Source organism: Sciurus vulgaris (assembly GCF_902686455.1).
Source record: "Sciurus vulgaris genome assembly, chromosome: 2".
In the NCBI taxonomy this organism is placed as follows: domain Eukaryota; kingdom Metazoa; phylum Chordata; class Mammalia; order Rodentia; family Sciuridae; genus Sciurus; species Sciurus vulgaris.
The window spans coordinates 149,259,544-149,381,439 of record NC_136462.1 but is presented as its reverse complement, the minus strand read 5'-3'; the positions used below and the strand labels follow the sequence as shown (position 1 = coordinate 149,381,439).

Below are 121,896 nucleotides of genomic sequence, written 5' to 3'. Positions count from 1 at the left end.
ATACTTTTGGGCTTTGTTTCTTTATTTAGTGGTACTGGGGGCTGAACCCAGTGTCACTCTACCACTGCGCTGGAATGCACAAGCTACCACTGAGCTACATTTCCTACCCCCTCACATTTTAATTTTTTATCTAGAGATAGGATTTTGCTACGTTGTACTCTTGCCTCCGTGGTGCCCCAAATCCCACCGAGTTGAGAAGCTGAGGCAAGAGGATCACAAGTTCAAGGTTAGCCTCACTAACTTAGTGAGAACCTCAGCACCTTGAGAGAGAGAGAGAGAGAGAGAGAGAGAGAGAGAGAGAGAAAGATTAGCATGAGATTCGTTCAGCAATAAGATTACAAAGGTCAAAGCAAAGGATGTGTGACAAGGAGGTCACATCAAGGTGCCAGAAGGTAGAATCCAAGGAAATAAAGCCAAAGCTTGTTAGAACGGGTCAAGATTGGGGAGGAATGGACTTCCCCACCAGCGTCACCACTGGTGGTCTCATCATGCTGTTGCAGTGTTTGGTTGTTTCCTAATTGTACCAGGCCAGGTTGTTCTCTCTCCAATCTGACTGTAAAATCTTTTTTGCGGGGGTCGTGGGGAGCGCTGGGGATCGAACCCAGGGTCTTGAACGTGATAGGGAAGTGTTCTATCTCTGTTCTATCCACCTCCAGTCCTCGGACTGTAAACTCAGACAGTGCTTTGAAAGTTTCATGCCTGCTACCCCTACTCGAAAAGCACTTATTGAGACCAGGTTAGTCGTCAGCTTCCCAAAAGTTCGGAACCGCAAAGTGCTGGACCAGACAACTAACCGCCAGGCGCCACGTCCAGGGCCACGCCCAGGCCAGAGCAGGCCCGCCCAGCACTGAGATTCGGCTTCCGACTGGCCTGGAGTGCACGAGGCCCGCCCTCCGAAGATCACAGGCGGGTCAAGCCATCACCTCCACGAGGAGCCACCAAACTGAACCGGGCGCCGCAGGATCCCTTCGGTTCCCAGTAGGTGGGGGCCAAAACGGGAAGCGCCTCCCTCTGCAAGGCCAGCCCCGGACTGAAATAGGAAGGTTGCGAGTCTCACCCCTCTGCAGCGAGGGGGCGGGCCGCTCTGATTCTCGCCCCGGAAGCGGAAGTGAAGGCGCCGCGGGGTCCCGTCCACTGTGAGTGAGCCGGGCCAGCGCTCCAGCGGTTCCGCCAGGTGGTCGTATAGCGCTTCGCTGCTGCCGGTGTCCCGCTCGCCGGTCCCGCCATGCTGTCTCTAGACTTTTTGGACGATGTGCGGCGGATGAACAAGAGGCAGGTGAGTTCTCTCCCCTGTTTCCTCGGGTTCCTCGGGTTCCTCTTGTCGCTTCGAAGCTGCTACTGCAGAGCCGGGAGGGGCTCTGAGCCGGGTGGTGAGGGCCTGCGCGAGTTTGACGCTGGATCATCCCCTTTCTTTGGAGTTGATGACCCGACGCCCTTTGTCAGCCCGCTGTGTAATCCCCAACTGATTTTGGGTCTGTCTGGGACTGAGCAGGACGCCGTGTCTTCACGTTCCATTCCTCCCAATGAGAAAGAAATCACTGGTTTTATGGGAGTTGGGATTTCTTATTGTTTTAGACATTGAAGGCAGTAAACTCATGGTTTCTCCAATAGAAGCAACTGCCGCCGGGGTCCGGAGAGGGTCCGGAGAGACGAGGTTTAGCAGTTCACTACTCGGCTCCTGGGGCTTTCGGAAAGGTGATTGTAGGCCCTACAAAAGCCGTTTTAGTTTCATTCGCTACGCTTCCAGTCCAGCTGGGTCCCCATGAGCTGCACCGACTCTAACTTGTACGACTAAGTTCGGAGTTAAAACAGTTACTCTACTTGTCCTTGAGTCCACTTAGCTAAAAGGGCGCATTCTTATCTATCTTTGGTTTTACGGTGAGAAGTCATTGGCACAAGGATCTTGAAATTTAGGTCTTCAGATTTTGTCCCTAAATCTTACTTTGTCTTGATCTTCTTAGTACCAAACGGTATTGAGAATACTTTTGTAATTATTTAGTCATTACAAAAGGGTTGGCCCTTTTTGTCTTCTGCACCATGTATTGTCTGCGGATCTAGTTTTGCTTGAAGTCAATCTTTTTACAAGGTTTTGCTGTTAAAAATTATTCCCATGTCATTATTAAAGTCACCCTTACACACTCGTATTTCGCATAGTTTATAATTGCCAATTAGTTAAGTAGGTATACACCCTCTCCTTACTCTTCTTCAGACCTTAGCTAGCTTGGTATCATCACCTCTTAGATGTGTCTACAAAATTGAGAGGCATTAGGAACATCTTTCAAAAGGAACTAATATTTAAACTGTAATTTGAAAGATCTTTATTTTTGGTGCTGGGGATTGAACACAGGGTCTCACACATGCACATAAGTACTTTTCTGCCACTGAGTTAAACCCCTTGCCTGAAAGACCTTAGTAACATTTTTGTGGGTTGTTTAGCATATTGATAATTCAAGAGAAAGAGAATGGAAGAACATTCACAGAACACTTGTAGACATGCTATGTGATAGGTTGTGAGTCCTCAGAGATGTACAAGGGACACTTCCTGCCCATGATTTACCAGTCTGAAAGAGAAACAAAGAAAAATGTCAACTATTGAAAACTTCTATAACAAATTATAGACAGAGGAACATGGTGATAGAATTAGTAGGGTATACTGCCCTTTTATATCTCTACTATGAAATGACCCTGGTTCAGAATACATTGCATCCAGGACATTCAGGATTAGTGGATGTGTATATGGTAAAGTTGTCCTCCCTAACTTCTCAGGTTGTTGGAAATGGATGGGAAGGATTAGATAGCACAAGGATGATGTGAGAGTTACTAAAGGAGATTTTACCTGTACATATTATCTGGGAAAAAGAATTGACAGTGACTATTGGGGTTGAGAATTAATCAAATAAAGGAAAACAGGATTTTGATCTTTTTTCTCCAAGAATTGCTGTCACTTGCATAACTTTGATACACATAACAAATGTCCGATTATTTTGTCCCAAGTTTTAATTTTTCTTATTAGGTTATTTGTAACATTTGATAAACTACATTGATACATCATAATCACATAAAGTCCATAGTTTAAAGTTCACTCTTGATATTGTATAGTCTGCAGGTTTGGACAAATGTGTAATGACATGTATCCACTATTATAGTGGATAAGAATAGTTTCACTGCCCTAAAAGTCCTCTATGCATCAGCTGTTCACCCTCCCAAACCCTGGCAACATTGATCTGTTTGTGTCTCCATAGTTTTGCCTTTTCTAGATTGGCATGTAGTTGGAATCATAAGAGTGTATAGCCTTTTCAGATAGGCTTCTTTCACTTAATAAAATGTACTTAATGTTCCTCCATGTCTTTAGCTTAATTACTAATTTTTTTAGGACAGAATTTTCTGGATGTACCAAAGTGTACCCATTGACCTACATAAGGACATTTTGATCACTTCCAAGTTTGGGGAGTTAGGAATAATGCTGCTATAAACATCTATATTTCATTTTTTTTTTCTTTCTTTGTTGTGTATGTTTTTTCTTTTCTTTTTTTTTTTTTTTTTGGCATGGAAATTGAACCTAGGGGCGCTTTATCACTGAGCTAAGTCCTCAGCCATTTTTTATTTTATTTATTTTTTAAAATTTTGAGACAGGGTTTTGCTGAGTTGTTTGAGGGCTGGCTAAGGTGCTGAGGCTGGCCTTGAACTTGTGATCTTCCTCAGCCTTCAAAGTCATTGGGATTACAGGCATACACCACTGTGCCCATCTTTTACTCATTTTTGATGGCAGTATATTCTGCAGCTGGCATGCAGAATTCTTGAAAATATTAGCATCCATCACATCATTGGTTAATAGCATTTCTGATGCACATTGAGGTGGCTTTTATTTCCTGAATCAACAGAAAAGTCTATTCAGTGTTCTCTTTAGTTTTAAAAAATAATACTTATAAAAGTTAAATTTTATATATTTATGTATTACAGGGCAGGATTGAACTCAGGGCTTCCCCAGTGCTAGGCCAATGCTTTACCACTGAGCTGTATCACCAGCCTATAAAAACTAAAATTTTGAAACTAAGTTCTTGGAGTATGGGGTTTAAAAGCAACAATACTACTTGAGAGGCTGAGACAGGAGGATCGCAAGTTTGAGGCCAGCCTTGACAACCTAGCAAGACCCTGTCTCAAAATAAAATCAAAAGGACTGGGGTTGTAACTTTAACCCAGAACCAGATAAGCAGGAGGATTTGGGGAAACCTAGTGTGTGTGTGTGGTGCTGGGGATTGAACCCAGGGCTTTATGTGTGCCAGGCAAGCACTACCACTGAACCACATCCCCAGCCCAAAGCCTAGTTCCTGCTGAACCAAGTTAATAAAGTATAAAGTTGGAGTCTACCTTTTGTCAGTGTCACACCTGTTTTTTTTTTTTTTTTTAATCAGTTAGCTTTCAAAATAAAGATAAACGCTAAGATGTTTCTGTCTAAGGTGCTGTGCCTATCCTTTGTTTCTATAATTGGTCACATGGTCATGGCTGTTTTCTTCCTCTGCCCTCCACAGGAACCTAAATTGGTCATGGTTTCTTACCTGATGCAGTGACTCAAACTTTCCTTACTGAAGGGTTAATGTCATTAGCAGTTCTACCCGAATTGCTTTTGTGTGTGTGGTACTGGGGATTGAACCCAGGAGCATTCTACTTCTGAACTACATCCCTAACTCTTTTCATTTTTTATTTTTGGGACAGGGTCTCATTAAGTTGCCCAGGCTGGCATTGAACTTGTGATCCTCTTGCCTAAGCCTCTTGAATAGTTTGTACCAGCACTCCTCGTCTACTTTTTTCTTTTTGAAATCCATTTTTATCTCTATCAAAATATTATATACACTTATATACAAGAGATATATGATAAAAAACAAATATTCTAGTTATAGCAGACCACCTACAGCAAACATTTTCATTTTTGGAATTATTTTTTCTGGTTTTTACCCCCATGTATCTAAAAACTAATTGTTTCTCTTGTTTCATATCAGGGAGTTAATAGATGATGTTAAAATTTTTATGATGGTGAATTTAGCTTTCTTATACCATGGCACCTGACTTGTTTTCATTATGTGAGAACATAAGATGGGCCTCAGAGGATCCTCTGTATTCCAATTCTACCCATTTCACTCATTTTTGTGATAGCAGCATCTCTCTGATAGTCAGGATCAGCCATCCTAGCCAATCAGTAGTCCCCTACTCCCTGGATTTTGATTCACTGGCAAGAGGTATCTAAAGTCCTAACTTCCAGTGTAATGAGACTCTTGTGTTCCCAGAGGATGGTTATCTCCTTTGAGAATTAAAACCTCTAAGTCAGTAGAAGCCAGAGTTGTAAGGTAGGAAGCAGAAATTCACTAACACACCTTTAGGGGTAATAGAGGAATGACTCCCATTCCCACCCTTTAATTCCTGGACTAGTGAATTCTAGCTGTAGAAAAAAATCACGCAGTGTATCGGTTGCAGATTTTAGAGCATATAACTCAGACTGGAGGACATTAGATATTACTCCAGCCTCACAAAGCTAGGTACCATGTAGTCAGGGCCATAACTGTCCATCAGTCAGAATACAGAAACCACACAAGGAATTGAGCAAGGAATATTTAATATAAAACGTTAACCAAGGGCTGGGGATGCATCTCAATGGTAGAGTGCTTGCCTAGTATGTGCGAGACCCTGGGTTCAGTTCCCAGTGCTGAAAAAAAAGTTAAATAAGGAAAGATACTTAACTACAAGAGAGGTAAAAGAGAACTCTTTAGGAATTTAAAGGTAGCATATGCAGAAAGTAGCACTACCCAGTAGGATGAGGAAAATGAACAAGGAAAGAGCTAATGAAGTACCTTCCTACAACAACCCTTCCTAGCCTGAGATTTAGACCTCTTTGAAGAAGATGTAGCTGCCACAGGAATTTGCAACCTATGTTTGCATGGCAGTGACATTTACCAGATTAGTGAGCTGAATCTGGTCCAGAGATCTGGCCTACTGGGAGGCTGAGAAGTTTCCCAGGGATTGTGTAGTGTCTAGAGCCCGTTTGTGATGTTCCCTGAGGTGAGCACTACCAGGCCTCCTAGACAAAGATCCACCACTACTGTATGGAATAGAAATATCTAATAATATTTCTATTATTATTCTATTACTATTTCTATTATATTATTAATATTTCTATTAGGTAATATCTAATGTCCTCCACTGGTACCAGGAGAATCCCCTTACTCTCTCAGTTGCCTGGCAATGTCCCTTCAGTCCTTTTTTTTTTTTTTTTCCAGTAAATAGGGATTGAACACAGTGGCACTCTACCACTAAGCTACATTCCCAACTCCCGCCCCCCACTGCTTTCTTTTTGAGACAAGGTCTCACTAAGTTGCCCAGGCTGACCTTAAGTTTGGGAACCTCCTGCTTTAGCCTCCCAAGTCAGTGGGATTGCAGGCGTGTTGCACCTTTTATTAATAAAACCTGACATTGTTAAACCAGCTGGCAAAGGAGAATGTTTATAAATTCACCTCAAGTAGCACAAAGAAGGGTGGATTTGGAATTGAGCAAGAATAAATTGATAACTGCCACCTCCACTGTTCTTTTACACCACATTTTAAAAAAAAATTTTAGTTGTAGATGGACACAATACCTTTATTTTAATTTGTTTATTTTTATGTGGTGCTGAGGATTGAACTCAGTGTCTCATACATACTAGGCAAGTGCTCTACCACTGAGCTACACAACCCCAGCCCTACACCAGATTTGTGAAGACTGTCGGGGACATTGTAAGACCAGTACATTTCATAACCTTGTGCCTACCACTGTGATTTAGTTGCCATAAAATATGTTCTGTGGTCAAAAGCTTGGGATATTGTGATACAGAATAGGACCTTCCATAAGGTTATGAATGGTGATTTTATAAAAGTACTGAGGACAAGGAAGCCTGCCATTAGGCTTCATGGTCAACTCTGAGTTTGTAATATTATAGCTGTCTACTTTTCGTCAGTGCTAGATGGTTTATGGAGAACCACAAAAACCAGGCCCAGAGTCATCCGTAGTCAGCTGATACTGGAAACTCCTCCTGAGGTAGTAAGTGCTGGGTGAGAGAGGAAACTCTGTAGTATGGTTAGGAACCAAGTGTGGAATGCAGAGTATAAACAAAAACACGAAATAAAATATAAACCCTTTCAACTCAGGGCCTTGTATAAGCCAGGGAAATGCTATACCTCTGAGTTATAGCCTCTACAGGTATTTAAATTCCCTCTGTCTACTGCATTAGGTACATCTCAAAATTTTTGCTATATTGTATTTTTATTCAGTTCAAATACTTTCTAATTTCTGATTTCTTCTTTTACCATTAGTTGTCTAGAAATGTGTTATTTGATTTCTAAATATTTGGGGATTGTTCAGACGTCTTTCCGTAACTAATTTTCATTCCATTGTAAACAGAGAATATACTTTGTATGATTTACATTCTATAATTGAGATTTGTTTTGTAGTCCTGATGATCCGTCTTGGTAAATGTTCTGTGTGTGCTTAAAAGGAATTTAATATGTGTTTGCTGGTGTTGGGCTGAATGTTCTGTAAATACCAATTAAGTCGATTGGAAATGTTCAAATCTTTTATATCCTTATTGATTTTCCCTCTTCTTGCTGTATCAATTACTGACAGAGTGGTTTTGAAATTTTTGACTGTAACTATGGTTTTGTCTCTCCTTGGAGTTCTTATAGGAAATTCCTGTACTTCCTATATTTTGAAACTATTTGTTACGTAAGCATTTAAGATTGTTATATCCTCACGGACAAACTTTCCTCTTTATGATTGTGAAATGACCATCATTGTTCCTGGTAATATTTTTTGCAGATAAATCTTTGTATGATATTAATGCAGCCACTCCAGCTTTTTCCTTATTTATTTATTTATTTTTGCAGTACTGAGAATTAAACCCAGGGACAAGCTTCCACTGAGCTCTTTTTTCCCTGGCTCTTTTTTATTTTTTTGTTTTGAGTCAGGGAATTGCTGTCGAGCCAGGCCTCAAACTTGTGATCCTCCTGCCTTAGCCTTCTGAGTAGTTGGGATTACAGGCATGTATCACCACAATTGACTTCTTTCAGTACTTTAAAGGTCTCACCATGTCTTCTGACTTTTGGTGTTTTCAAAGAGAAGCTGACATTTTTATCATTTTCTTTTTTACATGTCTTTTTTGTTTTTACTTTATTTATTTATTTATTTTCAATACTTAGCACTGTCACTGAGCTACATCCCCAGCTTTTTAAATTTTTTATTTTGAGACAGGGCCTGGCAAAATTAATTTCTGAGGCTTGCCTTGAACTTGAAATCCTCCTGTCTGAGCCTCCTGAGTTGCTGGGATTATAGGCTTGCACCACCCCACCTGGCCAGTGTTCTCTTTGTCACTGATTTTCAGCTGTTTGATGATCATGTTGTGTTTTGTTGTAATTTTATTCACGTTTCTTCTCTTTGGTATTTGCTGTGCTTCTTGAATTTATGGGTTTACAGTTTTAGTCAAATTTGGATAAATTTTGCTTATGATGTTTTCAGTTTTTTTTTGTTTTACCCCTCCTAGGGAATCCAGTTACATAATGTTAGACTGCTTGATGTTATTCTTCAATTGCTTTGTTCCCTTTTTTTCAGTTTTTTTTTTCTTTCCTAATCACATTTTCATTCGAAATAATTTCTATTACTGTGACTTCAAGTTGCTAAATTTTTCTGTGGTATCTAATCTGTTATTTTACTTCTGTAGGTTTTATTTCAGACATTGTGTTTTTTAATCTTCAGAAGTTTGATTTATGTCTTGAATTTTATATATATATAAATATGACATATAAATATATATAATAAATACATATATATGGAATTGAACTCAGGGGCACTTAACCACTGAGTCACATCCCAGCCCTTTTTCATTTTTATTTTTTTATTTTAAGACAGGGTCTCACTAAATTGCTTAGGACCTCACTAAGTTTCTGAGACTGACCTCAATCCTCCTGCCCCAGCTTCCCAGCCTCTAGAATTAAAGGCAAGTGCCACTGCACCCTGCTGTCTTGGATAGTCATTCTTGTCTCTGCTTGACATGCTTGATCTTTTTCCTGAACATGCTATTTTAATGTCCTTCTTTTAGTCCTATCACCTCAGTCATTTCTGGGTCTGTTTCCATTGATTTTTCTCATCTGGGTCATATTTGCTAGTCTTTTTTTCATGTCTGGTTTGTTTTTGTTTTGCACTGCTGGGGTTGAAACTCAGGGCCTCACATATGCTAGATACGTGCTCTACCACTGAGCAACAGCCCCACCCCTCGTCTGATAATTTTTTATTGATTTGCTAGACTCTGTGAATTTTACCTCGTTGGGTGCTAGATATTTTCATATTTGCATAAGTATTCTTTAGCTTTATTCAGAGATGCAGGCAGACTACTTGGAAACAGTTTAGACTTTCAAAGTTCTTTTGAACCTTAAGTAGATCCAGAGCAGCCTTTAGTCTTGGGGTAATTTTGTACCGTAATGATTAAAATCTTTCTGCATATTGTATTGAAAGTCCCACGTGTTAGGATTTCCACTTCATCTGGTAGAAACAAACTACTCCTACCCTATGTGAGCTTAGAGAATTGTTCCATCTGTTCCTTTTAAAAGGTTTAAATCCTCAGTTTCCTCACATGTATGCATCGATCATCACGTAGTCCAAGACTTGAGAAGAAACCCTCTGGAGAATTCTGTGTACCTCTCATTTCTGCATTGTCCTGTAGTCTCTAGCTGCCTTTACCTCCTTGGACTACTCTTTTTTCTTTTCTGTTTTTGATACGTGGGATTGAACCCAGTGTCACTCAACGACTGAGCCACATCCCCAGTCCTTTTTTTGTATATTATTTAGATATACGGTCTCACTGAGTTGCTAAGGGCAACTTAGTGAAGTTGTGGAGGCTGGCTTTGAATTCATGATCCTCATGCCTCAATCTCCCAAGGTGCTGAAATTACAGGTGTGTGCCACCATGTCTGGCTATGAACTACAATTTATTTATTCTTCAAGTAAACTACTGAGCTCTGTCTTGTGGTCTGGAAGTTATCTCTGGTCTATAGGTTGGAACAACTAGTCTCACCTTGTTACCCTTTCTAAATAATCATAGTTGTGAGCTACCTAGAAACAGCCCCATGTCCAATGTCTAAAAACTCTTGTTTCATATATTTTGTTCAGCGTTCTAGTTATTTGAGTCAGGGAGGTGAATTTGGCTGAAATAGCAATTTTTTTTTTTTTTAGATTCACCTGTATTGAATGTGTCAATTCATTCCTTTCTATTCCTGAGTAGTGTTTGATTATATGGAAGTTCTGCAGTTCATTTACTTAGTGTTGATGGACCTGAGTTATTTCAAACTGCTATGAAGAAAATGTTATAAACAGGTGTGTGTATAGATGTATTTTCATTTGTCCAATTTTTTTTCCCTATGTTGTCTAGACTGACTTTAAATTCTGGGGTTAAGTGCTTCTCCTGCCTCAGCTTCACAATTATCTGAAATTATAGGCATAAGTCACCTTACCTGGACTGATTTGTCAGATTTTTGAAAGATGCAGCATATATTTATGTGTGTATTTGGTGCTTGTGATTGAGCCTAGGGCCTTGCACGCGCTAAGCACACTCTACTACTGAGCCACACCCTCAACCCAGATTTGTTAAAATTAAGTGTTCTTTACTAGTATTGATGTTATATGCTTGCTTAGAAAGGATTTTTTTAAATTATCACTTAAGGTACATGTTGGGGCCTTTGGTGATTTTACTGGGTCACAGTAAAAGTGGGTATCCTAAAGTTACTTCAATTTTTCCAGAGCCACAAGTTTTACTTGTAGTCACTGTCAATGTTTAATACCCCAGCTTCCAATCACTCCTCTTCTTGTGAGTTAGAAAACAGAATTGTGTTTATAGAATTAATGGTTCTCTTAGTTTGAGGTCTTAAAGTAAATGGAATTTAAGACATATCAACTGCTGATTTTAGCCTCACATTTTTGCTTCTATAGTCAATACTGTCTTTGCTTGAAATTACTAGAATTCTGAGTTTTGTGAAAATATTCTGTTTTTGTTTGTTTGTTTGTTTGTTTACACCACTAGGAATTGAACCCAGGATTTCATACCTGCTAGACAAGTACTCTACCACTGAGCTTCACCTCCTGCCCCAAAATACCCTGTGTGTTGAACTATATATAATCTCTTATAAGAATAAGAAACATAATGGTGTGTTTGATAACTGTAATAGATATAACTGGACATAACTTCCAGATTATGGACTATTAAATTATCGTATTTTTAATTACCATCAGCTATTATTTTAATGAATTTTTTGTCTTAGTTTCTAAAATTTCTTCTTATGTATTACAGAGTGGATTATAATTGTCCTATGGATTATTCTAGTCACAGGACTTTTGGGGGAGGATCCTGCACAGTATTTCCTAAAAAGAAATTCCCAGAACTTGCCTCCTGAGACCCATCATAATAGAGCTTTTTTTTTTTTTTTTTCTTTTTTCTTTTTTTGGCACTAGGGATTGAACCCAGGACACTTAACCACTGAACCACATCCCCTGCTCTTTTTAATTTTTTTTTTTTTCATTATTATATTGAGAAAGGGTCATGGTGAGTTGCTGAGGCTGCCTTTGAACTTGTAATCTTCCTGCCTTGGCCTCCCAAGCTACTGGATAACAGGCATATGCCACCACACCTGCCTCATTGGTTTTAATAATGTTCTTTTTTAGTTTCACCTTGAATATTGAGGAACATACTGTTCCAGTCACTTTTTAGAAAACAATAATAGAGCTATTCAGTTCTGTGATTGTTAGTCTACACATGCCACAATGTCTTATTAATAGTTAGCTTGATGTGGTCAAATAGTATGAGGTTAGGTAGCTGCCACTTTATTTCTGCCAATACCAGACAGAGCCTTTTTCTGCTAATATACACTCACAGGCATTCAGAGGTAGTGGTAAAGAAAGCAGGTGCTAGAGGGGTAATAAGTTTCACTTTTTTTTTTTTTTTTTTTAAGTTTGACTTCTGAGTGAAGATCATTGGCTGGAAAAGAGGAGAAAAAAGAAAGGGAGAAGAGTATGATACTTTTCAAACTATTTTTTAGATGGAGTATTTGTTTTAGCAAATAGTATGCTGCTTTCTAGATTTTGGCCCATAGACTGACTTAGCAGTGCTATGAACAGGCACCTTTTAATGAACATACTAGTTATACACAGTGAGGGACATTTAACTTCTTTATGTAATAAAGATGAAGAGGATGTGGTCTAGGGGTGTAGCTAAATGGTACAGCCACTTGCCTAGCGTGTACAAAGGATTTTATCTCCAGTACCATTAAAAAAAGGAAGCTGAGCATGATGACACTGTCTGTAACCCCAGTGGCTCAGGAGGCTGAGACAGGAGGATCACTAGTTCAAAGCCAGCAATTTAGCAAGGTCCTAAGCAACTTTGAGACCCTGTCACAAAATTTTAAAAATGGCTGGGGATGTGACTCAGTGGTTAAGCACCCCTGGGTTCAATCCCCGGCACCAAAAAAAAGAAAAAGAAGAGGAACAGGATGATCTTGATAAATCTCACAATAATAATTCTATAGTAAACGTAGTATGACATGTCTGGGGAAAGGAAAACGTTAAATATGAGTGGGATAGTGAATTCCTTGCCAGAGACATAGGAAATCATAAAATTTATGTTATTTGTTTTTCATTTAGGAGAGAAATCATTGGGATGGGGGTATAGCCCAGTGGTAGAATACTTGCCTAGCTCGTGCATGGCCCTGAATTCTATCCTCAGGACCACAAAAAAAAATTAAGTAATTACAGAGGGCACAATGGTGTGTTCCTGTTGTCCCAGCTACTCTGGAGACTGAGGCAGGATAACCTAGCAGCCTGGGCAGCAAAGCCAGGCTCAAAACAAAGAAAAGTAATCTTTTTTTTTTTTTTTTTTTTTTTTTAATATTTTTTGTTGTAGATGGACACAATACCTTTATTTTATTTATTTATATATGGTGCTGAGGATCAAACCCAGTGCCTCACACATTCTAGGCAAGTGCTCTACCACTGAGCTACAACCCCAGCCCAAGAAAAGTAATCTTACTGAGTATCTTATAGGTAACTCTTCTGAGGGTTCTGTGTCTGAATCCTTCTGAAAATAAAGTTTTCCTCAACACAATAGACTTGAATTGATTGGGGTGTAACAATTTTTACTTTTTAGTAGTTTCACTGTAGATTTTTATGTTCATTGTAGAAATATTAATATGTTTCATTATGGGATGTTGCCATCAACCCTGCTAAGAATGTTGTACATGTATGATCCATGCAGATGTTGTGTTTTCAAAATCTGACTTGATTCTGAATTCTAAAACACATCTGATCCCCCAAGAATTTTGAATGAATAAGGGATTGTGGAACCAAACTCCTCCAACCCCTCCTTAGAGGTTCTGGATTGGGGCCTATAACCTGTTGTTTACAAACTGGTACTGTAAATATTTTTAGCATGGAAAATGAGAAAATGAAGTCTTGGCTGAATTCATGATTTTTACCCCTGGTTGACCATGACTACTACTCAGAAGCTAGTTTTTCTCCTTTTGTCATCTCCTGCTCCTCTTCCTGAAATGAGTCATCTGAATAAAAAGACTGATTTTGTCTTTTTTTAAAAACCTCCATCTTGAAGAGATGGGATTTAGGAGACCTGAGTTCTAATAGTTGTTACTCTGTCTACCACTTGTTCGGCAGCCATCAGACCTCATTTAGCCTCTCCATGTCTCAGTTTTCTCAACTAGAAGGAGGAGTGTCAAACTGGTTCACATGACTTACATGTTCATACAATTGAATGATTCAGAGAACAGCAAATATTTCCAAATGTGTCTTAGAAAATGTCCATGTTTTCTTTTTTTCTTTGTGGAAGATGTTTGTTAATTATACTGATATAGTATGTCATATTCATTGGAATTCCAGAAAAATAGTGTCCTGGCTATTAACATGGATTTAAGAAAATAAACAGTTTATTTTTAATTTTTATTTATCTTTTTATTTTTGTTGCGATTGAACCTAGGGCCTTGTGCATGCTAAATATGTGCTCTGCCACAGAGTTACACTTCCAGATCCTTAAGCAGTTATTTTTGAATAGGCAGTACTTGCATATAGTAAAAACTTTAAAACCATGAAGCTATATATTAGAAAGTATTTCCCTCCACCCTGACTCCTGGTTTCCATAGAGGCAGCCACTCTTTCCGGTTACTTATGTATCCTTCCAGAGATAATTGATAAGTAAAAATAACCTGTGTGTGTGTGTGTGTGTGTGTGTGTGTGTGTGTGTGTGTGTGAGACTGATAATTGAACCCAGGAGTGTTCTTTATCCAAACCATATCCCCAGACCTATTTTATTTTATTTTATTTATTTTATTTTATTTTATTTATTTTGAGACAGGGTGTCATTGAGTTGCCCAGACTGACCTTGAACTTGTTATCCTTCTGCCTCAGCAGAAAGTAGCTAGGATTAAAGTAGCTAGGATTACAGGCATGTGCCACATATACAGCACGTATTATTTTTTAATTAAAAAATGAGCCTATATTGTATATATTTTTGAAACTTTTGTTTCTAAATTTTACATTGTGAATGTTTTTTCCAGGCCTATATTTTCAGTCGTATATTTAGGATTCTCTGTAATCTGACTTTAATATACTTTATCAGATTTCTCTAGTATTTTTCAGCACCATCCTTTCTTTCATTTCTTGAACTATTTGCCTTGGGGTGCATTTATCCTCTACTTTTACCAATTCTCTAGTCTTGATCCAACATACTTAGCTCACATGTTATTTTCCTCACTTGAAATGCCTTTCTGTTGTTCTGTCTGCTTATTCAAGTCATGAAAATTTTAGGGTTCGTGGAGTAATGGAAATTTAGTAAGACAGAGGCTGGTCTTCAAGGCTTGAGTCTGTGACTGACAAGCTGTAGATCTCTGCAGAAGTCTTCTCTCTGAGAGTTTTCTCAAGTATAAAATGAAGAAGTAGAGTTAAATGTTGTTGACTATTCCCTGTTTGTCAAGGATTAAGTATTGTAGAATATTAAGTTCTAAAGAAGTTCAGAAGCAAAGATACATTACGGTCACTGTTAACATCATGTGGGTGCTATTGAATTTAAGCTAAATAGTTGTGAAACCCAAATGAAATAGTTTACATGAAAAGTTCTGAAAATAACACATTATTATAGAGGTGTAACTGGTGTTTTAGCAAACAAAATGGAGCAGGGTACTTCAGGTAAGAGGAGTACTGTTCTGGGATGCTGATGGTTTACTTATTATAGTATTTTAAAGAATGTCTCAGAACTTCAGCTGCCCTAAGAATACTACTTTTAAATTGATACTACTCTCACTTGCTTTCCTGAATGGGGATAATGGTGGATCTGATTTTTTCTCTTTTGTTCCTACAGCTATATTATCAAGTCCTAAATTTTGGAATGATTGTCTCCTCGGCACTAATGATCTGGAAGGGGTTAATGGTAATAACTGGAAGTGAAAGTCCAATTGTAGTGGTGCTCAGGTAACAATTTTTCTTTTCATGGCATGAAATTGTATTGGGAAAAAAATTGAGATATTGAATAACTTATCTCAGTCCCTTAGAAAAAACTCTTTCCCAGAAAAGGGCCTGGAAAAAAAATTAGTTACTATTTCTCAATTGTGAGAAATTCTCACCTTATCAGGCACTCCTGTCAGAACCTCAAAGGGCCCATGACCTTTCTATTAAAAGGTTATTATGTGAGCTTTATTTTTGGCACATTCCTTAAGAAAGTTTCACAGTACTTTATTTTCCCAAAATTCTGTCTTTCATTCCTCACTTTGACAATTTAGTTGGTTCATTAGATTTTATAGTACCTCTACAAATTAAAGAGTTTTTATGCAGAATGTTCTTAGTGTCAGTACAGAAGCATTACTAATTATTTCCTTATTTTCTGTTGACCTTTAAATATCAGTTCTAAACTAGACTTCAAGAAATTTGAGGTATTAATGCTATCTTCTAAGCTGACAGATAAATTTCTTTTTCCACACTCCTATTTTCCCTGCTTTCGTCCTTATACTCTTAGTGATTTTAAAATCTAACTTAGCAACTCATTTTTGAAGAATCATCAGTTCTGTAATTGAATTGTTATATTCTATCTTATTTTAGGCTTAATTTTTTAATCATCTCAGATTCTTTCTGGAAATAATAGAGTATAACTAGAGAATAAATAGAATCATTAACATTATCTGGAATCTAGATAATAGTACATTACTCTCTTTTCTTAACCACTTTGTTGAGGTACAGTTGACATTAAAAAAGCAGTACTTTTTTTTTCTCCTTTTTCTTTTTTGCAGTACTAGGAATTTGGACCCAGGGACACTCTACTACTGAACTACATCCCTAGCCCCCCCGCCCTTTTTTTTTTTTTTTTTTTTTTTTTGAGATAGGGTCTTGCTGAGTTGCTTAGGCTGCCCTTGAACTCAACGATCTTTCTGCCTCAGCCTCCCAAGTTGCTGGGATTACATGTGTGCACCACCACAGTCAGTATAACATTATTCTTATCAAGATGAATTTGACTCTTTCATTTTCATACTGTCATACTTCCAGATTGGAGACATTAGGTCTCTGCTTTATTTTTATTTTTTGGTACTGCGAATTGAACTGAACCCAGAGGCACTTTACTGAGGCATATCCCCAGCCCTCTTATTTTTTTTGAGACTCAGTATTGCTAAGTTGCTGAGGCTGTTCTCGAATTTGTGATTCTGAGTCTTTGGGATTACAAATGTATGCCACTGTGCTTGAGTAGGGTCTTTGACTTTTTTTTTTTTTTTTAACCCTTATTTTGTGGTGCTATTTTTATGTGGTGCTAAGGATTGAACCCGGTGCCTCACACATGCTAGACAAGTGCTCTACCACTGAGCTATAACCCCTGCCCCCAGGTCTCTGATTTTTTTTATCATACCTTACTTATACTTGTACCTTAATTCTATCCTTATTAATAATCAAATGCAACTATGATTTTAGAGATCCAAAGAAATGTTTGGATCTTATTAGCCAGGAAAGCATTTAACGTATTATTCTGTGAGTATAAAGACTTGATCTCTGGCTCTTCGATTGTCCAGCTACAACCTTGGCCAGTCACTTATTCACTGAACCATAGTTTCCTCATCTGTGAAATGAAGGTTAAAATTTCTTTTAAAAAAGAAGTGAAGTTTAGACCTAGGGATGATGTCATAGGACCTCTCCATTTCTGAAGTTATGTGCCCTTTAATACCCAGCCTTGAATTCAGTAAAAGAGCTTCAATTTGCAAAGTATTCAAACACCAACAGAAAGAATCTATACTAACTGGCACTCTGGGGAAAAGGTGTAGAGAAAGGGCCAATGGAGGCTTCTTTTGGAGATTCTTCTGGGACTATTTCAGATTTAGTTCCCTTCAGTGGAGGTGTTTAAGGACAGTCAGCCTCTAAACTGAGATTATTGGAGTAAAAATATTGGTGATCCTTAAAGTAGCCTATTCCTGCTGTAACTGAAAATTTTGTATTATGAGTTGGTATTTAAAAGCCACATTTGGACACTTATTTGGTAGCTAGGGTGTTTATATACTGAGCTTTTTTGTTTGCCAATCTGGGATCAAGAAAAGAAATTAAGAGAGACCAGGTTATATTAGAGAAGACTCTGGTCAAGACTAGAAGGAAAAGTAGTCATTAGAGAAAGGTAAAAAAAATTAAAAAGAATTTTTTTTTTTTTCTGTGCTGGGAATTGAGCCCAGGAACTTACACCTGTGGGGCAAATGCTTTACCCGTGAGTTACACTCTAGGGAAAGGTAATCTGTGTGATAACAGGGAGACCAGGTAGGTTTTATTTTGTCAGGGTTTTTTGTAGCTTCAAGGAATGTAATTTTTACCTACAATTAAATATGTCTCAGAGGACTCAGGCTGAGAATCGGCTTTTAGGATTTTTGTGAAGCTTTGGAAATAAAAGATACTTCCATATTATTTACTTTATTAACTAAAATTTCAGGTAATGTTCAGAACTGAGTGTTTTCCTTTATGAAGCTGAACTCTGTTTTTAAAAATTAACCTTTTCTAATATACCTTCTAAAAAGTGGTTCTAAAAAGTGTAAAAATAGAACTTTTACATGATCCAACAATCCCACTATTGGCTGTATATCCAAAGGAAATGAAATCATATGTTAAAGAGACATCTTCAACTCCAGTGTTTATTGCAACACTGTTCACAGTAGTCAAGAAATGGAAACAACTTAGGGGTGTCCATCAAGTGATGAATGGTAAGGAAAATGTGGTACATATATATGACGGAATTCTAAGTCAGGATGAAATCCTGCCATTTGCACAGATGGAGCTGATGGTCATTATGTTACCAGAAATGACCAGGCACAGAAAGACAAATGCTATATAATTTTGCTTTTATGTGGAATCTAATAAAATTGATCTCATAGAAATTGAAAGTAGAATACTGGGTAGCAGAGGCTAGGAGAGTAGGGGGAGGGAAAGGTGGGGCAAGATTGATCTGTGGGTACTAAGTTATAGTTAGAAGAAATAAATTCTAGGGGTTGGGTTTGTGGCTCAGTGGTAGAGCACTCGCCTACCACTTCGATCCTCAGCACCACATAAAAATAAAAATTAAAAAAAGAAATGACCAAACTGTTTTAAAAATAAATAAATAAATAAATAAATTCTAATGTCTCATTACATAGGGTGACCATAGATAATGATAATGTATTCTTTTCCAAAAAGGCAAAAAGAAAGCATTTTGAATGTTTTCACCATATGAAATAATAAATGTTTGAAGAGATATGTTAACCCTAATTTGAAGATTGTACAACATATACCCATATCAAAACATAGCATGACACTGTATAAATACGTACAATTGTATATGTTAATTAAAAAATAAAATTTATCATGATTGATGGAGTAAATTTAAAAGTATGATTAAATCAGATAATGAAGTTTGCTGATGATTCATTTAATGTTTAAGAAGCTTTCCCCAGTGCTGGGGTTGTGATTCAGTGGTAGAGGGCTCGTCTTGCACTGCAAGGCACTGTTTGATCCTCAGCACCACGTAAAAATAAGTAAAGTTATTGTGTCCATCTACAACTAAAAAGACTTAAAAAAAATTTTTTTCCCCAACTTGGCATTGTGGCACATGCCTATAATCCCAGTGCCTCAGGAGGCTAAGGCAGGAGGATCTCAAATTCGAGGCTAGCCTGGGCAAGTTAGTGAGACCCTGTCTCAAAAAATAAAAAACACTGGAGATGTGGGCTCATTAGTAGACAACCCCTGGGTTCAATCCACAGTACTGCAAGAAAAAAAAATAGAGCTTTCCCCAGCTTAATTCTTTTTAAAAATGTTTTAAAATTTGTTCTTTTTAGCTATGTATGACAGTAGAATGTATTTTGACATATTATACATACATGGAGTATAACTTCCCATTCTTGTGGTTGTACGTGATATGAAGTTACCCTGTTCATATATTCATATATGAACATAGGAAAAAGTTATGTCCAATCTATTCTCTTTCCTATTCCCACCCTTCCCTTTATTCCCCTTTGTCTAATCCAGTGAATTTTTATTCTTCTGTACCCCTCCCCCCAGTTTAATTCTTTTTGGTCCTCTTGGACTGGGAATGTAGCTCAGTGGTAGAGCAGTTGCCTATTATGCACAAAGCACTGTGTTCAATCCCCAGCACCACAAAAAATAATAATAACAATGTTTAAATGGTCCTCTCACTACCTACTTTCATGCTTTAATTGCCATATATATCTGAATTTCTAAATCTTTGCTTCTTACCTGCTTACTTTACTGATGTCTAGACTCTTATTTTCACCCCATATTGGACATCTCCATCTGGATGTTGACCACACTATACAAAATAAAAATGAAATACATCTCCTTTTCTCAAAATCTCTCTCTTATTTCTGCAACTAACACTGCTCTCTGTTCAGTTGCCGATGTTAAAAACCTAGGAGTCATTGTTGATTCTTCTGTCTCTCATATCTGATTGACCACCAAATTTGTTATTTTCCCTCTATCATTTTATAGTTCTCCCTGCTGTTTTTCTATTTTAGGTTGTCATCATTTCCTGCCTGGGCTGTTGTAGTGACATTTCAAGAAATGCTTTTATAATCAGGAAAAACATTGATATATTTTTATTATAGGAAATGTTGAAAACACAAAAAATTAGATGGAACTGTCACTCATAATTCTGAAATATAATTATTAATGTTTTAATGTATAGTTTTTACATAATTGAGGGAATTATCTATGTGCATCCTTTTCTCTATTTTTTCTCATTATTTGCCTACATCCATTTTTACAAAGAAGTGGATTGTTCTGTTTTGTTCTGTTTTGTTTTGTTTTGTTTTGTTATTAGAAATTGAACCCAGGGTCTCGCACATGCTAATAAGCAAGTCCTCTACCACTGAGCTTCATCCCCAGATCTTTTTAATTTTGTGACAGAGTCTCACTGAGTTGCCCAGGCTGACCTCAAAATTGAGTTCCTTCTGCCTCAGCCTTTCCAAGTATCTGGGGCTACTGGCCTGTGCCTTTATGTTCAGCTGTGAAGAGTTTTTAAAATAGTTACCAAGTGTTCAGTTATAGTAACAACTAACCGTTCAATTATAATAATAATTTGTAAAGCTGTTCTAATCTATTTTCTCATCTTTTCCAGTTTGCTTATTAATTCAAAAATATTTGTCTTCTATAATGTAAATACAATTATGGTATTTCCTGCTTAAAATTCAGAGGCAATTTAGCTCAGCAAGAGTGGATTATATGAAACTTATTTAGATCAAATCTTACCTTTCTCATTTTATTGATGTATAACTTCTTGGGCTTTTGTAAGCATCAGCCTCCCTCTCTGTAAGTTAGGATATTAATAGTACCTATATCATAGACTTGTTTTGAAGAATTGCCTAAAAAAGACTTAAAATAGCACTTCGTATACAAGTGCCCAATAAAGATGAGTGATTCAACCAGAGCAGCTCAGCTTTTAACTGTTTTATTTACATACTTTATCAAGTAAGGTTTTATTTGAAGTAAAGGTATCACTAATTTTAAAAATTAAAGTAAAACTTGAAAATTTTTGTGACTAGAATATCTTCTCTAATCTTGTCACCAGATACAAATTCCTTCTGACTGAATATTTTCCAAAGAAGATAACTCAAGGAACCTGAACAGGAGCTGTGATAACAAACATGTATAGAAACCCATGTTCTTAGTGATTTCCAAATTTTGTTGTACATGGAATCACTGGGAATCTGAAAAATGATACCTGCCTCCTATTCCCAGGCATTCAGGTATAAATGGTTTGGTGTATTAACTGGGCATAGGAATTTCTTTAAAGTTCCCCAGATTATTCCAGTGTGTAATAAAATTTGGGAATCACTTCCATTATCCCCTTATTTTGAGGGAACTGGAGTCTTCAAGTAAAAATTTTTGTACTTTGATATTATTCCTGCCCTCTACCCCTGGTACTAGTAGTTGAATCTAGGGGTGCTGTACCACTGAGCTACATCTCCAGCCCTTTTTATTTTTTATTTCGAAACAGGGTCATGTTCAGTTACCCCAGCTGGTCTCAAACTTGTGGTCCTCCAGCCTGAGCCTTCCAAGTCGCTGGAATTACAAGCGATTACGTGTGTCACTGTATCCAACAATATTCCTATTTTGAATTTTATTTTCTGCCTACCTATTTTAGTCTTACTACAAAACTATTGAAATTAAAAACTGAAGCTTGAGTTCCTGAAATAAACTGATGTGCTACTTCTTCATAGAGATGGGTTAATTAGTGCAAATATATTAGGACCTTATCAGAACTTGGTGTAAGGTAAGACAGGTGAGAGTCAAGACTATGCTCTGTAGAAGTTTCTCTTACTTTTTACCATAGAATTAAGTAAAAATCTCTACTCTTTTTCTTTTTTCATGTTTCTTTTTTAAAAATAAATAAGTAAATTGATAATACAGTGTTATCTCTGTAGCTGACAGTTCTTTGACTTGATGAGCTCTTTTTCTCCATGACAGGTTGAGCCCATAGGTCATCTTGAGCTCTGTCTTTATAAATGGCAAAAGAAGATTCATTTCTCATTTGAATATTTGAATATTTCAGTGTTTTCAGATGAAGTGAGAATAAGGGCAGTGTTTTAAAGTTCATTCTTTTATATTCTGTTTGTCCTTTGAAATTTAAAAGGTTAAGGAATTAGTAACACTGCCCTTTTCAAGACTTAAGCTCCTTTGAATAGAAATGCTTGAAATGGAACTAGTTAGTGAAGGCTAATAATTTTTAAAATACTTTAGTAATAATAACTGTAATCCCAGTCATGCCAAAGTCATATGTATGCCCAGGTCATTTGCCAAAATCAGAATGTCTGGGAATGGGAAGCAGGCATCTTTTTTTTTTTTTTTTTTTTTCCGAGGTCCCCAGTGATTTCAATGTAAATTTTGGGAATATATTTTGAGAAAAATGTGAATTTTGGTGAGATAGTTGTTAAAGTGTTGTGTATAATAAAAGGTAGATACTTTTTATTTACTATGTTGAATATCTAATTTAAAAAGTAAATTTAACCTCACACTTTTTCTTTCCCTCCCAGTGGCAGCATGGAACCTGCATTTCATAGAGGAGATCTTCTCTTTCTAACAAATCGAGTTGAAGATCCCATACGAGTGGGAGAAATTGTTGTTTTTAGAATAGAAGGAAGAGAAATTCCTATAGTTCATCGAGTCTTGAAGATTCATGAAAAGTAGGTACAAACTACGTCTTTCTTGGTTTTTGGTTGTTTGTTTGGAGGACTAGGGGTTGAAACTAAGGGTCACTTGGTTACTGAGCTAGACCTTTTTATATTTTATTTTGAGACAAGGTCTCACTAAATTGCTTAGGGTCATGCTGAATTATTAAGACTGGCCTTGAACTTATGATCCTTATGTCTCAGCCTTCTGAATTGCGGGGACTATAGGCATGCACCACCATGCCTGACTCTTTCCTATTTTTAAACATTTCTTAGTGTTTATTTATTTATTTTTTTTTAGGTTGTAGATGGACACAATATCTTTATTTATTTATTTATGTGGTACTAAGACTCGAACCCACTGCCCCACACATGCGAGGCAAGTAAGTGCTCCACCACCAAGCCATAACCCTAGCCTAGTGTTTAGTTTTGATATCGTAATGATTGTGATAGAACAATGAACGACTGAGCCCTCCTTCCAGTTCATTTTTATGAATATCTGAGGATCGAACATTTAGAAACTTGAAGTAGTTATTTTTTAAAATATTTTTTAGTTGTAAATGGACCTGTTTTATTATTTATTTATTTATATGCGGTGCTGAGAATTGAACTCAGTGCCTCACACATGGTAGGCAAGCGCTCTACCACTGAGGCATAACCCCAGCCCTGAAGTAGCTGTTTAGTAATTAATTAATTTCCCTGATTTTTCCAGAGGTTTTTCTTAGTTCTTTTCTACTTCCCTGTCAATTAGTAAGTATAGATATGACTCTCAAAACCATGATAAAAAATTGATCCTAGATAGAATCTTGTGATATAATGGAACTAAGCAGTCCTAGTCTTAAAAAAACAAAAAACAAAAAACTGTAAGACAGTCTTAACTGTAACAGACATTTCAAATAAGTAAGAATCAATTTATCAACTTTGAAACATTCAAAATAAAATTTCTGAAGTATAAACTGTTCCACTAAATATAGAGTCGTAACATTTTAGAACCAGAAAAGATGTATGTAAAACATTTAGATTATTTTTGTTTGTTTGGTACTGGGGATTAAACCCAATGGCACTCTACCCTGAGCTACATCCCAGCACTTTTTATGTTGAGACGGATCTTGTGGAGTTGCTGAGGCTGGCCTCAGACTTGAGGTCCTCCTGCCTTAGCTTTCCAAAATGCTGGAATTTCAGGCCTTTGTCACACTGCCCAATGTTAGCTCTTTAATTACAGATAAGGCAGTTGAGACACAGGGCAAAAAAATTTTTTCTAGCTATTATGCCCCACCTCTGTCCTGACATGATTCTGAAAATTTTATGTCTGGGTGGGGTGATGCACTCCCATCATCTCAGCGACTTGGGAGGCTGAGGCAGGAGGATGGCAAGTTTGAGGACAGCCTGGGCTGCTTAGCAAGACCCTATTTCAAAATAGAAAGGACTCAAAATAAAAGGATTTTGCTCAGTGGTAGAAGGCCTCTGGGTTCAGCCCCAGTACTGCAAAGTACAAACAGATAAATAATAAAAAGTAAATAAATGATATGCAAAAATAAAAAAATTAAAACAGTTCATCTTGTTTCAAGGCAGATTCATTGACAGATAATATATTAATTACAAATTCTTTAAATTTTAGAATAATTTTTAAAAGAATTCGAAGATTTTAAGGTGTATGGTACTTGTAATCTGGGGTTTTGGTGATTTATTTTATATTCATGAGATGCCCTCAATGTACCATCTTGTTTAGGTAACAGTCCCTCCTAATATCCAGAAGTTTTCAGTTTCCTCTTTCCTTTTGGGGTGATCAACCCTGTTGAAATTTTTCTTTTTTTTTTTTTTTTTTTTTTTTTGGTTCTGGCAGCTATCATTTGGTTTAATAGTGTTAACATTGTCCTTAACTATGAGATCAATATTGGCATGTGACCAGTTAATTATTTAAAAGGGGAAACTTGGCTGTGGGGGTGACTGACTGACAGTCCTTAATTTTGCTTTTCTCTTGTAGACAGATACATTATTCTGGCCCCATTTGGCTTTTTGGGTCTTATTTTTTCTTATCTTTGAAGTGGTTATTTTCTCCTTCCTAATGTCACAATATTATGATGGGTGAATTTAATTTTAATGCTTTTGAGCTCCTTGGTGATAGATAATATTAAATATTTGGTCCCTGTGTTAGTAGGAGAGAAATCCTATATAAATGTGCCTCTTAGTCAGTATTTTGAGCTGGTGCTAGTGTATGTCTTAATAGGTCTAGTAAGAGCTGGTCGCCACCAGGGCATTTGTTCCACCATTACGGAGATGGAAATCTGTTTTTTCAACAAAACTTATGGTGATCTCTCCTAATTACAGCCCAGTAGAGGGAAATTGGTTGTATTTGATTGTTTTGCTGACACATCAGAACTTTGGAAATAGCCTAGATCAATAGCATTCCCCCCCTTCCCTAGGGAGTTTCCCATCTCCTGTTTTTTCTCTCTTCATATCTGATTTTACTTTTCTGCAACTGTGTGGTTGATGTGTTTTGCTAGTTGAATTGATTGTTTCTTCCTGCTGCTCCCAACTTTGACTCTTGCAGCCAGCCCCTCTGGTGCCTGTCCTCTTTTACCCTTCAAACTTTCTCAGACATTCTTTCACTTACTGAATTGTTAGCTACAGGTTACTTTTCTCTGTATATATTTGCATTTTATTACTGAAATACCATTTTTGATGTGAGGTTTGCACTTAACTGTCTTCAGTGTTTACAACACCTCCCAATTTAGTTTCATCTGCAGATTTAGCGTCTAGTGAGGCAGTTTCTGACTTAGAATTAAAGTGAATATTAGTCAGTAGAAATTTGAAGCTAATTTTCTTTTCTAGTATAGTGGTTAACTCAAACACTTGAATTAATTTTAGGCCGGACTATAAAATATACTTTGCATTTAATTAAAAATTTTAATTACTAGAAGCTTCATAGTTCTTTAGTAGAATTAAAGAGTTTTCTGATCAAGCAAGATTCTGTTCCTGTAAATCCTAGCATGTCTGAAGAATTGGAGTGTTTTTTCTCTTAAAGTTAGCTTCTTTTACTAATAAAGTAATATATGTTGGTTAGAGAAAAAAAGATAATGGTAAGCTACAGAAAGCCACTGTTTATGCCTTTAAAATGTTATTTTATATATTGTTTAATACGCTTTTTTATTGTTTCTGTTTTTGAATTTGGAAATTTTCTGACATGCACAGAACAGTATAATAAACCCCATGTTTCTGTCACCCATTTCCAGTAATGATTAATGTGGGGCCAATTCTGCCCTATCTACATTCCTTCCTCTTCCTTCTCTTTTATATTTTGAATCAGATCCTCGATATTATATCATGTTATATATAAGCATATCAGTAAATATCTACCAAGCATTACTGCTAGACTTTTATAAAACTTAACAATTGGGCTGAGATTGTGGCTCAGTGGCAGAGCACTTGCCTAGCATGTGTGAGGCACTGGGTTTAATTCTTAGCACTGTACACAAATAAATAAATAAAAGTTCAAAAACAACTAATGAAAATTTTTTAAAAAATTAGCATGGTTATGTCACCATAGGGATTTTGAAGAGTTTTCTCCAGAGGCAAAAGAGACCTCCACAGGAATCATCCAGGCTCTTGACATGTCAACATGTCACAGATTTGAATTTTAGCAAAGTACAACTGGGAGGCTAAGGCAGGAAGATCACAAGTTTGAGACCAGTCTCAGCAACTTAGCAAAACCCTGTTTCAAAATAAAAAAGGGTTGGGAATGTAACTCAATGGTAAGTTTCAATCCCTGGTCCCCCCCCCAAAAAAAGAAAAGCTTCATTAGAAAGTGAAAACTGAGGAGCTGGGGTTGTGGCTCAATGATAGAGCACTTGCCTAGCACATGTGAAGCACTGGGTTTGATTCTCAGCACCGCCTATAAATAAATGAATAAAATAAAGGTCCATCAACATCTAAAAAATATATAAAAAAGAAAAAGAAAGAAAGTGAGAGCTCAAGATATGCATTCTGAATGAAGACCACCATCTCAAGAACTAGAAGTGCTTTGGGGGTCTTGTGTACTTTTTTTTCTTTTTTGTTGTTCTTGTGTGTATTACTGGGATTGAACCCAGCGTCTCATGCATGCTAGGCAAGCACTCTATCACTGAGCTACATCTCCAGCTCTTCTTTTACAGAAATCTTTTCAAGCAGTGGAAGTGGGAAGATGTGTGGGAACAAGGTCAGCCTAGAGAACTCAGTTCTTTGATCATGAATCACATGACATTTATGGTGATCTGGCTTCCCAGCATGTTCACTTGACATGGTCTCTTATCTTCCTAACATTTGGGATATGCCTGTTTTATAGGTTTCTTAAAATACATCTTCCTTTGCTTTATCTAATCTTAAAACACATTATGTAGGATAATCATGTACTTAATAAAGCTTTAGTCAAAAGTAGCTAATTTTCATAGATGAGTAAATTTACAGTAACTCTAAGATTTGTAGATTTCCCAGAAATTTGGGAGTGATAGTCCTAGAGGAAAAATCAGGTCTGGGGAGTAAGTCTGATCGTGGGGCTTTTAGATTTACAGCTAGTCTCTGTTTTCTTTTGTCTCCTTTCTACCTGTCTTATTCATTCTATCCTGCCTCAGTTAAACAAAAAAAACTAATTGCTTTTATCATTTTTACCAGTCTTTGTTCAGATTACCCAGTAGATCATAACTTCTTCTTCTTCTTTTTTTTTTTTTTTAAAAGGGAGAGTGGATGTGGGTTATTTTTTTTTTTAAGTTGTTAATGGACCTTTATTTTATTCTTTTATTTATATGTGGTGCTGAGGATCGAACCCAGTGCCTCACACATGCTAGGCAAGCACTCTACCACTAAGCCACAACCCCAGCCCTCATAACTTCTTTTTAACAGTTTATTTGAACTTGGATTCAAATAAGGTTGATGTGTCTTTATAGACTTTTATTTCATCTAGAGGTTCCTTCTCCAACTTTCTTTGTTCCTTGCAAATTATTTGAAGTAACTAGGTCATTCTATTGTTTCCCATAATCTGCATTTTACCAGTTACATCCTAAGGCTAATTTAATGTGTTCCTTTACTCAGTTAACATTTCTAGAAAATTGGTTGTATGTATTTTATTGTAAAAACAAGATGATTCTGTGTGTACTGTTATTTTTAATTGGTCTATTATTATTACACATACTAGTGGGATTTATTGTTACATATTCACATATGCACATAACATAATTTGGTCAATTTCATTCCCTAGTATGTACATAGTGTTTTGTATTCTTTCCTTCACTTAGCAAATTATGTACGATCTTCCAGTGCCATTAAAAATTCTTCTACAAATTTGTTTTTAATGCTTGCATAGTATTTCAACTCCTTAATTTGAACTTTTTGTTTTTAATCTTTGTTATAAACACAGCTATTCATATCCTTTTAGCTAAACCAAGAGTTATTTTAATACTAGCAACGGTGATAAAGTACCCCAGTGCCACAGGAATTTTTGGTTAACAAGACCATATTTTGTGCTTCCATATGCCATGAAGAATTATGTAATGACTTGGGTTTACCTTACTTTTTCAAGGCAAAATGGGCATATCAAGTTTTTGACCAAAGGAGATAATAATGCTGTTGATGACCGAGGCCTCTATAAACAAGGACAACACTGGCTAGAGAAAAAAGATGTTGTGGGGAGAGCCAGAGGGTAAGTATAGAGGGGAACATCTTGAGATTTTTCATATCACTTGAAACAAGGCCCTCTCAATCATATCTGATCATTCACAACTAAATACACAGCATTTTGGCCCTGGTTTCACCAAATCACATTTGTGTCTTTTGAAGTGTGCGTCTTAAAATTCACCTAAATCTTCAGGTCTCCTACTCTAGAGGAGATGAACTCGGGTACAATAAAAGAGATGGTGAATTGGATGTGACACTTTAAAAATTCATGTTTATTCAGTTTGCTTAAGAAATATTATTGGGTGTTTTTCTTGTACTCTGTTGTCTGTATTGGGTGAGGCTATGAGGATTTGGAGCAGTATTAATCCTGCTTCCTGAAACAATTTCTTAGGAATTTACCGAGTCAGCAATTTAAAAGTGTTCATCTAAATTAATTTTGTCATTCATTTATTCCATACTGTTTTATTTCTAGTCATGAAATTTAAAAATTATATTAAGCCTGTTTATTTCAGATTTTATCAGGAGAACAGATCAGTGGAGAACAGGAATTGTAAGTTACTGGTATAAGGAAGTATGGAATTGTTAACTGCCTTAATGTTATTAATAGTATTAACAAAACTTACCTTCATTAGGGCTTACTATTTACCAGAGACTGATTGTAAATGCTTTATAAGTATTACCTCATTTTAACCTCGGAATAGCCCTAATATTCCCATTCTACAGATGAGGAAACTCAGAGGAATTAGGTTACTTACCAGAAATCACAGTGATAGTAGTAAGTGGCTGGCAGCTCCAGGGCCCACTGTCTTAACCATCACACCAAAATTACTGGCATAACATTTTTGAAAAAGGTAGTTACTGATTCTTGTTATTAGGATGCCTCATGGCACTCTTTTTTAAAAATTTATTTTATTTTTTTTTAGTTGTAGATGGACATGATACTTTTTTTAAAAATTTATTTTTATGTGGTGCTGAGGATTGAACCCAGTGCCTCACACATGCTAGGCAAGTGCTCTATCACTGAGCTACAGCTGCAGCCCCCTCATGACACTCTTAACTGCTATCAGAATCTGTGGTCCTTCTGACCTAGAATAGACTGTGAATCCAGAGTTATTACACTGGTAAGCAGACCACCACACTGAGAAATTGTACTGTACAGACAAAAGTGCAGATTACTAACTGAATGTTGCCTCAATTATAGCGTGAGAGATACTCACTTTGGAGCCAAAGAGATTGGATTAGAACCTTCAGACCATGCACATGTGCCTCTGCTTTAGAGGAATTTCATTTATTATGACAGACAAACCCAAATTAGGTCATCAGTGCTTCTGAGAAATAATAGTACCCATCTTCTTCAGTGTCAAAGATGCCCTTATGGTTATTCAGGGTTATTCAGACTTGTCAGTCTCTTTGAGTCTTTTTGTTTTGCCTTTAATTGTAAATAAACAGATATATGTAGATATATAAGGGGATACCAGTCATCATAAACAAAGTCGCTTTACTGTGCTTCTCCTCTACCTCTGTAAGTATTTGCTGTTAGCCTTTGGTTTAAGTTCTTTTAAGTCCTTATATAGAGAGATAAAGGTGCAGGTATTAATAGATATGTTTCTAGATACAAAAACATTTTATGTATGAAGAAACAATATTTTATAACCCTCTTTTCACCCAGAAAATTGCTAGTATATTCACAAATCAATAAACTTATCTATATATCATCATTTACAGAGCTATTATTCTACTGTATGGATAGATCAATAGATCATACTAAATTTTAGTCAATCTCTTATTGTTAGATATTCTGATTATTTCTGGTTTTTGAAATGGGGTCTCACTATGTTGCCCAGGCTGGTCTCAAACTCCTGGGCTTAAGTGATCTTCCTCATCCTCCTGAGTAGCTGAGATTATAGTTATGTACCACTGTGTCCAGGTTGTTTCTAATTTTTTTTTTAATTGTGAACAGTGTTATGGTGAGCATCATTGTTGCATGTATTTCAGTGCCTCTGCCCAAGCAATCTTTTTTGGGTGGTGGGGTACTAGGTATTGAATTCAAGGCACTTAACCACTGAGCCACACCCCCAGCCCTTTTTGTATTTTATTTAGGCAGGGTCTCGCTGAATTGTTTAGAGCCTTGCTAAGTTGCCAAGACTAGCTTTGAATTCACAATCCTCCTGCCTCAGCCTCCCGAGCTGCTGGGATTACAGGAATGTGCCACCGCACCCAGCTGCCCAAGCAATTTTCATAGTAAATTCCAAGAAGTATAATTATCGGTTAAATATATGTATATTTTAAGTCTTTTAACAAATTTTGCCATGCTTTTTATGTATGCTCCTATGAATATAACAGTGTCTCCCTTTACGTGGGTCTTGATTCTGAAGTGTTTATTATAGGTGTCTTTTCACTCTGGTCCTTTGTTGAGTCAAAGATATATCGTGCTCTAAAAAGTTGGAGGAGCCAATAATTTGTCTTTCTGAAGATTTTTTTGAAAAGTCCCAAACTATACACACCACTCTTTCTCTAATCCTAACTTTTAAAATATAGGTGTTTGGTGGCTTTTAATTTTAAAATGCAGTCAGGTATGCTTGCTGTGCATGCCTGTAATCCCAGTGACTCAGGAGGCTGAGGCAGGAGGATAACAAGTTTAAGGCCAACCTTGACAACTTGGCAAGATCTCAGCAATTTAGTAAGACCCTGCTAGCAAAATAAAAAAAAAAAAGAACTGGGACTGTAGGTCAGTGATAAAGTGTCCTTGGGTTCAATCACTAGTACCACAAAAAAGATGGGGAGGGGGGAGACAGAAACAAAGTTTTAGTCTGGTACTCTCTGAATTATGTTATTTTCTATGAAGTATAAAACATACAGTACATGAACAGCAGGAGGGCAGACTCAACTATACAAATTCACTTTCCATTGATTATACCACCACTTACTTTGACATGTAATGTAATTTATCACCTTCTCTTGTGGAAATTGTATTTATAAAACACTAAACTTATGAGTTAGGCTGTACCAAATCTTGACAATAGTGTTTTTTTGCAGACAAGTTTGTGACTATGGTACACATGTCCTTTTAGGCATTTTAAAAAATGCTTTGGTTTTTTGAACAGTTGTACACTGAGATATAAAGCCCCAAGTCAAAGTTATCTAAAATAATTTTTTATTGAAATAGAATTTACATACATTCATCATTATAAAGGATATAAAATTCACCATTTTAAAGTGTCCAATTCAGTGGGTTTTAGTTTATTCACAGGATTGTGCAACTATCACCACTAATTCCAGAGCATTTCCATCAATCTCAAAATAAAACTCCATGCTCATTAGCAGTCACTTCCCATCCCGCCCTTCCTGCAGCCCCTGACAACCACTAATCTACTTTGTGTCTGTATGGATTTGCCTGTTCTGGGTGTTTCATATAACAGAACCATACCATTTTTGGTCTTTGTGTCTGGCTTCTTTCACATGTCCTAATTTTCAGGGTTCATTCATCTTGTAGCATATAGTAAAAGCAATTTTAGAAAATAAAACTGACACTGGACCCATTAAGCATTTAGTTGGGGTGATTCTTTCTAAATTCAGGAAGTTGAAAAACACAAGAGAACCTGTTTGTCAAAGAGCAACAAGAGAAAAGACTGAAAGATTGGCAGAAGATCAAGGAATAGAAATATTAATAATGAAATGAATAAAAATATAAGTAAGAACTATAATAGAGAAGTTTGAAGTTTCCAAACAAAGCATTGATATAGAAATGGAAATGCTGACAACCTTGATTTGTTGAAAAATGTACAAGCATTACATGTTAATCCAAAATAAAATATTTTAAAATATAAGGAGCAGAGTATCTGAGCTCTCTGTTGACTGAAATTAGTTTTATAAATAAGTCTTTTAAAATGTACTTTTTACTTGAAACAGGTCATTCTAGAAACAAAATGATCCTCTTTGGGTCATTGCATAGTCTCTTAGTTGGTCGCTGGGGTCCAAACTTTAGTAAGATCTCTTTCAACATCTGACAAAACTGTTCTGGGTTCTCTCATCTTATTTTTTTTTTTTTTTTTTTTTTTTTTTTTTTTGGCTTATCTCCTTTACTGTTTGAATTTTTCTCTTTTTTCATTTTTTTCCCCAAAACATCAGCCAAAGAAGCTATTTCTAAATAGCACCTTTGATCCCAAGAGCTCCCATAGCCATACTCTACCTTTTAGGTGTTAACTTGGCATAGGCTGCTTTGGAGTTGGCCCTGTGGATGGTATTTATTTTATTTACTTTAAACCTTGTTTTGCTTATCATCAACTCTCCTTTGATATATGAGTTTACCGAGCAGAATGGGGAAAAAGTACAACTGATCTGAATTAAAGATGACTGATGATAGGAGCATTGTACACTTCATTATTAACTCTGCTATATCTGTCTATGGCAGGAAGGAATGGTACAAGTAATTAAATCTTTGGTTTGGCTTTGGGCTGCCTTGCCATATTCTTGCAGCCTTATGTTTTGCTTGTATAACTCCTAAAGTTGAGGTTGCTTTCATTTTAACCTATTTTGGTCAAGGAAAAGCCAACAACAACAACAAAAAGTTTCCATGAGTTTCTCCTAAGAAAACTATGTTCTGTGATGGTTTTTCTTTGGGCATATATACCATTGTGTGGAGATAACAGAAGAAAGCCTCTACCTATGAGAATGGCTGCTGGTCATCAGATCAGAATTAGCAGCTTGATGTTTTAATAGCAAACAGATGCTTTTATAAGTCTTAATCTGCATTTTACTGTGAGATATTTGCCATTATGTTCTTAAATTAGATGATTTACCTTCACTGAAAGTGATTGTTTTTGTGACAGAACACTTATTGCAAAAAAAGTGTGTATAAAACAATATAGATAGCCAGCTTCTATTTTCCCTCCTAGAACTTAGCAATGCCATTCTATAGAGACTGTCACTTTTCAGCTCTTAAAGGACCCAGGAGTTGAGGCTAAGACATAGGCCCCAAGAGGTGATATTCTTTTCACCACATACCTGTGCTGTGCACCTCACACTAGAGCTAGGCTTTTTGAAATTGAGTGTGAAAGAGATTTCCTAACCTGTAAACCTGCGGAAGATTTAAGAGTATGCATTTTTAACAAGCCATCCAAATGATTCTGACAAAGGAGGTTTAGGTTTTAAGAAACACCAGTGTATATGGAAGGGGAGTTTGTGGGAAGAGAGAACAGAAAAAGGGTGAGGACAGGAGACAATGAGAAGTAAGGGAGTTTTTGTTTGTTTGTTTTTTGTTTTTGTAATGTGGATTGAACCCAGGGGCACTCAACCACTGAGCCACATCCCCACCCATTTTTTTATATTTTTTTAATTTAGAGACAGGGTCTCTCAGTTTCTGTGACTGGCTTTGAACTCATGATCCTCCTACCTCAGCCTCCTGACCCACTGGAATTAGAAAGTGAAATACACCAAAGATAAAATGTCCATTCTTGAAATTTATCTTCAGCTTTGATGGTAAAGATGTTACATAGGAAGTAATTTCTGTTTTGACTGCCTTTGGCATGGAATGAAGGTGCAAAGGTTGTGGGTGCCCTGAATAAAAAAAATCTGTGGGCTGTTACAAAGTGTACAAAGATCAGCTTCCATTTTGGCTCTCTTCTGTATGATAGCAGCATAGAGGTAGATGGAGAAACAAATTTGGTACAAATAGATGAAAAAAATATCCAAGGAGCAGGGATTTCAAGAGCAAGTTGGGGTCATCAAGGTCAAAGACTGCAAAGATGTAAAGAAAGATGAAGGCTGAGATTAGTTTGCTGTACATAGTGATTTAAACTGTTTCAGAAAAGTTTCAGGATTAGGAGGGCCAAACCCAGATTACAGGTGGTTCAAATAATAGGGCAGTGAAATTCTAAGTACTTCCGTATAAGAGCTCTTGCATTTACTTTGTGGCCACTTACCATCAAGTACCTTGTAATATTCTGGCTTTGTTTGCCTTGTCTCCCCTGCTAGGTTGACAGCTCTCTAAAGCTTGTGAGGACACTCCCTGTATCAGTATCACCAACTGTAGATCCAAGACCTCAGTTCTAGTAGTGGTTGTACCACACAGAGACTATGTGCCTTGGGCATGATCAGCTGTTTCCTCATCTATAAAATGGTTATATTCCTAACTTCCCTACCATGAGCTATTGAAAGGAGTAAAAGGATATTATATACAAAGGGGCTTTGTGAACTGAAAATTAGTTTTCTCTGGAACATATTGATAGTTTAATAAAAATAGTTGTTTTGCTTAGGAAATTCTGTGATGATCATTTTTGTTTGTTTGTTTTAGTTTTGTTCCTTATATTGGAATTGTGACGATCCTCATGAATGACTATCCTAAATTTAAGGTGAGAGATTATACTGTATGTTTCATTAAAAATGTGCTCTCAGACCTGGTATTGTGGTGCATGCCTGTAATCCCAACTACTCTGGAGGCTGAGGCAGGAGGATTGCAAGTTCCAGGCCAACCTGGGCAATTTAGCAAGGCCCCGTCCTAAAATAAAAAAATAAAAAGGACTGGGGATGTAGCTCAGTAGTAAAGTGCCCCTAGGTTCAAGCCTCAGTACCACCACACACACACACAAAAAAAGTGAATTTGAGCTGAGGGTGTAGCTCAGTGGTAAGTTGTGTGCACCTAGAATGCATGAGGTCTTGGGGTCAAGCCCCTAAATGGTGATCTTTTGCTTCATTTTGGAAACTATTAAGTGATTTATGGTTAAAAATATAATTTAATAGTTTAGATTTTTTTAAGAAATTTTTTTCACAATATCTTCATTCTATTTACTTATTTTTATGTGGTGCTGAGGATTGAACCCATGGCCTCACATATGCTAGGCAAGCACTCTACCACTGAGCCATAACCCCAGCCCAATAGTTTAAATTTATCATGGCCAAAAAGTTTGGTTTATTAGTTGATTCTAAGAAATTAAGAACTTTTAAAAACATCTCTGACTTGTGTTTCTGTCTTTATTTTGTAGTATGCAGTACTTTTTTTGCTGGGTTTATTCGTGCTGGTTCATCGTGAGTAAGAAGCCTGCATTGCTGTTCCTGGGAAGATGCCGTACTTTTTGTTACTGACCGTTCAGAGTAGCTGTTGGTCTGTGATTGGTGGAATGGAGAACACACATGTTGGCGCTTCTCGGTAGCCCTGGTTTACGTTAGTTTATGTTTCCACGCCAGAATCTGTTTGGGCGGGTGCATGTGCACTAGAGTGCACTCGAGGGGACTTTCAATCACAGAATTTCATATGTTGTCATTGTCACACTTTCACATTTTTGTACATCAGTGAATTTTTTATATTAAAAGGTTGAGCCAAAGCCCCCAGTGTTTGTATTTTGAAGCCAAGCTTCACTTCTAAAGTGCCTACAAGAGTTCTGTAAATGAAAATGCAACTCTGCACGAGTTTTGAAATTGTCATTCCTCCTTATGATCGGAATGGCACATACTGAGGTGGTCATAAGTCTTTAACTTTTCAGAATTTTAAATAAAAGACTTTGCACATTGAATCCCTTTATCCCTGGATTGTGTTTGTCCAGAAAACTCCTGAGATTTGCCTTCCTTGGATGGTTTTAGTAATCCTAGTGGGGGTATAAAGGTTTTGGATTGAGGAGCCCTTCAGCTAAGAAGATTGCCCTAATGCTGTTATTTTTTTGTTGTTGTTATGTTTTTGTTTTTGTGAAGCAAAAGTAGCCATTGACGTTCATAGGAAATCTCTTAGTCATAAAATTGATTCTTCACTAGGGTGTGACTCAGATGTGTATAAACCCAGCTTGTGTTCCTGAGAGGTTCAGAAAATCTCACTGGCCTGTAAAAACTCATAGCCTTTTGTGTACTTCAGATGTTCTCAGTCCTTTGTATACCACAGCATACGGTGGAGGCAAGACAAGGTGCTGGAGGGCAAGCATTGTACTTGTCTTTAAATTCTGATTTGCCTGAACCTGTTCTACTAAGTGCCTGACTTTGCTTTTCTCTAATGCAGACTTAAGGAAGGCAGAGTTTAAAGCAATGAATGCAAAGCCCAATTGTGCATTTTTTTTAAATATTGAAGCCATCAGGGAAGCAGGGAGTGTAGGGTAAGCCAATATGTTTTAAGCACAAAATAGTCTTCTTTCTTTTCTCTTCTTGTGTTCAATGCTTAAGTCTCAAAGTTTTCTCTACATGATCCAATTTTGTTATTTGTTCAACTGAGGTGTAAGTCCATTCATGCTGTAATGCTAATGGAATGAGAACAAGAGACACACTTCTGCAGCCCTCCCTTGCAGATAACAGTGCCCTCCTAAGTCTATTAACTAGGCTTTAGCCTTCTAACTTTGGATATGGGTGCTTAATGGTCTCAGCAGAGTATGAAACTTGGCAAGTCACGGTTAACAAATGCTCTTTTCGGCCTGTCCTTATATAATATTTACATTTTCTCATAAGCAGGAGAGTGCTAAAACAGCTTTTTGAGTGGAATGGCAGAATATTACTACCTTCTTTCTTCCCACCTAATCACCTATGGAGAATGATAGCTATTCAGCCACAACAGACCACTGGAGATACAGTGTGCTTTCCTTGCCAAAGTTGGAATCCCCATGGTCTTAGACTTATATCTCCTATCCCAATTTTTCCTCCTTAGACACTAATTGGGAGGAAAACAATACTTTCCCTCATTTAAATATTTCAGTAGAATGTATCATTCTTTCTCCTTTGCTAAATGCTCCTATTGTAAGCAAGAGCTAAAACTCTCTGAAAAAATATTCAAAGTATTTTAAAACATTTGAACCACTTCATTAGCCAAAAATAAAAAGATTATTTTGGGGAAGAGGCATTTTTTTTAATATTTTTTATTTTTACAGACACATGTTGATTCATTGTACACAAATGGGATACAACTTTTCATTTCTATGGTTGTACACAATGTATATTCACACCATTCATGTAATCATACATATATATATATATAGGGTAATACTGTTTCATTCTACTGTTTTTCCGCTCCCACCCCCCTCCCACCCCCTTTTCCTCCACACCCTCCAAAGTTCCTTCATTCTTCGGGAAGAGGCATTTTATGCTCCTAGTTTTTATATTGTATAGTTTAGCACTAAAAATAAGACAAATATATGAGATTTTATTAGTAAATATATTTTAAGTGGCTCTTTCAAAATGCAAGAAATGCCAGAGAGGTTTAATTTGGTAATTGAATGGACATATCAGCTCTTTGAGATTTAGCAGTGTTTGGGAAATTGAGGGCTCAACATGGTGAATGAAAGGAATTGGGAAGGAGTATGAGAACTGTAAAACTTTCAGAATTTGATAATGAAATTCTCTCTTGGCTACCCAGTCTACTCTTATAATTCCAACTAATAAATTTCATGTTATTTCCAGATGCCTGCCCTCAGTCCCAGTCTCTTATCTCTGTACCCCCTGGACCCTTTCACTTGATTGTCCCATCTTTAAACTCGGGTTTAGTGATTCCCTCAAACTTCCCCTCCAGTTTTCATGTGTTCAGTGAAGGAATACTTGCCTAGATTTTTCATCTTTGTACTATATCTACTCACCTTCTAAGTCCTACATTTACATTGGGATTCCATTCTCAATGACATCTCCTGAGTCTAGAAATACACATTCAGTGGCTTTCTGTTGGTTGGGTACCAGTTTCCACCAGTGTTTCATTCTGTGCCTATTTTAGATAATTACCACCCGCTAATTAGTATCAATGTACCTTTTACTTTGAGAAATATCTCTTGATTGGACCATAAATTTTGTGTCTCCCCTACCTTTCAGGCTTTGAAATCAGCTAATATTAAGCATCCCTGTGCTGTACTCCCTACAGTTTTCACATTATCATCTTCTTTTTTTTTTTTTTTCCCCTGCCATGTTGGGAATTGAACCCAGGGCTTCATGCATGCTAGGCAAGCACTATTCCATTGAGCTACATCCCCAGTGAGTTTTCACATTAGCATTGCATACCCTTGTCGGTCTTTGTATTTGGGTCTTAACCATCTTCATGAGTAATTTTTCCACTGCTACTCATCATCGGCGGTCTCATGCTGTTTAAGGTGTGGATATGGCCTCAGGATCCCCCAGCAGAGTGTGAGCTTCTCCAGTGTAGGGGCCTCATTTTATAGACACTATGCTCTATTTCCCTGGTAGCATGAAGCAGCATATAGTAAATGTTCAGTATAATCATGCATTGGAATCATAGGCAGTAATTTCAGTTAGCATTGCTACTGAACTGTTATTCTGGAGTAGAGCATATGAATCATTAAAGTGACTTGTGCTTTCCTGTTATTTAGTAAGTATATTCTCTTGATCTCGCCAAAACTTTACTCTCCATGATTCCATTTAAGCTGCATATACCTTTTTCATGTTTTTTTTTTTTTTTAAGGTTAATCCTGTTTTCTCTTTTGTTCTTGGACTCTTCTTGGGTCTTTTTTTTTTAATTAATATTTTTAGTTGAAGATGGACATGATATCTTTGTTTTATTTTTAATATGGTGCTAAGAATCAAATCCAGTGCCTCACACATGCTATGCAAGCATTCTACCACTGAACCACAACCCCAGCCTTCGTCCTCTTTCTTGGCATCTGTCACTTTTGTTAGGGAGTCATAGACTTCTCAGAGAACCTGAACTTTCTTGGGTGCTTGTGTACTCTTTTTGGTATTTGGAAAATGCTTGTTTGCATATGTTTTACCAAGACCAAATAACCCTTCATAAAATGGTAGGGAACTATTTCAGCACCTGAGGTCACCCTCCTTATGTATTTATTAACACTGTTAAGAGTCAGAGGTGATCCAACTGATTCTGTCTGGTTAAATGGATTGTCTATTTTCCTCAGGATCATCTTTCAGTTGGACAGCCTTTTCAGGCTATTTTCTAGCTAGTCATGTCTTCATCTCCCTTCTCCTTTGCTAGAATTTTAAGGGATACCTTCATGGTATATAGCACCCTTCATATACACAAGATGAGTATGTGTGGAGAGAATGCTGTGTAACCAAGTAGTGTTACAGAAACTAGAATGTGCAGGACTTATCAAAAAATGGTGAAAACATTGTCTCCTAAGTGTCATTCTGGACTTTTCCAGTCTTGGCTCTCCCCAGATCTCACATTGTTGCATCCATATAGGTTTCACTATTCAGACATAATCCCTACCTGGAGTGCCTGCTCACTTCATTTGCTGAAAACTTTATCATTCATTCAGCAGACTTTTTATTTATTTATTTTTTAAGTTGTAGATGGACATAGTGCCTTTATTTATTTACTTGTATGTGGCGCTGAGGATCAAACCCAGTGCCTCACACGTGCTAGGCAAGTGCTCTACCGCTGAGCTACACTGCAGCCCTCATTCAGCAAGCATTTACTGAGCATTTACTATGTAGATTTTCACCTAGTCCCTGGGGATACAAAGGTGAGTAAAGCAAGGTCCGTCTCTGCCAGGCACTCTGCCCTAATAGGGCAATATGCATAATTTTTCAATATAAGATCGTAAGTATAATATAGATGCACAGAGAGCCCCAAAAGGGGTGTTTCTTTCTTTTTCTTTTCTTTTTTGTGATACTTGGTGTTAAACTCAGAGGTGTTCTACCACTGAGCTACATCCTCAGACCATTTTACTTTTTATTTTGAGACAGGTTGGTCTTGAACTTGTGATGCTCTTGCCTCAGCCTCCTTAGTAGCTGGGAATATAGGCACACACCCCTGCCTCCTGCTTGTTTCTTATTCTTGCATAAGCTTTTAAATGTGTACAGCGCTTCCTCCTTGGGACTGCCCTGTACTTTGTTCTTGTTCCTCTTTAACCTTGTCCTCAGAGTGGTTTGCTTTCTGTTCCTTTCTCTCATCCCAGGAAAGGCCAGTTCCTTGAAGGCATCAAGACAAGACCAGCTTCAGATTCATTCTTGTATATTTTCTGTTCTCTAATCACAGTACTTTACTTATTTTAGATTTACTTATACACTGCCTTGGTTTCATAAACTATATACCTAGCACTATGTGATAAATGTAAAATAACTGAAGAGGGCCAGATGGGGTGGCACACACCTGTAATCCCAGCAACTTGGGAGACTGAGGCAGGAAGATGGCAAGTCTGAGGCCAGCGTTGGCAATTTAGTGAGACCCTATCTCAAAAAAATTCTTAAAAGGCCTGGGGTTATAGCTCATGGGTAAAGCATTCCTGAATTCAAATACCCAGTGCTGAAGAAAAAAAAAAACTAAAATTATCATAATACAATTTAATAATTAAAGAATTCAAGGTTGGAATAAGTGTGGGAAAAGAAAAGGATGGAATTGGAGGTGAAGGTAGTACCTACAAGATAACAGAAGATTCTTTTGTCTGCTGGGAGAAATCCATAGATTTCGCTCTCATCCTTAGTATCTAATGCAAAGAGAGAAATAGTTATTTTTGTGCTCTATGAAATTTAAAAAAAAATTTGTAATAGTACCTGAGAACCAAGCAACATACTGTGATGTCATGTAATAATCCCTGTTCTAATTAGCATAATGATTTCCATTGATTGATTTCATAGAAAGTTGTCTATACATGGTATAGTTTGTCAGTCTCTGCAAAAGACCTCATAATCAGCCAGGAACCTTCAACCACTCTGTAGAACAGTGTTTTTGTAATCTTTAAAAACCTTGTAGTCACTATTCATGGTGACTCACACCTATAATCTCAACTCAGGAGGCTGAGGCAGAAGGGTTGCAAGTTTGCAAGGGTAGCAACTTCTTTAGACCCTGTTTCAAAATGAAAAGGGTTAGGCATGTAGCTCAGTGATAGTATCATTGGGTTCAATCCCCAGCACCACAAAACAAAACAAAACAAAACCAACAAACAAAAACTCATGGCCTCTTAGAAAACATGAAAATCTCATATCTCCTTTTTATTCTGATAAGTATCTCCCTTCTAGTCTCTTATCCTCACCAATGAAGAATATTCTAACTTACTTTTACTTAAGTTTGTATTATAAAAATAATCCTCTTTTTTCATATACAATTATGTTATTTTGAGTATGACTTTCAAACTATATTCATCTATTTTTGGTGCTGGAAATTGAACCCAGGGTCACTTTACCACTGAGTTACATCCCCATCCCTTTATTTTTTATTTTGAAACAGGATCTCACTAAGTTGCTTAGGGTATTACTAAGTTGCTGAGGTTAACCTCGAATTTGTAATCATCCTGCCTCAGCCTCTAGGATTACAGGCATATGCCACCATGCCCAGCTGACTTTCAGACCATATATCCTATCCTTGGTCTACCAATCTTTGAAGTTTCTGGAATACTTCTACTCTGAATTAAGAATCATTTCTCTTGGGGCTGGAGTTGTGGTTCAGAGCACTTGCCTAGCACATGTGAGGCACTGAGTTCTATCCCCAGCACCACATAAAAATAAATAAATAAAAAATAAATGTACTGTATCCATCTACAACTAAAAAAAAATTTTTTTTTAATATTTCAGGACTGGGTTTGTAGTGGTGAAACACTGGACACAATACCTTTATTTTATTTATATGATTTTTATGTGGTGCTGAGGATTGAACCCAGGACCTCACACATGCTAGGCAAGCATATACCACTGAGCCACACCTCAGCTCCTACAACTAAAAATATATTTAAAGAGAGAGAGAGAGTGAAAAGAAAAGAAAGAAGTGAACAACAAAAAGAATCATTTCTCTGGGCCTCACCTGTAATTCTAGGGACTGGGAAGACTGAGGCAAGAGGATTCCAAGTTTGAGGCCAGCCTCAGCAACTTAGCAAGACCTGTCTCAAAAAAAGACAGGCTGTAGCTCAGTGATAAAGCACCCCTGGGTTCCATCTCTGGGTACGAAAAAAATAAAAGAAATCGTTTTTCTGGAACCATTGCCCATCTATTTAGATTGGTAAGCTGGATTCCATCTTTAATTCACAAAGTCTAGTTAGAATTTGTACTTAATGTCAGGCAAGTAAGTAAATCAAACAGCAGCAGGCTTTGATCAGAGGTCTCAGCCTGATGACTTCTTTAAGCCAAAAAAGAGAGAGTGTGGAATAGAATTCTTTTCTTGGAATCAGTCAAGAGTTTAGGTAGATGTGCTGGCATTTTGGTTTATCAAATAACTTAAAATATAATAGGCATGCTGCCAGAGCTAGGCTCTGTTGTGCGAGCACTGTGGTCTTTGCTGCTAGCAAGCAAACTTTTTCCCCCTGTCATGGGCTTCAGATTTAAAGCAGTCTTTGCTTTCCTAGGATTCAGCTAATAATATTGAGTACTTAGAATGTACCAGATGCTCTGCTAAGTGCTTTATAATTTATAACAAACATTTACTTTCTCTCATTTTATAAATCTCAAAATAACATAACCTCCATTCTACAAAGGAGAGAAGTCAGGAGAAGTTCAGGGATTTGACCAGGATCTTCTAATGCATGTATGGCAGAGCCAGACTTGAGGTATATTACTTTTATCACATCACCATGCTGAGGGTCATAAGCCAGTTATTTTATCTTTATTAAGTCAAATGAGAATTCTTGATTGGCTGCAGGTTTTTCCACCTCAGATTTTCTCAGATTATTAATAGTGAGATTCTCCACCAGATTTCCAAGCATTTTTTAACCCTCTTTGAGGTTGAGTTTTTATTTCAATTATGGAAGTGTCTCCTTAAATACATGAATATTCCATGCAAATAATTATGAATTATTAATGCTGCCTGGGGCTTCTCACTTTCTTATGTTTTCATGGTGTCCCTGAGCACTTGAACCATTTAGCTGAATAGCAGCTTCTTAGTCACTATTGGAGTGTTCATCCTTTTTCATTAGATGTAGGTCTTTCCTTTCTCTTTGAGTCCTTGGGGTTTTTTTTTGTTGTTGTTGTTTGTTTAGTACTAGGGATTGAACCCAGGGGCATTTAAGTACTGAGCTACATCGCCAACCCTTTTTATTTTTTATTTGTTTTTATTTTTTAGGGTACTGGGGACTGAACTCAGGCATTCAACCACTGAACCACCTCCCCAGCCCTGTTTTGTATTTTATTTAGAGACAGGGTCTGAGCTGCTTAGCACCTCGCTTTTGCTGAGACTGGCTTTGAACTCTCTGTCCTCCCGCCTCAGCCTCCCTAGGCACTGTGATTACAGGTGTGTACCACCACACCCAGCTATTTTGAGACAGGGTCTTAAGTTGCCAAGACTGTACTTAAATTTGTGATCTCCTACCTCAGTCTCCCAGGGAGCTGAGATTACATGTGTGTAGCCTGTGAATGTCCAACTTGAAAGATTCCTTCTTAATGGTTAATGTTCTGATAATTACAGCTAAAATGTATTCCTTGTGACTTCAGGAAGTTTTTTCACAAATCCAATTCTCCCTTCCTTCCTTCTCCCTTGAAGGTTCCGTTCTCTTCCTGATTTTATAAACTCCTCTTGATTGTAAAACTAAAGAGCAGGACTTGAGAGTTCCCAGGATATTTTTCTTCATCTCTGCAGCCCACACAGATGGAGAACAGTGCAGAGGTCTACCAGGACAGACTTCACATCATCCTGCTCTACACAGCTCTGGTTTGTCAGTCCTCACTAGACTCATTTATGTCTAATTTAAATTTCTGCTTTTCCCTTTCTCTGTCATCTTCTATACTTCACATGTGTTTCAAGTCTGTGGTCTGGTTTTCTTCATTTGTTTACTTTCTGTGTACTAACTTGCTCTCTTTGTGAGTTAACTCTTCTGTAAAATGGGCATGGTACTAGTCTTTTCTACTTCAAAGCCATGTTGAGAGTCAAGGAAGCATACATGTAAGTATTTTTAGAAAACAGGCAAAAAAGACTGAGTTATGAAAAGGTGTTAATTGTAATTAATTTCAGTTTAATGAATACATACAAAAACATTAATATTTATGTTCTTTATTTCAAACTATTTTTGATTTTAAAACTTGGTGCAGTTTAATTTTTGTTTTGTTTTGGGAGGGGTTTTTTTGGTACCAGTGATTGAACCCAGGGATGCTTAACCACTGAGCCACATTCCCGGCCCTCTTTTATAATTTAGAGACAGAGTCTCCCCAGGTTGCTTAAGGCCTTGCTAAGTTGCTGAGGCTGGCTTTGAACTCAGGATTCTTCTGCCTCAGCTTCCTGAGAGGCTGGGATTACAGGCATGCACTAGCACGCCTGGCTAGTTTAAATGTTTTGTTAGTGCTAGTTATAATGGGATTTGCCATGTAGCTTTCATCCCCTTGGTCACCCTTTGATCATTCTGTGAATCTTCTCCCCATTTTCCACAGATGTCCTTGAATGTTGTAGAATCCTGGGAGGTTCATGAGTGAGCCCTGAATTTATGAACCTCATATACCTTGATATGAGGATACACTGTGAGCCTCTCCCTGTGGGATGGAAACCTTTGGTCTTCCCTTGTCATCAGCACATACATAGGGACTAGGCAGTGAGCAGATAAGGTCCTCTTGCTAAACTCAGAGCCTAGTGCTCCGTTGGACTAGCCACCCTTTCTGCTGTAGCTCCTCTCCTACTCTCCCAGGGAAGCCCAGTCTCCTAGACAATTTTTTATAGCTGGCTGTGGAGCTGCTTTTTTTCTCTAGGATCTTCAGGGACCCCCTTTTCCTGTGCTGGGCTGACATTTCAAATGGTCCTGAGGGCTTCTGGAGCCAGTCTCAGAGCCGTGAACCTGGACTTGTGTTAGAAGAAGCTTGGCTCAGTATAAATAAATATGTAAGAACAGGTCACAGGGTCACCTGCAGGAGAGAAGTAAGACTCACAGTGCCTGCTCCCTCTCCTCCCTGAGAAATTGAAACCCAACTGCATGCTGAAATGGGATGGTAAAACTGGAGTGGGTATGAGAGTTTGGGGAGAACTGTACCTGCCCTCACAGCTTTTGGGGACCTGATGCCAGACTCCAGTGAGATATCTGGTTAAGTGACTCTCTCAGCCCGTTTCCACCAGTAAGGGGAAACAAAATAATTTCCTTCAAACATTTAAGCAAGGAATCACTCACTAAATATGAGTTTCCACTAATTTCTGCATCCATGGACCAGACAAAGGTAGGATGGGAGTGTGATGGATGCAAAGGGAATGATTATTATAGGAAGGTGGTAAGAGCTATATCTGTACACCATGGGGATCTGTGACAAGAAAGCAGAGAGGTGTAAATGCCAGGGCAAGAGTAATAATAGCAGGTGTCATTATTGAGTCAGAAAAAATAATTCTTCAAAGTAATTGTAGTAAGATCTGTTATAGTCATACTGTTCAGTGTCCAGCAAGGGGCCCAGGGCTTGGCCTGCATTCCACTCTTCCATCAGTCTCTCCTTGTACTGTTTCTAATGAGAAGGTTAGCTCTCTTGGAAGCAGGGAATTTGTCTCCCCTCCTCCTATTGCTTTCATGGGGCTCTGAATATTGGTGTTCAGTAAATGTTTAAGCACAAATAAATGAATTATTATGGAGCACAATGTCTTCCCCTTCTAAGTGATGCCACTAATCCATAAGTTCTTTTCTTCAAATGGGAATAGCTCCTTAGGAGGACGAAAGTGCTGGGTCTGAGAGGGCAGATTCTATAAGACTGCTGCTTCCTGCCACAAAATAATTATGTTTATGTAAAATTATTAAAATAAGGCGATGTTGTTATTTCTATTTTATACTTGAAGAAAGTGAAGTCCAATGAGGTCAAATAGAGTGTAAACGGGTTTTGGTCCAGTGCTCTTTCCACTCTGACCCAGAGGTCTCTCTCCTGCCTATGGTCTGGGTGGGCCCTCCTTCGGGTGCCTTCTTGGGGGTGGGACGGGGCCAGATGCTCCAAGAGGGAGGGGTGACGAGAATTAATTATGGAGCCCCTCTGGTGCCTGGCACTTGACTGGGTGGTGTAAAGAAGCCCGTGCTGCGAGGAGGGCTTCCTTACCCCACTTTTAGTCTCCTAGAGAAGCAGCTCAGGGGCTGAAGTCATCACTTGGTGGCTGAAAGCCAGCGGCCGTAGCGAGGGAGGCCCCAAAACTGGCTTGCAGGTGGGGCGGGAGGGCGATAGGCTCAAGCCAGGACCCCTGGAGGAGGCGGGGCCCACCCCGCCATGAGCAGGTGCGGGGCGGGGCCTCCATGGGCGGCAGGGCGGGGCTCCTGTCGCAGCTCCGCCCTGGGCGCAGGTTTAAAAGCGGGGAAGGCGGGTCCCAAGAGCTGGCAGCCGGAGCGGGCGGGCGAACAAGAGCTGTAGGCACTGCCATGGCCCGGCACGCGGTGGGCGCTCGGTGGCTCAGTGGCCTCCTGCTCTTCATGCTACTGGCTGCCGGTGTCGCCCCGCTCAACTGGGATATTCCGGAATCCCGCAGCCGAACAAGCAGGATCCGAGTGCACCCGCGGGGCAACCTCTGGGCCACCGGTAAGTATTAGGGGACCCCTAACCCTGCTCTAGCCCCGTTTTTTTCTCGACATTGTAGCCCCTCCTAGTGTCCGAGCACGTGGGGACATTAGAGGATAATCTAATTTAGTAGAGAACTTGTGTCTCGGACAGGTTAGTGACTTGGCTAAGATCACTTAGTAAGTTCAAGGCAGAGCTGGACTTGATCCGACTGCTGACTGGTGTACTCCCCTTAAGCAAGACTGCCTAATCTTATAACCTCTGGTGTGTCTTTCTGCACATTCATCTTCAGACACCTCTTCATTCCCACTTCTTTCCTGACCCTTTTCTGACCAAGCAGGCAACACAACTGGTAGTTTCCCCCAGTCCTAAGCTGTCCCACCTTCCTTCCAGCTGTGCTGTCATTATACCTGTTCAGGAAAAGCTGAGGTAGCAGACTGTCACCACCCAGATGTCTTTGTGGCTCCTTGATGAGGAGAACGAAGGGTTCCTGTCTTCCAAGAGAAGTGAAAAGTGAGAAAGATGGGGAACTTTACCACTGGGGTAGGCTCCTCACTCCCTGACTTCCATGTACCTTGGCACCTCCTTTCTAGGTCACTTCATGGGCAAGAAGAGTCTGGAGTCCCCCCAAGCAGTCCCACTGGGGACAACTCCCCACACCTCCCTGAGGGACCAGAGACTGCTGCAGCTGAGTCATGATCTGCTCAGGATCCTACGACTAAAGAAAGCTCTTGAGTATGAGCATCAGCAGCCCAGCACCCCAAACCCAGGTGAGCCAGTCCTCCACCCCAAAACCAAGAGGGTTTAGCCAAGGCCACCTGGGATCCAACATAGAGGAATTACAACCCAGCATTGGGTGGGCTTGCCCAGCCACGACATAATGGGTGTGAACCCAGAAAGCCAGGATTCCTGGTCCTCCCTGTGTTCCAAGGCTTAAAGGGGGCACATTCCAAAGAAAGGAAGCTGACCTTCCCAGGAAACCCCATGAAGCAAGAAGTAGGGAAAAAAGTCCCCCATCACCCAGTTTAAAAAATCACAAGCTAATACTATCTGGCCTCTTAGCAGAAGAAATCTTTTCCCCTAGTCTACATGGCTTTGCCCTCCTCCAGATGTCCCCTACTACATAAGCCAAGTCTACATTCGCTGTGCCCTATGTGTACTTCTGGCCAGAGCTAGGACCCGGAGGACCAGAGAGGGAAAGAGAAGTCAGCAGCCAAAACAGAACTAGAACCTTGTTCACATTCACCAGTACTCTTGACATTCTAAACTGGATAATTCTTTGTTTTGGGTAGCCCTACACATTGTAGGATGTTTAGCCAATCTGTGTTTTCTACCCACTAGATGCCAGTAGCACCTTTCCTCTCCTCCCCAAGTTGTGACAAACAAATTGTCTCCAAGCCAGGTGTGGTGGCTTACATCTTTAGTCCTGGCAACTTGGTAGGTTGAGGCAGGAGGATCCCCTGAGCCCAGGAGTTTGAGGCAAGCCTGGATAACAGAGCAAGAACCTGACCTTACAAATAAAATACAACAAAAATGCCTCCAGACATTGCCAAATGTCTCCTGGGGTGGGGCAAATCACTCTTGGTGGTAAACCAATGATCTTTGTGGTTCAAGGTCCTAAAGCTAGAACTAACCCTAACCCTTAGTGGCTTGGGTAGCTGCCCCTCCATTTGCTGCTCCTGATGTTATCTCTAGTGTACACACCGTCCTTGGTACTATTGCCATATGCAGAAAGTTGTGTGATGTGGCAGAATATGGGCTCTGGCAACTGCACTGGGCTCATAACCTCGCTATTCAATGGCTACATAACCTTAGAAATGTCACTTACCTACTCTAAGGCTCACCTTCCTCATCCATAAAATGGAAACATTGCAGGCCCTCCTCCCATTAAATAAGGTCATTTAGGTCACATGTGCAGCATGGTGCTGGGCACACACAACGCCCTCAGTGAGCAGGAGCACCAGTCTGTGAGCTCTCTGGCATACCTATGACTACCTCGCTTTTGTGTCCCCCACTGTGCCTACCATGTAGTATGTATTTGTTGAAAGAAATGTGGGGAGTCATTCCCTAGAGAAGGTCCAGCCCCAGCCAACATCCCTGCCTTCTGGATACACACAGCTCCTAATCCCTGGGGACCTCACATAATAAAGGCTAGGAACATGGGCTGGCTGATTCTGAAGGAAGACAATTATCACCTCTAGGGCCATGGAATTTGAAGGCCTAAAACATGCAGGCTAACTAGAGAATCCCTAGCTACTGAGCTGGGGGAACTTGAGTGAGGTCTGGCAGAGCTTGGGGTAGGGCAATAAGGAAACTGACACTGTCCCAGAGCCAGACACCATACTTGTACCTGACTTCCATGATCTCCGTTAATTGTCATGATTTCCCTGTGCTATGGGGTTGTATTCTGAGAAAAAGCCACCACCCCTAACTCCTCTCAGGACTTTCAGAAAGAAAAATGCTAGGTGGGCGGCCTCAATTGAGAGCCCATCTCTGCCCACAAACACCCAGCACTTAGGAATGGCAGCATGGCTTTATCATTTGCCCCTCTCACCAGGTCATTTCTTCTCTTTGTTTTCCTTCAGTATAGGAGGCTGGTGGTGCAAATACTGAAGAAGTGATGCCAGTAATGGGACAGACACAACGTGACTTAGAGTGTGCCCACCCAGGCAAGTTGTTGAATAGAACCCTTGTGGTGACCCCATCTGGATGTAAATCCAGAGCTTGAATCTGAGCTGAATCGCCGGGAATATTGCAGATGCAAACTCAATCTATGTCACTGCTGTTTTTCTTGCTTCTCTGATGAAGTTGTGAATAAAACCCTTCTCTTTATATAGAATGTTTGGTCCTCTCTTTCCAGGCACATTTAAGGAAAGGGAAGAGGAAGGGTGGGGTGTTCAGTGAACTGGGGCGGGCTCCAAAAAGCCGGGAACACCCCCGTGTTATAGCACCAGCCTGGCAGTAACTGAAGTCTTACTCCATTCATTCAGCAAGCAGGTACTCAATGCTCACTGTATGCCAGGTCTCCTTCCAGTTGCTGGGTTCTGCTCTCGCCTCTGCCACCTACTGGCGCAGGCAAAAGTCTCATCCGTTTCCTCGCCTGTAACGGGGGTGCCTACACTACACACACTACACCACCGAGCTTTACTTATCTCATTTCATTTCCACGCCAAGTTTCTAGGGGTATCCCCAACGCGTGGAGAGACAGGCTGGTGAGATTCCAGACCCCGCTGTCCGCCTGCTCTCTTCTCTGAACTTTAGAATTGCCAGAGTTAGCAAATAAAAATAAAGGACACCCGTTAAATTCGAATTTAAGATAAAAAAATGTTTTTCGTATAAAATGTCCTAAAAGTTGCATGGACATACTCACACAAAGAAATTCATTGTTTATCTGAAATTCCATTTTTTTAACCGGATGGTCTTGTATTATTCCTGGCCTTGAGGTACGGACCGCCGCTTTCTGGGTTGCAAATACCTGGACCTAAAACGGACAGGTATTTGGTTCGTTCGACCCTGCTCGGAGCTGACATCGGGGAATCCTTGATCTTTCGTCCCTTTTCCGGAAACTTTTCCCCAAAGATTTCCCAACACAGCCCAGCGAGAGTCGGGCACATAGGCAAGTGAGCTGGAACATGACAGGCCCCGCCCGCTACCGGGAGGCCACGCCCTCTCCTCGCGAGGGCTGCAGCTGCCCGGCCTGGAAGGCGGAAGTGGAGTACCGGAAGCGGCAGTTGCCATGGATCCCGCGGAGGACTGGCTTGTGGAATCCTTGCGCTTGTAAATCGTGAGGGGTTGGGAGCGGATCCTGGGCCTAAGATGCGTCTCGTGGGTGGATGAGTGCGGGTGGAGGCACCTAGGGAATCCTGGTATGCTGTGGACACCGGGCTGGGTCGATGCGGAGGACTTCTGGGCCTTGCTATCTGGAAAATGGCTCGTTCCGCGTGCCAGTGGTGTGTTAAGGGCAGCAGTGCTTGTGAAGGATAGTTATAACAAAGGTGACCAATTATTTCGCGCCAGCCTCTAAATTAAACCCAGAACACAGATTAATTTATTGAATCTTTACAACTTTGGGAAATTTCGGTGCCCTGGGAGTTCCGCCGATGAAAACCGAAGCTCAAGGGCCTGGTGATTGGCCTAGTCCCAGACACACAGGGTGTCAGATGGGAAATAAAACTCAGTCCCTTGTCTGCCTGACTCCAGAGCCGGGTCCCTAACCACCAAATTCTGTTATTATCTTTGTCAGCTGTACAGTGCCACGCACCGTCTGATTGTGTCCCTATTGTGCAGGTACCAGGATTTCCATGCATTTGACCTCTCAGGAGCCACTCGAGTCCTTGAATGGATTGGTGACAAAGGTGATAAAACTTTCCTGGCCCTAAAATAGATGGAATCATTTCTTAAGCTGAGATTCAGGGCTCAGCCAGAAGGACCCAGCCTTCTCATCTGAGGCCTGAGGACCTCTTGGTCACTTGTTAAAATTTGGTGCCCCATCAGCACTTACATTCCTTTTATTAAGATCCTCCATTCCCTCATACAAGGCTGCACACTGATGGTGAAGGAATTTGTCCTTGCTTTGGGAGATTCGGCAGGAGTTTATAGATCCAGCCATGGTGTACAATCTTCCTAATGATTTGTCACAGGTGCTTTTTTTTTCCAGGAGTCTTTGTTGCTGGCTATGAGAGCCTGAAAAAAAATGAGATTCTTCATCTGATACTACCTCTCAGACTGTCTGTAAAGGAAAATCAGGTAATTTGAAATATAAATGTCAAGTATATATGTTGATTTTTATTTATTAAGCACTTGAAAATTCCTGTTACCTATCAGGTATTGTCCTGGATGCTGGAGAGAGAGACACACACACACATACATACACTGATCATACCCTTATCGTCTACTAGAGGGAGGCAAGGATGAACAGAGATAAGTGATATAGAATTTTATGTTATTTACAGAAGGCTACTAGAATAGATTTAGGAAGCTATTAGGGTATGGAAAGTAGTTGAAGCCCTTAGAATAATTTAGATTGCCTAGAATGAATATGTACTATATAAGATGGAGAGGAGAAGACAGCTAAGGACAGAACCCCAGGAGACACTGTTAAAGGGATAGGTATAGGAATCTGAACCCACAAGGAATACTAAGAACAATCTTTAATGTAGGAAGAGTCTCAGAAAAGGCCAGAATGCAAGAGAAGAGAACATGTCAAGAGAGTTGATAGGACTGGGGTTGTAGCTTAGTGGTAAAGCACTTGCCTAGCACAGGTTAGGCCCTAGGTTCGATCCTCAACACCACATAAAAACAAATAAATAAAGGTTAAATTCTTAAAAAAAAAAAAAGTCAACAGTTATGTAATGTTTGTATAGAATCATTCAGGTGAGGACTGAAGTTTATTAGATTGGTGATTGGGAAGCTTTTGGTGACCTCTGCCACAGCATTTTAATGGTGGTCAGGGCCAAAGACTGAAATGGAGGAGGAAGTGGAGATGCAGTAACGGAAGAAATCAGAGCAATAACTAGTCAGAAACACACTTGAAGAGGGAGAATTTCCTAAAGCCAGAAGTGTTAGCAGAGTTACAAGCTGTGGAGAAGTATCTCTGAAAGAGGGAGAGAGTACAGATGTAGGAGTGAGGAAATAACAGGAAAAATCATCCTAACTTCCAGTGATAGAAAAAGAGCCTGCTTCCCAAAAATGGCAGTGATATTCATAAAACAAAGAAGGGGTGAGGCTTATAGTTAAATAACTGAAAGGCCATGTAAAAGCAGGAATTCGAGAATATGTGTTTCTGAATGTCTTACATTTGTTTGTTTATTTGTTTATGTATTTATTCATTCATTCATGCATGCATGCATGCAGTGCTGGGGATTGAACCAAGAGCCTTGTACATGCTAGGCAAGTGCTCTACCTCTCAGCTACACCCTTAGCCCTCTTAAATTCTTTAATAAAATAAGAAACCAAGTTATCTTACAGGGTAAACATGGCATGTAGTTAAGTTGAAGGTTTAGAATAGATGACAAGGTAGACAGGAACCTATAAAGAGGTTATTAAGCCCAGGAGAGGCTGAATCCCAGGCAACTCTAACCCATTGTTTCTCACAGTATCCTGAAGACACCTGTATCCAAGGTATTAGGGGTGTATTAGGGGTGCTGGCTAAAATGCAAATTCCTGGGCCCCTTCCCAGACTGACTGTATTAGAATTTCAAGAGGTAAAGCTCAGTAAAATGACATTTGTACTCACAAACCCTTAAGGCTAGGGAAGCTCTAGGGCAGCCTGACCTGTTCTGCCCAGTGAAAATTACTTACCCAGTGTGCTTGATCTCCCCCATTTCCCACTCAAGCTTCAGCCAGGGGCTCACATCTCAACCTTGGTGAGAGACCTGATTTACCTCCCAACTCATCACTGACTTTTCCTCTTTCCTCTGTGGCCGCCACCTTTCTCCCTTCCTTGGTTTCATAACATAAAGATTAGTAGAGTTGATGGCTATGAGCATAAAGTTTGGTTAGACACAGCCAGACTCAGAACATAGGTGTGTTGAGATGGGCAGGAACAAAAGGAAGATGTAGTGTAGGCAGCTGAGACCCACATTTACAAATAGCAATACCCTGAGTCCCTGCAGGGAGAAGCATCTGTCGCCAACTGAGTGACTTCCTCGGCCTCCTGCCAGACTGAGATCTAGCTCCTTACCTAGAGAACATCTGAAGTGTTCCTTTGAAGAGCAGACTGTATCTGATTGGCCAACCATTTGTATTTTAGGGCTTATTCCCAGAAAGAGATTTCAAAGTGCGCCATGGAGGATTTTCAGACGGATCTGTCTTTGATCTAAAGTATGTGCCAGATACCAGGTATGGCCAGTTCTGTGACCCAGACCTTCCATTTCAGGATGGGATGATGGAAAATGCCCAGGGATGTCCTGCTTCTTTATTGCCACCTCTGTTCTAACTGCACACAGACATGTGAGTGTGCATACAGATCTAGAATATAAAACCATTATCTCCACATCTGTTTTGATTAATGTAACCAACAGGTCACTGGAGTTGCTCTAGGGACGAGATACAGGATAGAAGGATGCTCTTAATCTTGCAGAGAGCTGGTGGTTGATGGTTGGTATGACTAGCTCAGTTAGGGGAAGCTAAGAGTCTGTGGGTCAGTGGTCTGTTCAGGCTCTTCATTGGTGTCCTCTCTAGATACAGCCTGGGCTCAGTCTCATGGCTCTCTATGAGCTGTAGGCCAGTCCCTAAAGCAGAGCAAACTGCTCACCTGTTAAGTGAGGATGGCTGGTCTTGAGCCTGCAGTACAATTTTGTGTTATGGGGTATGGACAGATCCCAAGCCATGTGGAGTGGAAAGGTGAAAGTTGGCGGGGTTTGTGGAGGAGCTCCCCACTATCTCGACTAAGATTTTCTGTCTATCCTGAATAGGTTGCTGGTGACCAGTGGCCTTCCAGGTTGTTATCTGCGGGTGTGGCAGTTTGCAGAAGACAGTGGTGAGTGAAGGTTGAGGTTTACGCAAAGTATGTGACACACACTCCTGCCCCCTAGTCTGAGTCAGGAAATATGTAGACTCAGAGCTAGGGGCAAGAAAATAGATTATTTACTTTCATGGAGACAAAGACAAATTAGCAACCACAACATAGCAGACAAGCCCCAAACAAATCTTCCCTGAACTTACTCCAGGAATTGAGTTTACCCAACTCAGCCACAGGCGGAGTGCCCAGAGAGCCATTAAGCAAGGCAGAGACCAGGGCAGAATTAGGGCTAATCAGAAGTGCTTTCCTCTTGGAGGTGGATGGGAGAGAGAAAGAGCTTACTTCTCTGTACAGCTTGTTAGTTCCCTGGGAAGGAAAATAGCTGATGAGCAAGGTTGACTGGCCAGTCTCCTGCTCAGAGAAGTCACCAGCTGTGGAGATTTGCAGGTCCCCTGTCAGGCAGTTACCAGAGCATGCCACCCTCTGGCCTGATCCAGTTACCTCCATCTGTCCTCCAATGTTCACCAGCATGAAAGTGTGCCCACCCCCTGCTACCTCATTTTGAAGCTTCCCAAAAGTAGCCTGGTGACTGCTGGTCCCTCCCCAGGCTTCATAGCTACAGAAAAGCACTCTTGTGTTCATTACTTCCTAAGGTCATTGGCCCTGTGGTCTTTCCTTATTCTTTTCCTTCTCACCTGTCCAATGCTATGGTTTCTACTTGTTCGTATCACTTACTTGGCAGTTGTAGTGGTTTATTTTTTTTAATAATTTTATTGAGGTATATTTTACCTGTCATTGAATACACCCATTTTGAGTGTACAGTTCAGTGATGCTTTTAGTAAATTTAACACATTTTACAGCCATCACTATAAATTGGTTTTAGAATACTTTCATGACCCCAGTAAGATCCATCATGGCATTTACTTTTAATCCCCATTCCCATATTATAGATTTGTCTTTTCTGGACATATCATATCAATGTTATCATACATGTGGTCTCTTGTCTGGCATCTTTCTCTTAATATGATCCTTTTGAAGTTCATCCATTTTATAGCATGTGTCAGTAGTTTGTTCTTTTTTATGACTGAATAGTATTCCACTATATGGATGTATCAATTTTATCTACCAATTCACCAGTTACTGGATCCAATTTTTGGCTATTGTGAATAATGTAGTTAAAAACATTAATGTACAAATCTTCATGTGGACATATGTTTTCATTTCTCTTGGGTAGCACTTAAGAATTAAATTCCTGTGTCATATGGTAAATTTTGTTTGCTTTTTTTTTTTTTTTTTTTTTAAGGAAACTTACAAAATTTTCCAAAATGGCTTTATTTACATTCCCACCACAGAGTATGAGAAGCCCCATTTTTCCATGTCTTCATCAACATTTGTTACTGTCTTTTTGTGTGTATGTGTGGTGGGGTGCTAGGGATTGAACCCAGGGCCTCACAAAAGCTAGGCAAGCACTCATTCCCCACCCCTGTCTTTTTTGTGAAAGATATTCTAATGGGTGGGATTATGTCATTGTGATTTTCCTCTGCATTTCCATAATGACTAATAATGTTGAGTGTATTTTCATGTGCTTATTAACCATTCATATATTTTGTGAAATGCCTATTAAGGTCTTTGGCCTATTTTTTATTGGGTTGTTGGTCTTTATTGAGTTGCAGAAGGTCTTCGTATATTCGGATACAAATTCTTCGCTGGATATACTTTGCTAATATTGTCTCAAAGTCTGTTGCTTGTCTTTTCAAGGTGTCCTTTGAAGCATAAAAGCTTTAAATTTTGATGAGGTTCAGTTTATCCTTTTTTTTTTTTTTTTTTTTTTTTTTAGAGACTGAGCTATTTCTTCATAGCTAAGGAGTATTTACCTAATTCATAAATTTTTCTCCTATATTTTTTGCCAAAAGTTTTGTTATTAGGTCCAAAATTTGAATCTATGATCCATTTTTAGTTAATTTCTGTGTATTGTGTGAGGTAAGGGTCTAAGTGGTTCTTTTTTGCATGTGGATTTCTAGTTGTTCCCACACTAATTGTTGAAAAGTCCATCCTTTCTCCATTAATTTGCCATGGCACCTTTGTTGAAAATCAATTACCCATAAATACAAGGATTTAGTTCTTGACTCTGAGTTTTGTACCATTGACTTATGTGTCTGTTCTTATGCCAATAACTTAGAATTGTTTTTTGTATCTTTTCCCCAAAATAGTCTGGATGGGGCAGCAAGGGTTTAAAGACAAGAGAGAAGGGCATCTTACTAACCATTTGATAGTGCTTGAGTACTGGTGTCTCATAGAACATGTAGCCCAGACCTAGGAGAGCTAATAGCCCAAGGGGGCTTGTTCTGACACTCACATGTGTATAGAAGGTCAGAGTCATCATCCTCTAGATATTAGTGCAGAATATTCCAGAACTGAGGGAAAACTTGTCAGCTATTTTTCTAGAAGCCTTCATGTTATCTTGTAAATTTTCCAAGGTCTGCTGTTGACCCATAGCCCCATGGCTGATATTGTGAGCACATTCAGAACAAAGCTAATAGAGGCAGTGGTCACTAGACTCACAAGGCTGCTGTATATATCACCATGCAATTTTATTAGTTTATAATGAAAAACCATTTATCACTAAAATATTCTGTGGAATATTCTGTTTAATAACTAGCTTTGCCTAGAAAAGACACAGCCTAATCAGAGTTGGCATGATAAACATAATAAGAACATGAGAAATCAGCTCTGAGATTTCCAAATTGCTTTTTCATAAGAGACAACTTGTGAAGACATTGCTGTCTGGGCCCTTTGCTGTCCACGCCCCTGGAGCCACAACCTCTTCTTTTGGTTCTGGGGCTGTAGAAACCACTGAATTGGATGAATACCGTGTCTAAGGGTTTTAACTGAATGTCACTTGCTCCTTCCCCTTGAAACTGAAATATACAACCCGGCATGGTGGCACACTCCTGTAATCCCAGCAACCTGGGAGGCTGAGACAGGAGGATCACAAGTTTGAGACCAGCCTTGGCAACATAATGAGGCCCTAAGCAACTTAGCAAGACCCTATCTTAAAATAAAAAATAAAAAGAACTGGGGTTGTGACTCAGTGATTAGGTGCCCCTGGGTTAAGTCTCCAGTACCCAAATAAAAAAGGAAGAGAGGAGGGAAGGAGGAAGGGAGAGAGGAAGGGAGGGAGGGAGGAAGGGAGGAAGGAAGGAAGGAAGGAAGGAAGGAAGGAAGGAAGGAAGGAAGGAAGGAAGGAAGGAAGGAAGGAAGGAGGGAGGGAGGGAGGGAGGGAGGGAGGGAGGGAGGGAGGGAGGGAGGGAGGGAGGGAGGGAGGGAGGAAGGAAGGAAAGAAAATATTCAGTCTGATGAACAGCCCCCTCTCATGGACACCACTTTCCTTTACATGTATTATAACACTTGCTCAGGATTGCAGGGCTGGGAACTATTCGGATTCCTCAGATGCCTTTGCCTGCCTCTGCTGTGATGCTTTCTGTTTTGGTATAATTCTCAGAGACAACCTATCTTTTACTTCCAAGTTCTTGGAGGTGCTTCACTGTCTTGCCTTCATTTGTAGTACTTTGTCTTTTCAATTGGGGGCTAGTTTGGTGAATTTGCTGTAGATTTCCTAGGAGAGGTCACTGTACCACTGACTGGAGCAGGTGGCCTCATGGGATGGAAACCAAGGCTTGGTGCATGCTAGGCTAGCACTTCCCACAGAGCGACACCCCCAGCCCCTTGTACTTTCTTTCTTACTATAATTATAGAGCAGTTTTCCAGTCAGGAGGCCCTCAAGCCTTTGTTTTCCACTGAGTCTTTGAAATAGACCTTCCTCCCAGAGAGGAGAGATCATCCTGCTGCTCTGAGAACCATCCCCTGACTCAGAGCAGCAGGTCCTGGGAGAATTGCTTCTGGACTCCTCTGAGTCTGTGGAAGGGGAAGAAGGGGTCACATCAAATGGCCAGGAGAGTCAGACAGACTCTGGCTGGGTGGCTTGAACTGCAGCCTCATCAGCACTCCCCAGAGACAAACTCTGGCCCTAAGGCCCTGCTGTTTTGTCTTCTGCAAACCCCCACAGCTCCTGTGATGGGAACAGTTAGGTTCAACCAGTCTAGACTAAATGCACTGAGGCCTGTGGGCCCTGGGAGCAGTACTGGAGTGCCTGCTAAGTACTAACCCAGCTCAGATGGGTCCCTCTGCATGTCTTTTGTGGGAACCATCATGAGGGAACTCACAGCCACACATTTGCTTGATGATTATCCTCCTCATATCTATTCTGCCCTCATCATTCTGATTTATAACTCTCCTTCAGAATTGAAAAAATATACAGCTCTTCATTTTCTTCAGAGAATGTGGGAACAGGGTTGGGCTATGGCTCAGTGGTAGAGAGCTTGCTTAGCATGTGCTAAGCCCTGGGTTCAATCCCAGTACCAGGAAAAAAAAAAAAAAAAAAAAAAAAAGACACAATGGTACATACTTATAATCCCAGCTACTCAATAGGCTGAGGCAAGAGTATTTCAAATTCAAGACCAGCCTCTGCAACTTAGCAAGACCCTGTCTCAAAGTAAAAAGGGCTGGGGATGTCACTCAGTGGTAGAGTATCCCTGGGTTCAATCCCCAATACTACAAGAAAAAAAAAGAGAAGCATCAAATGATACAGAATGCAGAGAAGAGAACTGGCCTGCTAACCAAGCAGGTGGAAACAAATAAAACTAAAAGTTGTTTCTACTTGAGGCCTAGTGTGTCTTTGTTGCATTTTTTAAAATGTGGGCTTTCTTATTGTCTAATTTACATATTAAGTCAATAATATCTACAGTGTAACCTTTAGTTGCTAGATTTTAACAAGTTGCTTCTCAGGTCATGGTATATTTTTGAGGAAATAATACTAGCTCATGAACTCTGTTACTTTTCACCAAAGGTGTAAGTGACATTAGTAGTGAATGTTCATTCCTTTTCCTCTATTTGTTCTCCACCAAACTATAAAAAGCAAGAGCTGATTGTGGAGTTTTAAGATGACTACAATGACTCATTATCTTCCATTTGCAAAAATAATTCATATGATAAGTTATAAAGAAATTAAAGTGATTCTGACAATTTCAAAAATGTAAATATAACCAATTGTTTATGTCTCAACGTTCTCACGCTGTCAGTTCTCTTTCTTCCTTTTTCATGTTTTATTTTGAGACAAGGTCTCCCTAAGTTGCCAAGGCTAGCCTCAAACTTATGATCCTCTTACCTCAGCCTTCCAAGTTGCTGGGATAACAGGTATATGCCACTGTACCCAGTTTCCCTTTCTTCCTTGACCTTCTAAATGTTATGGATAAGATGGCTGACTAGCCTGAGCCATGTAATTTTTCAAAATCTTCATTATCATTCTGGGCTTTCGCTTAATCCCTTTTCCTCCTAGATGTCATTAAGCCTGTCAGCACCATTGCTGTGCCTGAAAAACAGGGGAACTTCTGGCCTAGGGTGGCTGTCTTCTCCTCAGTGGCTCCTGGAGTCCTCCATGGGTCACGGCTTAGTGACCTGAAGATTGTGGATCTGGAATCCCAGAAGGTCATGTATAGCTCAGGTACTTTAGTGGTTCACTCATTGCTGGCTCCTTTGGCCAACATCTGGCCCTTAGCCTATCTCAGCACATTTGAAACTTAATGCAAACCATCCATTCTGTATGCTGGAGAAACATGCTAAATAAGAGGCAGGCCCTGGCCTTGAAGGGCTTCCATTCTGGGGTGGGGAGAGACAGTCCCAGAGACCAGCAACTGCCCAGTGGAGCAGACTATGGCAAGATGAGTGAAAGGAGGAGAATGATTCCTTCTGCTTAGGACTAGTGTGACTAGCAAGCCCTGCCAAATTGCCAGGCCTATCTGACTCTTCTTTGCCTTTGGTCTTCCAGGCATCAGTGACAGTGAGGAGCTGAGTAGCCTACAGGTCCTGGATGCAGACATCTTTGCTTTTTGCTGCACCTCTGGTCATCTGGGGATTGTTGATACCCGCCAGAAGTGGGCACCATTGGAGAATATCAGCCCCAACCTTGGGTCTGGTGGAGAGAGATGGTGTGCAGAAGTTAGGGGCATGGGCCAAGGCCCAGGGTCCTGCATTGCAAGCCTTGGCTCAGAGGGGCAGCTCCGTCTCCTTGACACCCGGGATCTCTGCCATCCTATTAGTTCGGTCCAGTGCCCAGTGTCCACACCTAGCCCCAACCCAGAGCTACTGCGAGTGTCATGGGCCCCAGGCCTGGACAACTGCTTAGCCATTTCAGGTACTGCTGAACAGCCTCTCACATCTGTTGTTAGCTCTCTCTTTTCCTGAGGATGCTAGAGTGCTCAGAAAGAAAACTGCAGCCCCACAATAAATCTGGTTCCAAAAGACTCTGGCTTCAAAAGTTAGAAGTTGCCCAGGAGAATCCAAATGAACTCTCCAGGTTCCCCAGTGGCAGGCCTTCCCTGCCCTGGCCTGTAAACTTCCATGCACAAGCAGCAGCCTCTGCAAGCCGGCTTGGATTCAGGTTTCTGGTCAGTTGAGAGAAGTGCAGAGTAAAATGCTGGGACAGTCATGAGGCTGCACCAGAAAGGGGACAGGAGTTCAAGGATGCTTCTCAGCCTACTTGTGTCTTGAGTTGTGGAAGACAGCCAGGTCAGGTTCCTGGGCCTGCTGTACTCTAGTTTCATGGAGTATGGGATGAGGGCAATAGATGCAATGGGGAGGTTCCACTGAGAGGGGAAGGGGTTGAAAGAAAAGCAGAGAACACAGGAAAGAAAGGTCCAGGACCCATAAAGAGCCAAAGAAAAGAACCAGGCTCTGTGGAGGGCACAGGAAGACAGCAGGATGGGGTGAGTATAGATGTAGTTCGATTGTGGGGGACATGAAAGTGTTCCTCTCTAAAAGCTTCTGCTTCTTCCTTCAAGTAGGAGACAAGGCCATCTGCTGAGAGGGACAAGCATGGGGGAGATTGGAATTTGGGACAAGTTAGAAAGGTTTGATAGACTCTTAAGCCTCCATTTCTTGGGGAAAATAATAGTACTTCAAATGGTTGTGAGGATTAAGAGATAGGACACGTCCAGGATCAGTCCTGGACCTGGTCCATAACAGGTGAACCACAGATTATGATGGCAACATGCTCAGGAAACATCCTTGGACAGCACTGGGGCAAAGGTCATATTCCCAGTGGTTAGCTTTTAAGTGTCTTGTTACTGTGTGAGAACTCATCCTTAGGCTGTTTTGGTGCCATCAGGCAAATAAGGGTTTTAGAGATTCAGAGTTGATTCTCTTTTCTATCTTTTTCTCAGGTTTTGATGGGACAGTTCAGGTCTATGATGTCACATCTTGGGATGGAATGGGGATCCAGGTGGAACCTCTCTTCACTCACAGAGGTCACATCTTCCTCAATGAAAACAAGATGGACACTGCTCCACAAGTCACCACCCATACCTGGCACCCCTGCAAACCCAGGACTTTGTTATCAGCAGCAAGCGATGCCTCCCTGCATGTGTGGGACTGGGTGGACCTTCGTGCTTCCTGCTGACACCAGCATCTTCCTGCCTGGCCTTTAGGAAGAAAGAGAGGAAGCTGCTGAAGTGGCAGGGGCACTGATTCAGTTCTTGAGTGCTTCAGATCCCTGGTACCAGCTGTATGGCCTTGGCAAGTCAGACTGTCTCTGGCCCCCACTTTTCTTTTCTGTAAAATGAGGATAGAAATAACTACCTTGCTGGGCCTGTGGGTGCACACCTGTAATCCTAGCTGCCTGGGAGCTGAGGCAGTAGGAAACAAGTTCAAAGCCAGCCTTAGCAACTTAGTGAAGCCCTAAGCAACTTGGTGAGATACTGTCTCAAAGTAAAAAATAAAAAGGGTTGGAGATGTGGTTCAGTGGTTAAGCTCCTCTAGGTCCAATCCCTGGTGCCAAAGAAGAAAAAGAAGAAACTACCTTGCAGCATTATCGGGAAGGTTAGAAGTAATATAAAGAATAGTTTTTGTAGGACACATGGCACAGTAAATTAGCTGGTAGCCACTGTTAGATCTGAGGACTCCACTTTCCCTAGTGTGAAGCAGCAGGGTTTTGTCCCTGTCTTCTTCACAGTATCAGAGTAAGAATCAGAAGAGCTTGTGATATCAGCCCCAGTAACAAGACAAGATTGTGCCATTTCTTGCCTATCAGATTGCCAGATGTTAAACCCTTACTGCTTTGAGCAGCTGATGGAGGTCCTGTGATACTCTGTGAAGGATGCAGAGGAGAGGCAGGGTTTTCCCTGCTGTGTTGTACTTTGTGCATTTGAGTCAGAGGGTATAAATCCAGTCCCCTATTAAAGGACAGTTACATTTTCCTCATCTTTTGCTATTGTCTGATGAACAGCTTTTGTTCCCATGAACAATATGTCTGTAGGATACATTAAAATAAAATTGCTGAGGTAGAAGATATATGCAACTTTAGGTTTTATAAACACTGCCAAGGTGCCCTTCTTACAGATTGTATCATTTTCCACTCCCAAGAACAAGGTTGCCCCTCTCCCTCCTCCTTGCCAACTTAGTGGCTTTTCACCTTTGCCAGTCTGATGAGTGAAAAGTCATTACTCATAGCTGTAGTTTGCATAGTTTCTCCTAAGTGAGAGGTTGGGACTCTTCATAAACTTAAAAGTTTGGGGGCAGCGGGGCATGGTGGTGCATGCCTATAATCCCAGTGACTTGAAAGGCTGAGGCAGTAAGATCACGAGTTCAAAGCCAGACTTAACAACTTAGCAAGACCCTATCTCTAAATAAAAAATGTGGCTCAGTGGTTAAGACTAACTGGGTTTAATCCCTGGTACTAAAAATAAATAAATAAATAAGTAAGTAAGTTTTGGAGCAAATATTTCTAAAGCCAGAGGAGGAAAATAGGTGTTGGTGCTCAGCACCAACCACAACACTAGGAAGTTCAAACAGATCCTGAGCTCTCCTCCTCTTGGTCCTCACTGGAACACAGCCTTCTCCAGGGTGGTGCTCTATATGCCTGTCCCCCAGGGGAATAGACCTGAGGGGCATTTCCATTTAGGGACCCATAGCAAATATTAAAGTTACATGTATCTCCCTGTTATACATGATTTCTCACTTTAATTTATTAAAGGATTTTTTTTTTTTTTTTTTTTTTTTTTTTGGGATTTTGCTTTTGAAGTTACTTGATTATTAGCTATAATTTGGACTTTGTTTTTGTGTGTGTATGTTTCACTGGGAATGAAACCCAAGGCCTGGCTTAGGCTAGGCAAGCACCTCTCTTCCTCTGCTTATAAGGCCACCAGTCCTATTAGAATCTTATTCTTATGGCCTCATTTAACCTTATTACCTCCATAAAACCCTATCTCCAAATACAGTCACATTGAGAGTTGGATCTTCAACATACCCATTTAGGTGAGGGGAGCACAATTCAGTCCATAGCACTGGGAATTTTTTTTCTCTGCAGTAGTACAGATTGAACCTGGGGCCTCACACATGCCAGGCAAGTGCTCTTCCACTGAACTTATTTAACCAACCCTCTAACAGGTATTTTTTAAAGAAATATGTGTGTGTGTGTGTGTGTTTTTCTTTTTTCTTTTTTGAGACAGGGTCTTGTTATATTACCCAGGCTATCCTCCAACTTGGGAACTCAAGTGAACTTCCTACCTCAACCTCCTGAGTAGCTCGGAGTATAGGCATGTGCCACCATGTCCAGTTTAGAAATGATTTTTTTGATTACTTAATTTAACAATAAAGCTGATGGAGTGTTATATTTTGGGGACATTTAAACTTTTCAATTTCAAGATGTGATCATTTTTAACCATTTTCTGAAGCCTTCTCAATCATTTCTACCCTCTTCCTGAGAACTGATTCTTCCTAGCTCTGTGTACATTGACAGCTTGAAATTGGCCGTGGCAGAAATGCATCTCAGAAATTGGCAAATATTATAAAGCAGAGCTTTTTGGTTTTCCCTCAGCAATGTGAATTACCAGCATGCCACTGACTAAGCTATAGAATCTCACCAAGTGAAATCACAAGTGAGTAATTTAGAAAATAGAATTGCTGCATGAATTTAAAAGCTGGTTTGCTGAAGTGTATTGGCAAAACGTGTATCAGTCATGGTCTGGTCAGGAAGACTGAACCCACACTAAGTAATTTAGTTGAGAGAATTTAAATTTAATGATGAGGTATCTGAAAGAGGAAGCAAGGCAAGGTAAGGCACTCAGAGTTAGCAACTGCAGGAAGTTGCCGTAGAAGGATAAAAAGAGGTGGTGGGTGTGGCCAGAACCCAGGGGTTGGCCTCTTGGTGACAACTGTAAGCAGACACCCTATCTGGCCAGAGGTGGGGTTCTGGGGCAGGGATTGCTTCAAATGTGCTAAAACTGCAGAGGAGACATCTGAAATACTATAGGAAATAAAGAATCACCTGGCTTCTTTTTTTTTTTTTTTTAAGTTGTTTGCAAGAAGCATTTTTTTAATATATATTTTTACTTGTAGGTGGACACAATACCTTTATTTTTATGTGGTGCTGAGGACTGAATCTAGGGCCTCAGCGTGCTAGGCAAGCATGCTACCACTGAGCCACAACCCCAGCCCCTCACCTAGCTTCTTTCCTTCCCATTTCAATATGCTGCCAATGCTATTGGTCAAACCTAGCTGGGGTTCATTGGCAAGGGAGTTCCCAAAGGGTAGTGAGCAGGAGTTGCTCCCCTGCAATACAAAACAGAGCTGGAGAAGGACCCAGAATGGTTCTGAGGAAAATAGATAAATGACTGGTACCACATTCAAACCTCAACAGTCAAGAAAAAGGAGGGACTTGGGATAAAGTGTAAAAGCTCCATGGTAAAGGGCCTCCCTAGCATATACAAGGCCCTGGGTTCTATTCTTGGCACCACAAAGGAAAAGGAATAAAGAAATTAGAAAAAAGATGTGTGGAACTCTATTTGATCCACAGTAACACACACACACGCACACACACACACACACACACACGTAGAAAATAGAACGAGAATTTTTAAAATAATGTGTACAATTATACATTAATTTGAAATAATTATAAATTTTGGGCAGGAAATCGAATTATCCAATACTCAAGAAAGAACAATCATTTCAGAGATACATCAAAAGGGATATTGAGGATTAGGGACGTAGCTCAGGGTTAAAGCACATGATTAGCATGTGTGAAGCCTGGGTAATATTCCCAGCACTGCAACAAATAAAAAGAATATTGAAGGTCAGAGAGTTGAGAAAAACACTTTTAAAGAACAACAAATTCCCATACTATAGGGATTACTAGAAACGGCCTGGAAGCTGGGTATGGTGGTACAATCCTGTATTCCCAGCTACTAGAAAGGCTGAGGCAGAAGAATCCCAATTCAAAGCCAGCTTCAGCAACTTGACAAGACCCTGTCTCAAAATAAAACAAAAAAGGCTGAGGATGTGGCTCAGTGATTAAGCACCCTTGGGTTGAGTTCCTGGTACCAAACACACACACACACTAGACCACCAAATAACACCGCCCCCTTTAAGGTGCATAAAAGAAGGAGCCCCCAGACTGGACACAGCAGCACCCTGACCCTACCTGGGGCTCATTGGCAAGGGAGTTCCATCATGAGTACTCATCATAAGCCTCGTCTGGCAAATCACTATAGTGACCAACCTCCAAATCTCTGTCCTTGGGCTTTAGCAGAGTGTGGGTTCCCACTCTAAACTGACATCTCAAGCTGACAAAGTAAGCCTGCCCTCCCTCTGGACCTTGGCCTAGAATAAGTTGCTGCTCTTTGACAGCTCTGCCACTGCCCCACCCCCAACAAGTTCTTTGGCTGATTCTAATCTTATCTGACCACCTACAGTGACTCTGCATTCACATCTGTTCTCTGCCTTTGCCCTCTGTTCAGCCCTCTAAACCCTCGTGGCTACCTTAACCCTTTCCTAGCCTTTCTGTCACACACACACACACACACACACACACAGAAGTGTGTAAATCGTGATGTGTGACTTGAGTGTTATTGATAATAGAAATTGAAATTGTAATAAAAGAGCCCATGCTGGGCAAGGTAGCACATGCCTGTAATCCCAGCAGTTTAGGAGGTTGAGGCAGGAGGATCACAAATTCACAGCCAGGTTCAGCAACTTAGTGAGGCCCTAAGTCACTTAGTGAGACCCTATCTCAAGATAAAACAAAAAAAAAAGGGGGGGGGGGGGGGCTAGGGATGTGGCTCAGTAGTTAAGTGCTCCTGGGTTCAATCCCTGGTACCAAAAAAACAAAGAACTTGTGATTGCCCGGCTTATGACTACCAGGTGACCCACATGTCTTCAGTGAACTGCCACTGATAAAAGTGGTGTAGCCTGGGAATTCATTGTTATGAAAAGACACAAACATGTTTGATCTATGTTAACAACAGGTTCTCTCAGCAATTCTAGGAAGATGCCCCAAAGAATCCCTAAAGGAACCAAAAAAAAAAAAAAAAAAAAAAAAAAATCAATCATTCACAATGATAGCAGCCAGGATCCAGTGCAGCTGCAAGCTGGGACAGAGGAGACTCAGCAACATACAATGAGAGAAACTTCAAGAAAAGTTTTGGTCTCACAAAATTTCAAGGTAATTTAAGAGAAGAACTAAGCAGGAATTTGAAGAACATGAAAGAGGAGATGCAAGAAACCCAGCAAGCTGCCATGTAGCAACAGATTCAGTTTGGGGCATTTCTTGCATGTGTGTGTTCATAAGGATGTTCCAGAATAGAACGTGTTTAGGTAAAGAAGGATGTCACCAGAGGAGCAGCATACTGAGGCACATACAGGGAGTGAGGGATGTTCTTAAAGACCCCATCTCTATGGGCTCCACCTAAATTCCCTTCCTTAGAACTGCCTCACACACAGACTCTCTAGAGGATGTGTTAGTCCACCTGGCCAGAGCTGCTTGCATCAGGGATGGACAGCTGACCAGCTGCCACCATCCTTTCACTAGGACATGATTTACAGAGCTAGAATCAGTGCCAAGGCCGGCTGCATGACTCTGAGAACTGAGCCACTAACCTAGCCCAAACATGTTTGCGTCTATCACGTCAGAATTTATTCAGTAACAACACATTCACAAGTTACATCACCTTCGGAGGTTGCAATTCACCAACTACTCACATGTCACTTGGTAGTCATAATCCAGGCAATCACAGGTTCTTTTATCCCAATCTTAATTGCTAATATTTTTAACATTCATCACACACACAATAATAGATACAAGTAACAAAAAGGCTAAGGAAAGAATGATGGGGCCATGGGGTTCAGGAGGACAGCAAAGACCAAAAGCTGGCATAAATGCAAGAGTCTCTGCAGGTGGTCAGATAAGGTTAGGAACCAACCAGCCAAAGAACTCCATCAGTGAGCAGAGCTACAGGTGGGAGGCATTTCAAAACAACCTGCAGTTTCAGAATAGGCCACATCAAGCAGGGAGATCAAACTGAGCTGAAGACCAGGAAGAGTCCAAAATTTTGGAGATTTGACCTTGTGACTCAAGGGGAACTTGTGACTCATTCACCTGAGGCATAGTGTGCCGCTATAGTCTTGGGGTCTTCTCCTTTTATGTTCCAGGTGAAGGGGTTACTTCATTGGTGGTATGGTATATTTGATAAGCTCACAGGTCTGATTTTTTTATATGGATTTGATACTCCCATTTGTCTATGTGTTTGTGATTTAAATTTTTTTTGGGGGGGTGGGTAACAGGGATTGAACTCAGGGGATGCTTCACCACTGAGCCACATCCCCAGTCCTTTTAATATTTTGTTTTGTGACAGTGTCTGGCTAAATTGCTGGCTTTGAACTCACCATCCTCCTGCCTCAGCCTCCTGAGCCACTGGGATTACAGGAATGTGCCACCACACCCAGCTACAGGTGGTCATTTTTATTAACACAATTAATTTATCAGTTTGTGCCTTATGATTGTGCTGTGCAGATGGCACTGGGAATTGAATCCAGGTGCCATACTTGCTAGGCAAGCTACCTTTTCAGCCCTAATGGTGGTTATTTACTTATACAAAGTGTAGAGTCATCTTACCTTGGCACTTGTACTCAAAATGAAGTAACTCAGGGCTGGGGATGTAGCTCAGTGGTAAAGCACTTACCTAGCATGATGTGTGAAGCCCTAGGTTCAATCCCCAGCACCATGAAAAAAAAAAAAAAAAGAGAGAGAGAGAGAGAGAGAGAGAGAGAGAGAGAGAGAATGGAGTAACTCAGGGCAAACTACCACTTTACAAAATAGAGTAACTCGGAGTCAGGCACAGCCTGCTCTCCATCTCCACCATGTGTAAGGCTGGATTTCTGTGAAGCAGGAACAGAGCCTGAGGAAGGAGCCAGGCCACAGAAACTGAAGAGCATGTGGAGAAAAAAGCAGACATGAAAAAGAAACCAAGGCTGGAGTTGTGGCTCAGGGGTAGAGCGCTTGCCTAGCATGCATGAGGCACTGGATTCAGTTCTCAGCACTGAATTTATAAATAAATAAAATAAAGGTTCACTGACAATTTAAAAAAAAAAGAAAAAAAGAAAAGAAAACAGCAGTATGAGACAAATGAACAAGAGAATGGAAGCAACAAAGATGGAATGAGTGACATAAACATGAACAGTCCCTACCATAGAAGTTTCTGCAACTGGCTACTGTGTGTGAATGTACCCAGTTTCTGGAGACTAGGAGGGAGGCAGGTGTTCCCCATAGCAGTGTGAGAGGTGATACTACCTCTGAATTGTATCCTATCTTCAGGCAGAAGAGAAAGTGGGGTCTTCCAGGCAGAAGGAATAGCATACGAAAAGACAGAAGTAAGAGAGACACAGCCACAGCCCAGGGAGCAATTAAGAACATATGCTATGGTCAGTCAGTGATGCTCTGTGCTGTGCCAAAGAGTGGTGCCTGTGAGTTCTTGAAGGGTTCTGTGGATGCCTAACAGGTGGTTGTTAGGATTGTTTGATTCTAGTAGGCCAGAAGAGCAAAGATATGTGATAATGTGCTCAAATCCATGCCTCTTTGCTATCCTGGATGCATTTGACACATGAAGTATACCTCAGCCAGTCAATGAAGTGGTTCAGACTTTCTCTGCCCAATGCTTACCTTAGATTTGGCCAAAACGTTTGTCAAGAAACAAGCCAGCACAAAACAACAAATATCACAGGATTTCACTTACAGGAGATTCCTAAAGTAGAAGGGAGAATGGGGAGCTATTGTTTAAGGGATATAGAGTTTAAGTTTGAATGATTAAAAAGTTCTGAGGCTGAGAGTAGCTCAATGTTAAAGTCCAAGCTTAGCATGCATGGGGCCCTGCATTCAATCCCCAGCAGTTGGGGGCGGCGGGGGGGGGTGTTCTGAAACCAATGATGGTAATAATTGCATGACAATTAGATTACTTAATATCATTCAATTTTACACTTAAAATGGTTAAAATGGTAAATTCTGTGATATTTTACAATTTTTAATAAGTATATACCAAGGTCCTGTGATTTAGAGACCCTCTCCATCCCAGTTCCAGCTATGCCCCTCTCCATGAGTGAGAAGTCCACAGGGTCCACAGATATGCATCCAGAGTTCCTACACTCCTTTTCCAAAACATCTCTTAGGCACTTGAGACCTGGAATTCCCTGTCCCAGTGGCCTGCTTCCAGAGCTCATTTCCAGTTCTATCCTTGCAGGGGCAGAATACGTGACTGCTATGCACACTAAGACCTGAAAGGTGGACAAGGGGTGTCTGCTAGTGGAGAATCTGAACAGAACTTGGAAATACCCACATACTCGCACACAAGAGTTTTTATGGGTCAGGCAAGGGACAGGACCACTAAACTCCATCACGAAACTCCCAAGAGCCCAACATTCTAAATTCAAAACCTGGTCTTTATCCCTTTATATGCTTTAGGATGGCTATAATAAAAGCTTTAAAAAAGAGAATTTTCCAGCTACTCGGGAGCCAGATGCAAAAGGAACACAAGTTGGAGGTCAGCCTTTGCAACTGCCACCCTGTCTCAAAAGAAATAAATGAAGAGAGAGAGAGAGAGAGAGAGAGAGAGAGAGAGAGAGAGAGAGAGAGAGAGAGAGAGAGAAAAGAAAGAAAGAAAGAAAGAAAGAAAGAAAGAAAGAAAGAAAGAAAGAAAGAAAGAAAGAAAGAAAGAGAAAGAAAATAAGTAAATAAGGGCTGAAGGTGTAGCTCAGGGATAAATATCCCTGGATTCAATCCCCAGCACTAAATAAACAAATAAGGCTGGGGATGTAGTTCTTGCCTGGCATGTGTGAGCCCTGGGTTCAGTCCCCAGTACCATACACACACACTCACAACAGTCAATAACAAGTGTAGGTGAGAATATGGAGAAATTGCAAAGTTCATACACTGTGCATTGCTGCTGGGATGTGAAATGATGCAGCCTCTTTGGAAAATAACCCTTGCAGTACCTCAAAAGGTCAAACAAACCTATGACTCAGAAATTCTATTCGTAAGCACTTATCTGAGAACTGGAAATGTGTGTCCACGCACAAACTGTACATGAATGTTCACAGCAGCATTATTTATAATAACCAAAAAGTGGAAATAAACACTGTCCCTCACCTGGTAGATGGATACTCAAAAAATGGTTACCCATATAATGGAATATGATTAGGCCAGAAAGATGAATGAAGGGTTAATACATGCTACAACACAGAAGAAACTTTGAAACTGTTAAGCTAGGTAAAAGAGCTAGACACAAAAGGTCACTTATTATATGATTTCACTGATATGAAATGTTCAGAACAAGCAAATCCATAGAGACAGAAAGTGGATTAGCGGTTGCCCAGGAGTGGGAATGGGGAGCGACTGCTAATGGGCATGAGGATTCTTCCTGGAGTGATTGAAATACTAAATAGTGGTGACAATTGTATAATTTTATGAATATACTAAAAACTTTGAATTTTAAAGATAAAAAACAATCTGGCCTGCCACATCACAATAAGGTATGTATGTCAAAGTAGGAGGACAAGAATTTTAGTATTAGCTTGACTTACAGTGCTTATTTTTTATTTTTGTTTATTTGATTATATACATATATATATATAAAGCATATGTATATATATTATTATTATTTTGCAGGATTGGGGATTGAACTCAGGGGCACTCTACCACTGAGTTACATCCCCAGCCCTTTTTCATTTTTATTTATTTTTATTTTGAGATAGGGCCTAAGTTCCAGGGTTGATCTTGAACTTGGATCTTTATGCCTTGACCTCCCAAGTAGCTGAGAATACAGGCATGTACCACCATGCCCCAAAATGATTATTTTTAAAAATTTGTTCTAATTAGTTTTACATGACAGTAGAATGCATTCTGACACATCATAAATAAGTGGAGTATAACTTCTCACTTTTCTGGTTGTATGTGATGTAGGCTAACACCAGCCGTGTAGCCATACATGCACGTGGGGTCCAGCAATGACTCTTAATATTTAGATATCTTTTAGGGCATGTGACCCTCCATCTATATTTTTTGCCCATGGTCTCACAGACCACAGGCCTACTACTAGAATTAAATGTTTTGAATGATGGAAAAATGGTTGGAGACTAGACCTCAGAATTAGGAGTGACAGCCTCCATGTTTTACAGATGAAAATATGGGGCATAGACAGGTGATGTGACCTATAGAAGGGAGGAATGACTCACATCAGTTAAGTGGATCATTCTACCCAGGGGCACAAAGCCCAGAGCCATGGTGGAACACAGGATCTCTTGGACCTTCAGCGTCTCAACAGTCCTGAGAGAGACCTTGTCCCTTACCTAATGGGCTATACAAGGGATTTGCAAGAGTAATTGACTGCACACTCATTTCCTGACCTTAGAACCCAAGTCCTACATCAATGGTGGCTCCAAGCAATTGGCACAGCTGGGAGTCTGACAGAACATAACAATTTGGACACCAGTGTAATAGTCAAACTAATCAGGGCCCAAGTCCCAGCTCTGTGTTCAGTTCTCCCTCTGTAAAATGGGACTGATCACTGAGACCCTGTGGATAAAATGCTTAGCATGGAATCTGACACACTATGAACACTGAGTAACTGTGTTGTGTTGAAGAACCTGGAAAGTCAGAACCCTAGAGAAGAGTAAAGAGAGAAAATCATGTTTTGGGGGTTGGGGCAAATTCATGGAACACAGAGGGGGAGGGCTCCTGTTCTGGAGTGAATCACAAAGGAGACCTGGGTCACACTTACCACCAACAGTGGTATTTGCAAGTCCCCATCATGGCCTCTATATTTTTTGCAGACATCAGTCTCATATCAGTCTCTGTCTAGAAGCTTAGAGTCTAATGATAAATCTGATTAAAACAAAACACCTCCCTTCTGACCATGCCACTCACAGGACTCATGTGGAATTAATTATCTAATGGGTTAATATACTTACATCAGCTTTGGCAAGCAGGATTAGTGCTTGGAAATCTAATGGCAGTGTTTCCTGCTAGCTGTAAATGAAACTGAGAACAAATATTTTTGCTATAAGTTTCTTCAACAAAAATTTTGCAATGTATAATTTGATAAATGAAATGTATCATCTATTGCAACTTTTTAGTAATGTAAGTGAACACACATTCTCAACTGTAGCTTTCACTATCTTTTTTTTTTTTTTTTTTTTTTTTTTTTGAAGAGGAAAGGTTTATTTTGGCTCATCATTATCATCTCCATCTTGAGAGACCTTCAAGAAAATGACTTACAGAAGCCATTGCTGCTTTTCTTGTTCACATACTTAGAGGCTATGACTGTTAATTTGTATTGAATTAAAAATAAGAGCCTCCAGAGCTGGGCGCAGGGGTACATACCTGTAATTCCAGCAGCTGGGGAGGCTGAGGCAGGAGGATCATGAGTTTAAAGTCAGCCTCAGCAACTCAGTGAGGCCCTAAGCAATTCAGCAAGACCCTGTCTCTAAATAAAATATTAAAAAGGGTTGGGGATATGATTCAGTGGTTGAGCACCCCTGGGTTCAAGCCCTGATTCCAAAAATTAAAATCAATCAATCAATCAATAAATAAGGACCTCCAGATTTCTGTTCATCCTAGTAGAATGGTAGATAAAAAGATAAATCAAAACACTTTTGAATGATCTAGTGGATGATACCATTTTAAATCAAAATTAGACATTGTAAAATTTGTATCCCATGTGCTTCAATAAGAAAAATCTCCATGTTAACTCTTTTTTTTTTTTTTTTTTCTCCATGTTAACTCTTAAACCACAATTCACTATTGTAAATATCACATTTACACCATTTAGGAACACTAAAACCAAACATTATTTAAAGCAGCTATATGTTGCCTTCCTCTAAGGATTATAAGATACTTATGGAACACTGACAATCTCCAGCTTAATTTCCCCACTACTTCACTAAGGGGAAAACATGTAAGATGACATTGTATGGCTATATATTTCTATATATTTGAATCTTATAACTCCATCCAAAAGAAACATGATGACAAAAAATTTCAAAAGGTAATCTGGTTATTTCCAGTCTTTTTTCTTCTTTTCTTTTCTTTTCTTTTCTTTCTTTTTTTTTTACCACTGAGCTCCATCCCAGCAACCTTTTTTTTTTTTTTTTTTTTTTCCTTGTAACAGGATCTTACTAAATTTACTAAATTGCTGAGGCTGGTGTCAAATTTTTGATCCTCCTTCCTCAGCCTCCAGAGTCATGGGATTACAGGCATGCACCACCGCACCTGACCTCCAAAGTCTTTTTATAATGCAGAGCTACCTCAGGTATTAATAAGATAAATTTCTACTTAAGAATTTCTCATTGAAAGCATAAAATGATATCAAGTGTCCATATCAATTTTATTTCCTGGCCTTATCAAATATTCTAAATTCAAATTTATGGAATACCTCTTTGAAAATTGTGCCCAACAGACCCTGAAAAGTCCCCTCAATGGCAGTGAATTGACATCCTTTGGAGAGATTCTATCTCTGAAAAGCAAAAACAGTAGAGCCAAGTCTCATGGATAAGGCAGATGATTAAGCTGGATAAACAAGGTGTTTGTTCTGTCAGCATTTATTAAGCTCTTCCCGTGTACAAGACATTAACTACCCTACATGCTGGGAAGACATGTAGTCAATTCCTACAGAAAAACTCAAAGAACAGCTTGAATAACAGCAACAACATGAAGTCCACAGCCCATTAAAGGAACTACTTTTACAGACATTGATTCAGCTGAGTTCTTTTATGTTAAAAAGAAGACTTATTGCTGAGTTAGGCTTATTTTAATAATTATTAATCTAATTGGATACAATTATAATATGAGTAGATAGTGTTTTGTTTTATAATTAATGAGTTTCTGGGAAGTTGTGGGAAAATATTTAAAAATCAAACACAATGGGAACCATTTTAAGAGAAAGAAACAGTGTTCCATTTTTTTTCCAGGTCCCATCTGTCTGTGTCAGTCTCTCCAGGGACTCCGCTGTGCTCTCTCGCACAGAGGTTGAAACCTGTGGGAACATGTTGCCCACAGAAGCTGGATACCCCAGCTCTGAGGAGCCTGAAGCACATACAGGAATTAGTGAGCTTGTCAAAGGCATACGACACAGAGGTAAATACTTTGGGGACTTTTTCATACCATGATTCTTAGTTTTTGCTCTGGACATATTTACAAACAGAAGAGGCTTTACCCACTTCATTATCCTACTTCATATCCTCTAGACACAGCCTCACCGTTTTAGGACACAGCATGAACTGCAAGCCTCAACAGTGGCTCTGTTGGCCATTGGGAGCAGAATTGCAGACATTCTACTTAGGTTGAATCATAAAATCGCTGGTTTGGTAGATCAGAAATGGCAGTCTCATATGGTTCAATCTAATATTTTGGGAGACAGAAGTTACAATTTAGAAAGCCAAACCTAACATTGTTCTTTTTTCCTTTTCCCTCTCCCATGTGATAGAGCACTTTCCTCTATAAATCTAGAAATTCTCTATAAATGCCTACAAATCCTAAGGAGGGTGAGGAAATGCAGACATCCTGAGACCCAATCCTCCCACAGGGAGAACAATGATAAACTACAAATTTTATTATAATTTTGTCTAGTGTCCAAACACTGCTGGCTCCACATCTAACCCAAACTCCATTAACGTTGTCAGTGCAGGAGAGTACCCTGTCCGTTCTTGTGGGAGGGCCTCAGGGATGAGAATCTCACCCTCTAACTACCCAGCTGTGAAAATTAAGGTACAGAATCAAATTAAGACACTGAGATAGGAATATAGTCAAATTCAGAACTAGTCTCTGAATTCTCTGGAAATTGGCTTCCATTTCAACAGCATGGATTAAAAAACAAAACAAAACAAAAACCCCTGAGTGATATTTCCATAAGCCAAGCAAGCATTTGGGGAGAGAAACAAAATAAGTCTTTTGGATTGGGACCTAAATTCTTATATCATGTGGGTGACCTGGTGTAGAATTAAAGGCAAAAAAGACCCTTTTATGGGACAGACTCCCTAGAGTTTCCAGACTTGGTGCTTTAAAAACATTTTCTCTATATATGGGAACACATCAGAGTCTCTCTCCCACATTCTCCAATGTGGCTAGTATTTGAATTGCAGTTGAATTGCCTCCCACGTTTGTTACATTCATCGGGCTTTTCTCTTGTATGGATTTTCTGGTGTTTAATGAAACGAGCTCTATTTGAAGCTTTTCCCACAGTCCCCACACTTATAGGGTCTCTTTCCAGTGGGAATTCACCAGTGGATAATGAGACTTGAGCAGTCACTGAAACTTAGTCTACGTTCAAGAAGACCCTTGTGGAATTTCTCCTGTGTGGATCCTCTGATGGCAGGTGAGGATAGAACCCTTATGGAACTTTTTCCCCACACGTGGGGCACTTTTAGGGCTTTTCACCAGTGTGTGTTCACCAGCATGTGCCAAAGTGCAAGCTATTAGGGAATGTTTTCTCATACTCGTTGGGTTTCTCACCTGTGTGGGTTCTCTGGTGCATGATAAGGTTTGAGCTCTGGTTAAAGCTTTTTCAGCTCTTTCCACATTTATAGGGCTTTTCTCCTGAGTGGATTCTCTGGTGTGCTGTGAGGTTAGAATGATCACTGAAGCCTTTCTCATATCCAGGGTCCTGGGAGGACTTCTTCCTAGTGTAGATTCTCTGATGGCAAACCAGATGTGAGCTTCAGCCAAAGCTTTTACTGCAATGGCTGTACTTAGAAGGTTTCTTTTCTCCTGTGTGGGCTGGTCTATGGATACTAGAAGTGAGCTCCAGCTGAAGTTTTTTCCACAGTCAGAACACATAATGGACTTTCTCCTGCATAGGTTCCCTGAGGTCCTATGACTTTGTCCATGTGTCTTTGAGGAGAGACCAACTCTTGTCCATCTTGCAGGGATATTCTCCATTGCTGTTCTGCCCCATGTTTGTTTTCCTAGTCTTTCCTGCAGTTACAGTATTGGGAAACATTCATTTGGGAGCTTTTTAATGACACCCCAGGTTGTTCCACCTCCCCTGAAATGTCCTGGTTTGAATTTTCCTCATACTCAGTTCTTGCTCCAAGATCTAAAAGAATGAAATGAGACTGCCTACACATGAAACCTATGTTCTGAATTCAGAAAAATGGAAACAAGGTGAAATAAGCCTTGACTAGATGCTTAAAAATAAGTTATTGAAAGTGACAGAATATGGTCAATTTTATATTAACCAGGAACAAATGAACTAGAATATAGTGGAACCATGGTCAGTGTGGGTGGACGGACAGGACTTACTTTACCAGCTTTGACAGAAGTTCGTATGGACAAAATCTGTGAAAAGGAGGAAGGCAGAGTCTAAACCATTCCTGTTAGCCAGAGCAGTGGCCTCCTCCTCAGGGGCTCTGACCCAAGCATGGCTCCTCCTTTACTCTCACTTCTTCCTATCAACTGTCCTCTAGATACTGTCTTTGAGGTGGAAGGACACTCCTTAGAATAATTCTACTGACCTTTCTCCATCCCCTGACTTAGAAGTGGGAGGAATGGCTTCTTTGATTAATGAGGAGCTAGGCAGCCAAGGTTCAGAGATCAACAGCAAAGGCTCTATCTTTTCAGAGTGAGGTTGGGATGGTTCAGTATTGCCAGGACAGGATAGGCTGGATAGGTCAATCTGCCCAATTCTGGGGTTATTAGGAAGCCCTCTGTGGCCACATGGCTCAATTGCATTGTCCAGTGACCCCACCAATTCAAGTTGCCATTTTCATCTCAATGTCTAACTCTTAAGTCTCTCTCAATTGGTCTAGATTCTGGGTAGGGGAAAAATACTATTTGTGGACCCCCTAAAATTCCAACAAAATTCCTAAAATTCCTCTCCACTAGGGAGGTAAGCTCATCTTAATGGTGAGAAATTCATCCCATCAATAATAATAATAAGGTTGACTATAGTTTTAATTTGGAGTTTTCCATGCTCACTTTTTTTTTTTTTTAACTTTGGTTTGTTTTTGTGTTTGAATACTGGGAATTAAACCCAGTGCCTCACACAACCTAGGAAAGTATCCCCAGCTGAGCTACCTGCCCAGTCCCTTTTATTTTGAGACAGGGTCTCAAAAGGCTGCCTTTGAAGAACTTTGATCCTCCGGCCTCCAAAGTAGCTGAGGTTACAAGTATGCCCTACCATATCTATGCTTACTTTTTCTACTAACCTGGTCAAGTGATAATTATAGTTAAAATTCAGATGGAAGGCTGGGGATGTAGCTCGGGGTAGAGCACTTGGCCTAGCATGTGTGAACTCCTGGGTTTAATCTCCGGCACTATAATCAATCAATCAACCAATCAATACAATGAAATTCAGACAGAAATTTAAGAGAAGGGGCTTAAATGCCTAGAAAGTATGCTGTCCCCGATTTAATCCCCAATACTCCAAAAAAAATGAAAAAAGAAAGAAAGAAAAAAAGAAAGAAAGAAAGAGAGAGAGAGAGAAAGAAGAAAAGAGGGGGAAGGACGGAGGGAAGAAATAAGGAGGAAAGAAAGAGAAAGAAAGAAATCTTTTAAGAGGAAAATCATCACTCAGAATTTGGTTTTATCTTTTTTCCATGGTAACTAAGTTTTAAACTTAGGAAATAGACTTATCTGGGTGCTATTTGCTTCTCTCCTCATTTCTCTACTCCTTAACAACAAACTGGAGAATAGTAAGTGCCTGACTTCCTGCTATGGTTTAGATATTAGGTGTCCCCCAAAAGCTCGTGTGGGAGACAATGCAAGAACATTCAGAGGTGAAATAACCGGGTTATGAAAGTCTTAACCCTGATGGGGATTAACTGAGTGGTAACTGAAGGCAGGTAGGGTGTGGCTGGAGGAGGGGGCATTGAGGGCATGCCTTTGGAGCATACATTTTGTACATGGTGAGTGGAGTCTCTCCTGCTTCCTGATCATCGTGTGAGTGGGGCTTCCCTCTACCACACTTCCACCATGATGTTCTGCCTCACTCTGAGCCCCAAGGAATGGAGCTGACTGTCTATGAACTGAGACTTCTAAAAGTATAAGCCCCTAAATAAAACTTACCTCCTCTAAAACTGTTCTTATCAGATATTTTAGTCACAGTAGTGAAAAAACTGACTAAAACAGTTCCTTTCCCAGCCCTTGCCGAGGTTTGGCTTGTCCACATTCAGAATTCCAGGGATGACTACTTTGTTGGTAGTCAACCAGCTGCTTTGTTGGTCTAGTTCCCACTCTTTTTCTACCTGTGCAGGAAATTTCCCAAACTTCCCTGAAGTCCTGGAGATAGCCATTCCAAAGTGCTTCACTCCTCTCCAGTTTGGAGGTCCATTCTGGAAGTGGAAGTCCTATTCAACAAAAAGCAAGAAGAAACATGGAGTTTTTCTGTTCATTCACTTTCTGTTTATCTGGAAGTGGTATATGAAATGAGAATGGAAATACCTCCCAGAAAGGTCTAGTTTTCAGAAGAATAAGTTAATAACTCAGGAAACTTTCCCTTTTTTACTCCTTTGAGTAGTACAAGACAACCAACTTACTTATTTTTAAAAATAACTGTAACGGCCAGGCATGGTAGCACATGCTTATAAATCCAGGGGGTTGGGAGGCCAAGGCAGGAAGATTGCAAGTTTGAGGTCAGCCTGAACAACCCTGTCTCAAAATAAGAAATAAACAGAGTTGGGGAAGCAGCGCCTCTGGGATGATACCCAGTACCAGAAGGGGGAAAAATGACGATGAAGATGATGATGATAATGAGAACTAACATTTGCTGAGTGCTAACAATGTGCCAGGTCCTAGTAACAGTCCAGTAAGGTGGACATCATCATGTCCATTTTGAAGATGAGAAAATGGAAGCTCAGAATGTTTAACCAGTTTGCCCCAAAACAGACAAGTCTTTTTTTAAATTTATAAGTTATAAATTTTTTAAATTTATAAGTTTATAAGCTATGATAGTAGCAGATAAGTTTGTTTGTTTTGTTTGTTTATTTATTTATTTATTTATTTATTTATTTATTTATTTATTGGTGCTGGGGATTGAACCCAGCGTTTTGTGCATACTAAGTATGCGCTCTACCATTGAGCTACATCACATCCCCTAGACAAGTCTATAAGGGGTGGACAATTAAGCAAAGCTCATCTCTATTGGGTGCTTTCAATGAAAACAAAGGACCAAAACTTTTAAGATCCTCCAAACTTTCTGTCCTCTGTTTCTACAATATTGTTACTTTTAAGTAGTCAGGGAAACCCCATTCCTACACAAAATGATCTTAATGAGTCAGCCTGGACTACTAGTTCAGCAGAGGGTTGAGCTGAACAATATTTGAGGATAGGAGCTAAACTACATTTCCCCAAAGATATCTTCATTTTCTTCCTGATAAGGTCATTTCAGACTTGAGGCAGCAGAGCCAGGACAATAATAATGTCATGTCTCCTGACTCACAGACACCAATGCCTCCCATAGGGTTTCATCTCTAGCACTGTTCTGAGGTGTTCTGGGGAGGAGACTTTACCACTGGAATCCTTCCTCAAAGCCTGGGGACCAAGCTTTCTGGTATCCTCTTCTGGACTCCTCTGCTATTTTATTACTGTCTCCCTTTTCACCTTCTGGTGCTGCCTCCCAGGTCCCTCTGGAGTCCCCTTTATTCTGCAGGCGTACTCTTTCCACCTCTAAGACATCAAGGGTGTTGGTTAGGGTCCAGGGACTCATCAGGGCATCTATCTCATCATAGAAGGCACAGGTACCTGGCATGTGGGTGTTCTTGGCTTTGCAGTAGTTGGTCTGCAGGGTTTTGAACCGGTTTTGAACCACTGCTCCAGGGTCCACAGGAAGTCACATTCCCGCAGCTGCCCAGCCACAATCCGGTATACCTGGTGGTTTTTGTTTTTTGTTTTTTTTTTCTTTTGATATTTTTATTCCAATTTACTAAGTTATTTCTACTGATTTTTATAGCTCTCATACCCAATAATTCGGTGAATCAGAATGCTCCTTGCATATATTTTTAAATTTTATCCAGTATAGTTTTTTTTTAACTTTTTTTTTATTGTAAACAAATGGGATACATGTTGTTTCTCTATTTGTACATGGAGTCAAGGCATACCATTTGTGTAATCATAAATTTACATAGGGCAATGTTGTTTGATTCATTGTTATTTTTTTCCCTCCCCCCTACCCTTCCCACCCCTCTTTTCCCTCTATACAGTCCTTCCTTCCTCCATTCTTACCACCCTCCTTATCCCTAACCCTAAACCTAACCCTAACCCTAACGCTAACACCTCCCACCCTCCATTATATGTCCTCATCCGTTATCAGCGAGATCATTCGTCCTTTAGTTTTTTGAGATTGGCTTATCTCACTTAGCATGATATTCTCCAATTTCAACCATTTGCCTGCAAATGCCATAATTTTATCATTCTTCATGGCGGAGTAATATTCCATTGTATATATATATATATATATATGCCACAATTTCTTTATCCATTCATCAACTGAAGGGCTTCTAGGTTTGGTTCCACAATCTGGCTATGGTGAATTGAGCAGCTATGAACATTGATGTGGCTGTATCTCTGTAGTATGCTGATTTTAAGTCCTTTGGGTATAGGCCAAGGAGTAAGATAGCTGGGTCAAATGGTGGTTCCATTATACCTGGTGGTTTTGATGGCAGTTGCAAGTTTCTCATGAATGCAGGGCTTACCGAGAATTCCCAGGAAAACGTTAGTTTCGTTATACCTCCAGCATACAACTAGGGAAAAGGGACAAGATGATACCACTGGTTTTCTAATGAAGATGACAGAAGACACTCTTCCACATTTCCTTCCACAGCATTTCAGCGGTTTCCTGAGAAATAATCAATTTTTTTTTTCCTTCTGTGATGGAACTTGATCTGACAATATGCACATATTTATTTTTACACATATAAACATTATTCTTATGTAACACAGCTCCTCCTTTTCACCAGTTGTGCAGGCAAACAAATGATTCTTCCATTTGTATATAAAAATAGTCTCTCCTGACTCTTCCCAAACCATTACAATATGCCATGAATGCATGTTGCACCCTAAGAAAATTAGGGCCTCAGGCATGCTAGGTAAGTGCTCTACCTCTGAGTTACATTCCCTTTTGATTTTATTTTGAGATAGCTAAGCTGCCCAGGCTGGTCTGGAATTTGTAGTTTTCCTGCCTCAGTTTCCAGAGTAGCTGGGATTACAGACTGTGTCCTGCAGAGAACTGGTTGGGATGAGGTTCTCTCCAACACTGTTAACTAGCACCCTACTTCCCCAATATTGTGATAACAAGGTCTTACCCGAAGGACTCTGAAACAGGGCTGTAAAACCAAGGCCTCTGTAGGCTTCTTCAACCCCCAGTTCTTCTCCCTGAGGATCTGCTGTCATGGCTCCCAAATATTATTCTTCCAAAAATGCTGCTCTGTGGCCTAGGCTCTGTTCCTGCTTCCCTGACCCAATTTCTAACAGTTTCAGCCAGCACTGCCTCTGCCTGTTCCCAACAACCCTTGTGCAGTTCTTCTTGCTCCACAATGTGCTGCCCAAGAAGACCCCCTGCCACCTCTGGAATCGGGGTGGCAACCTATGGGCACATCAGGGCATCCATCTCATCACAGAAGGTGCAGATGCCTGGCACTTGGTGCTCCTGGCTTTGAGGTAGTTGATATGCAGGTTTTTGGACTGGTTTTTGGACACTGCTCCAGGGTTTGCAGGGAGCCACACTCTCAAAGTCATTTAGCCACAGTCTGGTACACATGGCAGTTCTGATGCAGGTGTGGAGTTTTTCACAGATCCGTAACTCACTGAGAATTTCCAGAATTCTTGGTTTCCTCATCGTCCCAGTGCTCCCCTGTTACCTTCTCATCCTCTAGACCTTGTCACTTTTGCTCATTCCAGGCCTTGGTTTTATCATGATTGGCATTTGGGCCGGGTGTGGTGGTCATGCCTGTAATCCCAGCAACTTGGGAGGCTGAGGCAGGAGGATTACAAGTTCAAGGCTAGCCTCAGCAAGTTAGTGAGAACTGAAGCAACTTAACAAGACCCTGTCTCAAAATAAAAAGTAAAAAGGGCTGGGGATGTAACTCAATGGTACAGCAACCCTGGGTTAAATCTCTAGTACTAAAAAAAAAAAAAAAAAAAAGGAAAAAATGATGGGCATTTGGTCAGCCTTGGCTATTACCCACCTACACCTACTGAGCACTGTCCCCCATTTTCCTCTCAGGAGCAGTGAAGGCCTGGGCTCTGTGATTCTTCCTTCTGCTCCATGTGGAGCTCACACTGTGTCTTGTAGATTGAAAAATCTGTTTGTAGGGAGACAGAGAGAAGACATAAGGGTTTGGTGAATCTAATCCCAACTATTGTATATAGTTGGGAGGAAAGAGATTAGTTTTTTAAAAGTCCAAGGGAATTCTTATAAAGCCTAAATGAAAATAATATTAAGGAATACAAGGGAACAATAAAAAAAATCCAGACCCATGCTCATGTATTATGTAACAAAACTCAAGAGTATGTCCAAAGATGAGCTTTCAATCTAATCTTTCTGGGCTCAAGAAATTCATCCCTAGAGACATTATCTATCATATTGGATTTCTGTTTCAAGGATTGAAGGAAGGAGTAAAATTGAAAAATTCAACCCGAAAAAAGTCTGAAGTAGAGAATACTATAGAATCTCCTCAGTTAGCTTTAGATTCTAAAGAAAAAAGGCATCCTTACCTAATGAGACCCCCTTTGCAGAATTCTCCCAAGTTACTTTTAGGTGTAAGGTTCTGTCAAGGTTCTGGTTTCTTCTGTGCCTCCTGGGAGACATATACAACCATATAACCAAATGTCACCAGCTCCTGAGGAAACATAATACCTCTCCTTAAATCACACACCTGGGGATTGGACATGCAGCCTCAGAGGTAAAGCACTTGCCTAGCATGTGTAAGGCCCTGGGCTAAATCCCCAGTACCAAGAAACAAAACAAACAAAAAACAACACATTACCTGGACTGAGGATGTAGCTGAGTGGTGGTCTAGTATAAGCAAGGTTTGAGTTTTCAATCCCCCCACCACACACCCACACACAACTGAGACAAAATACATGAGTCAGAGTAGGGCAAGTAACAAAACAGACATAACAAACCAAAAATGAGTACTTTGGCTTTTATATGCAATAAAGGAAATAGGATAAGGGGGAAGGAAGAGAGGAAGGAAAGAAAGAAAGAAGCTAACTTTTACTGAACACTCATACTATGAAGTTTTGTATATTTACTCACTTATACAGCTAAGACAGGGCTTAGTGCAATTTGAACTCAAGGCTGACTCTGAATTTTTGACTTTTTGTTTCTTTCCCCACTACAACAATACTTTAGCCATTGAGCAATATCGAGATAGAGAATGAAAGAAATTACCAGGATCTTTAAAATCAAACAGCAAATTAGTATAATCTGATGATTTTAGGGTCAAGGAAAATAGCAATTTTAATACTGTTCCTCAGTACCATGGCTATGGCACTGCCTCATATAAATTTGAGCAACTTTTTCCAGTCTGATGAAATTTTAGAGTCTGTTGTGTAAGTTACTGGGCTTCCCTTCTGGGTAAAACTCTTTGGGAATTTCTGAGGAGTGCAGAGAGCCCCTTTCAAGTAGTAAAAGGTAATCTAAGTAAGAGAAAAATCTGGCTCACCTGCTACTGCTCACTGTCCCCTGGTCACCATTGTGTTTCTCTGCAGGAAGCCCGAGTATAGGGCAGGACTGGACAAGAGAAGCAGAACATTAGAGTATATAGTTCTCAACTCCTCTCAGAAACAAGCCCAACATGTTCAGCAACAGAAGACTGTGGAGAGCAATGACTGAGATTGGGGGTCTCTGATGACACCATGGCTGAGGCATGCCTGGTGCCTGGGAATGTTTCCATGAAAGGGTACAGGATGTCCAGTCGCTATGGTAATGTCCTGCCAAAGGAGGCTCTGTGCAAGACTCTTATTAGCTTTGACCTTGATCTCAGGCACACAGCTCCCAGGGATAGAGGAATTCTTATGCTAGACAACCACAATGTTTCACCTGCTCTGCTACTCTTGAGCCTGCCTGCTTAACAGTAACTTTAAACAATGGACCTCTTTGAGTGCTACACAAAGCTCCTAACGTTGCACATTTTAAGTGTGGAAAAGCTGCATAGGTGTTTCTAGTTCTGTAACTTTCTGGGTACAAAGAATAATGCTTGCATAGTCTTTAACCTGATAATGAAACATATAAATAAAGATTGCTGGTGTAACTCTTCAGAACTGCTTCTCCGTCAGAGAGCAGCACTCCACCTGATCCCAGCTTTATCTTCAATATCTGTGTGAGTCTTTATTTTCTAATCCCCCATTGCCCCTTACTGGAAACTCAAGTTTGGCCACATTGGTCATGGCAATTGGTGGCCTGTAGGAATCTGGACACAGGGGAACTTCTATGACCAGATAAAGGAATGCTCCTGGAGATGTGTCCAATAAATAAACAAAATCCAGCAGTGCTTTTGGCAGCACTGGTTGTGGCATCTCTGTATGTGCTTTGTCCTATCAAAGAAAGGCTGGTAGAAACCCCAAATAAGGGCAACCCCTATTGGGGGTCCCCTCTCACCCCTGAAAGAGTTCTGTTTCTATTCTTCACACATTTCACTATTTAAAAAAAATGATACATTTCTAAGATAAATGTTCTAGTTTTTTTTTCCTTCCATATTCTTCTAGGTCCTGACTATCAGGGTTTTATGATCTACTCTTTAGTTTGGGTAATACACTTGAGTCATCTGAATTGATTTGGGGACAACTGGCTGTTTAAGGATTATTACACTGAAGTTTAATATTACCTTTTGTCTTTCCCACCAATTAGGCCTAAAATCTGTCCCCACCATAACCTATGGGACTAGCAATCTCTCAATCATGAACAGAAGTGCTGCAGGCTCTCCTAAGTGATTTTATAAAATATGCCAATTGGAGTCCTTCCCTTTGGAGGTACCTGGTTAGGCTCTCAGAGAGTCATACCACCAGCTTCAGTCTACAAGCTGCATCTTCCGAGTGGAAGGGAGCTGTATCCTACACCTCACATCCTGCACTCAGAGGGCCCTTCCACACCCTTCCCACAGTCAGCACCCCCTTCCTTTCCATCAGTTGCTGCTTACCACTACTGTGGGAGGATGGAAACTCTACTTTGGGACTGGATTCTTCCTCTGATTCTGGATGCCAGTTCACTGCTTGAAACAGACACATGGGTTGTTTGTGCTTAAGGTAGATATTTAGGGAACTCAGTACTAGTTCTGAGGATTCTTTCTCCTCTGAAAGCACATCCAATCTCCATTCAAAGACTGCATGTACTCAAAATTCTGTAGGAATTAAAACTCAAACATCTCTAGTTTCAAAGAAGAAAAGGAAAAAGCAAGTTATGTGCAAATCTTTGCAGAAGCAAAGAATATGCCTATATGGAAGATTTCATAGAGATAAGGTCTGGAACCCAAGCCCACTGCAACCTGACCATCCAGCTCTCCTTGATATGCTCCCACCTGTCCTGCCAATATGTAGGCAAAATATGTAGGCATGACCAATTAATTCAACTATTTTGCAATAGGCTCAATAGTGTCAGTAATGACAAGTAAAGTCATTTGTTTCCAGTCCACTACTGGAGAATGAGAAATGGCATTTTCCACAATTTTTTTTGTGTGTGGTGTTGGGAATTGAACTTGGGGCTTTGTGCATGCTAGAAAGGAGCTCTACCACTGAGCTATATCCCCCAGCCCCAACAATTCTATTATTTAATGGCAGGGATCAACACTCAGAGCAACCAATATATGTATTCTCTGAAGAGACAGTCTGCACTGGGAAGGAAAGCTGCAACTACAAGCATCATGGAATAAGCAAATTCCATTTTGACATAAATAACAAAGTACTTATGCCTCATCCATACTGCTGACAATGCATAGTGGCCGTTTCTCACATTCCTTTGATTTAACCACTCAGAACTTTATTTCCTTATCTCATGGGCAACTCCTGCCTTCCCATTCCTTTCTGCAAATCTTCCACCAGGGCCACAGCCTCCTCTCCAATCTCTGTGTGCTGCTATCTAACCCAGATCTGGATCTCTTGGAGAAAGATAGGAACTGTTCCAGAACTATTAACTCCAGGATCTGTACTTTTGTAAACTTCTCCAGTCTCAGCCACTTGTGACAAAGCTTCCAGAGTTGGATAAGGGCCTCCCGGAGTCCAGTTTCTTCTTTCTTTTTTCCTTTCTCCTTCTCCTTCTTCTTTTTTGTACCAAGAATTGAACCCAGGGGCACTCAATTCCTGAGCCACATTCCCAGTCCTTTTTTATTTTCTATTTTGAGACAGGGTCTCACTAAGTTGGTTATGGCCTTGCTAAATTGCTGAGGCTGGCTATGAACTTGCGATCCTCCTACTTTAACCTCCAACAGTGAGATGCTTCTTGATAGTGGAAATGCCAAAAGCTCTGGCAGTAAACCTCTGGTCCAGAGTCATTCCCTTAAAGGGAAATTTCCTGCTCCCAGCAATCTTCTAATTTCACTACTTGCAGCCCATCTTGCACTTGAAGAGTCTGGATCTTTTGGGTCACAGAGACAGCCATTATTCAGCTCAGAGAACCTTGCAACTGGGCTCTACAGCTCAAATCTCTTTGTCTCTTTGGGAAGTCACCTTTAGTTGAGTTACTAGGTGGACCTTCTCTTGGAATCCTAGAACCAGAGACGTTACCAAATGAACTCTAATGAAAATCACAAGTGCTAACCTAGCAGGATTGAAGCAAAGAAGAGAGCCTTCTTTTCTGCTTCTCTCCATGCCTGGTGCCTGTGGCCCTCTGTCACTGAGGAGGCAACTCCAGAAGGTTGATAAGAGGGGTCAAGGGCTGGTGACTGGTGGGAAAGGAGGGGAACTTAAAGCTATTTGCTTAACAGTTTACTTAAGGTTCAGAAAATACCAGTTATCCATACTGAAGAATGAGAATGAATTGATGGAGATTATATATGAGATAATAAACTGCCTATCCACCCAAGCCACTGGTCTTCAGAACTATAGGGTGTTGCAAAGTGAAGATCCAGTACAAGTTAGATTGAGCACAAGGTAGCAGCACCTTGGAGAGCAGCAGCCGGGTGGAGCCGCCTCTAAATTTCAGAAATTCTAATACTCCAAATGCTAAACTGTCCTCGCCTCTGGCTAGGTTCTCAGTTTTTGGCACCCTGTTGTTCAGGATCCTTTAACCCTAGAATCATAATTCTCTCCCAAACAGCGTGATCTACTCTACTTAAGGTTACAAGCTCTAAGAGCAAGAAAAATAAAACTACGGGCTCACAGGACGTTAAAGTTGGAAGGAAAAATATGATTTACTCTGCCTTCAACTTTTCAAACAATCGTCGTTTAGAGATCCCCTAGGAATTGCCCAAGATCACAGAGCTGGTTTATTGCAGGAAAATGCATGAGTGGCCAGAAGAACATGCCTTACACTGGAAGACTACTCTGCTCTGCGAGGCACCTTCTTTGGAAGCTTTTGGGGGAACAAACGCAGTCCCTGGGAACCGGTGTGTGTCGGAGGCTACAGGGCCAGGGACGTGCACCGAGAGCCGTGGGTGGCGAGAAAGAGAAGGCCGCTAGCAAGAGGGACGCATCCTCGCCGGGACGCAGAGACTGGGCCCCAGGCAACCGAACCCAGGTTTCCACCTTGTCACACCCACCCTGCGTGGGAGGCTCAGGCGCAAGCCCAGGTGAGAGCTGCTCTTTCGGGCCGAGGCCCGGAGGCACTTTCTCCTAAGTCACAGAACGTTCCCGCATGACACTTGAAATCCAAGCCCATTATCCGAAGCTGAGGCTTTCCGAGATGCACTAAACACCGGAGGCGGAAACTCGAGTCTGAGAAGGATTTGGGTGTGTCGGAACTACACTTCCCAAAGGCCTCCGCTCTTAGAGTGACAGCAGCATTAATCATTAAAATGTGGGAACGTCTTAGGATCCTATCACCTTCAGACAAATCACTGACGCGGGACGGAATTTTCCCACACTACGCCGGCAATTAGTTTAACCCGTAGGCGTGGAGGCTTGCTTGCACTTGGAGGCCAGCTCCCTCTTTCCGCATTGAGCTGCAGGAGCTTTTCTTTCTTTTGGTACAATGAATTGATCTCAGGGGCGCTTAATCACTGAGCCACATCCCCACCCCTTTTTATATTTTATATTGAAACAGGATCTCGTTAAACCTCGCTAAATTATTGAGGCTGGCTTTGAACTCGCAGTCCTCATGCTTCAGCCTCCTGAGCCGCTGGGAATACAGGAGTGACCCATTACAAAGCGTTTTCACTTAGGGTTGAGAGCAGCTGTTTATCCCTGTTGTACGGGTAAATAAACCGAAGCGACTTGTGCAGGCTGTCTCTTAACATGGAGATGGGATTACAATTTTTTTTTTTTAATCACTTGTGCTCTCTGACGCGTGGATGCCTGCTACCGTAATGCTTCATCCCCACAATTTTCCTCCTTGCCCAATAGACACCCTTCCCCCCTTTCTCTCCTCTCCCTATTCCCTCTCTCCCACTCTCGTGTGCACAGTCCAGGTTGGTCCAAGATGAGTACCATTGACAATTCATTTAACAACCAAATGTGTAACATCTACTTTGGACCAAGCATTGGACAAGAAGTGTCCTGCGGTGACTGAAAAAAAAAAAAAAAGCAAAACACTCCCTCCTCTCCCTCCTCCTAAGGAATGTAATCCAGTGGACAGTGTTTTTCTAAAATGGTGCTATGAACAACTCAAATAACTTCAATGCAGTGTGCTTAGTGCAAAATACAGTGTGTTCAAAGTACATGTTGTGGGGGCTGGGAGTGTAGCTCAGTGGTAGAGACTAGCATGTGTGAGGCACTGGGTTCGATCCTCAGCACCACATGAAAATAAAAGTATTGTGTCCATCTACAACTAAAACAAAAAAGCAAAACAAAACAAAACAAAAACACCAAAGAACATGTTGGGAAAGAAATACTGGGGAGATACTGGGAGAGCCCAGAGGGGGAAAGGTGCAGCCTCAGGAATGGTTTCCTGGAAAGGAAGCTATTTAGTACCTACTTTACACATTTTACCTAGGTTTTTGTTGTTTTGGTGCTAGGGAAGGAACCCAGTGCCTTTGGCAGAATGCATGTGCTGTACCACTAGGAATACCCCCAAACACTTCTCACTTCCAATTCAACAGACGACAGGTCCAAAACTCAATTGAAGATAGATGGATAGATGAAGCTGTTATTTCCCACGGGAAGAGCAAGCAGCCTGTGGAGAAGTGAGGGAAGGGTAGGGTGACAGGAGGGACTCTCTAGAGTCAGTGGGCCATGGAGATTTTCCCCGTCTCTGATCTTATGTAGAAAACCAGGCCAGCATTCTTGACCTGCACACACAACTAGTTTTCAAACCATCCCCTCTGGACCAGCCCAGAAGTTTCAGAGAGCTGACTCAGACCAGCTGGTTGAGGCAAAGTCCTGGCCCAGAAAAGAGCTTTGGGTTTACATCTTTCAGTCAGCAGAGCAGCTGTTTTTATGTTTCACCTGATCTGTGAGGGACCCAGGGCAAAGCACTGCTGTGAGACCCTTCTCCTAGAAAGTTCTCCAACAGCTGTCTGAGGCCTATGTGTGTTAAATTCTCAGAGTTGGAACACTGGTAAGATTGAGAAGCAGGAAAGGATTCAGAGGCAGGTGGGCCTTAGAGCCACAGCCTTTGCTCAGACAAGAGGCATGAGCTCACTGGCAACAACAGAGGGGTGAAAAGCCAAAAAGGATTAACTCTACAACTAAAATCTTCCCACACCCACAATTCTTCCACTTTCCCTATAGTTTGGGGCCATTTTGTCAAGAGGATGAAAAAAGGAAAGACTAGTTTTGTCCCAAGATCTGAAAAAGTTCAGCCAAGCTCTCCATGTGAAAATCTCCAGGGACATCTGAGAGACTGAATGCAGCAGACCCCCTGTAAAACTCCCTGGTTATGAGACAGGACCTTCTGCCACCCCATCAAGGCTAAAGGGCCAGGAAGGTGACCAACTGTCATATGCAAGGATAGCCCAATTATAGTTGTAGGCAGTCCTATTACTAATGAGGGGAAAAGACTAAAAACCATAACCAATTTTTTGTTTTTTGTACCAAGGACTGAGCTTAGGGGCACTTAAACACTGAGTCACATCCCCAGCCCTTTTTATGTTTTATTTTGAGACATGGTCTCACTAAGTTGCTTAGGGCTTTGCTAAATTGCTGAGGCTGTGAGACTGGCTTTGAATAAAGTGGTTAAGGAAAGAAACTGGGCGAGTTACTTACCAAATCTCCCCCCACTCACCTGTATGATGAATCTACTTACCCACTTCCCAGGGTGGCTGTCAGGATTGAGATAGCATGTTAGGGACCTTGGCCCAGTGCTGGTACATAGAAACTGCTCTGTACATGTTTACTCTAAGCTATTATGACTTATTAGAAACACAACCTAAAAGGATCTATGGGGAAAAAAGTTATCACATTATGACCTACCTCAAAATTTCTAATAAATGTGAAGGTATGTAGTTAGTGACAAATTAGTCTAGAACCAGGTCTTCCCAGTTCCCCACACTCCACCCATAACCCCACAAACTTCAGGGCAGGGCAAGAGAGAGACAGGTACTGAGAGGGAGGGTACAAATGGGCTTTTCGGGGTGCTGCTCGGTTATTTTTTTGGTGGGGGAGGATAGTGAGGATTGAACCCAGGGGTGCTTAACCATTGAGCCACATCCCCAGTCCTTTTTTATACTTTAATAGAGACAGGGTCTCACTGAATTGCTTAGGGCCTTGCTAAGTTGCTGAGGTTGGCTTAGAACTCAGGATCTTCCTGCCTCAGCCCTGCAAGACACTGGGATCACAGGCATGCATGTCCCACTGTGCCTGTCTGCTCAGTTGTTTCTTGATCTGGGTGCTGGTTACACAAGTGTGTGTGATTTATTAAAATCCAATGAGCTGAGCTGGGGCTGGGGCTCAGTAGTAAAGCACTTGCCTAGCACATGTGAGGTACTGGGTTTGATCCTCAGCACTACATAAAAATAAAATTTTAAAAAATTCAATGAGCTGTACACTGTTGTGCACTTATCGGTTATGTTTCAGTAAAAAGATGAAAATAAAGGGAACTGTCTCAGGATATAGTTATATGAATATATTGGATTAAAGGGTAAGAGAAAATAAAGTCTCTCAAGTTTCAGTGATTGTCCAAACAGAAACAAAATATCCACATGGTGAACCACAGACTCAGCTACAATAAAGATGTATGGTCAGGTATTGTGGTGCACACCTGTAATCCCAGCAAACTGGGAAGCGGAAGAAGGATTGCAAGTTTGAGGCCAATAGCTTAGCAAGACCCTGTCTCAAAAAATAAAAAGGGCTGGGGATACAGCTCAGTGGTAGAGCACCCCTGGGTTCAATTCAATCCCCAATACTCCCCCCCCCAAAAAAAAAAAATTTAAGTGTGTTTTCTAATAGCTTTTGACCATCTGTAACATTTCAAAAATATGAGTTGTTTCATTTCATTGGAATACTCACTAGTTGGTTTGTATAAGTCTTCTGCTATGTAACTTACATGGGTAAATACTAACAGGACACCAATTAAAATTAACTTATATTTATCATATTACCAAAGGAAAGTGTAGGGAACCTAATCCACTTTCCAAGCTAGAATTCTGGGCTCCATCTCTCTTGCATTTATATATGTCCTTTCACCCAGTGATTGACATATGTCCGTGAAGAGAACCAACTGGTGAATACTTACTGAGTTCCTATTGCATGCATTGAGCCAGGTACTAAAGATAAGAGTTTGGATCCTCAGGATGGGTATGGACATAAAAAACAGAAGAGAAGGAGTGGGGAAAAGTTTCCTTTAATAGTCAAACTGTAGAACTTAAACGTCAAATGGGAAACCGTCCTATTTATTCTCCCTTACTAGCAAGACAGCTCTTGCATTTTCCCAGATGGAAGAGAATCCTTGTCTGATTGGACAGGTCATGGGACTTTTTGTTCACTACCTTTCCCCAGCACCTAGCACAGTGATAAACCTAAGTCCTCAATGAATGTTTGCCAAAAAAGTGAAGGAATGGAATTAGCAATGGACATTCCATAGCCTACTTAGTTTACTTCAACCCCTATCACTGCCTAGAACTCCCTTCATGTGTCTAATTTGATTGGTTCTGGATAGAGATGATTCCCAATGGTCTCCTCAGGATGCCATGTGACTCCTTGGCCAAAGCCGTGGTATCAAATCTTATTGACAGATTGTAGTTTGCAAACAGCAGTGGGAAGAGTGTAGGTTCACCCAGAGTTATGCTCTTTGAAGTGACTCACTCCCTGAGGGTTCTGGGGCAGGAGGTTGGTGGAGTGAGAAAGTGAGGTCTGTGTTTGTTAACAGTCAAGTGCAGGTTTTAAAACACATATTAAAAGGTAGACTTGGGAAAAGAATGGGACTCTAACTTTATTAGGCAATACTGAGTATCCATCCTATAAGAAAAAGGTCTCTTCTGAGCATAGGCCCCATGCATAGGAGGCAGCTTCACATTTCCCAGAGATGCCTTATCTATTCTCTCTTTCCCTGTGACAAACCCTTTCACTGCTGTCATTTCTGACTTCATTGTTTCAAGGCTCAGAATTCTAAGAATAAAGCCATGATAGCAACCAAGATCAAGTGTGCAACTGTGGGACAAACTCCTGGTTCCAACACAAGTCTCTCCAGGGGATTTTGATAGCCTCAAAATAGACACTTCCTTAAAAATAGCTTCTTAATATACAAAAGCTACCAGGAATTCTAGATCTGCATATATAAAAAATTTAAGAACAGGAAGAAAACAAGTGCATAGAAAACTGAAAAATAATTATGCAGTGTGATATAAAAACTGATGATATAAAAACTGCTACCCACCATGGATAGGCAGCTGGGGGTCAAAGACGTCACACTCCAGACACAAAACCCAATGAGACAAGTGTGCTCCCCTGGCAGCTGACTCACCACAGGACAGCAAGCAGAGACAAAAGCAAGCACACAAATCTCAGTTTACACCTTTCCTGGCAGACCCCAGTCCCTCTTTATAATGGAAGAGACAACAGGACACAGGTTCCAGGCCATACTTCCTCAAGCTAATGTGCTCCTAACACTTTCTGGAAATAGAAAAGGGTTTTACCTTCATGTAGATGACTCAAAATTGGAGAAGGCCCATCATCTTGACCTGAAATCAAGACACTACACTAAGAGGTCTGTCATGGGCATGGGCCCTGGAATGCTAGCAGCTTGGAGTAAAGGCACCTTAGCCCAACAAAGTGGCAGTGAAACAACTAGAACCACACATACAGATTTCCAGTATTTCTCTGGGGACTCAGCTCAGATTGCCTGAAGGCCACTCAAGTTCCACATGGAGAAACATTTCCCCATTTTACCAAAGAGGAAACTGAGGCACAGAGGAATCAGGAGAGAGGGAGCCAATCAAATAGTTAAATGTAACAGATAAAGACCCAGCTTTCTGGACCTTCCACTCCTATGCTCTGTTCTTGAACCAAAAGGGACTTAACTCCAACCAACTAAGATGACAGTGTTCTAGAGGTGAGGGTGAACAGAGGGGTAAAAGATTTTGGCAAAATATTCCAAAAAGAGTTTAGGAAAAATGGCTTTTAAAGGGAAATCACTATTTGGGGCACTGTAGTAATTCCCTTTCCTGGACAGTCTCTGCCTCACTTTCCCTTTCTGCCACTTCAATAAAGTTTCTCTTTCATGTGAGTTCTCTGGTGTGTAATAAAGTTGGAGCTATTACTGAAGCCTTTGCCACACTCAGGGCATTTATAGGGTTTCTCCCCTGTATGGATTCGCTGGTGTATAATGAGAACTGAATTCCAGCTAAAGCCTTTCCCACACTCGGGACACCTGTAGGGCTTGTCTCCCAAATGCGCTCTCTGATGCATGACCAGGATCGAGCCTCGGCTGAAGCTCTTGCCACACATGAGGCATTTATAGGGCTTCTCGCCGGTGTGGGTCCGCTGATGCACCACCAGTTGAGAGCGCTGGCTGAAGCATTTCCCACACTCGCCACATTTATAGGGCTTTTCTCCCGTGTGGATCCTCTGGTGTTTGATGAGGTTGGAGCTCCAGCTGAAGCTCTCACCGCACGTCAGACACTCGTAGGGTTTCTCCCCCGTGTGCATGCCCTGGTGTGCGATCAGACTTGAGCTCTGGCTAAAACTCTTCCCGCACACCCCACACTTATAGGGCTTCTCTACCATGTGGGTTCTCCGGTGCGTGGCTAGATTCGAGCTGCGGCTAAAGCTTTTGCCGCACTCGCTGCACTGATACGGTTTTTCTCCTGTGTGAGTTCTCCGGTGCGTAATGAGAGCCGAGCTCTGGCTAAACCTCTGCCCGCAGTCAGTGCATTTGTATGGTTTCTCTCCCGTGTGGATTCTCTGGTGTCTGATTAGGTTAGAATTGTAACTGAAGCTCTCGCCGCACTCTTTACACTCATAGGGTTTTTCTCCGGTGTGGATTCCCTGATGGGTGTTAAGGCTGGACCGGTTGCCGAAGCTCTTTCCGCACTCGGGGCAAGAGTACGGCTTCTCTCCAGTGTGAGTGCGCTGGTGCGCGATGAGATTGGGGCTCCTGCTGAAACTCTTGCCACACTCGGCACACTGAAAGGGCTTCTCTCCTGTGTGGATCCTCTGGTGGGTTATGAGATTCGCACTCCGGCTAAAGCTCTTCCCGCAATCCCTGCACTGGTAGGGCTTCTCTCCAGTGTGAGTTGTTTGGTGTCGACTAAAGTTTGAGCCGTCACTAAAGCTCTTTCCACATTCGTCGCATTTGTAGTATTTTTCACCTGTGTGGGTCCGTTCATGGGTAATGAGGTGAGATTTCCTGCTGAAGGTTTTCCCACACTGAGGGCATTCATAGGGCTTTTCGCCCAGGTAGGTGCCTTGAAGGCCAATGAGCTGGCCAACTTCCCTGTCCTGGGATGGTATCTGCCTGCGGTTCTCCCCTGGGGCTTTACCCTGAGGCCTCCCGGAGTCACAGTCTTTCTCAAAGTCACTCTCCCCATCAGACGGCTGACCACCATCCCCTTCGGGCATTTCCGAGAACATCTCATGTGATTCCACCTCCTCCAATACGTCTTGATTAGAATTCTCCCCATTTTCACTCTGTATCTCAAAATCTGAAAATAATAATAATAATAATAATAATGGTCAACTCAATTCCCTGTCATGATAAGAAAGGGAAATCAAAGGGAACTTTAAAAATACTAAACATCTAGTGAAAAATAAAAAAGGCTAGAAAATCCTCAAAACTTTTAAAAGCCAGGTTTAGGGCAGGGAATGTATCTTAGCAGTAGAACATATGCTTAGCATTTGCAAGGCCCTGAGTTAAATCCCCAGCACCCACCAAAAAAAAAAAAAAAAAAGCAATCAATACAGGCTTATTTATTTGCCAGGCTTCCTATCTTTGTGGTAAACACCCAGATTTTCAAAGTCTTAAAATTTGATTTGAGATCCATGTGTCTCCCTGTTTCTCAACTTAAAAATGAAGTCAGGTAGGTATTTGAAAATCCTAATTAAAGAATACAATAGAAAACACAATGACCCCCAACACTCACCCTGATACTTGAGGCATTGTAGTAGGTGTTCAATTAAATTTGACAAAAAAAAATTAATTTTTTTTTTGGTATCACAGAAAGATCCCCATAGCTGTTTCCCTTCAAAAAGAGCTTATATAATTAATCTCTTGCATAAAGATGTCTGATGTTTACAATCTTATTACTTGACATTTAATTAAGATAAACAAGATGACAGAGCTCTTACAACAAGGATTCGATGAGTTTATACATAAATGTCTGGAAACAAGTGGGAAGTTAAAAGAGCCCTTAAATTTGTCTGCAGTGGAAACCAGTAGAACTTCAATTGGTAATACAAAATATGTATCTTCCTTGAACTTGTTCAATCCTCTACTGCCCAATGTGTGGCAAATATTTTGATGAAAGAAGTAATTAGGGAGGATTGCTGGAAGAATATAGTCCCTTCCTTAGACAAGAGACTCTAAAATTCTCCCTAGATGAAGCTAGACCAGCAGTCATGAGCTTGGCTCACTCTGTACTGATCCCCAGATGAACTGTTTTTACTGAATTGTGTGTTGGTTTAATGGCCCTGGATGATACTGATATACACTCAAGGAAGTATCATTAGAAATAATGTTGCTAGGAAGTTGTTGATGACATTGCTTATATCATACAATTTTCTCTTGACCAATCTGAAGAGGAAGATTTCCTCTTGACCTCAATACCAAAAAGAGCTGTTCCAAGTGACTGATCTGTGTTCTCCTGATGCCAGTGATTGTAGATTTCTTTTTCCTTGCCTGCCTGTAAGCTCAGTCAAAAGCTTATAGCAAGAATAGTTGGGTGTGGTAACAACATGCCTGTACAAATCAGAAGGCTGATTATTCCTAAACTTCAACATCAGACCTTCCAAGAAAGAAGGGAAGACAATTACTAAAATAATTTCATAATGACATTTCCACTTATAAAACTTAATATAACAGTTAATTTAGGATTAGATATTCAATTCAGTGATTATATGTGTAAATTTCCATATATTGACATCCCTCTCTCAGGGAAAACCTGGGTTCCAGCCCTGGTTTTAGTCAAGATAAGATCATATTTAAGAGCAGACACAGTGGCCCATGCCTATAACCTCAGCTACTCAGGAGGCTGAGGCAAAAGGATTCCAAATGCCAGGTCAGCCTGGGCAACTTAGCAAGACTCTGCCTCAAAATAAAAAACAAAGGGGGATGGGACCAGGCATGGTGGCACATGCCTGTAATCCCGGAAGCTTGGGAGGCTGAGGTAGGAGGATTTTGAATTCAAAGTCAGTCTCAGCAACTTAGTGAGGCCCTCAGCAACTTAGTGAGACCCTATCTCTAAATAAAAATACAAAAAATGACTGGGGATGTGGCTTAGTGGTTGAGTGTCCCTGGATTCAATACCTGGTACTAAAAAAAATATAAAAACGGGGGGCGGATAGGGATGTAGCTCAATGGTGTGCTTTTCTGATGCTTTAAAATCAGAATTGTTAAGTTTTAGTATGAACTCAGAAGTAACAGGGAAAGCAATAAAAACCTGAACTTTATTTTCAATAAAATTAGAAGGAAAACATAATTTGAAGACACATACATGTTAAGGCTTCCAAAAATAGCAGACTGGATAGAAGCACTGAAGAAGGAAGTGTAGAGAACAAGCATGGAAGGGAGTGGGTGGGAGGACTTCAGAAAGCTCAGGCAGAAAATCACTTCCTGAAGGTTCGGGACTCACCCTCCAGTGCAACAGTGCATTTGGAAACTGGGGTAAGCAGGGCTGGCTTCTTTGGTTCAGAGAAGCAAAGGAGGTGAGGCTACAACCAAATCACACAGATGGGCCGTGTATGCAGGAAGCTGTTTCTGTAAAGCAGAGAAGGAGAGAGCCTTTGACTTGCACACATTAATCAGGGAACTTACTGTTACTGAAAAAAGTGATCATTTTACAACCATAAAAACAGGTAAATGAAGCAACTGCCTCTATGAAGAAAGAACTAAAGAACTTGAAGAAGAGATGGTGAGATGACAGAAAGAGATTTCATGAAATGTGAAGGACTTGGGGAAAAAAGGGAAATATCATCCAGAGAAATGGAGACAAGATGGGAAGGAGCAATACAGGAAACTAGGCATCTTGAAAAGCACAGAAAAGAGGAACAAAGTGAGAAAAGAAATTAAATGAATGGAAACAAAGAGTTTAAAGGATTAAAGAGAACAACAGAAACAGAAGTTAGGCAATAGGAAAATCAATAAACTCACTGGAGTTCTCAAAGAAGAAAACTAGAACAAAGGAACAGAATAAATTCTTTGTTCTTCTCTTGATGCTGGGGATCAAGTCAGGCCTTGCATATACTAGGCAAGCGTTCTATCACTGAGCTACATCCCCAGTCCCTATAAAGTATATCTTTAAGACTTTGTTCTTGGGGTCGGGAATTATTCAGTGGTACAGCACTTACCTAGTATCTGTGAAGCGCTAGGCTCAAATCCCCACCAAAGGGGAAAAAGGAGAAGACAAGAAATTTCCTGGGCTGAGGTTGTGGCTCAGTGGTACAGTGCTTGCCTAGCAAGTGTGAAGCACTGGGTTCAATCCTCAGTACCACATAAAAATAAATAATGCACTGAGTCCATCTACAAGTAAAAAATATTTTTTTACAAAAAAGAAATTACCTGGATTAAAATTGGGAGAAGAATCCTAAGGTGGGATATAGTATATGTTTGTTGTTATAAGAAAATGTACTTGGGAGTTCAAAAGACAACATTTAAAACTGGTAAATCATGCAATTGAATTATAAGTGTACAAAACTAAACGTTAAGAAGATAAGATTATTAACTGAAATCAGGGGGACTGGGAGGAAGGAAACTATCTCTGTCAGATGTTAAAATATCAAATGCAATAATCAAAACATTAATAGGGGACTAGGGATTAGTAGTGCACTTTTGTAGCATGTGTGAGGTTCTGGGTTCAATCTCCAGAACCACACACACACACACACAAAAAAAAAACCTGCACAAAAACACCAGAAATTAGACTCAACTGACATATATAGGTGACACATGAATGCATAAACTGTGAACAGAAAAAATATCAATATAATGAGTAGGGGAATTTAGCATATTTGGTCTGTCAAATTCATGGAAAGACACAACATTCAACAAATAATCTAGGAATGGGGGGCAGTAGAGCTCAGAAGTAGAACATGTGTTTGTCATGTGCAAGTACCAGGGTTTAATCCCCCACACAAATAAATAAAGAAAGCAATTAAGCTTTCAAATGGGAAAATTCAAGTTGGACCTATATTAGGATAAATTTAAATGTAAAAGAAAGAAATGACAGAGCTGGGCACAGCAGCATATGGCATATATGCAATCCCAGAAACTTGGGAGGCTGAGGCAGGGGGACTGCAAGTTCGAGGCCAGACTGAACAACTTAATGAGACCCTGTCTCAAAATTTAAAAAAATAATAAAGGCCTGGGGATGAAGCTTAGTGGTAGAGTGTCCCTGGGTTCAATCTCCAGTACTGCCAACAAATGACCAGAATCAAGCTATTAGATGAAAATATGAACTTCTTTGAAATCAGAAAGACTTTAAATGTGATAATTTGTGGAGTTATCTTCTATCATTTCCTGAGCAGAATCCTGCCCCAATTAACCCCTCACTTCTGCTGCTGAAGGCCCATCCTATTCTTTTAGAAGTTGCCTCTGGTAACAGAGACACAGGGAGTCCTTCCAAGGACAAAAAAGAACAGCCTTCTGATGCTCTTCAAATGGGAAAAAGTCACAAATGGGAAGGAGGAGCAAACACTGGCTCCTTCCAACTTTCTCCTCAGGAAAGGCGGCAACTATGGAATCAAGAGAAGAAAACAAAGTAGAGCACATTCAAGTGCACTCAGTTCCCTCCTTTATTAGTAGCTAATTAATAAGAAAATAAAAACTTAGAAACTGGTTTTGGTGAGAGATAAGCTATTTTCACCAACATGTTAAAAGTAGAGATGGGGGCTGGAGTTGTGGCTCAGTGGTAGAGCACTTGACTAGCACATGTGAGGTGCTGAGTTTGATCCTCAGCATTACATAAAAATAAATAACATAAAGGTCCATCAACAACTAAAACACATTTTTTAAAAATAGTGGAGATGGGATGAGGTAGAAGGAGTTAGGAATTTTTTTTTTTTTTTAAAGAACTATATTGATAGAAATAGTGTCTGCTATCCCAGGGTGCAAACAGGAGGAGCATATTTTGTAAATAGATCAGACTAAATATAGGGAGGCAAGGCTTGTTTGGGAGGCCCATATTTCCAGTAGAAGAAATCCAGAAGTCAGACATTAAGGAAATGGAAAAGGTTTCATTTTCTAAATATTACTAATCTCCCCCAAAACTACTGAAGTGGATAGAAGTGAGCTTATCTGTGCAGAGACTTTAAATGAGGGTTTTGGACTGTGCTGTGCAGTTTGAAAGTTGATGAACCTCACAAAATATACATTCTACTACACAAAATATAGACATATCACATGATCTTATTTCAGAGAGTGTAATGAAAGGAACTAAACTAGGGTAATGTGAAAGCAAACACCTGGAGGCCTCCTTGGAGGTAACATTTGGCCAAGATTGGAATGCTTTTCTAACTGCTCTTACTAGTTATCCATGCAACACTGATCCATTTTCTTTATTCATATGCTTAACTGTAAACACAATTAACAAGCCTGTTCTTCTTGGACATAACAATTTCCTGCTCAATAATATAATGAAGCATATACTCATCTACAACTAAATTCAGGTTCCAGAAAGCATAAACACATTGCCTAAAGTTCGTCCCCAAGACTCAAAAATATACATGGTTTTCTCCCCTGTGCATGGCTGGTGGGAATGTAAAATGGTACAGCAGACCATGTGGAAAACAGGATGGGAGCTCCTAAAACAATTAAAAATAGAAACACCATATGATCCAGCAATTCTACTTCTGGGTATATACCAAAAGAACTGAGAACCAAGCCTGGAACAGATAACTGTGTATCCATGTTCGTGTATTATTCCAAATATCCATCAGCAGTTGAATGAACAAAATATGGTATATATAATGAAATATTATTCATTGAAAAGGAATGAAATTCTTACTCATGCTTTAATGTGGATGTATCATGAGGACATTATGCTAGGTGAAATAAGCCAGACACAAAAGACTGTTCTTATGAGATACCTACAATCATCAAAATCATAACGATAAGTTGGGTGTGGTCGTGCACTGTAGTCTCAGCTACTCAGGAGGCTAAAGCAGGAGGATTGTTTGAGCACAGGAATCTAGGGTCAGCCTGAGTAATACAACAAGATCCCATGTCTTTAAAAAAATCACAGAGACAGAAAATAGAACAGTGGTTGCCAGGGGCTAGAGAGAGGGAGGAACAGAGAGTTACTGTTTAGTGGGTACAGTTTCAGTTTGAGAAGAGGAAACAGTTCTGGAGATGCATGCTCTTAACAATGTGAATTGGCTACCTAAAAATGGTAAATGCTATGCTATGCATATTTTATTATAATACAGGAAGAGTATGTAATTTCTACATACAATTTTATATACTCTATCAAATTTAAAATATATCATTACCTACTAGAAAAATTCTGAAAAAAATTTTTTTCTTGGGTTGGGAATAGAACACAGGGTCTTGTGCATATTAGGTAAGTGTCACTAACTTAAACCTCCAGTCCATGAATTTTTATGTTTAAAGATTGGGTAAAGTTCAGAAGGACAGGGAATTCTTAGAAACACTAAAATTTAACAATCTAATATATGCAAAAGAATAGTATCTTGCTTAAATGGGTGTTTCCCTGAAGAAACACTAAAATTTAACAATCTAATATATGCAAAAGAATAGTATCTTGCTTAAATGGGTGTTTCCCTGATATAAGTTTGAATACCTTTTCATATGTTTATAATCTATCTTTCTGCGTTCTAAAGTTGACTATTAACATCTTTTATCTTTTATTCTACTGGATTGACCCACGAATTTATAGCTGTTATAGATCAAGAATTTTGATTTTTTTTTTTTTGCAGTAGAGGAAACTGAACTCAGGAATACTCTACCACTACGTCCCCTTGTTTATTTATTTATTTTTAATTTTGAGACAGGATCTCATTGAGTTGCTAAGACTAGTCTCAAACTTGGAATACTCCTGCCTCAGTCTCCGAAGTTGGTGGGATTACAGGCATGCACCACTGTGCCTGGCCCCCAAGGTATCTTTTTTACATAAAGGATTTTCTTCTGTGTCATCAATCTAGCTTTGATGATTTCTGTAATGCTTATAAAGTCCTTCCCCAACCAAAATTATAAAAATATTCTCCCATATGTCATTTTAGATCTTGTATGGTATAAGTCTATAATCTACCTGAATTTATTTTTGTGTAACTTGTGAAGCAGAGATCTATTTCTGTTTTAAGTTGCTATGTACAGATCCAATTTCTGTTTTTTCAAAATTATAAGACCATGGTCCAAAAAGCACTCACTGACCAGTTCTCAAATTGCCATTCTTATCAATTAGTACACAAAAATTGCAGTTGTAGCTTGGTCTAAATCAATGGATTCTGTACTTTCCGACCCCTCACACACACTCTGGATTCAAGTGCACATCACATTTCTATGACTGTCCACAAAGGTTGCTAATGAATATTATTAAATTAGACAAAAGATGCCTGAGAAGCCAGGCAAATTATTACAACATAGCACTTTGTTTTGAAATACAGGTCATCTTTCATCACACACAAGGAGGGTAACCCAATCCAAGGAGAACAGAGCCACCCTGATTTCTGAAGAATGGAAAGGCAAAGAGGAAAGTTTCCATAATGCAACCCTAGAAATACGGGGCTAAATCATACAGGCAAGAGCCATGTTCATGGAGCCTATGCCACAGAATCATAGACTGAGAGTAATAGAATGATGTGTATTTCCTGAGCTTCTGCTAGTCATGTCTTCCATGTATATACACCATGCACATTACAATAATCACCACACAATAATTATGAGAGATAACAATGATAGCTTATGTTTGTATAGTTTGCAAGACATAGCACCTGCTTTCTCATTTAACCCTTTGTTGGCTCCTTCATTTGGCGATCTGCACAGTCACAGGCCCAATGGCTGTCAAGGGTACTTTCTTTCACTTTAGCCCAGGTTGCCATTTCTCTCGTAGAAGGTCAGTCTTCCATTGCTAGCACTGGAGACTGGCTCATGGTCGCCATGTTTCCCTGAATGTTTACTGGGTCTGTCTTTAATGTGAGATTCTCCTAGCAGCTAAGAAGGTGAGGCCAATGTTCTGGAAGTGCTGCTTAACTGCTGATAAGATGGTAATGCGGGGCTGGGGAGATAGCTCAGTTGGTAGAGTGCTCGCCTCGCAAGCACAAGGCCCTGGGTTCAATCCCCAGCACTGCAAAAAAAAAAAAGATGGTAATGCTAAGGAAGCTGTGTTGAGTTTGGTTCTCACCCATATGATTTCAATGTGTGGCCAATTATGAGAACCAGGGATCCAGTACAGTGGTTTTCAAACTGGAGCCTGAATCAGGATCAACTGAAGGACTTCTTAAGTCCCTGAGTATTGGACACCACCCAAAGTTTCTGAGTCAGTATTTCTGGGGTGAGATGTATTTTTAACAGGTTTGCAAATGCTGATGCTATTGTTCAGGGGGTCACAACATGCACTCACTAACAGAGGATTTAAATATCAGGAATTTATCAATTTTGAGACCCCCAAATTTTCCCTTTGCTCCCCCCTCTGATGTCAGCAGTTTATTTTTGATAATAGGCTTCCATAATATCAAATGTATCTGTTAAAAGAGGATCATTTTGCCTTCCACGGTGATGATGTAAATAAGCTGGGTATGGTGGTACACACCTGTAATCCCAGTAACTCTAAAGGTTGAGTGAAGCAAGAGAACCACAAGTTTGAGGCCAGCCTCAGCATCTTAGTGAGACCCAGTCTCAAAATAAAAAATAAAAAGGGCTTGGATGTAGCTCAGTGGTAGAAAGCTCTTGGGTTCAGTCTCCAGTTTAAAAAAAAAAAAAAAAATCCTGATGATGCAAAAACCCTAGTGTCTGGAGCAATTTGAGGGATGCCACTGTTACTTCATTTAATTCACTGATCTCCTGACCCTGAGGGTATTTTTTTTGCTACCTCATGTAGAAAGTTGAAGGAAACTGGTACAACAATTAGCAGTTCAGAAACATACCTGTAATTCCAGCAACTTGGGAGGCTGAGGCAGGAGAATCCCACGTTCAAGACAGCCTCAGCAACTTAGGGAGACTCTGTCTCAAAATTAAAAAATACTCCTCGGCCTGTACCCAAAGGACTTAAAATCAGCATACTACAGAGATACAGCCACATCAATGTTCATAGCTGCTCAATTCACAATAGCCAGATTGTGGAACCAACCTAGATATCTTTCAATTGATGAATGGATAAAGAAACTGTGGTACATATATACAATGGAATATTACTCAGCTATAAAGAATAATAAAATTATGGCATTTGCAGGCAAATGGATGAAATTGGAGAATATCATGCTAAGTGAGATAAGCCAATCTCAAAAAACCAAAGGACGAATGATCTCGCTGATAAGCAGATGATGACACATAATGGGGGGTGGGAGGGGAGCAAGAATGGAGGAAGGAGGGACTGTATAGAGGGAAAAGAGGGTTGGGAGGGGTGGGAGAGAAGGAAAAAATAACAGAATGAATCAAACAGCATTACCCTATGTAAATGTATGATTACACAAATGGTATGCCTTTACTCCATGTACAAACAGAAACAACATGTATCCCATTTGTTTACAATAAAAATAAATTTAAAAAATAAAAAAAAATAAAAATTAAAAAATAGAAGAGACTGGGCATGTAACTCAGTGGTTGAGTGCACTTGAGTTCAATCCCCAGCAACAAGGAAAAAAAGAAAGAAAAAAAAGCAGTTCAGAGACAAACTGTCCCAATTTTATAAATTTTGGGAACCCAAAATTGGGACATACGATTTGATAAAATGACTCCTTGCCCTAGGTTTACAGGTATGAGACACTTGAGGTGGTATGGGTTAGCTGCTAATTTATTGAGCTATGAGACTATTTTTGATGATTTACAAGGACAAATATTTAAAATTCACAACTGTCCTAGAAAATATGGGTTGTCATTTCCCATATCACTCAGAAACGACAACAACTCTGAAGTGTTCTGTACCAATAACAGAGTTAACTAAGACTTTCTATATGTGGTCTTTCAACTGACCTCCAAGAGTATGAAAATATGGCAGGTGGATATGAATGATGTGGGCAATCTAGTCTAAACCCAAAGGCTAAGTCACTGGAAAAATAGTTTCTACAGGGGCAGTAATGTTCTCCTGAGGTTTGCCAGTCCAGTTCTTGTTTTTCTTTTCTTTTTTCCAGTGCTGAAAATCAAACCTAGAGCCTTGGGTATATTAGGCAAGTACTCTACCACTGAGCTATATCCCTAACCCCAGAGAGTTTCAGGCAAATGTCCTCTCCTACCAGTGTGGATTCACCATAATTTAGGTTTCCAAATTCAAAACTTGTCTATTCAAATAAATGCTGTCCAACCCAAATACCATGCCTGCAGTCAGGGCAGATAACAACAGGTGAAAGGGCTTCCTACTGGTTTATACTCAGGTAAGGTAGGAATGATTTTCATGAGCCTTTGCTTATGAAAGGCTTTTAAGAAGTGGGAATAGTACACACCTTCATACTCAGAAATTCTATTTTAAAAAACATGTTAACATAAACAATAATATTAACTGGGTTGACTGAATATAAACAAAGGATTAAATAAAGCTCTTATTCTTAAATGAAAACCCTACAGAGTAAGTGCTTCTTTGTAGGACTAAGCTGCCTGACTTGCCGACTATTTCCTTAGGTCTAAATTGAAGTCTTACCTACTTCCCTTTGCAGATTCAGAAGTATCCCTGGTTATGTGTTGCTGAATTTGAGCTTGACCCCATTTTGCTTTAAAAATAAAAGCTCAGCCTGAATTTCTCAAGAAAAAGCAGATGTCAGGCTCCTTGTTTCTACCAATGAAGTCAGAATGAGATATCTGTCTGTCTGCCTCCTTCATGGGCTGAGCAGATGAGCCTCTCCCAACTCGCAGGTGGGAAGCATTCAGTTATTCATCCCAAGAATACATACAGAATCCCCATTATGTGTGAGGCACTGTTAGAGAGAACAAAAGAGGAAAAAGGAGACAGAAAATTCTTTGCTTTCTGTGATTTTGCAGGTTAGAAGAAATAAGTATTCATATAAATAGAAAACAAGATGGACCATGATAAAAAGTCAAAAGAGAAGGAGAATCCAAATGTCCTGGGAGAAATGATTACAGACACTTCCATGTAGGTGCAACTGGGGACAGGACAGGGAAAAGGAATTAGGGATGACTTTATGGAGAGGGTCTCCAAGTGTGGGTATTCAGGGCTGAGGAAAATAGTTCAGGCACCTGCCTAGCATTCTCAAGGCCATGGGTTTGATCCACAACATCACAAATAAATAAAAAAAATAAATTCAAAGGACACCAGGATTTCACCTCATAGAGATGGAACAAAGACATTCCACACCAAAATGTACAAACAAAAGGTCAATGCTAGAAAGTACAGGCTGTGTTCAAAAAACAGCAAGATCTTATCTGAATGGAGCAAGGGCTACAGCAAAGGGATCAGGGAAGGGACCAAGCTGCAGGGGAGGACTGGCCAGGTCACATAGAGCCGTGGGTTCTAAGCAGAACAAGGAGGTCATGTTGATTTCATAAACACCCTGGAAGGAGTGGAAGAGCTGCAATGAAGGGGATAAAGAATGAAGGCAAGTTCAATTTGGACTGAACTTAGTTTGGCAGGCTGCTAAAAAAATTTAGTCAAGAAACCCTAAGCGTCTGAATTAGAGTAAGGTATGAGATTAAAATGTCCTTGGGGAATTTCAAAAACAGAGCTGAGCTTTGCCATATAGACTAGTACTATAAGTCTAATCTTAATTGAAATTAAAAGACTTTAAATGTGAGTACTTGGAGGTGCCTGTTAGTCAAACATTAAACCACCACCACCTAACCAGGCCTTGAAATGTCCTGTGCTGGGTAAATATGTCCAAAGATCCTGAGCTGGACAAACAAAATAGAGGTCAAGTGATCCTATGTTGAATAAATGTTTGAGTTGGGATGAAAGAAAGTACAGATATTCCTGTAAACAACCATGAGGAGAGTAAGCAGACTTTGTTAAATAAATGAAAGCCAACAAAGACAATCACAAAGGTAGAAGTCAGGGGACAAACCCACTCCTCTGTGGGGTGAGGGTCCCCATTTCAGATGTCCAATGAAAGAAGAAAGGCATGAAAGACACTGCAATGAGCCAGGGACTGAGTTGTAATCATCTCTGCTCTGTGACCTCTCCAACTAAATAACCACCCCAGAAGTTTCTCCTCAGCCCTTAGCCCCTCTGTAGTATCTGCCTGAGATCTTGAAGTTCATTGCAAACTTGTAACATCCATTAGGAAGAATGTAAACAAAATTCTGAAATAGAATGAGAGGAATTTTTTCTTTTTATTTCTTTCTTTTCTTTTCTTTTTTTTTTTTTTTTTACCTTGCATGTATGTGTGAGGGTTACTGGGGACTGAACCAGGATGCTTTACCATTAAGCTACATCTCTAGCCCTTTTTGTTGTTTATTTTGAGATAGGGTCTCTTTAAGTTGCCAAGGCTGGCCTTGAACTTGTGATCCTCCTGCCTCAGCCTGAATTGCTGGAATCCCTTCTTAGCAGAAGTAATAAAATTTCAAAGTTATTAGGATAAGGATGTAAGCTCAGGAGGAAAGTGCTTCAAGCCACCCCGCCACCCCATCCCCAGTCCTGGGTTCTATCCCCAGCACTGCAAAAAGAAAACAAAGTTACTTTTCAGGGCCAAAAAAAATCTAGTACATACCTCAAATAAAATAATAGGATCTACCAAACTCAGGTGGAAGCGAACACTCCTGAGTTAATCCCAGCTCCACTACTTAATAACCATGACCTTGCTGAGCTTCTATTTCCTATCCACCCAACTCACAGAATTCTTAGTGAAATAAGCATGTGTAAGGTGCCCAGTGCAGGATTGGGTCACACTTGGCCTTCACTGTCAGTCCCTTTCTCCAGATGATGGCTTTAATCATATCTCTCCATCCCAGGCAATTGTCAGAACCTCTGCCCCAAACCACCTCCTCTTCCCCTCCCCAGCCTTCTAAATCCTCCAGACTAGATGCTACTGAATTAGTCCCTTGTTTTTAATCCTGTACTACATTCTCTTCTTCCAACACCCTACTAAGAACTGTCACTTACTATCAGACATGTGATGAAATGCTTAAGAATATACACCACATTCTCAGGCACACAAATTTGAATCCTGGTTTTGCCTCATACTAGCCGCATGTCTTAAAGCAGTCATCTAACTTCTCTGGTGATGATAACCCTGCTTATCTTCCAAGGTGGTGACATTTACATGAGTTCTGCATATTAGATGTTAGGCACACTGCCTGGCCTACAGGAGGAACTCAACAAATGCCAGCTATTGCTACTATTACCCTATTGCTACTATTAGTTCTTCCTTCCATGTGTTCAATCTCCACTTCCCTTACTATCCCCATCTTAGCCTGACCCCCATTCATTGTATACCCTATAACTAGCTTCCTGGCTGCTCTTCTGTCTCTAGCCTCTCCCTATTCTTTTTGTGTGTTTGTGTGTGTGTGATACTAGGGATTGAGTCCATGGTTGCACTATCTCTGAGCTATATCCCAGCCCTTTTTATTTTTTGAGATAGGGTCTCACTAATTTGCTGAGTCTGGCCTTGAACCTGTGATTCCTCCTGCCTGAGTCTCCCAAGTGGCTGGGAGTAGCTGGGATCACAAGTGTGCACCACCTTGCCCAGCTAGCCTATCCCTACTCTAATCAAACCTACATCCTGTTGCCAAACTCAGCTTCCTCCTGTGGCCACTGAGCCCTGGTTCAAGAACCTGCTGAGGTCAATACTTTCAGTCCAAGCCTCTATCTACTTCCCCCAAATCCCTACCACTTCCTAAAAACATACTTTCCATTCCAATCAGTCAGGCCTTCTCACTGTCATCTGAAGGAAGACATTATGCAGGTTCCACATCTTTGGAGCTTTGGCTTAGCACCATTCTTCTCAGCTGCCACAGCTTCCTCCCTGCCCTGTGACTTTCCAAATACTACTCCATCCTGCAACTTTTCCTCACTTTTCATGTCTTCAGTGAAGTTTTCTCTGACCTAACCTCTCCCCTGCCAACTCCACACTCTTAACTCCTGAAGTTTTGGTCAGCACAAAAGCAGCCATATTCCCTAGGCCTTGAAATTGTCCTAAGGGCACAGGTAGACCTGGAGTAAATATTTGGTAACTGAGTCTGGTCAAGTGAAGGCTAGATGGAGACAGAGTAGTTAAACGGTGTGCTAGGATCCCAGAACTTACTAGTGACACAAGAAACAAACAGAATAACTGTTGTAAAGAGTTCAAATTTGGAATTACTCTTAAAGAGTCCAGGATGACTTTATACCACAGAAAGTTCTTAGGTACTAGCTGGTTTAGTTATCTTTTATCTTAGTTTCATAAAAATAATCACTTTGGAAAAATTAGATTGTTCTTTTTATAAATGCTGGTACTATCTGAATATTTGTTATATAACCAAGTAAAGGTGCTAAGTAGAGGATTATAAATCAGCCCCTCTTCCCACATCCACTTCCCAACCTCTCCAAATAAACATGAAAGTAAAAAACTGTCTTTACCATGCAAATGTAGTTCTAGGAATGGTCTGTTAAGCCCCTCCTAAATGAAATTTTGTAGCTAGCACTGCACCCAATGAAGTCATTAAAAAGATAATGAAGGCCCTGTCTGCCCTGGACACAGAGCAGAGGGAGGGTATCATTCTGGATACCAACTACTTCTCCACAAACATCACATTTCTCCAGCTTGGAATGGTGCTTTCACCTCTCCCTATGAGGTTCTGCATCTTACCACTGTCCCGAAGGGTCTGAGTCAAATCTTCAACAAGAGCCACTGCCTCTTCACTGTTTTCAGGTCGATGCTCTTGCAGCCAGGCCTGAATTTCCTTTGGAAGCACAGTCAACATCTGCTCCTTGGTATGTACCTCTGGCCTTAGCCAGCGTCGACAGAGCTCTCGGAGGCGGCCAAGTGCACTTTGTGGTCCCCCAGCTGTTGCCTCCTCATGAGGGCTGCCCTTGCCAACATTCTGGGGAAAAGGCTCAGGGCCATCCTCCTGCAGTACAGCTTCCTGCACCCACGAGTCATCCTCCAGGATCATAGTGGTGACCTCCTCCTCCTGTTTGTCTTCCTCTTGAGGCACCTGGACCAAAGGACTGAGAGGAGTGGTCACTGTTGGCATGTCTGCAGCCATAATCCACCTTCCTGGGGTGATCCACTCAGACTTTTAAGCCTTGAACCTCAGTCTTCTCGAGGCACACTCCTCTGAGAAGACACCTCCCTCCTTCAATAAGAAGTCCTGCTGGGAAATAAGACACAGAACCAGAATCAGTAATTGTCCCAAAGCAATCTAACTCATAGCATCCCAGGTCAGGTCACCAAGATCCTTACTGCCCCAAACCAATAGAAGTTCCTGGTCCCTCTTAAAGGAAGAATTCCTTATTCTTAAAAATATATCTCTCCATGGCAAAAAGGAAAGAAGTATCACCAGCACAAAAAAAATACAACACTGTTCTTTCAAAGACCAAAGAATAAATATCAGGAATGCAGTGTTCTCAAAAATGAACAAACAAAAAAACAGGACTTCTCCTGCCTATCAGTTCAGACTTGCTGCAGAGTAAGTGACCCTGACCTAACACAAAACTTAGTCAATCAATCTCAGTGACAACCTACCTAATAAATATAGATAATACCACTCATCCTTCTTATGGGGACATCTTAAGGATTAGCAATGGATCAGATGTTGAGGCTCTTTGAGTTTCACAGGAAGGAAGGCAGTATCTCAACTGCATCATTATATTTTAAAGTACAGTAGTCCCTCAGTATCCTCAGAGGACTGGTTCCAGGAACCCCTGCAAATGCCAAAATCTGTGAATGTTTAAGTCCCTTACATACAATGGTGTGGAATTTACAAATAATTTGTACGCATCTTTTTGTATACCTTTAAATCATCTCTTGATTACACATAAGACCTAATGCAATGTAAATGCTCTGTAAATAATGGTTATCTGTACTGTTTAAAGAATGATGATAAGAAAAAAAATCTACATATGTTCAGTACAGACTTTTCTTTTTTAAGTATTTTCGATCTTGAAGATACAGAGAGCCCACTGAAGTTTTAAAGATGTTCACATTCAGACAAGCATTGTGACTCAGTTACTTACAGGCTGAAGCAGGAGGATCACAAGTTTGAATCCAGTCTGGGAAAGTTTGAGCCCTGTCTCAAAATAAAATTTAAAAGGGGATGGGCATGTACTTCAGTGGTAGAGAGCTTGCCTAGAATTCATGAGCCTCTAGATCAATCCCCTGGGGGGGGGGGGGGGGCCGCGGGATATGTTCATACTCTGATCCAGTCCTGGCCCTTCATGAATTTAATTTTAAAATAACATCCTTGCAAAGAGAAATTTAGTTGCAAGGATACACAACCATGGCACTGTTTCTAATTGCAAAAAGTTGGTACCTTAAAAGTCTAGCATAGGACTGCTGGGCATGGTGGCAGAAGCCACTTGGAAGGGTAAGGCAGGATTTCCAGTTAGGGGTCAGCATGGGTAACTTAGTGAGACACTGTCTCAAAATTAAATAAAAAGAGCTGGAAATGTTGCTCAGTGATAGAGTGTCCCTGGGTTCAATCCCTAGCACTGAGAGGAGAAGTGGGGAATCCAGTAGCAGGGAAATGGTTAAAAAACAATGGCACCTCCATACAATAGAATAAATTACAAGGTATTCTAGGGGTAACTCAGTGGTAAAGAAATTGTCTAGCATGTGCAAGATCCTGGGTTCAAACCCTAGCATCACGGAAAAAGAAAAACAAAACCAACTAACACGATAACAGGAGGTATTTTCTGGGAAGGGGCACAAAGCAAATTGAACCCAAGGCTAGGCAAGCACTCTCTACTACTGAGTTACATCTCCAGTCCAATATTTTAAAAATTACACTGACAAAGATTATTAATCATTAATGGTTTCAGATAATTCTCCTGGCATGAAAATAATGAATAAAAACAAAACCAGCAAGGCAAAACACCATAGAACCACCGACTGTAAGAACCCAATTCCCTTAAAAACAACAAACAAACAAACAAACAAACAAAAAACCCCACCACGGATAAAAATAAAGACCCAGACGGCAACTCTAGAAAATATTGAGAACACTAGAACTGCAAAGAACTAAATTAAATGTTTTAAAAGAAATAAAAATTATTTTCAAAAAGCATTACATCATAAAGACTCGGATAACACTCCTTAGAAGAAAAGAAAAAAATAAAAAGGAAAACCTAAAAACAGCAGTAACAACAACAAAAAGAAAAACAAGTGGGAAAACTGAAGCTCTAAACTTGTATTTACCCAAATGATTAGAAGAAATACAAGTATAACAGAATTCTTATTTGGGCACAGGGTAAAATGTGCTGAGACACCGAATTCGCCACCTAAACCGAGCCAAGACACGCCCCCTCTGAGCCTCAGTTTCCCCACATGTACAATGGGAAGCCTGCGCAGGTTGTCGTCCGACATCCCTTTCCAGTTCAAAACCCTGTGCTTCCCGCCTGGATGTGGAAGGAGTTCTGCCCGGGAGAAGAGACCAGGTCAGTTCACACAGCCGGGCGCGGTAACTCCTAGTGCCGGGCAGCGGGCACAGACAGCGCACCCACGCCCCTCCCCCAGCAGGCTGCAGCAGCTGGCTGCAGGCCCGTTATCCTTCACTGAGGGTTGCTCCCGGGTTCGCGCGGCTTCAGGCCTGCCTCTCTGGCTCACCTCCCCGGGAACCAGGTCCAGCTCCAGGGGCCGCTCCTCGCGCAAAAGCACCTCGGGGCTCGGCCGGCCCCTCCGTACTCACCTCAGCTCAAGCCCGTGGGGCACAGAGAACAATGGACGGGAGAGGTCCGCCCTCTGCCACGTTCATTGGCTGTGGAGAATGGCCCCTGGGAACTCTGCTCTCCTACTGGCGGAGACAGTGCTCAGTCTAGCGGCGGGAGGGAGACTGGGCCCGAGGCATTGTGGGAGATGTAGTCCATCCGGAAACGACCAAACTACGGTCGGGGAGCAGAATTAGGGGTTGATAGCCTACACGGTGCTCAAAGGCAAGAGAGAAAAATTCGCTGACTGGTTGTCAGTACCCCAGTGTAGCCAAGGCTGGACTCTTGGACAGGTCATTTCACTTCTCTAAGTCCTCCCTGTATTTGTCTATAAAAAGTGAAAGCTGGATGGGCGAAAAGTCCTTTACAGCAGAGACTGTACGGCAAGTGATGTAGGTACGCTAGACAGGCGAGTGCAGACCCCGAACAGGAAAGGAATCCGTGCAGGAAAATCCACTCAACGCCCAACCTGGCTCTTCTCTCCGCAATTTGCAACTCTGCACACGCACCTAGCTTTCGCACACCCCTTTGTTGTCACACGTGGGGTTCCTACGTCGGGGGAAAGCCCCGCCCCGCCTTCACTGCCTCAGCTTCTATCCTTCTGATCTTCCTCCTTGAAGCTTGCTTGCCCCATCATCACCTACCTAGTCAGTGATACCGGTCCAGGCACACTTGTTTGACAGCTCCGTTTTAGTTCTTACAGGATTGCTTGTTAATTTCAGCAGTGGGTGTGTAGGAGTAAGAGTTTGACTTCTGTCTTGGTATTCCCATGGTCGGTGCTGCTGAAGAAATAGTTGCCCCAATACTGCATGAAAACAGGGAAGAAACTGCCTGGAAACCCAAGTGGAAAATCTTAGAAGGGAGAGAAAGACACTCTTCATGGTCTGTGATAGAATGATTGGATGCTTTTGTTCAGAGCAATTACTGGAGGCACACACAATCAAATGACTGAGTTTGTGTGTGTTCGTTTTGGGGTACTATGAATTGAACCCCAGGCCTTGTGCGTGCTATCCTAGCACTCTACCACTGAGCTATATCCCCGACCTTTTTAACTTTATTTTGAGACAGGATCTCCCTTATTTCCCAGGTTGGCCTCAAACTTGTGATTCTCCTCACTCAATCTCCTGAGTAGCTAGAATTTCAGGCATTTGCCACCATGTCCAGCTTTTTCTTAATTTTTTGTTTATTTAAGAGTGTGATTTTACTGGTGATTTTAATCTCATTTTCTGTGAATTGATTACCTTCTTTCCCATTTTTAAATCAAAATTATCTGTAAAAGTTCTCATATATTAAGAAGAATATTCCTTTGCTGCAGAAGTTACTGCTATTTTTCTCAGGTTGCTGTATACTTTCTGGTAGTTTATTAAATTTAGAAATTTGAATTTTCACCAGGCATAGTTGTGAATGCATGCCAGTAATCCCAGCAATGCAGGAGGCTGAGGCAGGAGGATCACAAGTTTACGGCCAGTTGTAGCAACTTAGCAAGGCCCTAAGCAACTTAGTGATACCCTATCTCAAAATTAAAAAGGAGGGGGGGTGTGGTTCAGTGACAAAGTGTCCCCAGCACAGAAAATAATTTTAAAAGAAAAAATTTTTTTTGAATTTTTCATGTGGTTAAATTTGTTAATCTTTTTATAGATTCTGAGTTTTGTGTTAGCCCTCTGCCCCATTCCAAAGATCATTTGAAATTCACATGTTTTTCACTAATTAACATTCTTAATTAATTCAAATACAAAGATGCAAAGTAACATTTAGCTTTGTCTTTGGGTGATTGAATTGAATTCTGCCAGCAATAGCTACACCCTAGTACTATCTTAATTTATCAACCCAATCTGACTACAAGCAAACAGCACCACCTCCAGGCCACCCTGAGAAGTCTACACTAAGTTTCTAGAAGCCAACATTCCCTCCAGATCCAAAAAATGATTAAGGATGATGACTTTGGGGGATGACCTTGGATTAACAAAGATTTGTATCCCCATTTGTCTATCCTCAGGAGCAATGGAAATTCACACAAAAGGCAAAAGATTTGAGGGGGTAGGGAGATGCACAGCTGAAAATTTCCAGCCACCCAAGTCCCTTTATCTCTGCTCCCATTCCAAGTCAACCGTTGGCCAGAACAACAGGTACTAACCCACCACAGGAGACTCCTAGAGCCAGATGTCTCTACCCTGGATCTGATCCCTGGACCTGATTCTCTAGGAAGCTGGTCCTGGCCAATGTTAACTGTCCTAGGTGAGACAGAGAGCGAATCACATTTCAGACAAATTCATAGCATAATGGTCCTATTGAGAAGGGGCCTGGTACTCAAGCCAGTTACTGAGCCTAGCCCCAGACTGCAAGGCAATCCCAGAAATTGCAATTCCTTTCTACACTGGGCAAATCAAAGAAGCTCTGTTCTAGCAAGGAACGTTCTTGGGTTAAAAGCCTCAGAGAACTACTCTAATTTAAGCAAAAGGGACTTAATAAATGACTGTCAAGAAATTCATAATTTTATAGGAGCTAAAAGATCAGGTTGGAGAGCAACTGGGAACTAAGAAACAAAGTGTAAGACCCCAAGAACCACAACAACAATCTCTTATCAGAAACAGTCCAGCCTGCCCACATCATGAACCCTGGTGATATTATAGCCATCTCTGTTTTTCTGTCTTCCTCATTTTGATTTCCAAATGCAGAGAAAGAGAATTTGGTTGGCTGAGTGTAAGTCATATGCCCATTCCCCAGATATACCAGCACAAGAAGGGATTTATTTTTAAGTTTTCTATTTCAGTTTGCCTTTTAACTTTCCTTACTAAATCTCAAAAAGGCAGGTTCTTCATTGCAGAGACTGAAGGCCAATTGGGAAAAACTAGACAGGTAGAAACTATGTGTGTCACTACTTATCTTTAGATACTGAGCAAAAAGGGACTTTTGCTCCAAAGAATATCCAGCCTAAGACCTTCCAGGGCTCTTTGCTCAATCAGAGTTGATGGAGATGATGAGGGTAAGAATGGTGAGGCCTGCTTTCCTTAATACCTGATCACCATCAGGGCTAATGACCCTAAGCAGGCATTGAAGCAGGGAGGACTTTGGGCCCAGAGGATGCAAGTACATGTTTCTACCTAAGTCCTCCATCATTATTAACCCAACCTACTTTTTCAATTTCAGAGCAGGAAAAGAGTCTCTCTTTTTTTTTTTTTTTTTTTGCTTCTTGCTGTTTGTTATTCTTTATTTAAACTCCGGGTTCTCATTTCCCAGAAGAAAAAGAGTGGGGAGAAAACAAAAGGGGGGGAAGGAGGGAGGGAGGGAGGAAAGAGGAGTTGAGAGAGAGAGAAAGGTTTGTCTCATGGGCTGTCTCATGGGAGGGGTCTCTGGGACTCCCTCCTATTCCATGTTTCCCTCGAAGATCCTTCAGGAATCCTCCACTGTGAGATGAACAGATGTGTCCTAGCAGGTTTGACACTTGGCAGTGGTCCAGGAGAAAAATTTTCCACTTCTCCAACACCATCACCTATTCACGCCATGCCTTTGCAGAAGGAAGGAAAGAGAGCCGAGTGTCTTGGCATTCCACGCCGGCTGAGAGAGGAGGATGTCAAGTTCGATGTCAGCATGCGCAATTGTCAGGACTTCCGGGGACGGTGTCCTAATATTATTTCATTTCACTTCATTTCATTCCAATCGTTCCCGTTCAAGCATTCAAGTCAGGAAATCCACAGAGCAGGTCAGAGATTCCTTGCGAAGGAAGGGAGGGAGGGAGGGAGGAAGGGAGGCAGCCTACAGGCCACTTCCCTCCAGAGGAGATGGTTGCCCTGGACCACAAGCCACCAAAGAGTCTCTTCTGATTGTACATGGTGGGTCTCTCATTTTTGCTAGTTAGGCCATAGGCCCTGGGTCACTTAATGTGACTGGGGAAAGACTAAATGAACAGTGAGGGGAAAGTGGTAAGTCTGGCTTAAGGAGAAGGAAAAGATCAAAGGGGCTCTTATCATATGAAGATCCAACCAGAAAGAGAAACTGGAGAATGGGATCAGGGAAATATTTATTTTAAAGAGGGAAGAGTGAAATTCAATCCAAGAAAATATCACTGAACGATTGTGAAATTAAGTATCATATGACATACCCATGGAAATAGAATAACTTTTTTTAAAGAGTGGAATTTTTTTGCATTCCCCAAATTCAGTATATTTCCTTGCTTTTTCGTAATGGTTTCCATTTAGTGTAACAGAGGAAGGGCTTTTAGGCTTTGGGCCTTTGGACCAAGGGGGCTGCTGGCTTTTCTCTTAATTGTCTTATGTTGGCCTGTGCTTCTCTGAGACTGGACACCCCAGGCCCTGTTCCAGCCCCTTCGTGCCAAGAGGAGGGAGGAGAATGCATTTACAACCTCTGGCCAGTTCCCATGCCCTATTCTGAACTGCTCTATTCAAGGATATTTGTGGGAAGGCACAAGGGTGTTCTGGTCTGCACAAAATGCCTCAGAGGCAGCCCCCTGTTGGGTTGTCCTTGCCAAGACACAGAGACAAGAGTGGCATCAGGGGTGGCTTGGAACAGGGTGTGCTCTAAAGGGAATTTATCTCCATAATCTGCAATGGCCCCCAAACTATTATGAGTAAAAACTAGCTATAAAGATAAGAAGAAAACAAATGAAAAGGGAAATTTTAAAATACATACACATAGTCCCTAGGCTGTTTGGTATATATGAAGAAATTTGTGCCTAGAATAGTTTGTTAGCCATTGAAAAGGAAAAAAAAAAAAAAATCTTGCAATCTTCAGAAAAAGCAATGAACTTAGCAAGCCAAAAGCAACTTCTCTAACTAGATTGTCAAACCAGACCGCTGCTTCCAAGTCATTCCTATTACAAATATTAAAGCTGCTAACTACGAGAACCATGAGATTTACTAAGCCACATGGTCTGGGAAGTTGAAACCTCCTCAAGGAATTGTTTGGTGCCAAACACTGTTCCTCTAACGGGGCTTTTACTATTGTGTATTTGATTTGCTTCACACATACGCGCACATACACACACACGAACAATTTGAATTTTCTTTTAATTATAAAACAAATTTTCTTTTAATTATAAAACAAATGCACTCAGAAATCAGGAAGAAAAAGACAATAAATTAAAACACACAAGATTTAAAACATTTGCACCACATAAAAGGCCATAAATGAAATCAAAAGCAAAATTTAAAAACAGGGAAAATATGCACAAAACATGTAACAAAGGGCTACTTCCTAATTGACTATGACTTTATATAAATGAGCATGAAAAAGACCAACAGTTGAATAGAAAAATGAGTAAGGTATAATAATAACAAAGTCACAAAGAGAGAGGAAAAAGGGCTCATTTCATTAATACTTTTTATTATTTTTTTTATTTTTATTTATTTAGGTACTGGGAATTGAACCCAGAGGCACTTTGTCACTGAGCTAATTCCCCAGTGCTTTTTATTATTATTATTTTTTAATTTTGAGATAGGGTCTCTCTAAAATTGCTGAATCCTGCCTTGAATTTGCAATCCTCCTCTCTCAGTCTCTCTAGTTGCTGAGATTAAAGGCATGCACCACCATGCCTGGTCTCATTAATCAATGTGCTGGGTACAGTGGCACATGCCTATAAATGCCAGTGGCTCAGAAGGCTGAGGCAGGAGAATTTCGAGTTTAAAGCCAGTCTCAGCAACTTATAGAGGCCCCTAAGCAACTTAGGAAGACCCTGTCTCTAAATAAGATTATTTAAAAAGGGCTGGGAATGTGACTTAGTGGTTAAGTGCCCTTGAACTCAATCCCTTATATGAATAAATAAATAAAAGTGTGATAATGCATAGTAGAGTTGATAGGAAAATAATTCACTCTCATACTGTTGGTTATACTATAAATTGGTACAGTCATTTTGATGGACAATTCTGCAATTCAATAGAATCAAATATATCTATTCATATATCTAGTAATATATCTTATAATCATAAAAATATGCCAAGATGTTTATAAGAATGTGTATTGTAGCAGTACTTATAACAAAATAATAGAAATAAATTAAATGTTCAGACAAAGGCCTAGTTAAAAAATATTTTGAACATCGGTACCTCCAGAATTCTATTCAACAATTTTTTTTTTATATTCAATTATTATTTTATTTTATTTTTTTTTAATTTTATTTTATTGTAAACAAATGGGATACATGTTGCCTCTCTCTTTGTACATGGCGCAAAGGCATACCATTTGTGTAATCATAAATCCACATACAATAATGTTGTTTGATTCATTCTGTTATTTTTTCCCCTTCCCCCCACCCCTCCCATCCCTCTTTACCCTCTATACAGTACTTTCTTCCTCCATACTTGCCCCCCTCCCTAACCCTAACTCTAACCCTAACACTAACCCTTCCCTCCCCCCCATTATGTGTCATCCTCCACTTATTAGCGATATCATTCGTCCCTTGTCTTTTTGAGATTGGCTTATCTCACTTAGCATGATATTCTCCAATTTCATCCATTTGCCTGCAAATGCCATAATTTTGTCATTCTTTATGGCTGAGTAATATTACATTGTGTATATATACCACAGTTTCTTTATCCACTCGTCAATTGAAGGGCATCTAGGTTGGTTCCATAGTCTGGCTATTGTGAATTGAGCAGCTATGAACATTGATGTGGCTGTATCTCTGTAGTATGCTGATTTTAGATCCTTTGGGTATAGGCCAAGGAGTGGGATAGCTGGGTCAAATGGAGGGTCCATTCCAAGTTTTCTAAGGAATCTCCACACTGCTTTCCAGAGTGGCTGCACTAATTTGCAGCCCCACCAGCAATGTATGAGTGTACCTTTCTCCCCACATCCTCGCCAACACCTGTTGCTTGTATTTTTGATAATCGCCATTCTAATTGGGGTGAGATGGAATCTTAGGGTGGTTTTGATTTGCATTTCTCTTATTACTAGAGATGTTGAACATTTTTTCATATGTTTATTGATTGCTTGTACATCTTCTTCTGTGAAGTGTCTGTTCATTTCCTTAGCCCATTTGTCGATTGGATTATTTGTATTCTTGGTGTAGAGTTTTTTGAGTTCTTTATATATTCTGGAGATTAGTGCTCTATCTGAAGTATGATTGGCAAAGATATTCTCCCACTCTGTAGGCTCTTTCTTCACATTACTGATAGTTTCCTTTGCTGAGAGAAAGCTTTTTAGTTTGAATCTATCCCAGTTATTGATTCTTGCTTTTATTTCTTGTGCTATGGGAGTCCTGTTGAGGAAGTCTGGTCCTAGGCCGACATGTTGAAGATCGGGACCTACTTTTTCTTCTATAATCTGCAGAGTCTCTGGTCTGATTCCAAGGTCCTTAATCCATTTTGAGTTGAGTTTTGTGCAGGGTGAGAGATATGGGTTTAGTTTCATTCTGTTGCATATGGATTTCCAATTCTCCCAGCACCATTTGTTGAAGAGGCTATCTTTTCTCCATTGCATATTTTTGGCACCTTTGTCTAGTATTAGAAAGTTGTATTTATTTGGGTTTGTGTCCGTGTCCTCTATTCTGTACCATTGATCTACCTGTCTATTTTGGTACCAGTACCATGCCGTCTTTGTTACTATTGCTTTGTAATAAAGTTGAATTTCGGGTATTGCGATACCCCCTGCTTCATTTTTCCTGCGAAGGATTGCTTTAGCTATTCTGGGTTTCTTATTCTTCCAGATGAATTTCATGATTGCTTGCTCTATTTCTGTAAGGTACGTCATTGGGATTTTAATTGGGATTGCATTGAATCTGTATAGCACTTTTGGAAGTATGGCCATTTTGTCTATTCAACAATTTAAAAAATGCTATTGGGGGCTAAGGATGTAGTTCAGTGATAGAGCATACCACAAGGCCCTGGGATAAATCCCCAGCACACACAAAAAAATGATTTTCATATGCTAATATAGAAAGATCTTCAGATGGGTGAAAAGAACAAGGTGCAAAATGGTGCACATATAGTATGATGCATTTTGTAAAAAAAAAAAAAAAAAAATATATATATATATATATATATATATATATATATATATATAAATTAGTATATATCAAGAGATTCCTAATAAATTTTTCTTGTTGCCTTCACAAGAAAGTGATAATGGTGATTTGGTTTCTTTTTCTTTTCTTTCCTTTTCTTTCTTTTCTTTTCTTTTCTTTTTTTTTTTTTTTAACAAAAATAGTAGAGCTGGGGAATATTATGTCATTTTTTTCTTCAAACTTTTTGTATTTATTTTAAAAGGCAGTAGCATATGCTTATGTTGAAAATTTGAAAATAAAGAAGCTTTTAAAGAGATAAAAGTCATTCATAAACTTAACACCCCAAATAACTTCTGTTACCATTGTGGTATGTTTTCTTTGTTTTGTTTTGTTTTTCTATGCATATAAATGTGGCCAATATGGCCACAACTGTCACACTGCATTTTAAAAACTTTCCAAAGTAAATGGAACTAAAAATACCTGAATTAGCCAATTACCTCCTTGCTGGAGCTGCCCCTTCTCTGGGATTGTCAGTGACCAGAGTTTGAGTCACACAAAGGATTCCGGAGGAGGTCTCCTGGCTGCTGGACTGTGGCTGTTTCGGCCATTACTCTTCACCACCACAAGGTGTCACTCTCTGATTCCCACCAAAGTGATCGCCACCAGTCCTCATAGGCCTGGGAGATCCTCTGGAAAAATTCCTCTCTAACACAGAGACCCTTACGGATTCCCAGGCTTCCTTTTTAACTTTTCAGAATCTATCCCCTCCAAGCCTGCCCACTACCCCCAGAGTTGTCTCGGTATTG

The 121,896-nt window shown here is 40.5% G+C and overlaps 5 protein-coding genes and 1 long non-coding RNA gene across 17 annotated transcripts; 3 read left to right on the top strand and 3 right to left on the bottom strand.

Annotated features, from left to right (window-relative positions):
- The first annotated feature begins 884 nt into the window (after positions 1-884).
- On the top strand, positions 885-35,698 carry SEC11A (SEC11 homolog A, signal peptidase complex subunit). Of its 5 annotated transcripts, XM_079126843.1 has the most exons (7): positions 1,121-1,276; positions 15,422-15,531; positions 22,599-22,748; positions 28,285-28,404; positions 28,892-28,929; positions 34,672-34,729; positions 35,360-35,698. In XM_079126843.1, exons 1-6 carry the CDS (start codon positions 1,226-1,228, stop codon positions 34,695-34,697), a joined length of 495 nt encoding a protein of 164 aa, XP_078982969.1. In that variant the 5' UTR covers positions 1,121-1,225; the 3' UTR covers positions 34,698-34,729; positions 35,360-35,698. The 5 variants fall into 5 exon arrangements, with proteins under 5 accessions (XP_078982968.1, XP_078982970.1, XP_078982969.1 ...); XM_079126840.1 differs by lacking the exon at positions 28,892-28,929 and having other exon boundaries at positions 1,123-1,276; XM_079126842.1 differs by lacking the exons at positions 28,892-28,929; positions 34,672-34,729; positions 35,360-35,698 and adding an exon at positions 29,581-31,095 and having other exon boundaries at positions 885-1,276.
- On the bottom strand, positions 35,668-50,147 carry LOC306653818. Its single transcript, XR_013761797.1, has 2 exons — positions 50,035-50,147; positions 35,668-40,732 (listed from the first exon to the last, which is right to left on the bottom strand). It is a non-coding gene; the product is annotated as an uncharacterized lncRNA (long non-coding RNA).
- NMB (neuromedin B) lies at positions 41,753-49,496 on the top strand. Its single transcript, XM_079126845.1, is given in 4 exon segments — positions 41,753-46,685; positions 47,258-47,394; positions 47,396-47,434; positions 49,250-49,496. Coding segments are annotated over 4 exon segments (492 nt in total). The 5' UTR covers positions 41,753-46,405; the 3' UTR covers positions 49,286-49,496.
- Positions 50,148-50,349: 202 nt separating the features above from the next.
- Positions 50,350-63,135, top strand: WDR73 (WD repeat domain 73). 2 transcript variants are annotated; one of them, XM_079126838.1, is made up of 8 exons: positions 50,350-50,441; positions 50,952-51,019; positions 51,322-51,410; positions 53,416-53,504; positions 54,080-54,144; positions 59,522-59,686; positions 60,011-60,376; positions 61,404-63,135. In XM_079126838.1, the coding sequence occupies exons 1-8, from the start codon at positions 50,401-50,403 to the stop codon at positions 61,637-61,639; spliced, it is 1,119 nt and encodes a 372-aa protein (XP_078982964.1). In that variant the 5' UTR covers positions 50,350-50,400; the 3' UTR covers positions 61,640-63,135. The 2 variants fall into 2 exon arrangements, with proteins under 2 accessions (XP_078982964.1, XP_078982965.1); XM_079126839.1 differs by having other exon boundaries at positions 50,369-50,441; positions 53,416-53,486; positions 61,404-63,127.
- A 14,938-nt stretch (positions 63,136-78,073) lies between these two features.
- Positions 78,074-88,689, bottom strand: LOC306654209 (uncharacterized protein). 2 transcript variants are annotated; one of them, XM_079127532.1, is made up of 5 exons: positions 87,957-88,689; positions 85,633-87,192; positions 84,160-84,199; positions 83,207-83,289; positions 78,074-78,843 (listed from the first exon to the last, which is right to left on the bottom strand). In XM_079127532.1, exons 2-5 carry the CDS (start codon positions 85,718-85,720, stop codon positions 78,617-78,619), a joined length of 438 nt encoding a protein of 145 aa, XP_078983658.1. In that variant the 5' UTR covers positions 85,721-87,192; positions 87,957-88,689; the 3' UTR covers positions 78,074-78,616. The 2 variants fall into 2 exon arrangements, 1 of the variants encoding a protein (XP_078983658.1); XR_013761907.1 differs by lacking the exons at positions 83,207-83,289; positions 84,160-84,199; positions 85,633-87,192; positions 87,957-88,689 and adding an exon at positions 82,678-83,080.
- A 2,937-nt stretch (positions 88,690-91,626) lies between these two features.
- On the bottom strand, positions 91,627-113,160 carry ZSCAN2 (zinc finger and SCAN domain containing 2). 6 transcript variants are annotated; one of them, XR_013761795.1, is made up of 4 exons: positions 113,033-113,144; positions 110,075-110,579; positions 97,807-97,931; positions 95,533-95,661 (listed from the first exon to the last, which is right to left on the bottom strand). XR_013761795.1 is itself a non-coding variant. In XM_079126834.1 (3 exons), the coding sequence occupies exons 2-3, from the start codon at positions 110,472-110,474 to the stop codon at positions 94,220-94,222; spliced, it is 1,842 nt and encodes a 613-aa protein (XP_078982960.1). In that variant the 5' UTR covers positions 110,475-110,579; positions 113,115-113,160; the 3' UTR covers positions 91,627-94,219. The 6 variants fall into 6 exon arrangements, 5 of the variants coding, with proteins under 5 accessions (XP_078982960.1, XP_078982959.1, XP_078982961.1 ...); XM_079126834.1 differs by lacking the exon at positions 97,807-97,931 and having other exon boundaries at positions 91,627-95,661; positions 113,115-113,160; XM_079126833.1 differs by lacking the exon at positions 97,807-97,931 and having other exon boundaries at positions 91,627-95,661.
- Positions 113,161-121,896: the final 8,736 nt, after the last annotated feature.

Bases quoted from the DNA above. Each gene is read 5' to 3' on its own strand.
- SEC11A (XM_079126840.1), top strand. From the start codon at position 1,226: ATGCTGTCTCTAGACTTTTTGGACGATGTGCGGCGGATGAACAAGAGG. The intron at 15,532-22,598 runs GTAACAATTTTT...TTTCCCTCCCAG, and splicing joins CCAATTGTAGTGGTGCTCAG to TGGCAGCATGGAACCTGCAT. The intron at 34,730-35,359 runs GTGAGAGATTAT...TTTATTTTGTAG, and splicing joins ATGACTATCCTAAATTTAAG to TATGCAGTACTTTTTTTGCT.
- LOC306654209 (XM_079127532.1), bottom strand. From the start codon at position 85,720: ATGTGTCTGTTTCAAGCAGTGAACTGGCATCCAGAATCAGAGGAAGAA. The intron at 84,200-85,632 runs GTAAGCAGCAAC...GGCTTCCTGCAG, and splicing joins TCCATCCTCCCACAGTAGTG to AGAAACACAATGGTGACCAG. The intron at 83,290-84,159 runs GTGAGCCAGATT...TATGTCTCCCAG, and splicing joins GGGACAGTGAGCAGTAGCAG to GAGGCACAGAAGAAACCAGA.
- WDR73 (XM_079126838.1), top strand. From the start codon at position 50,401: ATGGATCCCGCGGAGGACTGGCTTGTGGAATCCTTGCGCTT. The intron at 50,442-50,951 runs GTAAATCGTGAG...CCTATTGTGCAG, and splicing joins CTTGTGGAATCCTTGCGCTT to GTACCAGGATTTCCATGCAT. The intron at 53,505-54,079 runs GTATGGCCAGTT...TATCCTGAATAG, and splicing joins AAGTATGTGCCAGATACCAG to GTTGCTGGTGACCAGTGGCC.
- ZSCAN2 (XM_079126834.1), bottom strand. From the start codon at position 110,474: ATGGCTGCAGACATGCCAACAGTGACCACTCCTCTCAGTCCTTTGGTC. The intron at 95,662-110,074 runs GTAAGATGCAGA...TATTATTTTCAG, and splicing joins TCAGACCCTTCGGGACAGTG to ATTTTGAGATACAGAGTGAA.